The sequence below is a fragment of the Narcine bancroftii genome, chromosome 12 (assembly GCF_036971445.1).
Source record: "Narcine bancroftii isolate sNarBan1 chromosome 12, sNarBan1.hap1, whole genome shotgun sequence".
NCBI classification, from domain to species: Eukaryota; Metazoa; Chordata; class Chondrichthyes; order Torpediniformes; family Narcinidae; genus Narcine; species Narcine bancroftii.
The window spans coordinates 89,988,207-90,132,385 of NC_091480.1; the positions used below are offsets into that span (position 1 = coordinate 89,988,207).

General features: G+C 40.7%; 2 protein-coding genes and 1 non-coding gene across 4 annotated transcripts; 2 read left to right on the top strand and 1 right to left on the bottom strand.

Moving 5' to 3' along the window:
* Nucleotides 1-11,950: 11,950 nt before the first annotated feature.
* On the top strand, nt 11,951-12,052 carry LOC138747812 (U6 spliceosomal RNA). The gene has a single exon (XR_011347673.1). It is a non-coding gene; the product is annotated as a U6 spliceosomal RNA (small nuclear RNA).
* Nucleotides 12,053-17,610: 5,558 nt separating this feature from the next.
* Nucleotides 17,611-74,447, bottom strand: kat7b (K(lysine) acetyltransferase 7b). The gene is made up of 16 exons (XM_069904680.1): nt 74,332-74,447; nt 67,608-67,671; nt 60,195-60,342; nt 56,772-56,948; nt 54,235-54,474; nt 50,633-50,715; nt 49,984-50,073; nt 46,564-46,662; nt 43,501-43,611; nt 42,199-42,390; nt 39,311-39,400; nt 37,499-37,639; nt 32,810-32,903; nt 30,579-30,725; nt 24,603-24,709; nt 17,611-19,233 (listed from the first exon to the last, which is right to left on the bottom strand). The coding sequence occupies exons 2-16, from the start codon at nt 67,629-67,631 to the stop codon at nt 19,132-19,134; spliced, it is 1,845 nt and encodes a 614-aa protein (XP_069760781.1). The 5' UTR covers nt 67,632-67,671; nt 74,332-74,447; the 3' UTR covers nt 17,611-19,131.
* Nucleotides 74,448-81,829: 7,382 nt separating this feature from the next.
* On the top strand, nt 81,830-109,059 carry LOC138746485 (glycoprotein-N-acetylgalactosamine 3-beta-galactosyltransferase 1-like). 2 transcript variants are annotated; one of them, XM_069904683.1, is made up of 5 exons: nt 81,830-82,055; nt 82,146-82,388; nt 92,589-92,783; nt 94,224-94,891; nt 103,674-109,059. In XM_069904683.1, exons 2-5 carry the CDS (start codon nt 82,379-82,381, stop codon nt 103,833-103,835), a joined length of 1,035 nt encoding a protein of 344 aa, XP_069760784.1. In that variant the 5' UTR covers nt 81,830-82,055; nt 82,146-82,378; the 3' UTR covers nt 103,836-109,059. The 2 variants fall into 2 exon arrangements, with proteins under 2 accessions (XP_069760784.1, XP_069760785.1); XM_069904684.1 differs by lacking the exon at nt 82,146-82,388.
* Nucleotides 109,060-144,179: the final 35,120 nt, after the last annotated feature.

Below are 144,179 nucleotides of genomic sequence, written 5' to 3' on the forward strand. Positions count from 1 at the left end.
GGTCTTCTTTGGCTTGGCTTCGCGGACGAAGATTTATGGAGGGGGTAAATGTCCACGTCAGCTGCAGGCTCGTTTGTGGCTGACAAGTCCGATGCGGGACAGGCAGACACGGTTGCAGCGGCTGCAGGGGAAAATTGGTTGGTTGGGGTTGGGTGTTGGGTTTTTCCTCCTTTGTCTTTTGTCAGTGAGGTGGGCTCTGCAGTCTTCTTCAAAGGAGGTTGCTGCCCGCCAAACTGTGAGGCGCCAAGATGCACGGTTTGAGGCGAGATCAGCCCACTGGCGGTGGTCAATGGGGCAGGCACCAAGAGATTTCTTTAGGCAGTCCTTGTACCTCTTCTTTGGTGCACCTCTTACACGATGGCCAGTGGAGAGCTCACCATATAACACGATCTTGGAAAGGCGATGGTCCTCCATTCTAGAGACGTGACCTACCCAGCGCAGTTGGATCTTCAAACAGCGTGGATTCGATGCTGTCGGCCTCTGCCATCTCGAGTACTTCGATGTTGGAGATGAAGTTGCTCCAATGAATGTTGAGGATGGAGCGGAGACAACGCTGGTGGAAGCTTTCTAGGAGCCGTAGGTGATGTCGGTAGAGGACACATGATTTGGAGCCGAACAGGAGTGTAGGTATGACAACGGCTCTGTATATACTTATCTTTGTGAGGTTTTTCAGTTGGTTGTTTTTCCAGACTCTTTTGTGTAGTCTTCCAAAGGCGCTATTTGCCTTGGCGCTAAAGAAGACATTAGGCATGCCTTCATTGATTGGGGCACTGCATAGAAAAGTCACATTGCAGCATTATAAAACTTCAGGTAAGCCATACTTGGAACGTACTTTGCAAATCTGGTCATCCCATTGCAGGAAAGATGTGGAGGCTTTGGAAAGAAAACAGAAGGGATTTACCAGGTTATTGCCTGGATTAGAGGGCATGAGCTAAAAGGAGAGTTTGAACAAACTTGGGTTGTTTTCTCGTGAGTGACGGTGACTAAGGATGTCACCTATGAGAGGATATGATTTAAGGTGAGAGGAGGAAAGTTTAAAGGAGATATGTGTGGTTTTTTTTTACACAGTAGTAGGTATGTGGAACAGGCTGCAGGGTAGTGGAGGAAGCAGATACAATAGCATACAAGAGGCTTCCAAATAAACACACGAATATGTAGGTCATAGAGAGATATGGATCAAGTGAAAGCAACAGAGCTTTAGATTAATTTAAGCACCTTGCTTGGCACCGACCCATTGGCAGGATGACCTGATCCTTCACTGTGCTGCTCTATGGAATATCCTTACTCATGGATTCAGTGAGTGGTGCAAGCATAGAAGTGGATCCTTTGGTCTATTGCCTTTCCAAATCTCTTTGACTTGTAGTGATTAGATCTGACTCCACAATCTTCTCTCACAAGTTCCTGATATCAAACCATAATGTGTCATTTAAAAACTTCCCCCAATAAAATATCTTCTGCTTTCTGCAAATCTATGCCCTCTTGTTTTTGATAACACCAACAGGGGTAAAAGGTTCTGACTATCTCCCCAATCTGTACCTTTTACTTTATATATCTCTATCAGGTCTCTCCTCTGTCCAGGGAAAGTAAACTTTGCCTATCCACTCCTTCCCAACAACTCCCCAATCAAGGCAGCATGTTAATGTATCTCCTTTCTCCTGTTTAAACCATATCCTTCCAGAAATACATGCAATACCCTCTTACAATCTAGCCAGGGTTTTGTAAAGCTGCAACATAATGTCCCATCTTTTCTATTCCCTCCCCATGAAGACAAACCTGCCCGTGTGTATTGTTCACTACCCTGACTACCTGTGTTCCCACTGTCAGGTAACAATAACTTAAACCCCAATGTCTCTCTGCCCATTCTTCAGTGCCCAAATTATGGATTTACTGTGTTTGTCCTTATTTGACTTCCCTAGTGCTTCATCTTGCACCTGTAGGGATGAAATTCTATCTGCCACACCCTGCCCAATGTTTCATTTGATCTATGTCTTGCAACAATGCTGGTACTCACACCACCACCAACTTCAGTCACCTGCAAACTTACTAATTATATCACCTAGAAGAGACCCAGCACCAATCTCCATGGTAATCCAGCACCAATCTCCATGGTAATCCAGCACCAATCTCCATGGTAATCCAGCACCAATCTCCATGGTAATCCAGCACCAATCTCCATGGTAATCCAGCACCAATCTCCATGGTAATCCAGCACCAATCTCCATGGTAATCCAGCACCAATCTCCATGGTAATCCAGCACCAATCTCCATGGTAATCCAGCACCAATCTCCATGGTAATCCAGCACCAATCTCCATGGTAATCCAGCACCAATCTCCATGGTAATCCAGCACCAATCTCCATGGTAATCCAGCACCAATCTCCATGGTAATCCAGCACCAATCTCCATGGTAATCCAGCACCAATCTCCATGGTAATCCAGCACCAATCTCCATGGTAATCCAGCACCAATCTCCATGGTAATCCAGCACCAATCTCCATGGTAATCCAGCACCAATCTCCATGGTAATCCAGCACCAATCTCCATGGTAATCCAGCACCAATCTCCATGGTAATCCAGCACCAATCTCCATGGTAATCCAGCACCAATCTCCATGGTAATCCAGCACCAATCTCCATGGTAATCCAGCACCAATCTCCATGGTAATCCAGCACCAATCTCCATGGTAATCCAGCACCAATCTCCATGGTAATCCAGCACCAATCTCCATGGTAATCCAGCACCAATCTCCATGGTAATCCAGCACCAATCTCCATGGTAATCCAGCACCACACTCTGCCTCCTCGCACCAAATCAATGATCCATCTTACCTTCCATTCCACATGCCTTTATCTTGGGATTTTCTCCAATGATTTTTCTCCTGCTGGCAAAAGGCTCACTGGCTCGCATGTCTTATTTCTGCTGCTCTTCATAAATAAATGAGCAACATTATCTTTCCTCTGGTACCTCACCTGTGACTCAAAAAGATCTTCGTCCAGGTCCCAGCTATCTCCTCAATCTTTGTTTTTCCCCTCTGCAACCTGGGATATGTCTCATGCAACCCTGAGGATTGATCAGTCATTAGGCACTTCATATCAGCTCATCTTTCTTAATACTGACCTGCTTCAGATTATCCCTGTGCATCCCATCCCCTCCCCTCCAAATTCTTTTTTCATGTTCATTTACTTTTGAGAAGCATGAATTTATAACAGATTGTTGACTGGATTAAAATTGAAATTTTTTTAAGCAAACTTTAGCATTTACCAGAATATTCTTTCAAATTATTCTAATTTTCATTAAAATTGACAAAATGAAAATATTATGCTGCGAAATGTGAGGTTTTGAGGTACAGCTATAGATTAGTGACTGGCGTATATATAATACACAACTTTCAGGCAAGTCGAAGCAGATTACTGATATGGCAGAGAAATATCTGATGGAGTTTAATCCAGACAAATGTTGTATTTTGGGAGGTCAAACTCCAGGGGAAAATACCTGATTTTCAACAGCATTGATGTGCACAGAGATCTGGGGTTTCACATCCATCACATCCCTGAAAGTGGTCATGCAGGTGGATCAGATAATAAATAAGGCATTTTGATCTGCGTATCTTCATTGGAAGGGGGGGATTGAGTATAAGATTAAGAAAGTCACATTGCAGCTATACAGGACTCTGGTTTGACTGCATTTGGAGTATTGGGTGCAATTTTAGGAAGAATGTGGGGGCTTTTCAAAATAAATTTGCCAGGATGTTGCCTGGGTGAAAGAATATGAGCTCCAAGGTTGACAGGCTTGGGCTGTTTTCTCTGGTGGGGTGTCCCAATAGAAGTCTGTAAAATTATGAGAATCATAGATAGGGCAGAGGTCAGAATAATTTTCTCATGGTAAAAGTAACAAATACAAGAGGGTGTGCATTTAAAGTGACGGGGAGATCAAAGGAATTGTGCGGAGTGTTTTTTTAATATAGAAAATGGTAGGTGCTTTTAATGCACTACAAACTGCGCTGGGTAGGTCTCGTCTCCAGAATGGAGGACCATCGCCTTCCCAAGATCGTGTTTATATGGCGAGCTCTCCACTGGCCACCGAGACAGAGGTGCACCAAAGAAGAGGTACAAGGACTGCCTAAAGAAAGCTCTTGGTGTCTGCCACATTGACCATCGCCAGTGGGCTGATATCGCCTCAAACCTTGCATCTTGGCGCCTCACAGTTTGGCGAGCAGCAACCTCCTTTGAAGAAGACCACAGAGCCCACCTCACTGTCAAAAGACAAAGGAGAAAAAAACCCAACATCCAACCCCAACCAACCAATTTTCTCTTGCAACCGTGTCTGCCTGTCCCAGATCGGACTTGTCAGCCACAAACGAGCCTGCAGCTGACGTGGACATTACCCCTCCATAAATCTTCGTCCGCGAAGCCAAGCCAAAGAAAGAACAGGTAATGGTAGAAAAGGAGGCAATAGTATTTTAGACAGACATGAATATTCAAGGGATTGAGGGATGTGCATCTTGTGCAAGTAGCAGAGATTTGGCTTCATGTTTGATGCAGAGATCATGGGCTGCAAGGCCTGTTCCTGTACTGTGCAATAGTGTGGGAGGTTGTATCAGTCCCTGTCTTTTGGGTACTTTTAATCGGGTGAACCATAGCTTTCAGAACCTTTTAAAATAGTTTCCTGAGACCTGGACATCACTGCAACACTCATATAGTCTTTCTCTAGTTAGCCCAGAAATGGGAAGATAGATTAGAGTGCACCATACTGATGGGTCTGAGTCACATACAGATCAGGAGGAAGCAGAACCTATTTCCTTCCTTGAAGAACATTATTGAACCAATTAATTTTTTAAGCAAGTCCCGTAGTTTTGTGCTTGGGGTTATTTTTACAATATACTCGTGTAAAAGTTGAGTTTTAAAAAATTTTTTTAAATGTTAAATTTATGGGGTCGACTATTGCACGGATGCTACTGTTGACCACGGTAAGTATCTGCCTCGGCCAAGGCACCATGAGTCCCGATAGCTGGCCAGGATTGTGCGTTAAGTCCATGTTCAAGGTATCGGATGCTTTGATGGTCTGGCTGTCGAGGTAAAGTTCTGATGGGCGGGTGTTTTTGGGCCAAGGCAAGACTCTGTGGTCGAGAACAGCCGGGGCCGAGGTTAGAGACTAAAATATCACATTTCTGGGCCACAAATGGGGGGTTTACGTGAGATGTATGGGAAATACCAGATTATGGGGCCAAAAGGAGGAGGGTCAACCTTTACACAAGTATATACAGTAGTTAATAGGATTTCAATTGCTTGCTTTGTCATGTTTTAAATTTTTTTTCTGTGAATTCATGGTCCAAAACTCTAGAATGATAACTTATCCACAATGCTACTGTACCCTTTAGACTTACCACAAAAGGAGTTTTAACCTTTCATTCTGCAGGGTATCAATTTAAATCTTGTTTCTCAAAGCAAGCAATGCCATCTCCCTACACACCTTTTCTCAGGCATCAGAAAACATTGTGGGTATGGAAATATTCACATACATAACACTTGGACTTCCCTTTCTACTGCTACAAATGATGTTAAATTCCCCTTTCTGTAGTATGCAACTGGAGTCAGATTATCTATTACCTGGAGCAGTCCTGTAATATATATCCAGATTTAATTGCCTTTCTTTTTTAATATTAGTTTCATGAGTATTTATGCTAAAAGGAAAGGGATTTTATTGCATGCAAGCAATCAAAGTATAATTACATTCAGCCAAACCTTTACAGTTCTGAAAGTGAGTAGCTATCAATCTTGCATTGCTAATGCATGATGTACATCAGTGGATTGCTAATTCCTTCACTTTATTCCCCCCAAGGAACTGCATATATTTTCACATTGAAATATTTATTAGCTTTGTTCTTGTGAGCAGTCTTGGTGTAAACAACGAAGCCATTTTCGCTGGAAAAGGACTCCTCTCAGAGTTCAGAGTTTGGAATCCATTTTTGGGCATCAGAACATGCCATTTGAGATTTGCAAAGGTCCAGAAATACCAGTTGGTGGGGAGGTTAAAGATTCCAGCAACAAAAATGCTGCATCCTAGATTTTCTTTGGAAGTAATGTCCCAATAGAACAAGATTGGTGATCGTTGCATTTCATAGGAAGTGAGTGGATCACAAGATCCAGCAAAACTGGTGAGGTATTTGTTTCCAAAACGGGGTGAAGAATTGCTCCTCACCGATTATCAATGAACTGAAGAAGAAACTTGTGACGATTGACTGTTTCTCAAGGTGTACTATGCTAGTTAAAAGGCAACATAACTTTAATTCCCTTTTATGATCATTTTCCCTATGTTTAAATGCAGGACAAAAGGGAGAGATGTTCGTCGGACTTATGGGACGCCGGTCATCGAGTGCTGGTATGTCACACACTCTCTGAACTTGCTGTGCTCCTTCTACCTCCTGTCTCAAGCTGTGGATACAGCAGGCTCTGGTCACTCACACCCAACTTAAATTTATCATCTTCACTCAAGACCAGTTCCTGCAAATATTTAACTTCAAAGGCGGTCCAACAGAACTGTCTGAGCACTTGCATTTACACGAGTTATAACGTTTTTAATGAGAATTTTGGCTTAGTTTTGTGGCCCATTAAAAAGGCAGTACATATGAAAACTGTTTACACTGACTGCCAGAGGCAAATTCATCAAGAAAGATGAATTTGCCACAGGTTAGTTCAGTGGTTTTCAAACTTTCTTTCTAATCACATAACACTTTAAGTAATCCCTCTTTGATTAGTAAGGGACCATTTAAGGCAGTATGTGTGCGGTGGGGGGGGGGGGGGGGAAGAGAAAGGCTGAGAACCACTGCTCTAGACCCAATTATTACTGAAATATTTTGCTTGAGAAAAATTGACATTGGCCCATTTCCTTGGGAGTTAATGAAACCGTACACATAACAAGTCAATTAGGTATGATTAAAACAGTAGTTTTCAATTTTTTTTTCCACTCACATAATCACTGAGCACTTGTGGCATAGGGATTACTTAAGGTGGTAGGTGAGTGGAAAGAAAATTTTGAAAAAAAAACTGGGCTAGTTGGACAGCGTAACCTCTTCAGTATAGTTCCATTACATACATTAACTGACAGCCACTCTCAACAGGGGCCATACACCCCTGCCTGGGAGCCACAGCACATTTGGGGTGGAGGGGGAGGTGGAAAATGGACTGGTAAAATATTTTGTCTTTTACGTAGTTAGTAGGAGAGGAGTTCGGAAGAAACCAACTAAATTTGACTGCTTCACAGGGAAGGAGGCCCATAAACATTGAGCAGAGTCCTAAGGTAGTCATAGTCAGAAAGAGATTGAGAACGGCTGCATTAACATGTCGGGAATAAGCCCATTTCAGACTCCTGCCAATCAATTGTGTTAATTCATTTTGTTATCTTTTGTCTCTTTGAACATGATTGATAACAGTACCATAAACTTGTAGATAGCACCAACTAAAATATTTTTGAATATTTATAAATTTTAAAGCACAATATTAATTAAATTCAAAAAGTATTTCAGAAGGTTATACGTTTTTTTTTTAAAAAAAGAATAAACCTTCTGCCCTCCCTCCCCCAAACCCCCTAAAAAGATATTAAAGAAAAAAAGGCCAAAGAATACGAAGGGAATAAAGCATTTATATCGGTGTAATATTGGAGGTTACCAAGAAGTGAGGTCTTCAGAGGGTTATCAAACGTACAAACCCTCAGTTTGTAAATATGGGTGCCATATGTTCCAAAACAAGTGGTATTTATTTTGTAAATGATGCATAATCTCTAATGGAATACAACTACAAAATTCTGCGAGCCATCTTTCCATACCTAAATCTATATCTGACTTCCCATGATATTGCTATGCAATTCCTATAAACTGAAAAAGGAATTTGTACAAATTCAATTTGATGCGTAGTTAATTTTAATTTAGGTCTGGTGACCTTCTATTACTCTAAGTCTAACATCGGATCTTGGGGGAACTTTACCCCCACAATCCATTCCAAAAAATTACCGACTTCTAACCAAAAAATATCTGACTAAATTGAGACAATCCAAACAACAGTTCTTAGAAGTGATAATGTAGGAGAATGAATAAAGTTCATTATTTTTCAAAAGGGCCTGTTACAGTGGGGTCTGTCAACATTTCAAATGTAAATTTAATTTAGAAAGTCTGCAGACACTGTGGTTGACATAAAATATGATGGAGAAGTCAGGCAATGTACTTTATATAGCAAAGATACATAACCAATGTTTCAGGCTTGAGGCCTTCGTCAAGGTGTGGGGGGAAAAAAAATGTCGGCAGCTGCCTGAAGAAAATGGTGGGGGGGGGGGTGAAGGGAGGGATTCATCGAGAGAAGCGAAGAGAGCAGCAGTCAATGCTCTGCAGATACTTGAGGGGTGGGGGGCTAAACTGGGAGGCCTGGAAATGGAGCCAGAAGCCATGAGGCACAAGATAGTGGTGGAAGCAAGTAGAGAGGAATGTGGGTGCGTACACCCAAACTCTAGCCCACTCCCTGCTCTCCCTCTCTTCCCCATCCATCTGTCTTCTTTCCTCCAGCTCTCCACCTCCTTCCCTCTCCATTTTCAGCCTTCATCCCCATCCCTGTTTGCTGGTGTGCCCTCCCTCCCTTATCCACCTATTACTTCCTGCCTGTGGGTCTGTGCTCCTCCCCATGCACCTCCCTCATCTTGTTCATACCTTGAAGAAGGGCTCAAACCCAAAACTTTGGTTATCTATCCTTGCTATATGAAGGTACCATGCATCGACTTGCTGAGTTTCTCAGCATTGGCTTTTTACTACAGTGTCTGGTGGCCAATATACTGAATCATTTTGCTGTTTTTCAGAGACTCCACCGGAATGGGAAAGATTTCAATACTCTGGAAGAAAACAGAAATAGTCTAGTACAAATCGAAAATCACATGAATGCCCTCAACACCATTCCATGAGGAAGGATATCTTTGGCTAAAAAGCCTGTAGCTCAAAATTTGTGCTTGGGTTCCTCAGAATTTTCCAACCATCAAGGCTGGGGCAAAACCTTCACTTAAAACAAATTTCCTTGCATAATTTGTCAAAGTTGTTAGATATTTTAATCCCTTTATGTGAATCTTTTCAGTTAAGTTCACACGAAAAAGGAATCCAAATTAAATCATGATTATTGTCAGTAACATGTAATCCCTCAGATGATGCACAAGATCTGTGTCCAATAGAAAGGGATGAATCATCTTCATACTTCTGTATCTTCGAAACTTGCATTGAAAAAACATTTAAAGATTTGGAGTTAAAACAGTACAAATTTGTACTATAAATAGTGTTAATTTCATGGTTTTAATTCAGCAAAATGCAAGTTAAGATTTCTTAACATTATGGACTAATTATTACATTCCATTTGTTTAAAACAAAACTTTGACAATATTTACACATTTATGAACAGACAGCTGCAATAAATAAGAATCCTAATGTAGATCAATAAGTGCATGTTGTGTACCTAACAAGAGCTGGACATGACAGGTTTGGCATTCATTCAATTGGATAGTATTAAGGGAAACAATGTACAAAAGGATGCTTTGAGTCAACACCTTTCTGATTTGAGATCTACCAAGACTTTGAATTGTGGGAAGCTATCCATGTCACCAAAAAATTGCTTCTTTTCGGTGTGATTTAACCTGATGATTCATTTTTGCATCTGTTCTATTGGATCAATAAAATGTGCATCTAGTAAAGTGTAAAACAGGTTTATTCTAGTCTTTTTTCCCCCCCTCAAACATACACTTTCAGTGGTATTTATTTTTTGGAAATAGACAACTGAACAGCAGCATGTATGACTGAAAATCTACAGCATTGTTTAGAAGCAAACTTTAACACATTATCCTCTTGAAGATGCAGCTGTGCCAACTCTTCTTGTGAAATATTAGGTGCAGTGACCAAGAAAATTAAAGAAAAACCCTGTAGATTTCAACCACTGTTGAAGATTAAATTTCCTTTAGAATCACTGGGTAAGGAAAGAAGCAGATTGCTCCACACAGTGACCTTGAGTGAGAGTTCATCGACTTGACAGAGTTCAAATAGCCCACTGAGAATTACTGACAAAGCTAACAAATGAATAACTGCCATTGAGCAAGTCTCCGATAGATAATCAATGCTCACAGGCCCAGAAGACAATTACTTCAGTACAGGAAAGGGAAAACCGACAAGAAAAAAATCTTGATGCTGGGTACAGAACAGCCAACAAATTGTTCATATTACCAGCTTCTTATTAAATGGTTTCTTTTAATCTAAGAATTGGAATATATTTTAGAAATTGAATGGTCCATTTTGTTTTGGAGGTTCTTAACTCCCAGGTGTAACTTGCACTCAAGTGGTGTACAATTTACTAAATTTGGCTGGAGAGTCCATTCACAAGTTGGATTGGGAATCTGGGGTGTAGAGCATGCTCACTCCTCCAATCACAGGCATCTATAGCAAAAGTCCATCCATCGAGGGGGAAAAAAATCTACCCAACGTGCAATGTTCCCTCTAATTTTTAGTAGTGTGCGCAAAAATCTTAAATTGTGCATTTTTTGTTTCCCGTGACAAAAGTTTATGAAAATGTAAACTTGAAGTTGCTTCAAGATCATTTGGGACAGCTTAACTCTTATGGCTAACAAAACTGTATTGGCATGTTTTAATATTATACAAGTACGATTAACTACTTGTTTAACCAACTAACTAGTTAACAAACAGTTAGCCAAGAGATTATTTTCAGTTATTATAATTGCTATATGATTTTAGGTAACTGGCCATTCGTGCACATTCATTTCCTTTGGGTGCTGGTTGCGAACTATGTGTACGCATGCTCAGCTTAGAGGGAACAGTGCCTGCATAATTATTTTTTAAAAAACTGCAGGAATAGATGCTAAGCTTCATCGAATGGAAGGCTGACTTGATTTCTAGGCATAATTATTAAATGTATCTGGATATTAATCAATAGCAGATCAATGAGGAAAGCTTAGCCACCTACTTCAGACTTACTGTTGAGCAGTTCTTTAATTGCAGATTCCAATTCAGTATTACATGGTCATGAGTGAGGCTTGACCAAGATGTCCACGAAGCACTTACAGTCAACTAAGGATACAGCTCTTCACTAAAATATTTTTACAAATTGCAAGTAATTAGCAAGTGTCCATTAATAAAAGGATACACCGGAGATTTACAAGGAAGTTGCCTGGTTGAGGGAGCATGCCTTATGAAAGCAGGTCGACTGAACTCAACCATTTCTCCTTGGGCGAGAGGCGATTTGACCAAGGTGTCTTAAGATGATGAGAGGCATTGATCACGTAGATAGAGGCTTTTGCCCAGGGCTGAAATCGTGGCCACAAGAAGACACAGGTTTAAAGTGTTGGGAAGTAGGTTCAGAGGAGATGTAAGGGGTAAGTTGTTTTACGCAGAGGGTGGTGGGTTGCTGGCAACGGTAGTGGAGGCAGATACGTTAAGGTCTTTTAAGAGACTTTTGAATAGGCACATGGAGCTTAGAAAAATAGAGGGTTATGAGAAAGCCTGGTAATTTCTAAGGTAGGGAATGTTCTGTACAACTTCGTGGGCCAAAGGGTCTGTATTGTGCTGTAAGTCTTAAGTTTCTTACTAATTTTAATAGCAAGTTTCCCTAAACTAAAATTAGTATTCAATAGTCAACAGTTGCCACTTCATATACATTTACAACCAAAAATCAATTGCATATTATAATCATTTATTTTATCCAAATTTGCACTCAACCATGTTAGGATAATGGCCATGCCCTTTGCATTACTTGGTGAAACATATTTCTGTGTAAGATAGGTAGCTGCAGAGAAAAATCTAAAGCTGTGGATCTGGAGAGCTACAGTAAATGTTCTAGTTTCAAACGCTGGCCAGAGTCAAGCAAGAACTCAAAATTAGGAAAGGCTAGCTGGTGATAACACTGGACAACATTTTTTTCAAAAGGAGAAAATTGGCAGCACATATTCGAAAATTGGAACGATACAGAGATTAGTATGGCCCCTGTGCAAGGATGACACGCAAATTCGTGAAGCGTTCCATATTTTTTAAACTTCCTATCCATTTTATATTCAGACATCAAGCTGAACACAGATCATTTTAGATTTGCTGTATCACGTAGGAAGTTGGAGAAACATGAAATTAAGTTTTATTGAATTTAGCATGTTCAATCGCCTAATGATGCAGACACACTGTGTTAGTTCAACTGATACAAAAGGCTTTGCCGCTGATTTTCATTTGTACTCAGCATCTAATGCCTCTTGTGTCAGTGTCCAACAATAGTTGGACAGCATTGATAGATTCCAATGGCCCCGATGCCGCTTTTCCAAAATCGCAATGTCCTGGCGAAACCTTTCACCATGTCCGTCCAAATGCAAATGCAGAATATGGATTTTCAATGACACGTTGCTTTTCATGGTTTTGTAGCTTGAAGCAGACTTAAAATAGGACAGGAAATCACAAAAATAGGTTCTATCTGGGGGAAAAAAAGGTACATAAGGAAATTTTTACGGTGATTTTCATGATCAACAGCCCCAAATCCATAAAAAAACACTCAGGAAGCAAAATCCTCTTTCTCTAGTGTTATCTATATACCTCCAGAGGGACCGATGAATGATACTGAAAACAGCAAGTCGAACTTGATTGTGCATGCTTTATATTTTCAGGCAACTTTTGTTAACATGGCTTACTTCTTTTTCAGAAGTAATCACATGTTGTAAATAGAATATTTTTGTTGCATCTTGAATACTGAATGATTCAGTAATTGAACCAGCTTGGTTTTACCTTGAGAAATAATTACATTTCAGAGATTTTGATTTTTTTCTTTTACCCGAGTTCAACTCACTTCACCATTTAGATCTGGGACAAGGACAATTTCACTTCCTCCTTCAATTGTTTTGAATTGCTTATCCGAGCAGAGGCTCATTTTGAAGCAGACTTGTCTGCGCTTGAAAGGTTAGGTCAAAGAAGATCCAAGAAGGAGGAACAGATGGAGAAGGTGGAGTTGAAGACGAGTGACTGCCATTACAATGACAGCATCTGCAAACTTTCCTGTTTAGAGATAGTCCCTTCGCTCCCTTGCTCATCTTTTCCGCAACTTCAAAGTTACGTTTACTCTCTTCTCCAGTTTGGGTCTGCGACTGGAAATATTATCCCTGGGCAGAGATGCAGCCTGACATGCTGAGCATCACCAGTTTTTTCTACTTCCCAACACCCAATCCCAACCCACCAATTTTCCCCTGCAACCGTGTCTGCCTGTCCCGCATCGGACTTGTCAGCCACAAACGAGCGTGCAGCTGACGTGGACTTTTACCCCCTCCATAAATCTTCGTCCGCGAAGCCAAGCCAAAGAAGAATTATAAACATTGCCAAAATAGACATCTTAACTTGTTAGCGGTCTACACATTACAGTTAGTGCCTGCTGCCTGCAATGTTTATTCTTCAGGTTGACTTCCAGGCCAAACATTTTGGCAGTTTCCGCAGAACAGGATGTCATGCGCTGGAGAGCTGGCTCTGAATGGGCAATTAAAGCGGCATCGTCTGCAAAGAGTAGCTTATTAAACACACACAAATGTCATTTTCATTTATAGAGTTGCCAAGTTTCTATCACAATGTACCACCCCCACCACACAAGTCCTCCTATTCCATTACTCAGAAAGCCATAGTTCAACAATTTCATGCATGTTCGTAAAATATAAACAATGACTTTTAACATCTGAAGGAGCCAATATATTTCTGCTTCAATCTACCATTTGTATAGACCAGTGTTTTCAATATTTCTTTTCTTTCCACTCACATACCACCTTAAATAATCCCTTTGCCATAGGTGCTCTGTGATTAGTAAGGGGTGGCTTAAGTTGGTATGCGTGTGGAATGAAAACGTTTGAAACCACTGATTTAATCGTACCTCATTGACTCGTTATGTGCACGGTTTCATAACTCCAAAGGAAATGGGCCATTGACAATTTTTCTCAAGCAAAATATTTCAGTAACAATGGGGTCCAGAGCAGTGGTTCTCAACCTTTTCCCCCCACTCACATACCGCCTTAAGTAATCCCCTACTAATCAGAGCACCTATGGCATAGGGATTACTTAAGGCATATGTGAGTGGAAAGAAAAAGGCTGAAAACCACTGGAAAAGACAAAGGGATGAGGGAAACGATCAATTTGAAAGGGGAGAGATTTCCATCGGTCAACAGGGAATCCATGGATATTTTATCAATTAGGAATTTAAGGAGCTAACTATCAGAAGAATGTATGGAATGAACCAAATGTGTTTTTAGCCTTTATTTCCATATTGTGTATTACACTATTGTTCATCCTTTGGTATTTCTAATGTGAAATTTTGAATTCCTAAACATTTATACAATTCTGCATTAAAGTAAGATGAAACAAAAGTCCCAAATGAAATGGGTAGAAACAAAGTTGACACAAATAGACATTTACTTGAACCTCATGACATATCATTTGAAACAATGTCATTGATGATTGAAACTTGTGCAAGACCGAAAAAAGTTATCCTTAAGTCAATTTCTCCAATCAAGCATGCTGAAAGCCCAATCAAGTGCCATCTTGACCATGTGATCTTTGATCTAAGCGCAGAAATTTGGCTTGCTACTCTCTCCAAACTGCAATAGAAGAGAATGACAACAGCTCAGTTACCTTTAATGCAGCAAAATGCATCTGTGGAAGAGTAACCGTGGCAACACTTGGAGCATTGGAAGAAGTAGGTGCACATATTCACCATTTCAACTTCAGAGGACTATTGAAATTTTCAATTCCATTTTGAACACACCTGGTCTGGCCTCTTATGCGGTTTCTGAACCATGGCAGTAATTGCACATTTTAAGGTCAACTTTGGCCATTTCTGATCAATTGAAAACAAAATTAATTAGCAAAAACCTGGAACAAATGTTATTGCAATTTACAAGCTTTGTTTAGTGAACTACAGAAAGGACAACTTAAGTAATTCAGCATGATTCAATACTTGACATGTTTATTTAATGAATGAGGTTAATCTCCCATCTCATATTCTGCACCTTGATAGATGCAAAACCTTAATTACAAAATTTATGGGCAGACGAGGGTCTTTTGAGGAACCCCCGTACCATAAAATCTCAGATCACCTTTGCTGTTAGAAGTCACAATAATCACAGCTGAGAAAGGCTTTTTTAAAAAAAAACAAATCCATCCTGTCAACTTGCTCTTAAATGGTTTAATTGCCTGCATTTCCACCAAATTTACTTTCACTATCAATTTAATATTTTACATCCATTTACAATCTTGTATATATCTAGAAATCTACTTTTCAGAAAATTATCTAAAACTATTTTAGAATCCCAGTTACCCTCATCCTTCCTAAGAATTCAAAACTCAAAATCTTGGGACCAGCTGTTAATCCTTTGCACTCACACCAGCGATCAAAACTTTATTGAACTAAAAGTGAGAAGCTGGAAGGATACAAAGTCACGGAGAGAAATGAGCAATCCACATTTCAGATTTGGGGTGCTTTAGAAAGACTCCTTAGGATTGTTAGCATTTGATCTTGATTCCTATTCTTGTAACTTTGCTTATAACGTTCAATATTTTAATTTTTAATTGCACTTCTGAATTAGTTAATTAATTTGAAACCTGAGACTCCTGGGTCTTTCAATGCCATCGTCATAATTTTAGCATTACGGAGATGCATGTTACACCTTCATCGGGGAAGGGGCGATGGAAAAGGTTATGGAAGGGGGAATGCATGGGGGGGGGGGGGAAACAGAAGGTGTTGGGCTAATGAGCAGGTTAAGGGGAAGGGAGTGTTGGAAACCAGAGACAGGGCAATAGAGGATTCCTAGAATGAAGATATTGAATGGTTTTTTTTTCCAGCTCATCCTTCAGTTTTCTCTGTCTCATCAAAATAATCTTTAATAATGAAACTAGCTCAGATATGTTAATTGAGTTAAGACCATAAAATTATATAGAACCATTGTTGTTCCTCAAAAGGGGGTTTGTAGGTTAATTGGTACATTGGGAAATATGGGCTCGTGGACTGGTATGGTACTCTAAATTTTAAAAATTAAAAAACCCTAAGCCTACTTTCAGTTTAATTCAATTCTTCGAATAAGCAATTCTTGGTTGATTTATTAATCGTAACCATGGTTTAACCCAATTCAAAATACACAATTTAAAAATCCTACATGCCCAAGTTTGATTAAAAAAAAGCTTTCTGGAATTTTTACGCTTATTGTTGTACTTACTTACTTACTGGTCCAAGCAGAACACGATTTTTCTTCTTCTAATATTAACTGGTGCAAATGGTCAAATTTATAATTGATTTTATATAAGAGACATGCATTGACCAGGTAGGATCATCAACTCTGAATTGTTTCATAGTTTGCTCGCTCTCTGCTGCTCTCCAGCAAGTCCATTTATAATTCTAAGTTACATTTCATTTTCCTTTTTGCAGGAAAACATTCAAACCTTGGAATTTATTATTTTTGAACCTTGCTTGCAAATGAAATAATTTTTAGTAATATCTATTTAATTTTGTAATATTACAATACCAAGACCTTTCTTAAGCCCAGTGGAATTAAAACTTCCATCTTTCAGAGGTTTGTTTTTGTCACCCCTTTGAACACCATTATAATTGTTGGAGCTCTCATCACTTTCTTGTGTTAAAATAATGCACGTTTTATTACTTTCACATTTTGCACCAACAGCAATGCTTCATTTTAGGTTTTTATATGATACATTCACCCTTCTTAACATTTGCATCTTTTTACATGTCAAAATAACCCAATTTTTGTTCTTACAGCTGAAATTGTAAAGGTTATTTTTGTACTTGTTAATTTAATACAGTACTCCGTTTCAACCATGCCAATTCATCCTCTCACTTCGCTGGAAAAAAAAATCACAAATTGCAAATAACTGTCTGATTTCTAACCTAGTATTTATTAGCATTACATTTTTATAAATCTGTTGGGAGACTGATGAAATGTCGAGACTGGACTTCAGATAAATGCAAATACATACAGCCCACTTTTCATCATGCAGAATGATTAAAGTCTCAAGAAAAGTCACCTCTTGTGGAATCATATCCAGCAATTCACATTATCGAAACAAATTATCCTGATCTATAATTACATATTAAATAATCTAACAGTATAACTCCAAAGGCTTTTATGACTACAAAACCCAGTTTTGGGACCTATTTTGAACAATCACTCTGTACTGTAAAGAACAATACATTCACTGAAAGCAAATACCCTCATCTTTGCAGAAAATCATTTAAATAAATTAGCAAGATGCCCTAGTACATAATATTTCTATGCACAGTCCTTTGAGTCATGTTACTCAATTCATTATCGAAAATCAGAAAAATTGTCATGTTGGATTGCCAACTAACTTTTGTCCATTTCCTTCCCCTCCATCGTTTTTTTTTTAATATGTGACTCACAAGCAGTTTTAATTCTTAATATTAGTATATGGAAAGTCATTAATGATTTACCAGATACCAAAGCTGAAATCCAAAACACTTGGCAATCACATATGAACTTTTAATTCTTTGGAATATATAGGTTATTTACATCTAACAAAAAAAAAATCATTAACTGTTGAAAACACACTGTACAACATGCTTTATTTATAAGCAGGTACAGAAGGCATTACATCACATTTGGTACAACAAGTAATGAAGCAATGTTCCTCAACTCTAACTTTGGCACAGCAATGTCAGCTGACTAATTGTGTACCCGGGTTCAATCCTAAAGGGCAAAACAGATACCCTTCTATTCAGACCAAACAAGGCTCCATTTACAAAGACGGCAAGCTTTTGTTTAGTGCTAAATTTAGCTGTCAGTGATATAACTTTAAAAGAGTGTTAAAACACCACGTGACAACTGTGCGTACTACATTACCAAATACAGCTCCATTCAAAAGTTTACATCTTTAAAAGAGTAAAATGGGCCAGTTTTATAGAAATTCTATGAACTTCCACCAGCAAAAACCAGTTTGTCTGTAACAATATTTTTTTCAATATAAAGCTTCACATATATAACATGCATTCCCACATTTGGATTGAGATTTGTTTGTGTACTATTTAAACATGTTAAATTTGCCTATAATATGCATCCCCAGTTGGAGGGAAGGATGGAATGCTTATGTTTTCTACGTCAAGGCGCGAGTACATTTTAAAACACTGCAGAATTTTATTATCTCCATTTTACCTCCCACTGATTATGATAGGAATGACTATTCTAATATTACATGGATTTCCCAAGGGCTTCACAATTTGAATTGTCTATGTATTTTAGGAGATTCAAACACAATTTTCCCTTATTATATTGTGCCTTTTAATATATGGTGGAGCAAGGAAAATTTGAGGTTTGGGAAGTACATTTTCTGTCAAGAAGGTAAGATGCTACCTTGAAACATTAACAGGATTTGACACGTAGCCTCCATGTAAATTTGAATGCCATTTGCAACACACCAGTTGAAGGTGACTGCCGGGCTGAAGTAACTAGCAATAGCTCATCAGTCCGATAAACGGGCTGAACATTGCACTCTACTTCCCTGCTGTTTTCCAACCACCCAGAAAAGGTACCAACTCATGAAATCCAGTTTATTTTAAAGAGCAAATTCAAGCATTGAAAACACAACTTAAGAAGATTCCTACTTAAAATATTTTAAAAATTTGAAGTGGCATATCCAACAAATACTCTTAAAAATCCAAACAGGGACTGCACCCCCCTGATTTATTCATCTTTGACATATAAAAATCTTCTACCCTTCAGGACCAAAGCTGAACATTTCAGAGAAAATTCAAAAAACACAAACTTTTAAATAAACAAAGCATGACAGCTTGTGATTGTTTTGATACATTTCAGATTGTATAAACTATAAATTTCAAGCCCATTTGTCTCTCCTAACAACATGTGTCAAGCTGCTTGGTGGAAATGCTACCACAAACAACAAATGGGATTAAAGCACAATTCTACATTTGCTGGGGTAGTACGCTTAACTATGCCCTTTGCAGGTCAACAATGAATACCATGTAAGGCTATAGATTTGAAATTGGGTCTTCTGCTTTGCATTCACTGGCTGTTAAAAGGAGATGCCTTCACTGAGATAGAAACAATGACCAATCAAGTTCCTTTTGGTGGTGTCCACTTCAAACAGCTGGAGTCTATGGTTTTATTTCCATTTGTTCGCTTTGCTTCTTTGGCCAGCCACTCGTCTATTAGATCCTAAAGTGAAACAGAGAGAGAGGGCAGTTGCGTGAAAGCTGTTGCACCAGTAAAGAGGAATGCTGCATGGCTATCCAGTCATAGCACCCAATTTGCCAAATGGCAATTCAAAAAAAAAATCAATGAATTATTAACCAACCTAAGTTTCTGCATCAAAAATTGAGTTAACTGAAAATAGAAATGTGTGCAAATAAATATGCTAATAAAATCATAAAAATACCGGAGGGACTCAGTAGGTTACGCAGCGTCCATAGGAGTAAAGATACACTACCAATGCTTTAGGTCTGAGCTCTTCTTCAATGTATGAGAAAAAGCAGACATCTGCAGACTTTCATGTTTCCTGCCAAGCCTAGTGCACCCAAATAAACAAAGTGAAAAGGTTTTGCCCTTCGCCAATATGAAAATATATGTCAGGGACCAAGTTCAGATCCAGGGACAGCACAGTTAGTGTAAGGCTATTACAGAGCCAGAAACCCAGGTTCGAACCCGGTGCTGTTTGTACGTTCTTCAATGTATCATGGTTAATGTGGTTTATGGTGTGGAAAAAAAAAAATAAAATAAAAAAAAAAAAAGTTTCTGCAGGGATTTCCTCCGGGTGCTCCAGTTCCCTCTCACACTTAAAACATACCGGGGTTGCAGGTTAATTGAAATACCTGGGTTGCATAGGCTTGTGGGCTGGAAAGGCCTGTTACCGTGCTGTATGTCTTAAAAAAAAATTAAAAATTTGGTGGTACTGGAGAAGAAAAAGCTTGCAGGTTACAGATTTGCCTCACCAAAATTCTAGTCTAGTACTGTGACATAAATACTATTCCTGGTTGCTCATAGATATAGGAATTAAAAATTTTCCTCAAAGAGTTAAAGTTATGATGCAGAAGGAATAACATTACAAGAGACTGATGTCAAAATTGCATCGGGTGCACAAGGACGCTTCACGGAATGAAGTGCCAGGATATCTTTCTGGTGATGTGGAATGACCTAAAAATGTTCATCATAGCGTTTCAGATTCAAGATTTATTGTCAGAGTACGTACACGACGTCACATACAACCCTGAGATTCTTTTTCCTGCGGGCGAGGCAGAATTACCACTTATTGGTCACACAGCTTATACATGTAAACAGATAAAGAATTGTAAACAGATAAGTCTCTGATGAGTTAGTTGTTGAGGAGTCGGATGGTGGAGGGGGAGCAGCTGTTCCTGAATTTGGTGGTGTAAGTCTTGTGGCACCTCGACCTCTTTCCTGATGGCAGCAGCAAGAACAAAAGCGTGTGCAGGGTGGTGTGGATCCTTAAGGATTGCTGCTTTCCCTGTAGATGTTCTCGATGGTAAGGAGGGTTTTGTCTGTGATGTCCTGGGCTGTGTCCACTATTTTTGCAGGGCTTTTCACTCAGTGGGATTGATGTCCCCCATACTAGATTGCGATGCACACTTTCTACCACACATTTGTCGAAATTTGCCAGGGTTTCCGATGTTATACCAAATCTCTGCAAACTCTCTTACTGAAGTTAGAGTGCTGACGTGTTTTCTTCGCGATTACATTAGTTTGTTGGGTCCAGGAAATATCCTGAGGTAGTGACTCCCAAGAACTTAAATTTGCTCTCTCTCTTCACCTCTGATCCTGTGAAGATCACTGGATTGTACACATCTGGTTTTCCCTTTCTGATGCCTTGGTATTGGTGACATTGAGTGCAAGGTTATTGTTGGTGCACTGTTCGGCCAACTTTTCAATCACCCTCCTGTACGCTGACTCACTGCCCCTTTTTATACAGCCCACTATTGTGATATTGTCAGCGAATTTGATAGCGTTGCTGTCGTACCGAGCCACAGAGTCACGTGAAGCAGCCCTGTGTTGTTCTGGTACTTGAGAAGTTCTTACCAATCCTCACTGATTGTGGTCTGTAGGTGAGGAAATCCAGGATCCAATTACATAGTGGGGTGTTGAGTTCCAGGTCATGGAGTTTTGTTTCAAGAAATAAAATATTTGCAAATTACTCAACAATTAGAACACTTTCGTTTTAGATAGCTGTGCTTAAGGGCAGCACGGTTACCAGAGTGGTTAGCGCAATGCTGTTACTTAACTGAAAATTAACTTCACATAGAACGAATTGTGAAATCAACCATTTGCAAAATTGCTTAGCATCACTTTGGAAATGCAATTGGGCATTCACATCATTACAGCATTCCCTGCACAAGAGTCACGATGGAGGGCTGCAGATAAACCTGGATCTCCATCATTGGGAATTTCTCCTTTAATTATATTTTAATACTAAAATGCTGGCTTAGGATAAGGCAATTCCTCCCACATCACCATCTTCATTTATAGCCCTAAACACCCTCATCCTCCACTGTTACTCCATATTAAATGAAACCCAGGCTTGAAGCCATTTCCTCCCCGTCGCCACTACCCCTGATTACAGCAGGCACCCTACTCAGATGCCTCACAGCAATTTTATCTTTATTATTGTTGAGGTTTGTTTTGGGCTGGATTCAGTCACCAGATTCAATGTTGAAATGCCATTTTATAATGTGATCTCTTCAGTCAATGTAATATTGCGAAGCAGTGCTTAAAGTATCATCTTTCCTGCAGTAGCTGATCCCACTTACCAATTCTAAAATATCTCAAAGAAAACACACAACTTGAAGAAATCCAGAGGAGGGGGAGTCACGTGATGGAGTAGTGGCCGTTCAGGAAAACCAGCCCTCTCCAGGAAAATAAGAAAAAAAAGTCAGGAAAAAGCAAAGCATAACAGAAATAAAGTACAAGAAATAGAAGATAAAGATACAGAGAAGAGAAAGAAGATGGCTTCCAAGGAGAAAGTAAGAACTGCTGGAAAAAAAGTAAAAGAGTCGCCGGAGAAGGACTTACCTGCAGGAAGGAATAGGACACTGTGGTGACGAGGAGTGCCCGACACTCGAGGTCAGTATCTGCCCTGCAGAGTCGAGCCCCATCAGCCGGTACACTACAAAAATGGCTCTCGGAGCCCAACAAAAGTGCGCACTGTGTAATCAGAGGAGAAAGAGGGCACTGGCAGGAGGGGCGCTCAGTAGAGGAGCGGGCTGTCACAGACCAAGCAGCTGAGAGACTCCTGACACCAGAGTTCTCATCTGGAGGATAAGGAAGACAGCAGAAGAGGGTGCGATGAAACAGACGTGGAAGACAGACGGAGGAAAATCGACAAGAAGACCAACGTCAAGAAGCACAAGAGTCGAGCAGCCCAAGAGGGGAGGAACAGCAACAAGAGGCCCAGCAAGAAGAGGCCCGACAAAGAGATACAAGCAGCTCATCAGGAAAAACAGAAGATACACAGACAAAGAAGAGAAAAAGAAGACACAAACACAGAAGAAGATGACCATGATCTTCACAGAGAAATAGAAGGTAAAACTGATGAACAAAATATAGATAAAGTCTTGTTTGAAGAACAAATGAGATCACGAAAAGAATGGTTATCAGTAGAGTTTAATGCAATTAAAAGAAAAATGAAAAGAACAGAAGAAAAAAATGCAAAGGTTAGAACTGGTAATGACAGAAATAGGGAAAAGAGTAGAATGTGTGGAAGAGCAGGAAATGGAAGTAAATGGCTTAAGAGAAAAATTGGAAGAAAGTGACAAAAAAAAACTGAAGAGACACAAGAGTTGTTATCTCAGAAAATTGATATGTGAAAATTATAGTAGGTGAAACAACATAAAAATAGTGGGCCTGAAGGAGGGTGAAGAAGGCACAGACATGAAGGAATTTATAAAAGGATGGATCCCGAAGGTCCTGGGAATGACAGAAATGCAGGAAGAAATGGAAATAGAAAGGGCACACAGAACACTAGCTCCCAAATCACAGACACATCAAAAACCAAGATCCATCTTAGTAAAATTTTTGAGATATACGACAAGAGAAAATATACTGGAGCAGGCAAGGAATAAAATTAAAAATAATAAACCATTGGAATACAAGAATCAAAAAATATTTTTTTTACCCAGACACAAGTGTTTTCTGGATAGGGCTGGGTGGAGGGGGAATAACCGTCACTGCAAAATCAGTTGACGCTGCATACAAGATCGCAACCCAAATGAAAAGGGGAGTTGTGGTTGCCCGGCAAGGGGTATGGGGCAACTCGGGGGGGGGGGGGGGGGAAAAAAGAGAGAAACTTTTGGGGTTAAGGTATTAGTGGATGTGGGAACTGCGGGGGTACTTTATGTCTTAAATGTGTTGTCGTATATTAAGTATAATAAGAGAAAACTAAGAGATGAAAAGGGGGAAAAGGGCCATCCCCCTTGAGGCAAAGAAGCGAAAAAGAGAACGTATGCAAGAACATTTTGGGAAGAATTAAATCAGATACTAAATAAAATTACAAACATACCAAAAAAAAAGAGATATTTCTTTTAAGTAACATAAGAAGTAGAGAATTAGGCCTCAAATTGGATAAAGTGCGCAAAAAAAACAAAACAAAAAAAACAAAACATTATGATAACCTTAGCAATCGCAAAAAAATGTAAAATGTCAACTTGGAAAATGGAAGAGAGCATGAGTATACAGCAATGGTACATGGAAATGAATGAATGTATTCCATTGGAAAAAGTAACATATAATTTAAAAAAATTAAGTCACAATGTTTGAATAAATATGGGAACCAAACATGAGAGAGCTTGCCAATGACCTCCATCCCCTAAAATGAGAATGAAAATGATAAGAAGAGTGTGTAATGAATAGATGATGCATTTTTCTTGTTTGTCTTCCTTTGTGTGAAAATATTGTTTTTATTGTATTGTACATGTTGAATATTTATGGGGGGTGGGTAGAGGGGAGGGAGGTAAGGGGGGGGGGGAAGGGGAGAAAAGACCACTGTGTAAATTTAATGAGATAGTTTTGTACATATTTTGGTTGATATGGTTCACAGTGTAAAAAAAAATAATTTAAAAAAAGAAACCCAGGGGAGTTCCTTTGATCCCTAACAAATACCAATCAAAAAATTAAAGTTCAACAGAAACTTTTATCGATTTTCTTTACAGGAAATTGACTACTAAATATGCTTACATATGAAAATTAGTGATTATTCAAGTGTAATCTATTGATTCAGAAGGACTTTAAGACATGTGAAAGGCACAAATACATTCAATCCTTTTCCATGACCACTTCTTTTTAAATAGTAATACAAACTTTTTCATTGGTTTCATCAAATTTCACTCAAGGATCACAAGATGGTGTGCATTACCTCATTATAAATCTGCTAACATGCATATAATAAATGTTCACTAATTTATTTTGTCCCATATCTTTTGCAAAATATTGATAAGTGCCTTATTTCTACTTTGCATTTGATACGAAAAAAATGATATAATCTATGCTATTAATGGAATTTTTTTTTTTTTTTTTTTTACTTGTCGCTTTAAAACCAGATGTTTTCCTTTCCAGTATTTCAGCATTTGCAATGCCTGAAGGGTGCTGACAATGTCCACAGGATTAACGGCAGTTTCTTGACTTATTTCTGAAAAAAAAAGTTTGGTAAATGATCAGGTGGCTACATTGAATAAGAAATGCCTGTGTATTGAGCTTTTCAAATAAAAGAGTATATATTGCACGCAGAGTCAATATAGCTATCTGAAAGAAAATGCTACGTGCATAGTGCCTACCGGGAGCTCTTCCACATGTTTCATTATAATTAAATTAGATGTGGCTTTGACTCAATACTCAAATTGCCACGTTAGTTCAATTTGTATTGGGAATGGATCATGCACATAAGATCGTTTGTTGGATTAAGTCTTCAAACAAAAAAGGTATCAGAGAATTTTTGTTCATTTTGCAGTGGACAAAACTAAATTGATAGTTTGGATTCAGAATTGGCTTGACCGTAGAAAACAGATGGTAGCAGAAGAGGGTGTTAAACTGGCTGGAGGTCCATGACCAGAGGTGTTCATACATATGACTGGGAATTAAATGTAGATGGGAGGGTTAGCAAATTTATAGGTGACACAAAAATTGGTAGAAGCTGCTGACAATGCAAGAGACCAATGAAAGGATACAACAGGTTATAGACCAGTTTGAAATATGGGTTTAAAAAAAAAATGGCAGATGAAGTTTAATCTGAGAAAGTAGAAAGTGTTGCAATTTAGGAGGTCAAAAGTAAAGGGAAAGTGTGCAGTTAATGGCAGGACCCCAAAAAGACTGTTGTCCAGAGGGATCTGTCAATCAATTTGATCATCCTGAGAAGGTGACATTGGGCAGGCTTCCCTTCATTTGACACCGCACCATGGGTGCAGTGGTGGCCACAAGGAAATCATGTGACATCTATTTAAAACTTCGCATGGAATTTTGGTCACTCTACTGCAGGAAAGATGAGGAGGCTTTGGAAGGGTATAGAAGAGATCATTCGTGGTGCTGCCTGGATGAGGGAATGTGAGCTTCAAGGAGAAGTTGGACAAATTGGGTTATTTTCTCTGGAGCAATAGAAGTTGATGGAAGACAATAATATTATGAGAGGCATAAGCAGGGGAGACAACAAAATCTAAAAATGTCAAATATTAGAGGGTTTTCATTTAAGGTGAGAGGAGGAAATTTTAAAGGAGTTATCAGGTGGGACATTTCTCTCTGGAGATTAGGGCAAGAAGGGACCTTGTAGAGCAGTGACTCTCAGCCTTTTTCTTTCCACTTACATACCACTAAGTAATCCCTATGCCATAAGTGCTCTGTGATTAGTAAGAAGATTGCTTAAGATGGTACGTGAGTAGGAGGGGAAGGTTGAGAATCACTGCTCTAGACCAAATAGTTACGGAAACATTTTGCTTGAGAAAAGTTGTCATGGGCCCATTCCTTGGGAGTTATGAAACAGTGCGTGCACTTAATGAGTCAATTAGGTACGATTAAAACAGTCGTTTTCAAACTTTTTCTTTCCACCCGCATACCACCTTAAGCAACCCCTTGCAAATCACAGAGCACTGATGGCATAGGAAATACTTAAAATGGATGTGAGTGGAAAGAAAAAGGTTGAGAATCACTGTTGTGTTGTGTGGAGGTTTATAACATTAATGAGGGACATAGATAAGGTACCAGCATTTAGCACAACGCTGTTACAGCACCAGCGATCGGGACTTGGGTTAAAATCTCACGCTGTCTGTAAGGAGTTTGTAAGTTCTCCAGGAACTCCAGTTTTCTTCCATCCTTCAAAATGTACAGGGGATTGTAGGTCAATTGAGTATTATTGGGAGGCCATGGGCTTGTAAGGAGAAACAGGTCTAAATTTTAAATTTTAAAATTTAAATTGTCATAGTCTTCTCAGAGTAGGAAAGCTATTTTAGGGTATAGATTTACAGTACTAGGGATCTGAGAGATCTTCTTCAAACAGAGTACATAGACAGCCTGGTGTAGAAATGTGTTGAGCAGCAACAATGGGGTGGAGTGGGGATGATAGATAGAGGCAAAATCTGTTAAGATTCTGATAAGATCAGGGCAGCACAGTTAGTGAAAAGCTGTCACAGTAACCAGGGTTTGAATCCAGTACTGTTCTGTAAGGAGTTTGCACATTTTCCCTGTGTCTGCATGGGTTTATCCAGGTGTTCCAATTTTCTCCCACCATTCAAAATGTACTGGGGTTGTAGGTGAATTGGGTGTAATTGGGCAGCATGGGCTTGTGGAAAGTCTAAATGTTTAAAAAAGTGATAATACTGGTAGAATGAAAGATGAGAGGGGAGGTGAAGGACAATGGGACCAGATGGAACCAAGGTGTAGCAGGGAGAAAAGAACAGGAGGGACAGAAGTAGCTTGGAAGAGAGAAGGGGCTCATGACCTGTAATTGGAGCTTATTACCTGAAATCCAGCATATTGTTTTTTGCTCCAGATTTCAGTACCTGCAGTTCTCAAGTGCCAAGGATCATTGGGATAGGGGAAGAACTCAGGAAAATGGGACAAGTTGAGGCAAGACCTGTTCTAGTGCTGTCTCCAGGATATAGGTCAGTATTTTTTTTTTTAAATACACAGAGAGGTAGGTATCTGGAATGTGGTGCCAGGCACAGTGGTGGAAGGCAAATCAATGCAGCATTGAAGAGATGTTTGGATGTAAAATGAATATGCAGGGAATAGTGGATTATGGATCATATGCAAGCTGCAGAGATTAGCTTGACATGGACATTGTAGGCTGAAGGGCCTGATCCTGTGCTGCATTGTTCTATGTTCTATAAAGTTCTTTATGGTGAGACAAAACCAAAATTCTGCATGTTAGAATCTGAAACAAAACAGAAAATACCAGAAATATTCAAATTAAGCAACATTTATGGAGAGAGGGAAATGTTTTCTCCCTTTCATTTGCATTGCATCTTGCTTTGTATTTCCAGTATTTTCTGTTTGAATTCTGTTCACATCTTATTTGAATAATTTGTAATGAATTGTCTACCTTTATCAAATTTGTTAACAAAATAGCTTATTTACATTTTAAGCTATCCATCTCAACAGAAATAATATTTTTCAAGCACACAGATAATTCAATACATCCAGCAATAAATTTGGACCCCAAAGCGAAAACAATTACAGGCAAAAACAAAATTGCTCGAGACCCATCAAATCAGTTTTAACAATGAAAAAGTCTTGAGAAATATTTTGTACTTCAGATTCAGGAATACTGAGCACCAATAACATCCTATGTAAAGGCTTTTTGAAAAATGGCTGCTGTAGTATACCCTCCCATATATCATGCAAATACCTAAATCATGAACTAATAGCTGCAAGGCAAACCAAATGTTCCCAAAGTTGGGAAAGCAAACATCATGATGGTTATTACGAGGGTGATAAGGCTCAATTAGTCCAAGACCCTGATAAATAATGTTCTACAACATCATGATTGCAGAAAACTTGGCTTCAGCCTTCTGATATTTAGCTGCTCCATGAGAATTAATGCTGATTACAAACCTTATAGACAATATTTCATGTTATTTTATAAAATAATTATAATTGTATTGAAATCTGATTTTTAAATAAATTGACATTTTTCAGCCCTTAGCTTCCAAAAACCATTGCTCCAAGAATAGCAAAATACTCAGCAACCAATTATATTTATATAGTAAATTCTGAAGCTGGCATATCCATACATTTCATGTGCACATATTGTTAGAGTGTATTGGCCTATGTGTTGTGTAGTTTTATGTTAAAAAGTGACAGTTTGCCTTGGAGAGCCAAGGTGACGGTGGACTGCTGAGAGAGTGGGAAACGGACTGAGCACGTACAGAAAATGATTTAAAAATTTCTGGACTTGGACGATAAACCACCACTGGGTGGAAGAAGGCCCGGAGCATGAGTCATGGTCTGGAGGACAGTTTAGCATGTTGGGCATTTTAAAAGAGATGAACATTCCGAAGGCAGCCAGAAGGATCCGGATCAAGCCATTTGTTCCTCTCTCTGCAACCAATACAAGACAACTTGGAATTTTGTGCTCTCTCTCTCTCTCAAAGATCTTTTGGGTTCAGTTTACCAAACAAACTGAATTCTGTTTTTTTTAATCTTTTCTTTGGTTGAGATCGAATTTTTATGAGTTTTGTGTCTGTTTTTTTCTGTGGGCTGGTTGGAAATATAACTTAGACTTTGATTACATGTTATATTTAAGCTGGGGAATTTATTAGTTTTATACTGTTATAGAGATTTGCACAGAGGGCATTGTTATAAAAGGGGGGGATTTTGAATTAAAGTTTGAAGGTGAATTCTTTGTTAATAAAGTAATTGTTAATCTTTATGATATGTCTTCTTTGTGGTTGCTGGTTTGATCTTGTAACAATATGCTCCACCCGATTTTTGCCTTTCCTATCTTCCTTCCATTTTAAAGGAGTTTTTTTTTTAATATGTTGAACCTCATTATTTCTTTCTATACCACCTTTCAAATTATAGGCACAGAAGATCTACTTCAGAGAACTTGGCAATGAAATTTTAAGTAAGTTTTAAATATTTTAAGATAGCAACTTTTCAGTTTCCTTGTCCTGTTCTCCATTTAGTAACATATTGAACCTCAAATAATAAAGGAAGAAAACTGGGAACCACACATAGTATCATTTAACCAGAATTGATCTGGTCATAAATTTCTAAGTTTCCCTTGTCGATAAAAATCCAAGTCCGTGACTTAAATCTAATCATCAGTGTAAATCAAGTTAGCCAATTTCAAGGAGGGAATTACAATTACCATATTTGATGGCACATAAGACCCATTTTTATCCCCTAAAAATTGGCTGATAAATATCCCACAGGTCTTGTATGCGAAGTCAAAATTAGCGTGATCCGTACATTGCATATCATGAGCGATACTGCCGTGTATGTGCAGGTGAAATTGATTAGGTTCTTCTAGCAAGCAAAGGCTTGGGTATCTCAGGATGTCAGTCAAAGCAGACAGGTGAGATTCCAGGCACCAATTTCATTCTATTGGATTCCCTTGGACATGTGGCCATGTCTCAGCTTCTCCTGCTGCCCGCACTGGGGGGATGGTGAGCTGTTACATGGAGAACCGGCCTCCTGTTTGCCAGCCGCAGTTTCCCAGCAGGCCTATGTGCGGTAGTAATTGGACACTTAATATTGCCAGGGAGAAACGACAGCCTGACCCACAGCTGGTGGTGTGCATAATGGATAGTGCCATGGTCACACTGCTGCTTCAGAAGATAGTTGAGGAGCTGCAGGTGACCAAAGGAGCAAGGGTGCAGAGGGAGCACAGTTTTTCCTGCTGGGAGAGGCTCCATGTGCACCAGGTCAGCCCTCCAGCTCCGAGGAAATTCATCTAATTCCAGAGCCGCCGCCACCGCTCACTTACCCCAGTGAGAAGGCTGACCATGGTGGCCCCCGCCAGCAGCACAAGAGATGCAGGAGGAACCCAGTTGCAAACACCTGCCGATTTCTGGTGGGGACTGCATGCTGAGGAGAGCCGCACAGCAAAGTGAGTGAGAACTAAATTAAAAACATTCAGCTTACTTGTAAATACACAAAAAAATGCTTAATATTCCCTGCTGATAGTTGGGGGGGAGGGGGGTCCCTTGTATGCCCTTAGGGTCTTATATGTTGTCAAATATGGTATATGCAGTACTGCTGGCCTGGGTTTGAATTTATATGCTGCAGGGAGGGCGAGGGCAGTTGTGACCTCAGATATATGGAAAAAGTATTTGTTATTGAGGCCAAGAACATAAAATTAAGATCACAACACAACTAGAAAATACTCTGCAGGATGCAATATGCATAATAATACATTTTAAAATGTACTGAATAAAATTGATGAATTCTACTAATAATAAACAATCTGGAACAGGAAAATAATGAAATTGCTGCAATGTAAAACAACAAACATAAAATCCTGTTTAAGTGTGACACATCAATTATCTAGGTCCAAATATCATTTTTACCTTTGATTGAAATTTCTTTGCCCTGGAAGTTGTGCAAATAACGTAGTAACACTTCTTTCCAATAGCTGCGGTAGCTTATGAGCCCAAGATCTGACAGAGGACGCTCTGGTGAACCAACTTTTTCTTCTACCTTAGACAACAAATAACCTTTCCCAAGAATGAAAACAAAACATGCATTACGAGAGTAAACCAATTTGGTATATGAAGAACTTTTCAAATTCACATTTAATATAGCACAAATTATTATTTGCTTCTCACATTTACCACATTTAATAAGCCTTAAATAAATAGTACTTGCATTTAAAGCAGTTTTTGTAATGATTTGTAGATGAAAAGTGTCTGTGGAATTTTTGCCAATCCAACAAAGTAAAAAATGACAGCTTTTGTCAAAAGAAACATTAAACAATCTAGATTTGTACCATAGAGTTACTCCTAACAAAAAAATCATCTTTCAAATAAATGAGAGGGCCAAATAGATCAATTCAGAAAAATCAAAAATATTTTTCAAAATATGCAACATGTGGGAAGGGGAATCTGGGCCAGAAAGTATGGCCCTTAATATCTTCTTTCTTTCTTTTCTTTGGCTTGGCTTCGCGGACGAAGATTTATGGAGGGGGTAAAAAGTCCACGTCAGCTGCAGGCTCGTTTGTGGCTGACCAGTCCGATGCGGGACAGGCAGACACGATTGCAGCGGTTGCAAGGGAAAATTGGTTGGTTGGGGTTGGGTGTTGGGTTTTTCCTCCTTTGCCTTTTGTCAGTGAGGTGGGCTCTGCGGTCTTCTTCAAAGGAGGCTGCTGCCCGCCAAACTGTGAGGCGCCAAGATGCACGGTTTGAGGCGTTATCAGCCCACTGGCGGTGGTCAATGTGGCAGGCACCAAGAGATTTCTTTAGGCAGTCCTTGTACCTTTTCTTTGGTGCACCTCTGTCACGGTGGCCAGTGGAGAGCTCGCCATATAATACGATCTTGGGAAGGCGATGGTCCTCCATTCTGGAGACGTGACCCATCCAGCGCAGCTGGATCTTCAGCAGCGTGGACTCGATGCTGTCGACCTCTGCCATCTCGAGTACCTCGACGTTAGGGGTGTGAGCGCTCCAATGGATGTTGAGGATGGAGCGGAGACAACGCTGGTGGAAGCATTCTAGGAGCCGTAGGTGGTGCCGGTAGAGGACCCATGATTCGGAGCCGAACAGGAGTGTGGGTATGACAACGGCTCTGTATACGCTTATCTTTGTGAGGTTTTTCAGTTGGTTGTTTTTCCAGACTCTTTTGTGTAGTCTTCCAAAGGCTACCAAAAGAGTCTGGCCCTTAATATATCTACTAAGCTTTTACTAATCGCTAAGAAAAAGTGCATTTCCCACTTGATTTGGAGTTAATATATTTTCATTGGACACAAGAGCTGAGTCAACAATATTCACTCCTGTGAAACATTTCTAGCCAATTTAAAATGATTCATGAAGCTTCTTATTGTATTCTTGCCCAAGTTTCTGAACTAACAAGTTCATAAATTTTTTTTGGGACATTCCAAAACTAGATAATTTATTTCAATCAACCTTCTTCATTTCAAATAAAGGAGAGCATTACAAATTCTAAAACCAAATTATTTATCCATTATGAAAACACAGATTTAAAAAAAGGGAAAGCTAAATTAAAATATAGCCTTGTGAACAAGACTATAGATAAACCCCAATTTTACAGTTTATTATAGCACAGAGTCATATAATGCAAAGCCAGGAAGTTTTGCCGTATCAGTGGTACAACACAACTATGTTCCAACTACATCCGATCTGTGGAAGTTGTGTTAGGAAACTCAAGTTAGAGGGGACCAACTCTCCAAATAAGATATTCGGAGCTACATCATCCTCAATATTACATTATCCCGAGAACTATAATTGCACAATTTGTGGATTAAACTAGTAGACAGATATAAATAGCTTTTTCATTAACACAAATACTTTCAAACAATGTTAAAGTCATTGAACAACTTTTCTGAAGAAAATACAGCAAGCAATTTGCACAAAGGAAGATCCCACATAATACTCTGGTGCATTGACACGCAAACGGAAAAATTTGTAGAAATAAAGTCTTCACCAATTTATTCTTTTAATAGTGGAAAAAAAACTCTGATTGAGGAGGATATGCTGATCGCTGACAAGACAAATCTACATTTAGATTCAGTGTTGGCATTAAACCAAGCATCAAATAGCTACTATAAAGATATTTCAATACGTACTGAAGTCGATGAGCATTTTCCCAAATCCTTGTCTCATGTACTGTGGCATTGTCAAAATGCAAGACACGTTATAGTTGAGGAATGAGTTCTTCTCCTAATATAAAAACATATACATTAGACACTATTTACTTGTATATCTTGAAAGAATTCCTCTAATTTTAATCTGTTAACAAAAGCATATATAAAAAACTCAAAATTGAGTTATTGAATACTGTATTGAAATTATTTCCTTGGCATTGCATTTATTAATTTTCCTTTTGATGGGCCAATAAAGTGATTAATGCCACTACCTTTTTACACACTCATGGTGTTTCTACTCATCAAGTTCAACACAGGAATTATGGTGGCCCTTACTGCCTGCAGTGCAACAGGAAAAGACCTCTGAAAAACCAATGGTCACATGAATAAAATAAATGGCTGCAACTTACTGGTTAAACAGGATTGAGACTGATTTATGACAGTTAATAAGCTTTCTGAAATGAAAAAAAAACTTACATTGCACCATGCCTTTAAGAAACAAAATTGGTATCACATGAGAGATGGAATAGTTTAAAAATGGAATTTCAGGGAGTTAAACCTAATTATCTGAAGGCAATTCCCGCAATGGAGTTTCGGGAAGGGGGGGGGGGGGGGGACACTTCCTCCAGAAACAAAATTGAAAAACTATATCATTTAAAAAATTTTAAGGCAGAGTTGAGGCAGAAAATACTGATGATATTCAGTCAGTCAGGCAGAATTTATAGAGAGAGGAACAGTTTCAAGTCAATGATCCTTCGCGTGATAACACTTTGGGCAGGGTAAATGCAGGATTGAGGTTTTCCCTGATTAAAAGTCATAGTGTCAAATATTGGTTATAAAAAGCCACTCAGCAGATGATAAAACATTTATTCACCCAGAGCGTAGCAAATATTTGGAATTCACCTAATCAAGATGACAATGTTATACATTCAAGACAAACTGATATCGAGATAGTGATGGGATCAAAGGAGGGAATCCATAATCGATGAAGTAAAGTGAAGCTGATGCAAATAAAAAAAATCAGCTACAATCACATTGTAAGGAAGAACAGCACCAATGGTAGAAGACATGGATGAAGGATGAAAAGAGAAAAATGTAAAGGGACCATTACAGGAAACTTCTTCATGCAGAGAGTAGTGGGAGTATCGGATGAGGTGACAACTGAAATTTGTAAATGTCAGCTCAATTTCGACATTTAAAAACAATTTGGACATTTGCAAGGAGTATGGAGGGATATGGTCGGGGTGAAAGTCAGTGGGACTAGGCAGAAAAATAATGCACACAAACTAGAAGGGCCTGTTGCTATGCTATTGTGTCCTATGGCTGAATAACCTACTCTTACTTAGAACCGTAGAAAATTACAGCACAAAAACGGGCCCTTTAGGCCCTTCTAGTCCCACTGAACTGCACCCAATCCATACCTTTTCCATCTATGTACCTGTCCAATTTCCTCTTAAATGTTAAAATTGAACCTGTATTCAACACCAGCTGGCAGCTCATTCCACACTCTCTCCACTCTCTGTGTGAAGAAGCTCACCATCATGTACTTCGATTTATGAAGGCCAACATACCAAAAGCTCTCTTTACAACCCTGTCTGCCTGTGAGACACTTTCAGGAATTTATGTATCTGTATTCTCAGATCCCTGTTTTACCACACTCCTCAGTGCCCTACCATTTAACATGTATATCCTTTCTTGGTCCGTTCTTCCAAAATGCAACACCTTACACTTGTCTGCATTAAATTCCATCTGCCATTTTACTGGTCATTTTTCCAACGGGTCCAGATCCCTCTGCAAGCTTTGAAAACCTCCTTTGCTGTCCGCAGCCTCCAATCTTAGTGTCAACTGCAAACTTGCTGATCCAATTTACTACATTATCATCCAGGTAATTGATATAGATGACAAACAATGGCCCCAGCACTGATCTCGGAGGCATTCTAGTCACAGGCCTCCAGTCTGAGGAGCAATCATCCACCACTACTCTCTGGCTTCTCCTGTCCAGCCATTGTCGAACCCAGTTCACTACTTCACCGAGGATACCTAGTGTCTGAGCCTTCCTGACTAACCTCACATGTGGGACTGTGTCAAAGACCTTACTAAAGTCCATGTAAACAACATCCACAGCCTTTCCTTCAACAACTTTCCTGTAAACGCCTTGAAAAACTCTATAAGGTTGGTTAAACACAACCTATAATGCACAAAGCCATGTTGAGATTTCAGATTTATTGTCAGAGTACATACATGACATGCAACCCTGAGATTCTTGTTCCTGCAGGCACTGTAGAATGACCACTAACTGGTAGTGCAAAATATAAACTGCACACTATCCCTCATCAGTTTCTGGCTATCCAAATAATTGTATATCCAATCTCTTAAAACACTTTTGAATAATTTACCTACTACTGTCGGCAGGTTCACCGGCCTATAATTTCCAGGGTTACTTTTGGAGCCCTTTTTAAACAATGGAACAATGTAAGCTACCCTCCAATCCTTTGGCACCACCCCATGGTTAAGGACATTTTAAATATTTCTGCTAGAGCCCCTGGAATTTCTACAATAGCTTCCCTCAAGGTCCGAGGGAATATCTTGTCAGGCCCTGGGGATTTATCCACCCTTATTTGCTTTAAGATAGCAAGCATCTCCTCCTCTTTAATCTGTATAGACTTCATGACCTCACTGCTCGTTTTCCTTACATCCCACCACTCTGTGCTCGTTTCCTGACTGAATACTGATGAAAAAAGAAAATGAAGATCTCCTCCAGCTCCATACAAAGCCGACCACTCTGATCAAGGGGACAATTAATGCCTCTTACTATTCTTTTGCTCTTAATATTCCTGTAGAAACAGTTAGGTTTCTACAGGTATATTAAAACCTATGCCTGCTAACCTTAATACTGATAGGAACATACAAACTCTCTACTCTCAAAATTTCAGCTTTGAAGGTCTTCCACTTACCTTGCCCGAAAACAACTTATCCCAATCCATTCTAGATCCTTTCTCATTTCCTCAAAATTGGCCTTTCTCCAATTTAGAATCTTAACCCAAGGCCCAGATCTATCTATCCTTCTCCATAATTAACTCAAAACTAATGGCATTATGTTCACTGGACCCAAAATGCTCCCCAACACATACTTCTGTCACCTGTCTGATCTCATTCCCCAATAGGAGATCCAGTATTGCCCTCTCTCTAGTTGCTAAATCTATATATTGATTTAGAAAACTTTCCTGAACATTTCAATTTCTTATATTCACACTGCATTAGTATGTCTAAGAATGCAAATTCAAATCCCAGTAGAGCCATTAATAAAAATTTGATTTAAAAAAAAAATGCAAAATATTCTCACAAGTAAAAATAACAATCACAAGGCTGTTGGATTGGTCTAAGAACAGAACTGTCTCATTAACCATTCAGGAGAGGAGCCGTCATCCTTATCCAGTCAAGCCAAAACCTGACTTCAGTTTCACAGTGTGGGTGACTTGGAACTGCGCTCAACCATCCCTACAAGGTATCATCCAAGTTACCTCAAAAAGACTGCAGAGATTAGAGAAGGAAGACCAGCAATAATCAGCTCACGGAGCAAGCACTGGGTAATAATACCACCCCTGCCACTTCTTAGAATGAATATTTATATTTGTCAGATCTGTTGACCAATCTTCAAGAATCCAGAAATATTCAAAAATACACATTTGTCTCAATACAGAATTGATGGCTCAACTCTGATAAGTCTTAGGATTTTTTCTATTCCTTACTCCAGAAATTTCAGAGCTGGAATCAATCAATGTTTATATAAGTGATGATGAAGCAAAACCAATTCTCTGGAATCCTTCAGAATACCAAGTCGAAACTGACTTTAAGCATGTAACTAGTAGCATCACAGCCATTACTTCCCCTAATCATGTGAAATGTTTACTTAATTTGATCAAGGCCTCCGAGGTAAGATGCCCTCTGTAGGCATCCTGGTTATGGATCGGAGTTATTGTGAATAAACTGACCAAAAAAAACCCATCGCTGAATGAGCTGAGATAGATTTGTGCTCAATAAACAAATTACAGTTCAACCATGCTGCGAGGGTTTGACAAATGTTTGTATCGCTTATCTTGCAATAAAGAATAAAAATAATCTTCAATTTTGAAGAGCTGGCCAAAAGGCACGAAGCTTGTGGAGTACACTCGATTAACCTACAGCCCCCGTATGTTTTGAAGGGTGAGAGGAAACTGGAAATAAATCACATAGACACGGGAGATCGTATAAACACCTAAAAGACAGTGCCTGATTCAAATCCAGGTTACTGGAACTGTAACAGCAAAGCATTAACCGCTAGCTAACCATGCCGCCCAGTTATGTAGTTATTCAGATTTGAAGGATGATTTGTTGGTTTCAATTTCTTGACACTTATGGGGCAATTGATCCAAAGCCATCATTCTCATGAGACTACAAATGAAATAATGCAAACTAGTTGTGACTATTTAACATTCATGCTGTTTGTTTTACCGCAACTATTTTAATGATTTCGTATATTAAATAACATGTCAATTAAAACATTATTTGATAAGCAAGTTTCCAGCCCATTATTTGACATATTTTATCCACAGCATTTTATTGCTGAAGACTTCAACAATTTCTCACTTACATCGAGAAAATAAAGAGATAAAAACCATAAACATCCTTTACCTTGGAGAAATATCCAACAAGATGACATCCTGTATTATCAGCTTCTGTCATCACATAAAACAAGAAAGGTTCTACATCATAATACAATGTCTTGTGGTCCAAAAATAACTTAGCCAGAAGGCACAAGTTCTGGCAGTAGATCTAGTGCAAATAGAGAGGGGAAGAAAATCATTACAGCAAAATGGATGAAGTCAGCAGGTCAAGCGGCATCAGAGGGAGAAAAAAATGTTAACGTTTCGGGCCAGAATCTGTATCAAGATTTTCATGTGTTCCCAATTATTAAAGCATTCCAATGAAAAGTCAGATAAGAAACAAGTACTTTCTACAGAGACAAGAACAAAAGTTAACTTAGCAGAGGTTATTGGAGAGGAATTAAAAGCAGGATATTTCAATCAAAGGAAATGAAAGCAAGGAGTCCCCTCCCACTATTATCAGAACATTTCAAACTTGGAATCTTTCATACTGAGCAGGAAGTGGAAAGAGGACCATTTTTATCTGATGAACTATGTATTGGATGAAAGGAAAGAGATGTTTAAGAGAAAGATCAAAATACTCCTTTACTAAGAAAATTTGCTCTTTTGTTCATTCCAACACTGTGGAAATGCTGTAGATCTTGAAACCAGACTTTCTCCAAATAATCAAGATCAGGTGATCTCCGTCAACCAACTCACTCGAAAAATAAATTTATGGGCCAAGTGAAAAAAAGCAATTTCCTTTCAGAGCATTTTTGTAAAAGCCAAGGTGATAATTATTTTCTGGGCTGAAAATATAACAAAGGTGCAAAACAAAAAAAAAAATTAAAAGCACTCTATGGAAAAAAACAGAAGACTTTTTTTCCCCCCCATATGAATTAAGTCTGCAGGTTAGGATTTTTGTTCATAATTTTATTCCTAGCATAAAAATGCCGAAAGAAGCTTTGATTTTGCAAAGAGCTTGCTCTTGTTCCATGATCAAATGGAAAGAAGATGTCAAACTGCTATGGAATTCACATCAATTACTTAAATTTAAATTTATACATACAGCACAGTAACAGGCCCCTTCGGCCCATGAGCCCGTGCCACCCAATTACATCCAATTAACTCACAACCCCAGTACGTTTTGAACGGTGGGAGGAAACCAGAGTGCCCAGAAGAAACCCATGTAGACACAGGGAGAATGTACAAACTCCTCATAGAGAGCGCAGGATTTGAATTCTGGTTGCTGGTGACATAGCAGTGTCACCATGCTCTGCAGATGAGCCACATGGAAGATATTGATTTTCTTTCATTGGATGTTGAAACACATGACAATGAGAAAGTGTACAGGTTACAAATTGAAAACCTGATTAGTTAATAACTGAAAGAATGAAGAGGCATTCTTTGCCATGGTTTGATAAAGTGCTACATCAAGGGCTCATCAGCAAGTCTGAAGCCCATGGCACAAAATCAGTAGTCTTAGAATGGATAAGAAATTGGCTTAGAGACAGAAAGTCATTGTGAATAGCTATTCCTTGGATTAAAGATCAATGATGGCACAGCTCTGGGGAAAAAGACTTTTTAACGGATATATATTTTGCACAAGGATTTTGGCATACAGTGTACGATTTCAAAATCTAGTCAGTGCAAAACTTTTATATGCACATCATTGAGATTGTTCCAGGAAATGTACATTAATTTTAACTTAAATGTTGTAAAATAATTCCAATTTGAATGTCACGAGATTAATTCAGATATCTGGCATGAATTTTCCAAGCTTTCACCACATTTAAAAATGGAAATTTCAAAATTAACATAATCATCCACTTGACCATATGCTATTTGAAACAAAATGTACCTTATTTTTCTTTCCATCCACTTCAAATACTGATATATTTCCTTTTCGATAGATTTCATCCCCTGGAGGATGCTTCCATACACATTTTGCCTGGGAGTAAGAGGAAAAAAAAATAGAATCAATATATATTTCTATTTTTCCACAGAGAATTGCATTGATTTTATAATTTAATACCTTTCTAACGGAAAGGCAATGTGAAATTCTATAAATTTAGAGACCAGGACTCAAATTTACTTTCATTTTTGTTAACAGTAAATCAGATGTAACTTGTGTATTTCTAACATGACAAAATGATAGAGGGTTCCTAACTTGCAGCAAGTTAATATACCTCGATTAACTTTTTTCTGACCAACAAAACAGGGCAGCAGTAACTATAGCAGATCCTCAGCTCCCAGCTGCAATCCTGACTTCTGGTGCTGTGTCTGTGTGGAGATTATATGTTTTCTCTGCAAACACAAGGGTCTGTCCAAGTAATTTAATTTCCCTTCATATTCTAAAGGTTGGCAGGTTGGTAGGTAAACTGACCAATGCAAATTTCCCCAAGTGTTGTAAGCATGTCATAGATTTCTTGGAAATATTGGGAGAAGAGGTGACAGGGAATAGGATTACTCTATTAGCTAATGTATTTTTTTCTTTGGCTTGGCTTCGCGGATGAAGATTTATGGAGGGGTAATGTCCACGTCAGCTGCAGGCTCGTTTGTGGCTGACAAGTCCGATGCGGGACAGGCAGACACGGTTGCAGTGGTTACAAGGGAAAATTGGTGGGTTGGGGTTGGGTGTTGGGTTTTTCCTCCTTTGTCTTTTGTCAGTGATGTGGGCTCTGTGGTCTTCTTCCAAGGAGGTTGCTGCCCGCCGAACTGTGAGGCGCCAAGATGCACGGTTTGAGGTGAGATCAGCCCACTGGCAGTGGTCAATGTGGCAGGCACCAAGAGATTTCTTTAGGCAGTCCTTGTACCTCTTCTTTGGAACACCTCTGTCTCGGTGGCCAGTGGAGAGCTCGCCATAGAACACGATCTTGGGAAGGCGATGGTCCTCCATTCTGGAGACGTGACCTACCCAGCGCAGTTGGATCTTCAGCAGCGTGGATTCGATACTGTCGGCCTCTGCCATCTCGAGTACTTCGATGTTGGTGATGAAGTCGCTCCAATGAATGTTGAGGATGGAGCAGAGACAACGCTGGTGGAAGCGTTCTAGGAGCCATAGGTGATGCCGGTAGAGGACCTATGATTCGGAGCCGAACAGGAGTGTGGGTATGACAACGGCTCTGTATACGCTAATCTTTGAGGTTTTTCAGTTGGTTGTTTTTCCAGACTCTTTTGTGTAGTCTTCCAAAGGTGCTATTTGCCTTGGCAAGTCTGTTGTCTATCTCGTTGTCGATCCTTGCATCCGATGAAATGGTGCAGCCGAGATAGGTAAACTAATGTATAGTCAATGGCTAAATAGTCTCCTAGGAGATAGATTGTGGGGGTTTTAAAGTTAGGTCACACACAGATACAAACACTTCAAAACAGATTTCATTTTAAAACTGCAAAAAAGTTGAAGAATGCCTGTAAGGACTTTGCACTCGAATATTGAGTCCAGTACTGAGAGAGAGCGAGCGAGAGTGTGTGCATGTTTGTGAGAGAGAGAGAGAGAGAGAGCGCACGAGAGTGTGTGTGCTTGTGAGAGAGAGCGAGCGAGCGTGTGTGTGTGTGAGAGAGCGAGCGAGTGTGTGTATGTGTGAGAGAGAGTGAGCGAGAGTGTGTGTGTGTGAGAGAGCGAGCGAGAGTGTGTGTGTGTGTGTGAGAGAGAGAGAGAGAAAGAAACAGCAAACTGGTGGAGACAGGTTGGGAATTCTTAATTCAGCCTGTTAAAAGCCCTTGTGGTCCATTCAAGAGGAGATGGCTGGCTGTATAATGTTTCACTTGAAATAAGGGAAACAAAAATGAACTCTGTGGTGACCTGAAGGAAAGAGATTATCATCTGGAGAACCCTGATGGGGCAAGTTTCTTCGGCAAGACACTGAAGTGGCTGATCGGAAGGAATTAGTTTGTGTCCAATGAGCAACAAATCTCTCTCTGAAAATCAACAAGAACCTTCCTGAGCAGCAACCATTTACCTTTCAATCACCAAAATCTCGTGAAGATTTTGTTTGTCCTGTGCTGTCCAAGAAATAATGTTTATATACAAAATAAATCCTACCCACAGTTCAGCTAATTTTTCTATTACATCTATCCTACCCGTATAACTAAGTTTGAAATTACAGTTAAGGAAGATTGAGATGCTTTCTTTTTTTTTTATTTACAAAGCACACTTTTAAAGACCAACTACTTCTGGAGAAAGTGCTCACACATGATGTTACTAATAGTGGGACTATCACATTACATAAATCAGCCATAACTTGTACTGAAACTAAGTTGCACCAAAAAAGCAACGTTTCTGAATACAGGAACACGATCCTTTATCTGGACATCTAAACTCCAGAAAGCTCCAAAATCCGGCAAGTGGGGACTAGCAGTCGAAGGACCGGCAGTCGGGGGAGGCGGCTGAGTGACCGCGGTTGGGGGTGCGGCCGGGCTGCCGCGGGTCCAGTGGTCAGGGGAGACGGCCGGGTGAATGGAAAGGGGTGGGGGTAGATAGGGCAGCACAATGAAATATCCAAAATTCGGAACACACTGTGCCCCAAGGGTTCCGGATAAAGGATCGTGTACCTGTACAAACAAGTTCTTAATTGCTGACACAGTCAGTTTTATTCAGAATGTACTGTGTTTCCATTTACTTTTTATAACTCCAAGCCACCGACATATTCCTTTCAAAGGAAATTACTGTCTAATCATTAATTATATGATGAGTTTTTAAATTAAATCTGAGCCAATTTAACAGTTTACTTTTGCTGCCAAATCTCTTACCATATGCCTTCGAAGGATGGTCTGACTTTTCATGTATTTAAGACAGAATTCACACATGTAAAGCCTCCCTAGACGAGCATACTCTTCAGGGTAAGGAGAATGGTACCAAGTATCAAGTTCATATCGGCCAAACACAATGGTCTTAATCATATTGCTGCCTTCGGTGATTTGCCCCTGTAACCTTAACTTCTCCTGCAGGATAGAGGAACAACTGCTCAAGTACTGTTCAAATAATCAGAGGGACCTTATAACATTGGTTCACAGGAGGAACAAAAATTAATGCCATTTACACTTATATAGCAGCAAACATTAAAATACCACATTTCACCTCCCACATGGATACATTTCAATTTTAGTCTCGTTCTTAGGAATAAGACAACCAAATGCAGACATGCATGGAACAAATAAAATTGTTCAATGCCAAAAACAAAGAAAAATAATGTCCACATTTGCTTTGATTGGTTCATCATTGCTAGACAGACAGTGTCTGTTTCCCAAGCTAAAATCATCTGGAGACTTCCACATTTTTTAATTAGCATTCCTTCATGCACCTTTTTAGATTCTGAGCATGGTTAATTTAAAGCCAACCTATGGGGATTTATGATGGTCAGGAATTGGGCAGAAGCAGCTTAAATTTATTTTACAAAATATGAAGGCAAGAGAAGATTGATAAAGTTGGATACAAATCACACTTCCAAAGGCAAAAGAACACTTGCTTCTGTAATCATGCTCTGAAACTTCCAAGAACTAACTTTTACACGCATCTCTGTGATCTTTCCACATAAGCTATAAATGCTGATTATACAAGGTCCTGGTTCATCAATAGGCATTCATTTTTCAATCAAGAGCACTTCAACAAATGCGTTCAGGGCAATTGCTCAAATTACTTCCTTTCGCAGGTTTGCTTAGAAGTTATTTTGAATAATTTAAACCAACAATTTAAAAAAAAAACACCAAGAGCAAAATAAATCTGAAAGAAAATCTGACAACTGTTTTGCTTTTAATTCTTCACTCGCAGATAACAATAAACAATTTTGTTTTTCTGGAAAAACACGAATTAAAAAAAGACAAGATTGGAGGACTTAAAAAATACAATTGGCTCAAATTGGCTTTGATTTCTTGCATTTAAAAAAATTTAAATATCACAAACAACAAAATTCAAACATTAAAATGATACTGTCTTCCATCACGAAATGTCCCAACACTCAGTTGCACAATACAGAATGTCATTTTTATTTCTGCTGCAGTATTATCTCAGCAGAAAATAGATAAAGTGCCAAATAAACTGAAATCACATCATACCAGATCCTCTGAGGCACGTGCTTGCGCTTTACGGAATAATTCCAAGTCAAAATCAGATGTAAGGTTGTCCAAAAGGGGTTCTCTTGTATTTCCATGCAATTGTCGGTGCTCCTGCAGAATTAAAAAGTCACTATCTTTATATTCTATTTACTGTTAAATGTAAATAAAATAGCTACACGCTGAAATTGGACAATTTTTTAAAGCAAAATAGGAAACCTAATCTAGAAAATATGTTAAAATTAAGGTTATTGTGATCTTCTTCAATGTAGCACAGTTCAGGCCCTCAATGTTGTGCCAACCCTTATATTCTTTCCTAAAAAAGTACTAAACCCTCCCTACCCCATAACCCTCTATTTTTCTTTCATCCATCTGTCTTTCCCCTGTGTTTCAGTCTCCACCACCATCCCCAGCAAGGCATTTCAGGCATCCACAACTCTGTGTAACAAAAACCTACCCCTGATTTCTCCCCTAAACTTCCTTCTCTTCACTTTGTACTCATGTCCTCTGGTGGGTGCTGATCCTGCCCTAGAAACAGGTGCTGGCCGTCCATCCTATCTGTGCCTCTCATAATCTTGTAGACCTCTATCAAGTCTCCTCTCATTCTTCTACATTTCACGGTCCCAGCTCTGCTAACCTTGCCTCATATGACTTGTTTTCCAATCCAGGCAAAGCCTGGTAAATCTCCTCTGCACCTTCTCCATAGCTTCCACATTCTTCCGAGAATGAGGTGAAACAAAACTCTGTGTGGTTTCACCGGAGATTTGTAGAGTTGCAACATGACCTCTCTACTCCCGAATTTAATTCCCCTATTAATGAAGCCCACCATCCTATAGGCCTTCCTAACTATCCTATCAACTTGTGCAGTGACCTTGAGGGATGTATGGATTTGGACACCTAGGTCCCTTTGTTCATCCACACTCTTAAGTAACTGATCATTAACCCTGTACTCAGCCTTCTGGTTTGTCCTTTGAAAATGCATTACCTCACACTTATCCAGATTGAACTCCACCTGCCACTTTTCTGCCCAACTCTGTGACCCGTCTATATCGTAACCCTTGACAACCTTCAGCTCATCCACAACTCCTCCAACCTTTGTGTCATCAGTAACCTTACTGACCCATCCTTCCACCTCTTCATCCAGGTCATTTATAAAAATCATAGATCCTATCCTTAAGAATCCTCTCCCCACTAGTTTGCACACCCCTGGCGTAAGACTCACCGGTCTATAATTCCCAGGACTCTCAAGAAGATCCAACACTTCCACTTCCTTAATCTCCAACATTGTCCAGCACACAGGCCTATTCAATTTTGACCTACCATGACCAAGATCCTTTTCTCTTGTGAATACTGATGCAAAGTATTCATTTAGGACCTCTTCAACCTCCTCTAGCAGCCTCACCTTCATTCTTCACACACGCATAGAACCTCTTGGTGCCACATGCCTCTTCAAGCTCTCCCGTCCTTTCTTAAGCTCCTTCCTGGCTACCATATTCTTCTCAAGAGCCCTTCCTATTTCCTGCTCCCTATATCTAATTAGGCTTCCTTCTTCCTCTTGACAAGATGCCTGACCTGTTCGCTCAGTCTCTGTTTCCTTTTCCTAGTCCTAGTGGAACAAACGCATCTTGAACCCTACACAAGTGGTCCTTAAATTTCCTCCACATTATTTCTGTGCTTTTACCTTTAAACATCTATTTCCAATTTATTCTTGCTCGTCCCTGCCTCATCCCTTCATAATTAACCCTTCCCCAGCTAAGTACTTTCTCATTGTGCTTTTTTTTTAATCCTTTTCCATAGCTATGTTGAAACTAAGGGAGTTACGGTCACTCTAACCAAAATGCTCCCCCACCAAGAGGTCCGCCACCTGACCAGACTCATTCCCCAGAAATTTAATTCTATCATTATTATTTTTGCAGGGAAACATGAAATGTTCGGCACAGATACAAAGAAATATGGAAGTAAACCAGATGGGGTGAATGGCTAAATCCTCAATATACCCGAAAATTAAAACAAAGAATTATGAGCTAAGATCTTTCACACAAATATTGAATAAAAACCACGTAACAATGACATTCTTACCAGATTGAGGTGGATCAACTAGGAGCTCACTACAAATACATTAAGGACTTCATTTCTTTCAAAACTCAACTACGTTCAAACAGAATGCTATCAACACTGAAACAGGAAAACCAAGTCACCCGAGGGCTTTAAAGAGTATGCATCATAACATTGCCACCCAAGTTATGCCTCGACTCTTGCACAAACGCTCCCCTCCACAAAGCAGCAAGAGCAATATTGATAATATCTTCAGACAATGCATAGAAATGTAAGGAAATCTGATTCCAATTATTCCCTCATCAAAACGTTCTATATTTGGAAATTGATGGGTGCTTTTTTTTCCCCCCCCTTGGATCTCAAGGATGAAACAAAATGTTTCCAAAAGTAAAAATGTCAGGTAACAGCTATTTCCAACAAAGGAAAGCCATCCACTCTACCTCAATTTGACTTTAAATATCATTACAAATGTCGAGTCACTCTGTGATTGTCACGATGTGCTCTGTGGATACTAGGAGATTACTTAAGGTGAGTGGGAAAAGTAAAAGGTTCAGAACCACTGTCTTAATTGAAAGAACACAGCGCAAGATATTAAGAAAAACATTGAAAACTGGAAGCAGAAATATTATTGTAGCTTATTTAATTCAATTGCACAGTCCCGTCATCTCCATGACTTTTGACGTCATTTGCACGTATTCAGTGACCTGATCTCTAAACCCTCTAAAGATATTTGTCCTCACCTCAAACCTAAATCATTTGCCATGTAGAAAATTATTCTAGGCACCTCAACCTAGGGCAGTGGCTCTCAACCTTTTTTTATTTCCACTCACATACCATCTTAAATAATCTTTTACCAATCACAGTTCACCTATAGGATTGGGCGCCAAAGGTGCTTTGCAGTTAGTAAGGGATTACTTCACGTGATATGTAGGTGGAAAGAAAAAGGTTGAGAACCACTGGCCTAGGGAAACATCCTCCTCACATCCAGTGCAATAAACTCAATATTCTTACCATATATTTTTCTTTTTGCTCTTTGGTCAATCCTGAATTCCGTTTTTTCCGAAGTTCTGCCACCTTCTCCTTGTATCGCAATTGCTTTTCTGTCGGAGCCTGTCGATCAGAGGAAGAATAATATTTAGACGACCAAAATTTACTTAATTTTTTTTTAAAAATCCATCACCGACGAGGCTTGATGCAACAAAATAAGTGAAATCCAACTTCTAGAAGATTATATGTATAAGTGGATATATAATCAATGTAGCCAAAGCAATTGAATAACAAACCATATGATTTAAATAAGAATTATTAAGTCAGGTCAAGTTTATTGTCATCTGATTGCACAAATAAAATGCAACAAAACAGCGTTCTCTGGTCCATGGTGCAAAAACAGAGACATACAACCAGACACAACACGCATACAGACAAACAATATATATATATGCATGTCAACTATTTCATCAATACAAATAAAGAAATAAATATTCTTTCATGAACATGATGATCTCAGATGAGCACTTCCTTTGGTCAATCAGAATTCTCACTGCCTGTGGAAGAAGGTGTTTCTCAACCTGGTGGTGCTGGCTCTGATCCTCCTGTATCTCTTCCCTAATAGGAAAAGCTGAAAGATGCTGTGTGCAGGGTGGAAGGGGTCCTCAATGATTTTGCGCACCCTCTTCAGACAATGATCCTGGTAGATCATATCGATGGGGAGGAGGGAAACTCCAGTGATCCACACTGCCACTCTTATGGTCCTGTGGATTGACCTCAGATTCATTTCTCTGCATCAATCTTTCTACCCTGTGATGCAGCCGGCCAGGATGCTCTCGATAGAGCTCCTGGAGAAGGTTGACATAATGGTGGCTGGTAGCCTTGCCTGCTTCACTCTTCTCAGGAAGTGGAGTCACCTTTGCACCTTCCTGATTAGTGAGGAGATGGTCACTAGTTAAGTTAAATGATAACAATTTATTTTAGCTGCATTCAAGCTAGACTGTATTGAAAATTGAATCCTGGAAAATGACGAGTGACATACAATGAAAACAAAACACCAACTCAAATCAAAATTTCCTTGATCTTTTATCAAATAATGAAATTTTACATCCATCGAAGATGGCACTGAGAAGAAACCATGACACCTTGGCTTACAAAAGTGCAATAACTCCTCAGTTTGCCAAAGAAATGTCAGCATGTACCATAATTACGTAATCAACCTTCCGAAATAAAGGTTGAATCCATAATAGCAATGAAATCAAAGATATTATCTTTAATCACCAAGAGAACAAATCAAAACAACTATTCTCAAAATCCAATTTTTACATTTTGGCCAAAGTCTGAGCAATTATTTAAGATTTGGTGGGAAAGTCACACGCAAGTGGGACGTTGTTACAAAACTGAGACACGTGGAAATTTTTTTCTCTCAGAGGGTAGTGAATGACTGGAATTCGCTACCCCAGAGTGTGCTAGAGTTATCATTAGGTATATTTAAAATGTACAATAGGTAAATATCTGAAGGGTATAGGGAATGTGGCAGAGTAGAGGAGTTGAGACCAATATAGACCAGGCATGATCATAATGAATGTTGAAGCATGCTTCGGTATCCTGGTCTCTTACTGCTCTCATTGCGAGTTCTAATTTACTACTGCTCACTCCACTGGCAGGTATTCAGAATTACTGTAAATAACATAAAATTACTCTGACAATCAAATAAATATTTTTTTTCCAGGGCCAAAGTGTAATTTTTAACCCAGTTTGAAAGCCAATCTCTCTTACCTTGGTTTACCATACATAGTCAATTTAAATGTTCCTGCTGTGATTCTTTCTATCTTCAATTTGCTACTTCTAATCAAGAAAGCAACTAAGCTCTTTCCACTTTCCTTTAGATTCAAAATATCTGTCATATTTATATAGAGTTTACTTCCAACAAATTTGTTCCTCCTTCCCCCAAGTTTTATTTTCCCTCCTGGATATTCACTTCAACCATCTTTAATTTTTGACTCACTTCCAAATGCAGTAAAATCCCCATTATCCGGAATTCAATTACTGTATATTTCAGCGTATAAGTTTTCAGCCTAATTTCAAGGCTTTTATGGTATATCTGATGTATGTCAACCCGCATTTTTCGGGACGATGGATCTCCCAGAAACATCCCAAAAATTTTTTAAAACACCCCAATCGCAAGTAAAAAAGCTGTAAATTAATTAAGTTTTAAGAAAAACCTTGGCCTACCAGACAGTGATGGCCCACGGAGTTGAAGTAGCGACATCGTGCTCCAGGCGGCAGCAGAAACCTCAGCCTACCAAGCAGCAGCGGCGTCAGCCCACGGAGCTGGAGTGCCGACATTGTGCTCCTGACGGGAGCAGGAACCCCAGCCTACCAGGCAGGAGAGGTGACGGCGACCTCAGGGTCCCAGGTAGGATCGGGGAGAGGCGGCGCTGGCAGCGGGGAGGTGCTTCCAGCATCGACTTATACACTGAATAGACATCAATCTGTTTTTTTTCGCCCCGGTGAATTCAGGACTCAAAAGTATATCTGCTGTATAAGTCAACCCACCCCCCCCCCCCCCCACTTTTGAGAATTTTAAAAGCTTTCACTACTCGACTTGTACACCGAAATATACAGTAATTGGGAACAACAACCAGCAAGAATAAATAAATAGATCGAATTAATAAGACTAGGGAAGTGGGGAAGTGCTGAGACTTCCATGGACACACACAGCTTTACATTTTTGTTAGTATTAATTATATTCGTAAGTCTTTATTTGCAAACTTAGGGGAGGGGTTAATTATATGACAGCAGCATGTTTAGGGTAGTGGCTAACACAACAGTGTTATAGCACCAGTGACTGGGAATCAAATTAAAATTTTGCAATTTAAGGGAATTATTTGATTAAATTGAACTTTACATAATTAAAGACTATAGTAATGACCTCCCTCACCCCCCCCCCTCAATTACTCTGCATTTTGCACTATATATTTTTGTCTTTTAAACAGTGTATTCTTAATGTAGGTGTATTAGTTATGCATTGGAAGAGCAAATCTCAAACAAAAAAATTTGCATTTCTGACAGATACTGGGATTTTATGTACTTCCTTTCCTTCTCACTCCACTCTTTCATCCACCTGGAGATATATGGAGGAATGAAAAACTAAGGCCAGGGTTTTTTTATTTGTTTGAGGATATTAGAGAACAAGTAGGTTTTTAGGTAATCCTACAATTTTAGTCATGGATAACGTACATTTTCTTCCTGATTACAGATATCTAGTTTGGTATCTGAATTAATATTCTCTGGATTATTATTCCAAGATTCCAAATTTTCATTTGTAAACATTTGAGTCATTTATCTCAACCAATTTGTGGTATCATATAATACAAATTTGTTGCTGTATTTATCTGCATAAAAATAATTTGCCTGACTGCAATGATCATGGAAACTCGCCTGATGTCTGGTTGCATGTCTGTTATTTTCATCTTGTCTTTGTGATAATGCTCTGTCGTCAATTTGTCTTTCACGTTGCTGAGCTCTAACCTACAAAGGACAATAAAAGACAAAACATAAACAATTCGATCAACACTGAATTAACTGGGTCGGCAGAAATTTAGTTAACCAGCTTCTAAGTGCCAAATAGCCAAATTTGAACTTAACATGCACATTTTTAAGTAAGATTTTGATTTTATTCTACCATTCACTGAAGATCAACAAAATCTTTATTAGATCTAAACACAATCAATAAAGTAGGGCTATATAGGCACCTTCTCTATAATTGCAAGGCCAAAATGTTGAACTGTACCATACCTCACAAGCTTATCAAAACGCTATTCCTAATTTCCAGTCAACTTTCCTCAATCATGTTTAATTTTTCAACCTGTAACTAGTGACTTTGTGCAAACACCCACTCCCTTTCTCCTTTCACACTTCTCGTTTTCTGAAGGGATGACCAATGAAGAACAAAACAGATTAAATGTAATCAGTCTTCAACGTTCTGGCAATGAATTCTCTCATCTCTCCATCCTCTTTCATAAATGTAATTATTTTCTTTCAGCAAAATTATTATTTGGATATTTTCAGAATGGAATGCAGTCCTTACCTTACATTCATCTGCAGATAGATTATGGTACAATGGACAGCCAGATATGGAGAAATGCCTTTCATGTTTTCCAGTTAAATGGCCTATGATTAATAAGAAAAATAATGACCAAAAACAAGAATTTATGATACAATTCTGATTATCTGAAATCGGATTCTCCAAAATCCTCATTTATTCGTTTAAATTTTTTTTGGATAAATGAGGATATCCAAATCAAATAAGAAAACCTCATTTATCCGAAATTTTTCGAAGCTGAACTGACCTCACAGGTTGGAAAAAAATTCACTCGACATGAAATTAGACTGACAGTTGTCCTCGGTTCAGTTAACTCCCTCCCTCTCTCTCTTTCCATTTCTTCTTTACCTTCTATTGACTTTTCTCTCCAACTCTCCCTCTCAAATTGTGCGCCACCGTCTCCCAGCTGCAAGTAGTTGGAAGAATCCCTTGCCCCGGCGTCATCAAGGGGATCAGCTTCCCAGGCAAGAGTGGACCCTTGGGCTCAGTGGCATTCCCACCCCTTCCTTTCCCTCCCTTCCTCCTCAGCACACCGGAGCTCTTGACGCCAACTCCAAACCCTCCCCTCAGCCTACGACTGCACACCAGACTCCCTAGTGTGTATGCGCAGTAGGCCTAGTGGAGGATTCGGACTCAGGTGTTGGGAGCTTTGGTGACCAAGGAGACAGGAGCCTGTCGATTCGCCAGTGGCATTGTGGCCAGCAGTTTTTTTGCTGAGAGTTAAACATTATTTTAATGCTTTAAAAGACTTCCTTTGTTGTTGCTTAAACATTGATACAAGTGATTTGATGCTGTTACGGAGCTGTTTTTAGAAAATGACCAGTTCTCCAAAAAAAAAACCATTTATCTGACATAGGCCCAGTCCTGACCATTTTGGATAATCGGAGTTGTACTGTACTTCTAAATTTTAGCAATCTTAAATTCACCTAATGAAAAAGTGTTGAAGTCTTCTTATTTCAAATTAAAATGAGCATTGCATTGTTAAGTACTCAAAATGTTAGTTTTAAAATCACACCAGTGCAAAATAGAGAAAATTTATTTTTTCCCCTTTTATTTGTTTTCTAACTTTCAGCTGGTTTCAGAATTATACTCCCATCCAAGACAAAAGATTAATTATAGACAAACCTGACTCCATGACCTTGACTAATATTTTCTGATACAATCTTTTGGGAACAATATCCACCCAAGTTTCACCTCTTTCTTGAAATAGTTGTAAAAAGTACTATTGTTATTTTTTTTAAATGTCAAGGCGTTCTTATTGTGCCATTTCTCAAATATCAAAACATGTTACGTCATCACATATTAATTTGCCATTGATGAGACACAGTCAAATTACTTGTGACATTTGCCTAAACAGTAACTTTACAGCAAAAGTAAAGATTTGGCACAGAATAAGTTAGGTACCTCAAGAATTTGAAAATGTGTTATCAATATTCATAAACAGAAGATTTTTTTTCCTATCATACAGAATATAATTCTAAGGAAAAGGAAAAGTCAAACCACCATATTCAGTTCTCCCCAACAGAATGTCCATTGGGCAACTTTGGCTAGTTCCAAGTTACTTTGCAAATGCAAATAGTTCTCTCGGAACTGTATCTAAAAGATGCAAACAAGAACTGGGAATTTAGCAGATTTTCCACTAGGTGTCAGCATAGACGTTAGCACAGATTCTTTGCTGTAGAACCCAAGTAAAAGGGAAAAGAATTTTTTTTAATTGAGTACTTGTGCCATTTCAAGTAGATCATCCACTGGCATGTCACACTAACTGCTTCACCAATTTAACTGCAGGCTGAGTACACTTTTTAAAACAAAAGATTTAAAGGCCACATTATTTTTATTCCAGAAAAATATTTGTAATTACCATAGGCTAATTATGTGGAAAGATCTTCATTAGAGAACATTGAATTAAAAAAACGCTAAAAACAAATTAACCAGAATATGTTCGATTGCTGCCACAATTATACTTTTAGATATCCCAGAGTAATTCTTTAATGTGCCATATTTAGATAAAGAATTCATACAGGGTTGCAAATACAGAAGGCAGAATAAAAGAAATAAACAATCCTTTAAATTGAACAAAGTTCAAGGAACCCTTGGGCGAGAGTGTGTTCCGGATTTCGGAAAGCCAGACTTAAGCTCACCTGAATTGTGCTGGGGTATCCACCCCCACCCCCTTCCAGTCATGCAAACGCCCCCCCCCAGCCCACCCGGATCACACTGCCGGTCCTCGCCCTCCCCCGACTCACGCTGCCGTTGCCTCCCCACCCCTGCCCGCCTGAGTCGCACTGTCGGTCTCTCAACCGCCCGAGTCGCACTGCTGTCTCTCCCCCTCACCCCCCTCCTGCTTCGCGCTGCCGTCTCTCTCCCCACTTGCCAGATTTTGGAGCTTTCTGGATTTTAGATGTCCGGATAAAGGATAGTGTACCTGTACCCTGCATTAACAGTGGAACCCTTAACAACTCAACAAGTGCACAAACTTAAATTAATTGGATAAAATTTCCTTGTTGAATATTCCAGCAGCGATCTTACATTGGGAATTGAATGAGGTTAAGAATCTATGCGACGAGTCTCTGCAATCGGAATAATACTGCAAGATGGAATTAAAACAAATGCCCATAGACAGGGAAATAAAGGAGAAATACTGGGCAAGACTCCGCCTATCATTTTGAATTCCACATTGGAAATATTCAATTTGTGGTAGAATTTAAAAAAAAACACAGTACATGATCAAGAAAACAAAAAGGAACGTTCCTTGAAGTATCAGTGGATCCATAACAACCAACAGATATCAAGTACAGGATAAGGAGTAGGAAAGTACAATTGCAAACCAAAGTTATACAGCATGGAAACACCATTTGGTCCATCAAGTACCCACTTACACAAATCCCATTTGTTTTCTTTTGACAAAATCTTCCCGGAATTTATATTTTGCCCATAATTGATATGAGGCATTCAGTACTAGGTCCCATGAAGAATACATCCTCCCTCTTGTAATTCAACATCCTTTATTAGAACTAACTATTAAACAGATGAGACATTAGATGGCAGATATTCAGCTATCAGTCTCTCATAGAAAGATTATTTAAAATATAGTTTATTTAAAATTATACTCCACCAATGTTCATTATCCTGAGCTGCCCTTGATAATTGTAGTAGCTGTTGTTGCATCAAGCTGGGATACGTTTTATTAACTTGGCATAGCAAACAGATACTTTACAAATATCACGTGAGAGAGTCGAGGTAGAAAGAGAAGCCAAAATCTCCGTTTGCATGATTCTATGGGTGGGGTAAGAAACAGCATCCAATGTCTGAGTTAAGATTTCACAATTATCTTTCCAAAGTGAAGGATAAGTCCATTTGAACTTGTAATTCATCCGATCAAAAGTATGTGAGAAGCTGCAGGCCTGCAGCCTTAATTGAAATTGTTAATAAGCTTAAATGAAAAAAATAAATATTTCACAGTAACATAATGGAAGACCTTGTCTACTTTCAAAACATCTGTGAAACAGTTGTTACTTTTATCGCATTTTAAGTCTTATGAATTGGGAATAATCTTTAATTGCACAGCACTGATTGAAAGATCTTACCTAGAGAATTACAGCCTGGAGTAGGACACTTCATATTGAAATTATAACTCTCGTGGAAACGTCGGCGCTTTGGCCTGTGTGAGAGGTCACTTCCAGAGTCTTTCATAGATGCATCCTTTGCTATACTTTCATCATGCGATACATTTGGACTAGAGATATCAATATCAGACTCAGATGATGGAGCATTTCCTGTAGGAGTACGTGGAGGAGATTCATCGTGGTCGACTGCAATTTTGGGATCTGAAAACAGGCCATATTCAAAGCACACATTAACAATGTCTTCAACATTTTAGATATCCCATTTAAAAAAAAAATGAAAAAAAAATGCATGGTTTCGGATTTTTTTTTTGTACACAAACACAACCAAGATGCACAAAGATTTAAAAAGTATAAAGAGCAGACAGCAACATAATATTCAGCTTGGCATTTAAAAACTTGAAATAAAGATACTGAGAGAGGCAAGTAGTTTCACAATGTGATTTCTTTTGAAAAAGCGAGAACAGGAGATTGAGGTTGATTTCGAGACAAGTGAAATGGTACTTAGCACTTTAGCAACATTTTCTGCTTGAAGCTATGTAGGTTTATGAAAATTTCCGAAACACATTTCTAGTTCAGGGAAGACCTCTGTGCAATAAAACCAAGAACAGAGAAGTGTATGAAATAACTATGAATATTTTGAGATGTGCTGGCTATATTTGAGACACAATGTCCTGAAATGGTAACACGATTTTAAAATATTCTACTCATGGCTTCCTTTAAGCAGAATTATGTCACGCACAAGACCTAAAGCACCAAGCAAAATGGAACATGCTGAAAGGAAAACAACATTTTCACAAGGGCATTTTGTTTTGCCAATCCAAATGGTGATCATATATAATATGAATGTGTGACCAAATTGGTTTTGCAGTGAAAGGAGATTTTGGCATGGGGACGATATTGGAAATCCAACAATAAAGACCTTAGTGGCTTTAGCAAGATCAGGCAGTCAGGCCCTCTTTAAATAACACCAAAACAAGTCTCAATCCTCCTGACTCAAACAATAACACCACCACCATTCAAAAATCTTGACTGCAGTTATTTTGTGCAGGCAACATCAATTCAAGCAGTTCACTGTTTGAAGTTATTTCCTAATGTCCCACAGCCTCTCTCCATCTGCACACAAAAGCCCTTAGGTGAGTATATATATATTATATATGTATATCTATAGATCTATATAGAGATCTATATATCTATCTATATCTATAGATCTAGACATATAAAATCAAACTTACCCCATACAAATCCATTGTGCAATGAAACACAATCTCTACTGCCTGGCACACAAAAAAAATACTGCAATAGCCCTTAGCCTTTGAAGTGAAATGAGTAAGAATTCTCTTGTCCCATGAAAGAAAATGACTAATCATTGATAAATTAGAATAATAATGGCATATAATTTGAAAAAAAAATTGATCAATTTCAAATCAAATTGTTGTCATGTGGTTGATGGAGCTGAAAGGTACATAGTAGCAGAGCAATGAAGAAGTCATTAATGCATACTGGAGCTGGAAGGCTTGTTTCTTTTCTGGTCAGTGTGAGCTAATTTTCCAATGGAGATTAAACATGTTCCACAAGACAGAAATAGATTTGAACAATACCATTAAAAGTCACTAGTTGAGAAATGTGAGAGTTCAGTGAATAAAAATGCAATATTCTCACAGATGAAATGACATTTGTCATAAGATTCATAATATTTCTGGATGAAACAGTCCAAAGAGCAAAATCAGAAAACAATCTCCCCTGGCATTTAAGTGGCAATTATATTTTAATGGTGAGTATCAATTTACTGCAAAACCTTGAAGAGCTGTTCAGTAGGTTCAAATTCAAATTCTGTCCTTGAAAAGTGTGAAGATTACTTCCTTCCCTTTGTTTTTGAGTTTTAAATCCCATAATTATTTATTCAATCTTCTGTCTTCAGCATTATCAGTATATTTATGTTTTGATGATCAGAAAAACTGGTGACCAGGCTTACTAAATGGTTTTATACAGCATTAGAATAGATTGCTTTCCAGACATGCTTCAAGCAGGTAGTTTAGATACTTTACTGATGAACTCTGAAAGAAATGTGTAAACAAATGTGTAGTCAAATCTCAAAAATCTTTTGCATTGTTGGCTTAGCTAATGCAAACCAATCACAGAAATAACAACATGAGAGTACAATTTTCAAATAAACATAACATGGAGTGAATAGTTGAAGGGTATGGATGAGGTAAATAATCATAGTTATTTTTTGACCGGGGGAATCTACAACTAGAGGGTATTGATTTAATGTGAAAAGATTTAGAAGGATCATGAGAGGTGCTTCCCCACCCCACAGAGGGTGCTAGGGATGTGGAGCTGTCAAGAGGATTTAGTGGGGGGGGTACAACTGCGATATTTAAAAGACTCTGATACATGGACATGAAAAGATTTAGAAGGATATGGGCCAAATGCAGGCAAATCTATCACTCGTGAATATTGAGCATAAATCATTAGGTTGTGGCATGACCCATTTTTACCTTTGTCTGAAAACTCAACTTGGTGTTCTGTTTCTGATCCAGAGGAACGAGTTTGTCGCAGAGGATATTTCTTCGGTGTCACTGGGGTTGTCTGTTGTTGGCTGCGAGTTACCCTTCTTGTGGCATAAGCAGGTTCATCCGAGGCAAACGATGGTACCTGACGTACTGGACTGGAATCTATCAAATGTTTGAGGCAAAATTATATCTACATTTTAGACTCAGACCAAACCTTATAAATGTAATTAATAATGGAGTCATTTAATTTCATGCTTACTTTGCATCACAAAGTTTATGAAAAACAATCTGTGAAATTTTAACCAATTATAACTAGTAAGCAATTTTAAAACTTGAACAGGACACAGGCATGACATTGACAGTGCGACATGAAATTAAAATTGGACCCACCAATTTGAAAGTAGGTTCAAATGGCATTTGATAATTAAACTCATTGAAGAAAATGCATAGCTTTCTCTCATTCAACTGAGCAGACTATTGCCATCGAATGCACCACTTTAAAATCGAGGCTATCAACACAGGACCTGGCAGATATTCTGAAGACTGTACAAACAATACGTTGAGAGCTCATTTGTATATAGGAGTGTTCATAGATTGGGGATTTGCAACTCAAAGCATTTATTTTTACACGTGACCATTTCTCCAATTAATGGATCAATTTGTATCGATCTACTCCTAATAATTCAATTTTGAAAATCTGCCACTTTTCATTTTCTTTGATGATGTTAATGTCCACAAATGTTTTTTTTTGACTATTCGAGAATTTCTATCCTCAAGAGCATTTGAACAAAAATCTTCATAATATACTTAAACTTTCAGTGAAGTTTCAGAGAGCCAGTTACGGAAATAGATTTCTCTCCATGGAAAAGTCGCACATATCAATCTCATCGCTTGATACTTGTTAACAATTCCAATGTGTTATAATGAACCTAATAAAGAATTATTTTCTTCCTCCTTATTTCTCTCCCAAGAGTTTTGTTTCAAAGCACTTATTATGAATTATACTGAAATTCTTTAGTTTCTTTTAGCAAACGAAGAAAGTCTAATTTCAATGAGACAAGAGCAGATCAATAAGGATTAGCTAAATCAAAACCTATAGGCAAAGCTCAACAGTGGGAATGGATGTTACAGCTACAGTCTAGTTACTTATCAATGACAGAGGAGTGGTGTGAAATTAAAGCCACATCCCCATTGAAACGGATAATATTTGAAGTGAACGTAGAATTATACATCTTAGGTTATGTAGTGGGCTTGGTTAGAGGGGTATACACACCATAGTACATTTGACAAACACTAAGACACTAAGAAAGAACAAGAGTAAATTTGATGGGACTTCGGTTCCTTTATCTTACCTTGTGAAGATGTTAGTTTGGAATCGTGGAGTACAGCAGACAAGCCAATAATGGAATTAAAATGGATCGCAATGGATGTCAGGACAATGTGTGCTTTAAGGAAATAGTATTGAATGCATTCAGCCTTGTTCTGGCAGTACTGCAAACCCCAGATCCATTTGCATGAGAGGTGCTGGTCTTTGCAAAACAGACTGGAGCTGTGTGATGTCAGGTCACATGGGAAGAGAGACGGGATAAAGAAGGTTGGAAGACATTGTTTTTGAGGAAGAGCACACGGAGCTGAATAAAACCGGTCCTTTTATAAGGCAGGGTGAAGAAAATCTGTCCCGTGTAAAAAGGCAGGGTAAAAAGGAGTGATATTTGAATCGACCTGAATAAAACCTGACCTTTGTGAATGGCAAGGTGAAAGCAGCAATCTCTGAGAAGGTAGGACTGCTGTTCTAACATCAAGAAAATCACTTGTATAACCCTAAAAAGCTTGGGGAAAATGTGTGAATACACCAGCGAGAGGAATTCTCTCTATAAGCTGACTCATCAAATGATGCGCGAGTTTGTAAGAAAGCTGATGCCTTATACTTGCTCTATAAAAACTTCTGGAACATAATTTAAAGAAAAGATCCTGGCATTTGACATGAGATTTGAAATGGGACTTTAAAATTGATGTTTCCAGAAACAAGACCTTGTAATGGCTGGGCTTTGAAACCACTCACACACATTTAACACTTGCGCATAGTAGGGGTTAATTTAGCATTATGTTTAGAGTTATTGAGAGATGTTTATGTGAGGAATTGTTTAATTAAAAGACTATCTTTGTTTAATTTACCACCTGAAGAAAATTGGTAAAGAAAACAAGAGCAGAAAAAAGTGCACGTGGCCTCTAGTGTCGTTGGTTGTTGGCACAAGTGAGATGATGAGAGCTTCTTCGCAGGAGAGCATGTGGCCAGGGTGGGATGAATCTTTAAATATGTTGGCTGCTTTTCCAAAACAACAAAAACTTGGATGGAAGTAAAACATAAAAGACTCCAGACTTTGGTTGAAGTAAAAACACAATGTTGGAGAAACTCGGCAGGTCAGTGCGCCTTCATGAAAGGCTCAAGCCCAAAATGTTGGTTATGTATTTTTACCTTTGCTATATAAAGTACACTGTTTTACCTGCTGATCTTCTCCAGGACTATTTTTACAAAAACTTGAATGGTGTTGATGGAGGGAAGGTGGGGGGGGTTTGTGTGATGGTCCAAGCTGCATTCACAACTCCGTGGTTTCACGTGGTCCTAGGAAATACTCACGTGATGTATTAGGACAGAATAATTTGATTGCTGAATCCCTTATATTTAAAATGTAAGGATAAGCACTTCTAAAAATCTCCCAAAATCCACAAGACCATGAAATAAGAACGAAAAATTGATTAATCCAAACACCTCATCTTTAGCCTGTATGAAAATAGTATTGTCTGACCTCATCCTCTGCAGTGAATAAGACACTGGTGAGATCTCACTGAGTATGGTGAGCAGTTTTTGGTTCCTCACTTAAGAAAGGATGTGCTGATGTTGAAGATGGTTCAAAGGAGGTTCAATGGAATGATTCCAGGAATAAATGGGGTATCATGAGGAATGTTCGGCAGCCCTTGACCTGTGTTCATTGGAATTTAGGAAAATCTCACTGAAACATTTTGAATGTTGAAAGGCATGGTCACTATAGATGTAGATAGGTTGTTTCGCATGGTGGAAGAGTCTAGAAGAGCACACATCAGGATTAAAGGGCGTCTGCTTGAAAAAGTGCAAGGAATTTCTTCAGCCTGCGGGTGGTAAATCTTTGGAATTTATTGCCAAGGGTGGCTGTCAAGGCCAGGTTATTGGGTATATTTAAGGCAGAGATGGATAGGTTCTTATTTAGCGGTTATGGGGAGAAGGTCGGGCAGTGGGGGACTATGTGAGAAAATGGATCAGCGCATGATTGAATAAACAAGGCAGACTCGATGGGCTAAACAGCCTATCTCTACTCCTCTATCTGAACTAATAATCACACAGGGTTTGCGTCGTCTATCTAGTGGCAATACCTTGAGAACTCTGGCTATTCCGTAACGAAGATCTGGTTAGTCTGGTCGATCTGCGTGGCTGCCCATCACTCTCAGAGCTATCGGTGTGATCCAGATCAGCAGAAAAGTCTGAATCTTCGGTGCCCTCAGAGCTGCTGCCTGCCTGGCGCTGAAACAGGATACACAGCTGATCAACGCCCCATGATATATACTCCGTTCTCAAGAGTGACACAGTTCAATCCTGTAAAGGATCAATTAATGTTCTTCCCAAATGAACATTTGATGCAATTAAGAGAGCATACAAATCTTTCAGCTTGTTGGCCCAAATACAAAATATTTAGATAAAATGTTCGCCTTTTGTTCTTTTTTTTTAATAAAAAGGTATTAACTCATTACCTTAAATCATTCTCCCGTAATAACTGCAACGCAGTACAAAACTGCCCATAATTTGATGCGCATTGACAAATCTGATCAAAAGGCCCAAGCAATGAAAAATATTTTAGGTTAGTGCTGCAAAGCAGAGACTGTCCTGTTGATAATTCAAAAGCAATCGAATATAAAGTCTCCTTGTAGGCAGATGATCTCTGGCTTTTTATTTCCAATCCTGAGATTTCTTTACCAATTATATTGACTTGGCTTGCTCAACTTAGTCAGTTTTCAGGGTATAAAATAAATTTTCATGAGTGAATATTACCAATAAAAGGGCCTTCTGCAATCTATGCTAATTTCCCTTTAAAAATAGTTAAAGACCAATTCAAATATTTAGGATTCACAATTACAAGAAGTTGTAAAAGCTTATTGAAAGAATTCTTTTTCAGCATTAATTAACCAGTGTAAAGAGTTGTTATTGGATGTTAGACCAATGATTGGATGCATTTAATGCCATTAGAATTAACATTTTACTAAATTTTTGGATATGTTTCAATCTTTACTAATTTTCATTCCTAAAACTTATTTTAATTCACTGGATTTGATTATTTCCACATATATAAGGCAAGGTAAACAGACCTGTATAAATAAGACCTATCTTAAAAGAACCAAAAGGAATGGGGGGGGATTATCACTTCCAAATTATAGACATTACCATTGGGCAATCAATATATGAAATGTATTATTGCCATTACATTTTGATACCTCAGACGAGGATCCTTCTTGGGTAGAAATGGAATCAAATTTTTCTAAAAAAGTAGCTATGTTGGCAGCTTTAGGTTCTTCTTTACAAAACTGAGATAACCCAATAACGAGACCCAGGCTGGGAATTTGGGCACAGTTTAGGAAATGCTTTGGCTGTCTCAATATTTCTCTTCTTCGCCTCATCTTTGTCTTTTTCAACTATCTACCTGCTGTTCAGGGTTCAAGGAGTAGGTTAGATTGGGTAGAAAAAGTTTTAGGGATCTGTACATTCAAGGTAATTTTGCTCCATTTAAATTCAACCTTCCTCACAGGAATTTTTTTTAAGATATCTACAAATTAGGCACTTTGCTCAGTCTAAACTTTCTAATTTTTCCTCAGATTCCCACAACCAATATCCTTGAGTTGCTTTTTGATTTAAAGTTTTCTCATGGTAGATTGATAGCAACTATTTAAGATAATTTGTTGGATCGAAGAATATATTCATGGAGGGGAATTAAGAATGAATGGGAATGAGATTTGAATACATCAATTCCAAATGATGCTTGATCTGATTATTAATACTTAATTCTAAACACGGCATTGTTTGATACAATTTAAAGTGGAGCATAGAAGACATATGTCTAATGTTAAATGATCTCGTTTTTATTCTGATGTCGATCCACAATGTGATAAATGTAAAATCTTTGAGGCCCGATTCAAATGTTTTGGGAATGTCCAAAACTAAAAGAATTGGGGAACGATTCTTCCAAACTTTATCAGAGATTGTTATGATTAGCCTGGAATCGCGCCTTTTTATTGCTTTGTTTGGCTATTCATAAGAGGAAAATATTTCCTTGAAGTTAATTCAAAAAATAGTAGCTTTTACTTCACTGATGGCCAGATGAGCAATTTTGATGAAATGGAAAGATAGCTTTATCACCAACATGTATGCAGTGGATAGAAGACATTATGTCTTGCTTGAGTTTGGAGAAAATTAGATACAACATTAAAGAGATCAAGACTGAATTTGACAAGACCTGGGGCCCATTCATGGACTATTATCACAATTTGAATACATAGGCGGGGATGCACTGGGGGGGGTTTCCTGTCCGATGTCGATTCTTTACATATTATTTGATGGCGACCGTGTTTAGTGGGAGGGGTAGGATTAGAATGTTTTATCTTTCTCTTTTTTAAAAATATTTCATTATAATCCAATTAAATTAGCCAACAATGAATATGTCATAATATTAGAATATGAGGTGAAGTTTTTATAAGGGAATTTCTACTTTGTTTGAGCATTGTATACAAGACAATGTATAAATCATTTATGATTCATATTCTGTATTGCATTATGTTGTTATGTAACTAATATGTAGACAATATATAGCATGCAATATTTCTCTCTAGCAAATCAATTGAAATATTTTAAAAAGGAAAGACAATTCAAAATTGTACATTTAACCAATGTTCTACCTGACCCTGGAAATCTTGGATGTTTACGCTGGAAACATAAATACTGGTAATCTTCCATTCATTCATACTGACATCCTGCATTGGTCAAAGGCACACACCACCATTAGTAATTTCACTTTCTCATCTCCCTGATCTCTCCATGGTTTTGAAACAGTTGACCATGTCTGTTTCCACCCCACACATTTCTTCCCAATCTTGCTAAGTGTAAGTAAACTCATTCAATTTTACCTTCATCTATTCAACTGTCAAACATTCCTGGACCACTAACTGAAGCAGCCATGAGATCTTTCCATCATGGTCTGCACTGTTGACCTGCAGCTGAAACTATTATTGACTTTTCATAGTCAATTGGTCATTATTAATTATAATCGCAAAATGCATTTATATCAACTCCATCAAATGTTATAACTGACCAATTATCTGACATTTACTCTTGAAATAGTCTCAATTTCCTTCAGTTAAACCACAGCCTTTGTTTCACACCACCAATTCCATCCCAACTCCAAACTCTGACAGATTTGCAAATAAAAACATTTCAGAATGCTTTCCATCTCAGTCACTGAATTGATGACATTGTTCTCTGTGTACAACTACTTCTTACAGTGTGCAGGCAAATTAAGCCACTGCCCTGTGAGTAACCATTACTTGTTATTTCCTACACAACCTCTTATGGACTGTTGTCCATGTCCAGCAAATCCCATGTATACCTTTGAAATGATGAACAGCCCTTTGCTCTTCAACATATCTTCCAAATCTCGTCCTGAACCCCAAGTCCACAGCGGAAGCCCCAGTCTCCATAAACAACCTCAGAACCCATTTGCCCTGATCTTGCCTGCAAGTACTCCTGATTTTGCCCAACTTGGGACACATCCTGGCCACATACCTGTTTGCTATAGTGCACTGTGGCAAAGCAGGAAATGCCCTATTCACAATGCAAAGACAAGCCATTGCAACTCAACCCTTACAAAGTCAGTTTGTTTGACTACCTGTCCCAGACCTTAATCCTCTGCCTTCGGCCTTCATCCCTACCCTCCTAGGTTCATTTCTTCATGACACATTTTTACAATAAACAATAAACAGTGTGGAAAAACAAACGAGCATTTAGTCAAAAATAATTATGACATATTCATTGTTGGTTAATTTAATTTTACACATTTATATCTCCATAAAACTCCCAAAAATATAAAGCTAAATCTGCACAAAGGAATGCTTGCCATTATTTACCATCTGCCAAAATATAACCAATTTTTACAATCATTTTGACATAATTAAAAAAAAAATGACTGAATAAGAAATCCATTTTCTTGAATTCTCATATACTGTAAAACCCCTGGTATCCAGCACCTTTGGAGACTGGTAGATGCTGGATAAGTGAATTTTGTGGTTGCTTGAGGTTGTGTGATGAGCAAACTGACCACTAGGGATCGTCAATTTTAAACTTCCGTATTTTAACCTCCTAGTATTTATTTTCCATGAGTTTTTTTTTTTAAACCAGTTGCTTGAATTCCAGATAAAAGGGATTTTACTGAAATTTGAAGTTATAAAGGATTACCTATACTTAGCACCAGGGCATAATAGCCAAGGTTTTCAGATCATGATGTTCATTTTGATTAGCAACATGGGTTGTTATATGTAGAACAACTTTAATGATATCATGAGTGATAAATGGGAAACTACTTTATCAAGAACATTTACTGTAAATATTTGTGTCTAATGTGACACCCCCCCGCCATTTTTGAGGGGAAAAAGGGAGAAAAATTTTACCCCTGTGCATAATACTAACCCCTCCCCTCGCCCGCTCGATTCACGCTATCATCTCTCTACCCCCCCCTCGTCCACCCGAGTCGCACTGGCGTCTCTTTCCCCCCCCCCCCCGCCCGCCCAATTCGCACTGCTGTCGTTAAACCTGCCAGAAAAAATTGTAAACATAATAACCTTGTGTATAATGCGACCCCCCCTACTTTGAGCTCGAATTTTGGTACAAACTTTTTCGCATTATACAAGAATATTTACGGCACTCCCTGGATACTTCAAAGCAATTTGAGGAATGAGAGCCAACAAATATGAAGATAGCTCTCTTAATTGTCCAATGGCTGAACCACATGCACTCAGTGTACTAAGCTACTAGGAATTATCAATCAGCTATTATATTTAAGCTCAAAGGGGTAGACTGTTGGTGAGGTGGTTTGAGCAATGCCTTTACATCACCAATGATTTGGACCTGGGCTTGAATCTCACGCCGTCTGTAAGGAGTTTGTACGTTCTCCCCTGGTCTGCGTGGGTTTTCCCTGGGGACTCCAGTTCCCTCCCACCATTCAAAACATACTGGGAGTGGAGGTTAAATGGGTGTAAATTGGGCGGTACAGACTTGTGGGCCGAAATGGCTTGTTACCGTGCTGTGTGTCTAAATTTTTTAAAAAATTAAAGGGGCACTAGGTTTGGGAGAAAAATATATGGCCAAAATTCCTACTCTGCATTCCTTTTTTAAAAAAACTGCGAAATCCATCTACAGTTAAAATATCTAGTTTGAACAATGAGCCACACAAGCGAATAATGACAAATTTCAGTAGTATCAAGAGGCAATCAAGCAGCATCATATCAACAGGCCATCAAAGAGGAGAGTTCAACAAATAAAGCAGGGAAGAAAATTGGCACACTCAGTTTGTAAAGTTCCCAATTTAAAAAAAATATTCTTAAGGTGTGCCAGGAATCTTGATAAATTAGCAACTTAATCCATTGGAGAGCACAAATCAATAAAGCCAAAAATAAAATGTTGAAATACTGGTAGGAACCAAAGACTATCATGAAGTGACGATGGAAATTTAAAATGGATCGATTAGGGAAAAAAAGAGCTTAGTGACAGATCAGAAAAAAGGCACAAAGTCAAGGAGATGACTGTGGATTTCAGGAAGATGTCAGGAGAAAACGAACCAGTCCTTATTGAGGGCTCAGTAGTGGAGAGGGTCAAGAAACTCAAATTCCTGAGTGTCAACATCTCCAATGATCTGTCCGGAGCTTCCATTTCAATGCAATCACAAAGAAGGCTCACCAGCGGCTATACTTTGTGAGGAGTTGAAGGAGGTTCAGTATGACACCAAAGACTCTTGAAACCTTCTACAGGTGGACCATGGAGAGCATTCTAGCTGGTTGTATCACTGTCTGGTACAGAGGTACTAATGCTCAGGACAAGAAAAAACTCCAGAGGGTTGTTAACTAGGCCTGAAACATCATGGGCACCAGACGAGGACATCTACAAGAGGGAGTATCTTAAGAGAGTGGCTTCTACCCTCAAGGACTACCACCACCCAGGCCATGCCCTCTTCACTCTGCTATCATCGGGGAAAAGGTGCAGGAGCCTGAAGACGAGCACAAGGACAGCTTCTTTCCCACTGCCATCAGATTCCAAAATGATCAATGAATCAAAGACGCTGCTTTACTTTGACTTTATGTGCATTATTTTTTTTTAATATAAGCTGGTTTGCAGTGTGATGCTGCCACAAAATGACAAATTTCATGACTTGTTCATGACAATAAATTCTGATTCTATTGGTTGTAGGGATAAAACTAACAAAGAAGCAGCTTGATATTATACTAATTTGGCAAATGAAACCAAGAGATTCTTTCACACTTATCAACTTCTGAACAGGCTTCCAAGGAAAACACAGGATGATGGAAATCTAACCCTCTACTTGAAAGGAAAGGGACATGAAAATAACAAATCTAACAAGTTTAACAGGAAATTAACAATCATGTATTCTTTACAAAATACTCATAAAAGCCATCATCTCTTTTCCCCTCTTCATTGGGTATAAAAGTTTGTGTTTATGAACAATACAATATTTTTGGTGTGCAACCGTAAACCTTAACTATAAGTTTTTCAATGTTGATGGTAACATCCTGTTTAACAAATTAAAACTGGTTCAAAATAAAAAAAACAAAAACAGAACTTTAGATATTTTTGTGCAGAAAGTAGCTGATAAAGTTTAAATGAAGATAGACAAAAAAAAAGATGATGGCCAAGAATTTACAATCTGACAATGTTTAAAACAAAGGGTCAAACAAATAATGCTACATACGTAGAATTTCAAAAGATTTTTGATAAAATGTGGATAATGCATTTAGTAGCAATATTGGAGCTTCCAGGTTTAAAGTGGTTGTGGGCTTACAGTTGGCTAAACATGGGAAACACCAAAAGACTGTTTATCAGACATGAGGGAAGTGGTATCCCTCACAGTCTGAACTTGGTCCTTTTTATGTATATTAGTGACAGAAGCATGGGTACAAAAATAAATAAAAAATGTTAAAAGTTTGCTTAATGAAGGAGGGAGCAAGACTTCACGTATGTGAGTTAGTGAAGTGGGCATATAAAATAATGCCAATCTTTGGAAAGTACATACAGCTGAAAAAAAAATGCAGAACAATGGGAAAGTGAACTAAGTGAATGGCTCTTTCAAAGAAATGAAAGAGGCTCCGATGAGCTTATGGGCCTCTGTGCTCTTGCTGCAAGATTCCACAATTAAGTGGAATAAATTCAGTTCTCGCAAAGCTCAAATATTATACCAGGAATGGCTTACATGATTTAAAATGGGGCACAGATTTATGTCGTTAATTTTCAATCCAAATACATTTAGTCGGATATTTAAACCAATTGGCACAATCCTAGACAAAAGTAGACGGTGTGCAATTTTGTTGATGTTTATTTTACTTTGACAATTTAAGAGTAAACATTATTAAAAGCAATTTTAATAACACATGAAATCTCATTCCCTTACTAGTGATTTGTTAATTAATTAATCACCCTGCTAACCCCTTACCCAAACACATAGATAGGCACAACGTTCATACCTGCCTCCTTCGATCACTTTCCATTTACTCACTAGGCTTCCACTTCACCTTGTTAGGATGCTTCCTGAGGGAACATAATCGGCATGGTATGACTGCATCAGTGAAAACGTGCCCTATTCATTCTTTGGTCTCTGACTTTGCTCAAACATATACATTAGAGGACTCGACATAGGATGATTGGATTGCAATGAGAACAGTATGTTCAAATAGGCTATTGAATAGATAAGGGAAACAAATGGTCATATTTATTTCATGATCTGGTTAGATATCAGGACACAATTTCTTTCTGAGGTTTTATAAAGTGGACAACAATTTATCAAATTCCTTCAAACAAGCACTGGACAAACTTGCTAGGACAGGAATCACATCATACAAAAGAATGATATACCAATTAATTATTCAGGGCCAGAGTAACTGTCAAAAGACAATTTTGTTTTCATGAATCACTATTTTTAAATCTATCCAATTATTTTTTGCTGGTTTTCTTTTCCTGTTATTTTCAGGATATTGAAATCTTGTATCATTTATTTCGTATTCCTAACAATAGATTTTAACTTGCATTCCGGTCGGCATGGTTAGTGTCGCGGTCAGCCCAACACTATTACAGCACCAGACGGGCCTGTTACCATCCGGTATGTCTAAATTTAAGTTATTACTTCTATCTAGATACAAAGCCACCTGCTAAATCTAAATGTGTTGTCAATTAAATTAAGGTTTTCAATCAGAAACACATATGCAAGAAATGGTACAGCATGAATCACACAAAATATATATTCCATAATTCAATTAATTTTAGTGCTTTGGTGTATTAATAAAGTAAAGGTTCCATTATTGTCATGTAATACTATATTTAGAATCTAAGTTTCATGAAAATCAAAAAGGATGGGCCAGGTTAAAAAATTGGTTCAACCCCTAAAATCATGAAATTTTCGCCATCTATTCCATGTATTTACCATATGGACAGAGAATTAATAAAATCATGAAATTAGAATATATGCTTTCTGTTAAATGAACCGAGATGAACTTTCGCATTTTTTAATTTCTATTTTCCGTAGTCTGATAAAATTGTGGGCAGAAAACTCTGGGATGAGCTATCAGACTGCACAGAGAGAATGAAAAATTAATGGTGAATTGTGGCTTCAAATGTCAGATAATTTTGTCAAGTGTGTGTTTTAGAGCCAGATTTTAGGGATGGTAATTGGTTACCTACTCTTTCTCTCAGAGAACTGGCAATAATAAATGTAATTTGCAACACAAGTTACACAGTTTCAGAGTTTTCAAAGACAAAGAAAGAAAAAAAAATTGTTTCAATCTTTAATAGCATCATCTTATTACTCAGGATTGGAATGTTGCTCCAGAGCTGTCAAAGTCTCTTTCAACAAAACATCCTCTGACCTTCAAGGATTTTGTAAACTTCATAGCTGTTTCATTCAATAAGATCTTTGTTCTTCTCTTCAAGACAATCTAATTATAGTCTGATACATTGTGAACTTCAACGTTGTTTGCAGTTTAAAAATCATTGCATTTACACAGCAGAAGCTTCTCAATTATAACCACACTCTTTTCCCATACACCCATTTTGGAGTGCAATCCAACCATGTGTGCAACCTTTCTACAGACCAAACCAGCTATTAATATACAGGCTCTAAGGGCTTGGATATATCAGCTATCCTGAAACTAACTGTACAAAGAAATCTTTGATTTGCTGTATTACCCTCAACGTAAATTCTTATGACAATTACGATCCATCTCCCAGTGATGTAATCCAGGGTAACATTCCAAACTCAAGTTCCTCCAATCCAGAACCAAAGTCATAATACACAAACTTTGCATGTACACAGAAAACTGAATTCCAAAGTGATGCCAATGGCAGTGACGCCAAAGAAGAATAGTAGGGGTCTACACATCCCTGCCTCAGACGGGTAATTGCTGAAGGGCTCCAACCAGCAGGTCAATGAACCTAATGCTGGAAAGTGAGATTAAGGTGATGCATTTCTTTTTTTAAAATTTATTCTATGAAACCATTGTTGATTCTTTCAACAAAGTTTACTAAATATTAGGAAAACCAACATCCTTCACTATCACAGCTGACTGACACAGGTAGCGTGGCTCATTTCTCATAATCCAGCATCCATCTGCAAGTGAGCCAACACACTGATGAAAGAATCCATCAATGCCTTTACCTGCGTGGAGAAGAGTGTTCAAGATCAAGGCCTCAAACACAGCCCCAATCCAAAGAGGTGATTCCTATCCTAAATTACACTTCAGAGGCGCAAACAACTTATAATAAGTTTCGTCAATAATTCCTTTGCAAAATCCTTCAACACAAATAGCAAGATCGGCAAAGCAATGTCTGTCTTCTCCATCTGTGGGATCAAGATTCTAATCAAACATCAACTCCAATGGTGATTTAACTTTTATCAGATAGGATAAATACAAATAAAAATATCAGCTTGCCAAAACTAGATCTCTTTGGTGAACTCCAATAGGAGAAGTTATTCCCATAAGCGTAGAAAAAATTGTATGTCAATGACATCCTCAAGACTCCTTAAAAAACTGATTGATTAAGGGAATCCTTGGCCCCAGACTACTTAAATTAGCAAAAAACAACATCCAGAAAGGCATGAAGCATCTCAAGACTCTGACAAGAGTGCACAGAGGCCAAACACTAACAGATGAAGGAGTATACAATTCAAAACCACAACAGATACCAAATACCCATGAGTAACCACTCAAGTACACAAGGCCACCAAGCAGCTAGTGAAAAGAGCAGAAGTACTCCCCAAGCATGAAATAATGTCCTTCAGACTACTGATTCTGCCAGAAGCCTGCTAGGATCTGATCTCATAGCTCAGCAATATTAACCACGGAGAAGACGATTTTCAGTACTCATTTGTCAAAGAGAAGATCTCTCTTTATGAAAATAATTTACAGCATCTTTCTTTGGCTTGGCTTCGCGGACGAAGATTTATGGAGGGGGTAAAAAGTCCACGTCAGCTGCAGGCTCGTTTGTGGCTGACAAGTCCGATGCGGGACAGGCAGACACGGTTGCAGCGGTTGCAGGGGAAAATTGGTTGGTTGGGGTTGGGTGTTGGGTTTTTCCTCCTTTGCCTTTTGTCAGTGAGGTAGGCTCTGCGGTCTTCTTCAAAGGAGGTTGCTGCCCGCCAAACTGTGAGGCGCCAAGATGCACGGTTTGAGGCGATATCAGCCCACTGGCGGTGGTCAATGTGGCAGGCACCAAGAGATTTCTTTAGGCAGTCCTTGTACCTTTTCTTTGGTGCACCTCTGTCACGGTGGCCAGTGGAGAGCTCACCATATAACACGATCTTGGGAAGGCGATGGTCCTCCATTCTGGAGACGTGACCCATCCAGCGCAGCTGGATCTTCAGCAGCGTGGACTCGATGCTGTCGACCTCTGCCATCTCGAGTACTTCGACGTTAGGGATGTAAGCGCTCCAATGGATGTTGAGGATGGATTTACAGCATAAATCAACGCAAAAGGTATAAACAAAATGCTACAAATTCAGCTCAGTACCAAGAAAGTGTTGCATTATCAGAGGTGCATTCTTTCTTGTGATTTCCCATGCTCTTTCACTTCGATGTAAAAGTTTGTGTGCTTCATGGAGTGCCACACCAAGTACATGTTAAACAAATGCACGCACAGGTGTCTTCGCTCTGTGGGTCAACGGAACAAAGGGCATCATCCTCAACTACGAGGGATAGTCACGAAAAGTTCATGACATTTATGTATTGTTTGCCTGTATGTGCGTTATGTCTGGTAGTATGTCCACATGTTTTGCACCGAGGACTGGAATATTATTTTGTCAGGTTGTACTTGGACAATCAGCTAGTAATAAACTTGATATTTTTTCTGAACAATTAACTCTGACATTCTAACCAATATTTATTTCTCAATCAGTTTAACAATCCAAAACTTATTTAATCATTCCAACGATTGCTATTTATGAATTTGCTGAGCCTAAACCAGCTATACTCTTCCTTTGAATGCAAATTAGGATTGTTCTTTATAAATGCTTACTTAACTGGGTGCAAAACACTTTTGTACACCATAAAGCTGTGAAATTACAATGTAAGTGCAAGTTATTTTTTATATCTGGCTGACAATAGCTAAATACCATATCTTTGGCACTACCATATGGCAAGTTAGAAATACAACTTGCATGACAAATATGGACCTGAAAAAAAAAAATCACAAACCATAAATAGGAACATTAATGGGAAGAATTAAAAAAAACAAAATAGTTGAGAAGCAAGTGTTTGCAAAAGAGATCAGTAGCGATAATGGCGAGAACTCATCTAGCTTCATGTTGTAAGAGTTTAATACTCTTTTAATGGAAGCGTGTATAAGAAGAATGGAGAAATTTAGTACACCATTTATACAAATATGCAAAATATCATCGGAAAGGTTTTAATCTTACTGCCAATATATGTTAAAAAAAAAAGCAACTGCAAAGAAATGGAAATTAATGTAAACTAAGAGGAGACATAACTTGTCTAGAACATGGGGTAACATTGATAATATAAGTAAACCAAAAATTCATGGTCACAAAAAGCAGTAACAACTTGAGATTCAATAACATTAAAACGTTTAGTGTGTCATATATTAAAATCCCTGACTTTGGATCCTCCTTTAAAATTTGATAGGATAATAAAGACCATTGGGATGCTGGGCTTCATTAATCGGGGAATTGAGTTCAAGAATCGAGAGGTCGTATTGGTGAGACCACACTGAACTATGTTCAATTCTGGTCCCCTCATTATAGGAGGATGTAGAAGCTCTGGAGAGGGTGCAGAGGAGATTTACCAGGATGTTGCTTGGATTGGAAAATATGTCTGATGAGGCAAGGTTATCAGAGCTGGGACTTTACTCTCCAGAGCGAAGAAGGATGAGAGGTGACTTAATAGAGGTCTACAAGATTACAAGAGGTAAAGATAAGGTAGACAGCCAGCACTTTTTTTCCCAGGGTGGGAGTATCAATCAGGCAGTGAGGAAGGCGAATGGCATGTCGGCATTCATAGCAAGAGGATTTGAGCATAGGAGTACAGAGATCCTGCTGCAGCTGTTCAGGACCCTTGGTGAGACTATACCTGGAGTACTGTGTGCAGTTTTAGTCTCCTTATCTGAGGAAAGACATCCTCACCATAGAGGGGGGTTCACTGGACTCATACAAGGGATGGAAGGACTTGCATATGAAGAAAGGTTGGATTGAAAAGCTTTGTATTCTCTGGAATTTAGAAGATTGAGAGGGGATCGTATAGAAACATAAAATTCTTAAGGGTTTAGACAGACGAGATGTAGGACGGTTGTTTCCAATGCTGGGGAAAAACTAGAACCGGGGTCACAGTTTAAGGATAAGGGGGAAGTTTTTTTTAAGGACTGAGATGAGGAAATATTTCTTCTCTCAGAGAGTGGTGGATCTGTGGAATTCTTTGCCACAGGAAGTTCCTTGTCAATATTTAATAGTAGGTTAGATTTGCCCCTGGTGGTTAAGGGGATCGGGGGTATGGGGAGAGGGCTGGAACCGGGTAATGATCCACCATGATCATATTGAATGGCGGTGTAGGCTTGCTCGTGCACCTATTTTTCTACGTGGACAAGGTGAAGGGAGCAATGTTGAGGGGAGGCATCAGAGGTTAAGATTCCACCTCCCCACCCATCCCCAGCATTGGAAACAACCGTCCTGCATCTCGTCTGTCTAAACCCTTAAGAATTTTATATGTTTCTATAAGATCCCCTCTCAATCTTCTAAATTCCAGAGAATACAAAGCTTTTCGATCCAACCTTTCTTCATATGCAAGTCCTTCCATCCCTTCCACCCATCCACCCCCCCCACCCATCCACCCCCCCTCCCCCATCCACCCCCCCTCCCCCATCCACCCCCCCTCCCCCATCCACCCCCCCTCCCCCATCCACCCCCCCTCCCCCATCCACCCCCCCTCCCCCATCCACCCCCCCCCTCCCCCATCCACCCCCCCCCCCACACACAGAGTTGTGGGTGCCTGGAATGCTTTGCCAGGGGCGGCTAACGCATTACGTGCATTTAAGAGACTCTTAAAAAAGAGAGGGTGATGAGGAGGGAGGAGTTTAGTATTTTTTTGGTAGGAATATATAGGTCGGCACAACATGGAGGGCCTGTACTGTGATGCTCTAATTGCAGAACAGTGGCCCCGGAACAGATGGCTCCAAGGATATACGAGCTTGTGTCCACTAAGTGCCACATGCTGCAATGTCCTTGGTTCTGCGTGGCCGAGGCTTGGGGGAGCTGCTCATCCCCCGCCCCAGGACTCGGCCGCCGCCGAACCCGCTCCCATTCTCCATTGAAGCCAGAGGGCGGGACGAATCCCTCCCCCACCCCACCCACCAATCAGGCGGCGGGCTCCGCGCTGAGTGACAGCGGACCGTCCAATCGGAGGAGCGCAACCGAGGGGGCAGCGGCAACATTCGCGGGCCCAGAGCGGACGGGGGCTGCCGGCGCGTTCCGCGGACCCGGGGGTCGCGGGCTGGGGGAAGGGAAGGGGATCCCGGCCGCCGCTACCCAGGCGCCGGGGATCCTACCGGGCGCGACGCCGGAGGGAGGGGAGGGGAGTGACCCCGCTGGTGGTTGGAGGTGGTGGGGGGGGGGGGGAAGTCCTGCGATCGAGGTGGGGGGGGGGGGAAAGAGCCCACCGCCTCCGGCCGGGGGACGAGGGGCGCGGCGCCCACCTTCCTGCGCGGCATTCTCCTCCTGGCGCTCCCGGCTGCAGCCCTCGCACGATCGGCAGCCACTCGCGCCGTTGACCGTTGTTGTGTTCCGCCACTTCCGGCGCACGACCGGAAACCAGCCTCCCTGCTGCTCCGGGCGGCAAAGATTCCGCCTGAGCCGCGAGCCTTTGGTTCCGGCCTCCCCAGCGGACACCAGCAACACAGTGCTGGGATCACCCTGGCACCGCCAGGGCACGAGGTTCGGATCCTGGCCTTTTTCAGCCATCCAAATCCAAATGCCAACCTCGTAATTAGAGGATTTCCTAGAAAAACAGGTGCAGGAGGAGGCCATTTGGCCCTTCAAATCTGATCGTGGCGGATCAGTAGCCGGTTCCCGCCTTCTCCCCCATACCCTTATCCACCACGGCCAAATCTAACCCACTCTTACATAATGACAAGGAACCGGCCTCAACTACTTGCTGCGGCAAAGAATTCCACACATTTACCACTCTCTGAGAGAAGAATTTTTTCCCCCTTATCCTTAAACTGTGACCCCCACCCCGGTTCTGGTTTCTCCCAGCATTGGAAACAACCGCCCTGCGTCCAGTCTGTCTAAACCCTTAAGAATTTTATGTTTCTATAAGATCCCCCCTCAATCTTCTAAATTCCAGAGAATACAAACCTAGTCTATCCAATCTTTCTTCATATGCAAGTCCTTCCATCCCTGGTATCATTCTGGTGAACTTTTTCTGCACCCCCTCCATGGCAAGGATGTCATTCCTTGGATCAGGAGACCAAAACTGCGCACAGTCCTCCAGATGTGGTCTCACCAAGGCCCTGTACAGCTGTAGAAGGATCTCCGTACTCCTCAAATCCTCTCGCTATGAACGGCAACATGCCATTCGCCCTCTTCATCGCCTGCTGCACCTGTGTAGAGCTCGTCAAAAGAACCAAAGACTTGTTGATGCAAACCAAAGCTTTTATTAGCAAAAGACAGGAGCTCTTCACAGGTGGCCGACCAGTCCGGAATGATCCGACCTGGCTAGGGACACAACCCTTTAAGGCCCAGACAGTAGGCGTGGCTAAGCTCTCAGCCAATCGCTGTAAGCACAGTCTAGATACTGTAACTATATACACTATATACATTGGTGATAGATCTGTACTATCACAACCTGCACATCCATTTTCAACGATTGATGCACAGCAACACCCAAGTCTCTCTGCATCTCCCCTTTTCCTAAACAGATACCATTTCGATAATTTTGTCATACATGACATCACATGCAACCCTGAGATTCCTTTTTCCTTCAGGCAAGGTAGAATTACCACTAATTGGTAGTGCAAAAAAATAAACTGCACTCAATGTGAATATGTAAAAAAATTGTAAACAAGTTGAATGCAGACAGATTAAAAGATATCAATAAAGTGCACAGGTAAGATTTCAGATTTATTGTTGGAGTACATATATTACATCACATCCAACCCTGAGATTTCCTTTTCCTGCAAGCATGGTAGAATTGCCACTAATGGGTAGTGCAAAAAATAAACTGTACACAGCGTGAACATGTAAACAAACTGTGCAATACAGAAGGAACAAATAAAGGGCACAGATTCCTTAAATGAGACTCTAATTGAGTTTGTCGTTGAGGAGTCTGATGGTGGAGGGGTAGCAGCTGTTCCTGGTCATGTGAGCCTTGTGGCACCCATGGCAGCAGTGAGAACAGAGCATCTGCTGGGTGTTGAGGGCCTCTGACGGCAGCATTCCCTGTAAATGTTCTCAATTGAGGGGAGGGTTTTGCCTGTGTCCACTACCTTTTGGAGGGATTTATGCTTAGGGGTATTGGTGTCCCTATACTCAGACTATGATGCAGCTAGACAGTACACTTTCCACCACACTTCTGTAGAAATTTTGCAGGGTTTCTGGTGTCATATCAAACCTCTGCAAACTCCTGAGGAAGGAGAGGCACTGACGTGCTTTCTTCATGATGCTGTTGGTGTGTTGGGTCCAGGAAAGATCCTCCAAGATGGTGACTCCCAAGAATTTAAATTTGCTCACTCTCTCCACCTCTGATCCATTGAGGAACAATCTTGAGTCCTGCAGGCCAGAATGCGGTTCATCTATGAATGGTGATATGCCATTGGTTTTGTCTGTGATCATGAAATTCCATTTCATACATTATTATAATTTCGTATTTAACTGTGAGACCTGATTAAACATATTCCATTTAAATTACAGCTTCAATATAAGCCATATGAGATCAAAGGTGCAGGGAACAAGTATCAACTATGTTGGTTTGAATGAGGTTGCAAGACATTTCTAGACACAATTTAATTGACAATTTCATTTAATTTATAACTGAACCTCAAATTATAGAAACCTTGCATTTTTTTTCATAGCAAAAATTTGCCCTCAGATGACTCCAAAAAGAGTAATATATGCCCTTGAGAAGGCTGTCCATATAACTCGATTCTATCCCTTTGTTCTTCTGGTTAATGGTTTAAATTTATCCTCTGCAATGATTAATTCTGTGAATGTCCAATAACAGAATCAACTACAATAACAGAATATGAATTTCAAACTATAATTTGTCCAGTTTATAGTTAATGAACGTCAAGTAATTGTGTTGTGGTTAAATAATTATTCCAGTTCTCTGAATTTTGTATTCTGTTTTTATTCAGTTCCTATGAAAATAACACGAGGTATCCATGTTATCGTTCTTTGCCTTGGCTTTGCGGGCGAAGATTTATGGAGCGGTAATGTCCACGTCAGCTGCAGGCTTGTTTGTGGCTGACAAGTCACAGACTGACAGAGGCCTAGCCTTGATGCAAAATAAACCATTGTTTTCAAAGTGATAAGCTGAAAATTATGTTATTCGATAGAAGCCTAGCATGCTAGCTTGCTCGCTTATCTTTCTTGCTGTGCTGGGAATAGGTGCTTGGGTAAGCAGTTTTTGGGTAATATAAGCCATGGTCCTGCTGCTGAAGTTTGAGACTCTCCGAGAGGAGGCAACATCTCTCAGCAAGAAGAAGAACTTCTAGAGTCCAGCCAACGTCCCAGTCGGGGGAGGTGGAGAAGCTGCTACCGGCGCCCTGACAACCTACTGCAAGTGTGCAGTCGTTGCCTCGCTTCGGCAGTTGGGACCAGTCCAAGCGTTGATAAGTATAGTTGGGAAGGGCTTGCATATTGTAGTTTGAAATCAGCTTTTGAATTTGTAATAAACATTTATATAAACTGAACTGCTCTCGGTGTGTGTGTGTCTCTTTTCTTTCGGTAGCTCAAACACTGTGACCAATCTAAAACGAACAAAGTGAGAGGTACAAGTTTACCCAAGACAGATGTCATCATACAACAAATCTCTCTCTGAAAACTGACAAGAACCTTCCTGAGCGGTAACCATTTACCTTTCAGGCATCAAAACCTGGTGAACTTTAAAAATGTCACGGTTTTGCTTGTTTCCGATGGTCCTGAATAAAATCTTCTCCAAGTGCCATGCAATTCTGTATGAAAGACAAGAATGCATGATTCAGAAATGAGGACCCAATTCACCACAGTATAAGAATTGCCTACAACCAGTGAACTTGGAGGAATGAGAAATGAGATTGGACTGTGAACCAAAGAACATTTCTGAACTTACACACACATTACATATATGTGCACTTAAAATTAGAAGTTAGGTTAAGTAAGTAAATAGAGATAAGTTAAAGTTTGATTCTATTTTCATGTTTAAAGATAATTAAAAGCAACTTTTGTTTAAGTAACCATTTGTCTTGGTGAATATCTATTGCTGCTGGGTTTTGGGGTCCTCTGGGCTCGCAAGACCCCAAATAATATTATAGCTGTGTTGGGGAAACTGTACCTGTTGTGTGCAGATATGGTTAAGAAGGAGAGCCAGGACTGGAAGGTTTGTATTGTAAGGAGAGACATCATAGGCTCGGTCTGTTTTCTCTGAAGCAGAGAACATTGAGGAGTGATCTTATAGAGGTTTATAAAATCATTAGGAGCAGAGAGAAAGTGGAAGGCCGCAGCATTTTGACCAGAGTACGGGAGTTCATAACATAGGTTGATGTTTGGTGAGGGGGGGGTGTGGGGGGGGGAAGGTGAGGTTTAAACGGCACCTGGAGGATTTTCTTTCCATGCAGAGGGTGGTGGGTATATAGATGGAGCTGCCAGATGGAGTAGTAGAAGCAGGTACAATTAAAATGTTTAAAAGGCATTTGGATAGGTACATGGATGGGAAAGGTTTAGTGGATATGGGTTAACTGAAGGCAAATGGAACTAGTTCAGGAACGCACCTTGGCAGTTGAAGATAAGTTGGGTCAAAGGCTCAGTTTCGATGGATTACAAATTCTTGTAATATTCCAGAATCTGATTTAAAATTGGTGGAACAAATTGGTGTTTAGATGCCCTCTGCTGGTTAATTTAGATTTATGCAAACTACCAGTATTTTGAACACACACATAGACGCGATTTACAACATCCCGACTTGCGATATTACAAAGATATGAGAGTCCAAATCAGATAATTTTCATTTAAAGTTACAAGATTTCCCCACATTTGCGATACACGACACATATAACCATATAACCGTTTACAGCACGGAAACAGGCCATGTCGGCCCTTCAAGTCCGTACAGCTTTGTAATTTTTAAAAATCATTTTAATTTGCGTTATAAGAAGGGGTTTCAGCATTTAAGTAAAATGTAAATGAAAAAAAAACAGTTGTGGACATTGCAGTAATGTTCTTTATCAGTTTAAATTGTGTTGTATAAAACATTTTCAGCATTTAAATTTTTTTTAAATGGTAGAGGGCGCTATTGGCATTATTGTTTCAGCTTACGATCGTTTCAACTTACGATGCGAGTCCTGGAACGAAACCCTATCGTAAGAAGGAGTCGACCTGTATAACTAAAAAGAAACAGACTCATTTGACATAAAGTGTAATCCAAAATCCAAACCAACCAGTGTCTCACAAAGGGGCAGCATCGATTAATATAGTGGTTATCGCAACGCTATTACAGCGCCAGCGACCTGGGTTTGAATCCCACGCTGCCTGTGAGGAGTTCGTAAGTTCTCCTGTGCGTGGGTTTCCTCTGGGTGCTCCAGTTTCCTCTCACCCTTCAAAATGTACCAGGGGTTGTAGGTTAATTGGTTGTACTTGGGCAGCACGGGCTAGTGGGCCAGAGGGCCTGTTACCATGTCTAAATTTAAATTTAAATGGCTTTTAATTGGAATTTAGGATTGCAATTGCACACTTTGGTGGTATTAAGCTATTATCACCACAGCAAAGAACTTAAGAAAATTATAGTGTACTGGAATAAAACCTCCAAGAGCTGAGTTTTATTTGAACCAGCGCCAAACCTTGCTTTCACGTAGATGTAGTGTAGTTCTGTAAATCTACACATCAGCACAACAGAGACCTTCAAACTACGTCACATCCCCCTCAAAACCCAACTCACATCACTCTGGGCAAACATAAAATCTGCTAATGCTGGAATCTTGAGCAGACAACAAATTGCTGGAGGAACTCAGCAGGTCGGACACCATCCGTCGGTAGAAATGGCCAGTCAAAGTTTCAGCGTGAAAATGCCAAGCTCTCTGTTTGTGGATCTAAACTTGGGCTTCCTGTAGCCAACTACTTTAACTTCCTGAACCATTCCTGTCTGTCCTCGGTCTCATCCATTATCAGGGTGAGGCTAAATACTTGAGGAGCAACACATCATATGCCCCCTGGACAGTCTTAAAGCTGACATCATCAAGATTGAGTTTTCTACTTTTAAGTAACCCCAGTCTCATCTCATTCCCCTGTCTTCATCTCTTTATTGACGTACTCTTTAAAAAAAAACAAGTTTTTTTTTTCCTCTTTTTCTATGTCTAACCTTTCTTCCTCAAGCTTTGTTCCTCTACCTCTTGGCTCCTCCCCCGGTTTCTTCCCATATATGATTTCACCTTTTTATCTTGGTCTTCGTAAAGGGTCCCATCCTGAAATGTTGACTGGCCAATTGATACCCATTGATGCTCTTTGACCTGCTGAGTTTCTCCCATAACTCTTGGTATGCCCACGTCAGTCAGGCTTCATGTTTGTGCCTGCATTCTATATGCACCTACTGGTTTGACAGCACATGGTTTTGTCTGTGCAGGTTTGAAAGTGACAAGCACATCAAAGTTACTTCTATACACAAAGCTTAGGTGAGCACTTGTAACATGAGCTCCTGATATGTGCCTCACACCAAAGCAAATACGCTGGACTTTTAATTCATGTTTGGATTGTGATGCCATTATAAACTTGAGAATTGATTTTGTTCTTGCTTTTAAAGAGCTAGTGTAGAACTAAGATGGAATATCTTCTTTTCCCACTCGTACCAGTAAAATCCTTTTACTTTAAACAAGGCCAAATATAACATCACCCTGGATTTTTCAGTTCTCAATGTGTACGGTATACATATACAATTTAATCCCGTACGCAGCCCTTGGATTGGTTAAATCTTCAGGCTGATTTGGATTTGATAAACAATCAAATTTGAACAACTAATTTAAAAAAAAAATATATATCAGCTATAATCCTGTATTTAAAAATAATCATTAATGGAAGGCCATAAACTTTGAGCAGAGTTCTGGGTGAAGTGAGGTGGGGTGGTGGAGGACCAAAACAAAAAGTTGAGAACGGCTGCTCAAGTTCTATCTCTTGTTCTCTTGATACCCTTAATGTGCACCTCTGTGGGCTGCTAGCTTTATTCCAATTACCAACAACCTTACACTCAACTTTAGCAAAACCGAGGAGATGATAGTGAACTTCAGGAGGAAGTCAGGGGAACACGGTCCAGTCCTTATCGAGGACTCAACAGGAGAGAGGGTCAAGAACTTCCAATTTCTGGGTACCAACATTTCTGAGGATCTGTCCTGAAGCCTTCATGTCAATGAAATCATGAAGAAGGCTCGCCAGTGGCTATACTTTGTGAGGAGTTTGAGGAGATTGCGTATGTCATTGAAAATTCTCGAAAAATTCTACTGGTGTACCATGGTACACTGGTGTACCAACCAGCCTTCTGGCTGGTTGCATCAGTGCGTGGTTTGGAGGTGCCAATGCTCAGGACAAGAAAAATCTCCAGAGGGTTGTTAACACTGCCTGTGACATCAGGAGCACCAGTCTTCACTCCATCGAGGACATCTACAAGAGGCGGTGTTTTAAGAAAACAGCCTCCATCCTACAACCCAAGCCACACCCTCTTCACTCTGCTACCATCAGGAAAAAGGTTCAGGAGCCTGAAGACAAGCACCCAGTGGCACAAAGACAGCTTCTTCCCCTCTGCCATCAGATTTCCAAATGAACAATGAACCACAGACGCTGCCTTATTTGACTTTTTCTAGCACCATTTTGATTTAATTTTGTAAGCTGGTTTATATAAATGTATGTACTGTGACGCTGCCACAAAATAACACATTTTGTGACATGTTCACAGCAATAAATTCTGATTATGACTCTGTGGGGAGCTGGCTTTATCCCACTTGCTTCCCCCCTAACTTTTCCTATCAGAGCTATTTTACCTGTTGCCAATGCTATAACCACTGCTTCTCACAGTGAAGCTTTTGTCACGGTTTTGCTTGTTTCCGATGGTCCTGAATAAAATCTTCTCCAAGTGCCATGCAATTCTGTATGAAAGACAAGAATGCATGATTCAGAAATGAGGACCCAATTCACCAGCCGTGACCCTGCGGGTCCACTAATACTGCTTGACTTTGACGTCTAAGTAAGTGCACCTTAGCAAGAATCGCCCCTCCTCTAGAAGACAAGATAAGAACTTGTGTGACTCAGGTGCTATTTATATATTTCCCAACAGCTGTGTGGATATGATTAAAAATGAGACAACCCCATCATGGGCAGTTACTCAGTTCTCCGGGTGCTGCAAGTACTGGAAGAACATCAACAAGTACGGAGAGACGAATGAAGGCAACAGAGAGTGATCAAGAGGATAATATTCAGTGATTAACACATGATATTAATCGGAGATTTTACTGGGGAGCATGTTCATTTCTGTCTGGAGGTTGTGAATAAAACTCTGGAAATAGAACAATGAAGCTGTGTAAGTAACCATGGCAAAGGGGAGGGGGTGGTGGTTGACTCAGTGAAGACTGGTCCATGCTCTGCACCGGTCATGTTAATTTAGCAGACATGCTTTCTGCTAAAGACATTGTAATTCCGTTTCCACTAAAAGGAGGAAAATAATGGCACGGTTAGCGTAGCGGTCAGTGCAACGCTATTACAGCGCCTGCGACCCAGGTTCAAATCTGGTGCTGTCTGTAAGGAGTTTGTACACTCTCCCCGTGTCTGCGTGGTGCTCTGGTGTCCTCCTACCCTTTGTATGGGGTTTGTAGGTGATTTGGCGTATTTGGGTGACACGTGATCATCGGCTGGAAGGGCCTGTAGCCCTGCTGTATCTCTCCAAATTAAAAAAAAATTTACAATGGTAATTTCTCAAAGGAGATAGGAAATATATTTTGTGGTGAAGGAATTGGCGATGATTTATTGCTTCTGGGCAAGTTAAAATTAGTTTTTTCACTTTTGAGACATGTAAAGTTGAAATGGAAATTCCCAAGTCAACATCCTTTTGCAAGCAACAATGAACTTCCTATTATATTTCATATTTTCCAACAACATAGCAGAAAGCTATTTGGCCCATTGAGTCTTTGGCAGCCCTCAGAGAACTTCCACCAATCACATCCACCCACTTATTTCCTTCATCTCTGCCATATGCCCATCAGCTCCCGATGCTCCTACCTCCCAACTACATTAGAGGTCATTGACAGAACCCTTTTCACCTCCCGACCTGCACTTCCTTGGGATATTGGAGGAAAGTCTCCCCTTACAGGAAAAACCTGCAAACTCCACCCAGAAGCACAAAGGTGAGGTCTGAGGGCAGCCGCACGATCTGCTCTCTCTCGATTCGACCTGTAAAGTAGCTGCAGTCGTTAGGGACGTGAGCACGGGACTCCTCATATTTTCGTTAAATGCAACAACTTGAACCAAAAATATCTACCCTGAAACCAAGGAGCCTATTTCAGCATTATCAAGCCAACTGGCAAAAAATTTGGGTGTTTTAGGAATTAGCCTTGCAGTAAAATGCCCTGAAAAATGTATCCTTGGATACATGTCATAAAATTCTCCAGCCCCAAACTCTATATTAATTTCCTTACATATATGATTTTATTTTCTATGAAATCTTATAGTTAATACTTTATTCATATATGTACATTACAATCTTTGTTTAGCTCCCTGCTCATTAAAGCATTGTTTGCTCTCTGAAAAATTCCACAGCGTGTTTGGCTGCTCAGGTGTTTTGATGTTGTCGTAGCTGCAGGGCACAAAGGATTCATCTCTTTCCTGACTGCGACAAATGTATGCTCACGTGACAGAGTTTGTTAGATCCTGGTAATGAATCATAATCATGGTCGGTGGAAGCAAGGTCACTTTGCAGCTTATAATAAATTCTGCGACTAGTTTACCAAATCTGGTCTGTTGCAATACTGCTGTTTTTTCAAGATTTATGATATTTAACCTACAATTCACCCTTAATGTTACCGGCTTTGGTCTTTTCCAGTTATTATTTATTATCATCCATTTCTCCCTCTTCATCTCATAACAAATAATACTACTAACTGTTCATTCCACACAGCCACCTATGGAAAAATGTTCCATTCAATGGACAGGTGGGGATTCAGTCTATATCCTACTTATAGACTGAATCCCTACTTGTCCATTGAATGAAAGCACACCCCAAGGATGTGTGTTTAGCCCCCTGCTCTACTCATTATACACCCATGACAGGGTGGACAGGTACAATTCCAATGCTATCTACACATTTGCCAACAACACCACAGTTGTCGGCAGAATCACAAACGGCAATGAGGAAGCGTACAGGAGGGAGATAGATCAGCTCATTGAACGGTGTAATGGCAACAACCTTGTGCTCAATGTCAGCAAAACCAAGGAGATGATTGTGGACTTCAGGAGGAAGTCGGGGGAACACGAACCAGTCCTCATCAAGGGCTCAGTACTGGGGAAAGTCAAATTCCTGAGTGTCAACATCTCCAAGGATCTGTTCTGGAGCCTCCATGTTGATGCAATCACAAAGAAGGCTCACTAGCGGTTATACTTTATGTGGCGTCTGAGGAGTCACCAAAGACTCTCATAAACTTCTACAGGTACAGGAGAGAATTCTGGCAGGTTGGAGGCGCCAACTCTCAGGAAAAGAATAAACTCCGGAGGGTTGTTAACTTGGCCTGTCTTATCACAGGCACCAGGCTTAACTCCATTGAGGAAATCTACATGAGGAGGTGTCTTAAAAGAAGCAGCCTCTATCCTCAAAGACCCTCACCACCCAGGCCATGCCCTCTTCACTCTGCTACCATCAGGAAAAAGATACAGGAGCCTAAAGATGAGCACTCAGTGGGCCAAGGACAGCTTCTTCCCTGCTGCCATCAGATTCCTGAATAATCAATCAACCAAAGACACTGCCTTACTTTTTGTGCTCTATTTTTTTTATATAGTAATATTGTAAGATTGTTATAATATGAATGTTTGCACTAAGACGCTACCACAAACCACTGATTTTCATGACTTGTTCATTACAATAAATTCTGATTCTGATATTTAACTATTGAGGCATATTTTCATCGTCAATAGATTTTTCGTTGGCCAAGTCTGTCAAACGGAAAATGACCAGCAAGCTATTGAACAGCTGAAAATACACAGCTGAACAGCTGAAAAAATTTGTGGAAAGTATCGCAGCAGATGAGTGTGTAGGAAAGGGCTCATGACTGAGCGCTCAAATTACCATAATTACTTTAATCCGGATAAATGTATCCAAATTGATTTACAAAGAAGGAATTCACCATCCTCGGTCAGCTTGCTTTATATGTTATTGCTTTGCATGTCATTGTATACATTGAAAAAGCTTTTCACAAAGAATAGAGACTGAATGTTGGAAAGCTGAACATTCCCAGCAGGGTAGTAGAGGTTGAAACTGACATGGGTCACTAGCTCAGGTGGACAACATGGTTAGTATGAATGAGATGGGTCAAAAGGCCTGTTTCCGTGCTGTCGGGTGGCACATTCGTGTAGCAGTTAGTGCAATGCCAGCGATCGGGACTGGGGTTGGAATCCGGCACTGTCTGCAAGGAGTTTGTACATTCTCCCTGTGTCTGCATGGTGCCCCAGTATCCTCCCACCATTCAAAAAAAAAGGATACCGGGGGTTGTTGGTCAATTGGTGGCATGGGCTCATGGGCCAAAATGGCCTGTAACTGTGCTGTATGTCTGAAAATTTAAAGTTTATATTTCTAAAGTTCTATGTACAACGTGTATGTGGGACACATGTGCCCTGCCACTCGAGAAATTAGATGCCCTTGTTCTCCCAACAGTCAATGTGTCTCCACGGGGATTCATTTTCCCTGCACTACCCACAGCTAGGCTCAACAAATTCCTGCTTCTTCTGCATAACCAAAGGATCTTCTGTTCCTTCATTCTGGTTGCCTTCCTTGTAGTATGACTGCGTGTGGAAACCCCAGCCACAGCCTCTCCAGCAGTGACTGGAGGATGCTGGCCGGGGTTTTCCCCAGTCCATAATGTATTAAAGTTCTCCCAGTACATCAAGTTGTATAGGTTCTTCTATCTCAAGAGGTGCAGTTTGCAGCGCCATCTCTACAGTTGACAAATGCCTTTGAGTAACTCTTTGTTCTAAAGGCTATTTGGCACCCTCTTTAGGAGGCTCTACCGATGTAACATAGAGCTCTACATCCGAACACTGTACCTCTCTCCTGGGATCCATTTCACGCTGAGTCCCGGTGTCTTTCCTGTAGGTAGGCTCCAAAACTTGAACTTTTGGAAAATGTAGTTTTTTGATGATCTGTTGCCATTTTTTCTTTGCTCTTTTTCACCAATTGTACCATCATAAGTTAAATTAACAGCACTGAGATTATCTAAACTTTTAAAGAATTTTAACGGGCATTTCTAGACAAAACAATAAGATAGAGTCAGGAGAGGACTGGAAGGCACGTCTGATCCTCACGCCATCTTGCCACGCCCCCCACTACCCACAGCTAGAAGAATAACACGTGTTATACGTTGGAGATGAGGATGTACAGAATGAATCATGTGTGAAATTAGGAAACAAAAATCAGACTTAACGTCAAGTAAGAAGGTTTACCTGTGAAGTGACAACATTGCGGCCCAATTTAAGACAGCAAGAGCATTAGTGATTATCTAAGTGAGTCCCAGCAGGTGTTGTCATGGGTGAGAATACCAGCCAAACGTAGAAATGGAAATGCTTTCAGGCACGGGGAGTCACTCTAGAAAAGACAGTGAAGTTCATTTCATTAGTTGGAGCTTGTGGCCATTGAAATAAATATGTTTGAGAATGTCATTTCTGGTGTGACATCAATCATTTTGGCAGGAATTAGCTCAGAAAAGGTAGAAAATGGAGAGGACAAAATGGTTAGTCAGGTACAAGCCGTTTATATTAGGTGAACATGATCAGGTCCATGAATTATCTAGCACTTACATGAAATTCTTGGGAATTTTATTCTTAAAGATGCTGCCGAGATTGTGCGTCAATAAACACTGATAATGCAGAAATGCAAAGAAGCAGACCTAATTTAAACAAGTTCTGTTACCAAATGACAGAAAGCAAAATAGTGCGAAAGTACAGAATTATATAAATCCTAAACTGTCAGAAATTGTGTCCAACACCCCACTGTGTAATTGGATCCTTGATTTCCTCACCTACGGACCACAATAAGTGAAGCTTGGTAAGAACATTTCCTCCACAATCTCCATCAGAACTGGAGCATCACAGGGCCGCATTCTTAGCCCCCGTTCTACTTGCTATACACCCATAACTGTGTGGTTCAGTACCACAACTCCATCTATAAATTCACTGATCATACCGTAGTAGTGCATTGTATAAATAGGGGCATTGAGTCAGCATATAGGAGAGAGATTGAAAACTTGGCCAAATGGCGCGCCAACAGCAACCTTGCACTCAATGTCACCAAAACAAAGGAGCTGATTGTTGACTTCAGGAAGGGTATATTAGATGTGTACAATCCAGTGATCATTGGGGGATCAGAGGTGGAAAGGGTGAGCAAATTTAAGTTCTTGGGAGTTACTATTTCAGAGGGTCTTTCCTGGACCCAACACAATAATGCCACCGTGAAAAAAAAGCATGTCAACGCCTCTCTTCTTTAGGAGTTTGTAGAGTTTGTACAGAATATGACACCAGAAATCCTGGAAAATGTATACAGATATATGGTGGAAAGTTTGCTGTCCAGCTGAATCATGTAGATAGGAACACCAATACTCCTGAGCAGAAAGTCCTGCAAAGGTTAATGGACACAAGAAAGTTTGCTGTCCAGCTGAATCATGTAGATAGGAACACCAATACTCCTGAGCAGAAAGTCCTGCAAAGGTTAATGGACACAAGAAAGTTTGCTGTCCAGCTGAATCATGTAGATAGGAACACCAATACTCCTGAGCAGAAAGTCCTGCAAAGGTTAATGGACACAAGAAAGTTTGCTGTCCAGCTGAATCATGTAGATAGGAACACCAATACTCCTGAGCAGAAAGTCCTGCAAAGGTTAATGGACACTGTCTAGGTCATCACAGGAAAACCCCTTCCCACCATTGAGAATGTCTACAGGGAACGTTGCTGTCAGAGAGCAGCAACGATCATCAAGGATCCACATCACCCAGAACACGCTCTGCTCTCGCTGCTGCCCTCAGGAAAGAGGTATCGGTGCCACAAGACTCACACCACCAGGTTCAGGAAGAGCTGCTCCCCCTCCACCATCAGACTCCTCAATGACAAACTCAATCAGGGAATCATTTAAGGACTCTTACTTTTGCACTTTATTGGTTTTTTTTTTCTCTCTCCATATTGTTTACATTTGTTTATTTGTTTGCATGTGTACAGTTTCTTTTTGGACTACCAATCAGAGGTAATTTTGCCTGGGCCACAGAAAGAAGGGTTGTATGTGATGTTTTGTATGTACTCTGGCAGTAAATCTGAAATCTAATTTAATCTAAATCTAATTAGCTACTGGAATCTGGAAGTCAGGTGAGACTCTTAGTGAGTACATGATCCCATCGAACTTCACTACTACACCTTTGTTTCCTTCACATCGCATGCTATGTGACAAGTCTTCCGACTGGGCACCCTCCAACTCGATGGCATTAACATCGACTTCTCCAGTTTCCATTAAACATCCCCCCCTTCTTCCCCCATCGCCTTTTCCCCAGCGCACACTCTCGCTCTCTCTCTTCCTTTTTCTCTCTCTCTCCTTACACAAAGCCAAAATCAATTCTCCTCTTAATCATAACCAATTAATACCTTTTGGCTCTTGGTTTGGAGTCCTCCTCCTGACATTATTCTGTCCTTATTCAGATGGCTTTCTGTTTTTTGCTTACACCTTGAAGAAGGGCTCAAGCCCGAAACGTTGATAATATATATTTACCTGCTATGGACGCTGTGAGACCGGCTGAGTTCCTCCACAATTTCCGTGTGATTTTAGGTTTTATTGATGAGAAAATTCCATCACACAAAATCTCACATCTGATGTTGCATGCAAAATTTGCAAGGTTCACAGAGAAAGCCTAAAAGAATGTCAGGCCATGCAAGGTAAGAAATATGATTGCATCATAGGCCAGTAGCAGTTCTGTTCTGTGTCAGAATGTGATGTATGTGGGTAGGATTGGCACGAGTTGACAGATCTAGCTGAAGTCATTCGTCACATGCATATCAATTAAACATGTAGAAGCTATCAGAAAAAAAGAGAACAATTTTTTTTACTCCCTTGAAAACCAAAGATGATTAAGGTAAAATAAGAAAGTCTGCAGATATAAAGGGTCCCCACGGTGCTTGAAAATTTGCATTCAAATCAGAAATTGAGCATCTAGGTTCTGTATCTTTATCTTTGCTCGATAAAGTCCACTGTTTGACCTTCTGAGTTTCTCCAGCATCATGTTTTACCAAGATGATTAAAGCTGTGCAATTCTTCACTGAGGCGAATGTTGTTCTTGGTAGAATATTCTGAAGCTAGGTGAACGGTCAAATAGTGTCATTGAGAAGAATGCAGAATTGATCATTTCCAAGGAAAAATAGTACTAATTCTTTCACATGCCCGAATAGAATATGATGTAGATACTTTGTCAAAATCACCGTATTAGAATTCAGATGCTGTATGGTGTCTGAGAGTGTAATCTTGACATTGAAAATGATGGAAGATAATTTTTTGATTCCAATATCAAAGATAACTTGTACAGAATACTGGGAAGTCAGTTAAAAGATGATTGTTCTCAAACAAACTTGTACAATATTTTCATTCAAAACATACCTTTCATGTCCTCAGGCATCTGATATTGACTGTTCTCCCTTCTCAAGTATCATTCTAAATTTGCACAAAAGCTAGAATTAAACTTCAGTGCAGATCTGAGAAATTGCTGCTCTGTCAGTTACTGGAGATAAGGTACAAGATAAGATCCTTAGTTCAACGATCTCAAAGAAGAACTGGGAGATGTCAAATGTGATTCAGTGTTCTTGTCTCACCATTAATGATTATATTAGCCCATCCTCAACCTTGAACACAGGTCCCACCACCAGTTGCACTCTTGCTACAGTTTGTAACCTTATAAAATGCACAAGAGGGCATAGATTTAAGATGGGAGGACTGAGGAAGTGGTTACAAATGGAGCATTTAAAAGATCTGTAGGTTGATATACGTCTTGTAAGGGTTTAGGGAGATATGGGCAGAACACAGTCAAATAGAACAAACTAGGTTAGACAACCTGGTCGGTGTGGATGTTGGACTGGAAGGCTCGTTTCTGTGCTGTAAAACTCTGTGGCTTCATGACTCTTCAGAGTTACTGCTCAGGTAATGAAGATGCAATGGTATAATTCACTGAGGTAAAGAGTTTCCTAGGTGCAAGTACTTTAATTTCTTTGAATACCAGTTGGTTCATTAGTGGTGCCCAAAAGCAAACCTAAACCATAACAAGACTGCAAGATCACCAAAGCTATGTCTGCCCTACTGGCTCAACTTGTTTTTCCAGTACCAGCCAACTATGAATATTTATTATTTTTTAAAATTTTCTCTTCCTTTTATATATATATTTTTTTTTTTCCTTTGTGGCATATTGTCTGTTAATTAGACTTAATTTGTTGTCAGTGTATTTTACAAAGCTCCAGCAAGTAAGAATTTCATTGCATCTGAACATTGTACTTCTGTATGGGAGAGTAAACTCTCGTTCACAAATGTCTCTGAGAAACTTAAACTGATACTTGCAGTGCATAACATCTAAACAGAACAGAATTCAAGTAACCGGAATTTGGAGGTGTAAGTGGAGAGTTAATATCAGAAGGAGGCAGTGATGTAATGCTTATCAACGAACTTAAAACAGAAAGAACAAGAGATGGAAAGAAGGATGAGCTTTGCTGTTATTTCTGATTGACAAGAACAATTCTCATGATCACATTCACTTTCTCACACAAAAGCAAATGCCGATTAGAAACACCAGTGAAGCATAAGAAAAGCTTGCCATAGACAAAAGAAACAACAAGCTGTTCAAAGACCATGAAAATGGGCAGGGACGAGATTTACCTGAAGAATGACAGAAAGGAGAGGAAGTCAAAAGGAGTAGAAAGAGCAAGACATTGAAATGATTAAAGCCTGAGATAAATGGAACGACAACAATAAAGTCTGGATTTACTGAGGATTGAATGGCACAGATGGAATCATAGAGTTATACAGTGTGTAAACAGGCCTTTTGGCCCAACTTGTTCATGCTGACCAAACTAGTTCCATTTTCCTGTATTTGGTCCACATCTCTCTAGATCAGCCAAATACAAATTTACACATTCATTACGGTGTTAACGGAAACGTGATCTGACTTAAAATGGCGGGTGACGTTCTTCTTCCTCGAGCCGACAGCACATTTAGATAAAAAAGCCTTGTCTTCTTTTGACTTTATGTCATCTAAATATTTCTATGTTGATGGTAGGAGAGGCATATGGAAGAAACCAAAACTTGACTGCTTCACAGGGAAGGAGGCCCATACATTTTGAGCAGAGTTCTTGGGGGGGCCACAGCCAAAAACAGGTTGAGACCTTTCCTATTAATTTGCCTTTCTAAATGTCTTTTAAATGTTACAGTTGTCCTTGCTTCTTCTGGCAGCTCATTCAATATGTCCTCCACACACCATGTGTGAAGAAAGAGCCCCATCAAGTCCTTCCTAAATCTTTCCCCTCCCACTTTAAATCTATGCCCTTTAATTTTAGATTCCCCTACCCTGGGAAAATGATGAGAACAACTTAGATTATCTATGCCTATCATAATTTTATAAACATCTATAATGTCTCCCGCCCCCCGATCCCCTGCACTGCAGCGGGGAAAAGTCCCAGCCAATCCAACCTCACTTTAAAATTCAAGGCCGCCAGTCATGGTAACATTCTTGCAAATTTTTTCTGTTCCCTTTCCAACTTACCTGAAGCTAGATGATCAAAACTGTGTACAATTTTCCAAGTGTGAGCTCACCAATGTCTTGTACAGTTATAACATGACATCCTTGCTCCTGTGCTCATTGACTTGACTATTGAAGGCAAGCAATGTGTCTCTCTGTTTTGAACTTAGAATAAAAAGAAACTTAATTCAAACACGTTTTAAATTACAGGAAGCTCCCGGGTTAAGAACGTTCGACTTACGGACAACTTGTACTTACAAATGCACTACGTGCGGCTTCAGTGGTTCGTTGGCTCAAGGAAGAACACATCCGCCATTTTAACTCGGATCACGTTGCCGTTAACACTGTGATGAATGTGTAACTTTGTATTTGGTTTAAAATTTTCTTTTATTTACCCTTGTAACCATGCCTCTAAAGTGTAAATCCACTGAATAAGAACCGGATATACTTGTTCTGACTTACCTACAAATTTGACTTAAAAGCAGACTTAGAAACGGATCTCATTTGTACCCCAGGGACTGCCTGTACATTATTTTTACATTTTTGCTTCCAACCCCAAATTTTCAAATAGTAAAACATTGTCCTTTGAGATTTAAGTTGAATTACAGCTGTTAAAAAGTGAACAGTTAATTCTAAAATGCTGTCCTTGAACAAGTCGTGTTGAAATCTTTTTTGCATGTGAGTAGATGAAGTATGTATCCTGGCAAGATTAAATGTAACTTTATTCATGGTCTTTTTCATATTAAGAAGTGATTTGTTTTTGTCATTCTCAGACCCAATGGCAGTTCCAAGATCCATGAGCTCCTTCATCAAATATATCACTGGAATTGTGATCGGAATTTTCATCTGCACTTACTTCATTAACATGGCCAAATTACACATTCAAGGCAACTCACTAAGTAATCACACTCATTACAGCTTCCATTATTACAGGCTCCATGGAAAAGGAATGATGAATTATAATTCACGTAAGTAATTGATCAGTAACGTTTCAACACATCATTTTACCAAAGATCCAGCAATTCAAATTTTATTTAATCTCTTTATACCTTGGGCATTTATTTTCTATTCTTCTGTAGCAGGCATTTATCTTCTGAAAATTTAAAAGTCCTCCTTGAATTAGTGAATCATAGATTGCTTTTATTGAAAAGGGGGCATTTGGGCCAGCAAGTCTATGAAAGATGGGGTGACTGTGGTACTGTGGGAACTACTGATGCCTTTGCTGGTGGATCTAGTCACCTTCCTTCCTGTCTAGCAACCCTTGCAGGAATTGACATGCTAACGTAAAAAGGATTGTCTCTCAGTAAGGAATATTCTCTCCATATTTCCAAAGTTCCAGTTTGGAAATCACATGGCACGGCACATTATTAAGTATTTTGCATTTGGATATCTCAAAGTCACTGTTGATCCCCCAGGTGGTTTTATTCATGTCAGTTGGAATAGGTGAATAAAACTGCTCAATAATGAGATGTGTGTGCGGAGAATTGGCAGATGGAGTTTATCCCTGACAAATGTGAGCTGTTTGACTTTGTGAAGTTAAATGTAAGGGGAAAAGTAGACATTTAGAGGCAGGACTCTTAATAGCTTTGACCTACAGAGGAATTTGGGGGTCCAGTTCCAGAGCTCCCTGGCTTTGCAGGTAGGAATTTGGGGGTCCAGTTCCAGAGCTCCCTGGCCATGCAGGTAGGAATTTGGGGGTCTAGTTCCAGAGCTCCCTGGCCATGCAGGTAGGAATTTGGGGGTCCAGGTAGGAAGGGGATTGAAAATTGGAGTAAGGACGCTTCCTTGAATATGAGAAGGATCACGTTAAGATTCCCAAGGCAAAATTTCTCATACCAGAGGACATGTTTAAAGTGATGTGGGTGGAGGAGTTTAAAGGGCAAGCATATTTTACGCAGAGATTGGCAGGTGACTGGAATGGTGGAAGGAAAGGAAGAGTGAGAGTGTGTACGCGTGTGACCCTGGGTGAAAGAAGGGGAGGGGAGGGGGGGAAGAGAGAGAGAGAGAGAGAGAGAGAGAGAGAGAAAGAGAGAGAGAGAGAGAGAGAGAGGAAACAGGTTGAGGCAATGAAAGACAAATGGTAACAAAGATGGACAGGGATGAGCAAATGAGAGATACTCAAGTAGGGTAAATGAGAGATAGACAGAAGAGGCACAGGTGAAAGAGGTAAGTGAGGTGGGGAAGAGTAACCCAGAGTGGAAAATTAGGAGAGAGAAAGAAACAGCATATTTTGATTTGACTGCTATTAATGCAAGCTCTAGAACCCCCCCCCCTCCACTGTCCTATACAGGTCCTGCCCACATAATAGCAGTTGGTTATCACTGAATTTCGAGCATTATCAGTATTTTGCTGGTCAAATGCAGCAGGTTTTGTCGGTTCAAATCTTATGACGTTTTTATTGTTGGCAGAAAGAGATCAGTCGGTGGCGGATGATTTGTACAAGAGGGTACGCATCCTTTGTTGGGTGATGACAACACCCGCCAACCTGGAAACAAGAGCTAAACAGATCAAAGTCACCTGGGGCCACCGTTGTAACACCTTGTTGTTCATGAGCTCGGAAAGTAACACTGACTTCCCTGCAATCGGACTGGAAACCAAAGAGGGCAGGAATCAGCTCTACTGGAAGACGATTAGAGCCTTCCATTACGTGCACCAACACCACATCGATGAGGCCGAATGGTTTCTGAAGGCTGACGATGACACCTACATTATCATTGAAAATCTCAGATTCCTTCTTTCAAAGTACAACCCTGATATGCCTGTGTACATGGGCAGGCATTTTAAGATGTTTAGCAAACAGGGCTACATGAGTGGAGGATCTGGTTATGTTTTGAGCAAGGAAGCTTTGAGAAGGTATGTGGCAGCCTTCAGAAATGAGACCTGTCGTCATACTTCTCCCGTCGAGGATTTGGCACTGGGAAAGTGCATGGAAATACTTGGAATAGCACCTGGGGATTCCAGAGACAACCACCTCAGAGAGACGTTTTTTCCCATTTCACTGCAGAGTAATTTGGTAAAAGGTCATTATGGCAAAGACTTCTGGTTCTGGAAGTTCACCAATTACACAGCCAAAGATGTAAGTCCATTACTTACTTTGCGCGCACACACACACACACACACACACACACACACACACACACACACACACACACACACACACACACACACACACACACACACACACACACACACACACACACACACACACACAGCTCAAATCTTGTGAGCTCCCCCCACTGTACTCAACAAGGAATGCAAATTAAAGCAAAATGTGCTGGAATACTTGGCAGGTCAGGCCAGAGCGAGTTAACATTTCAGATTGAGAAATCAGACCGGATTCTATTTATTGTCAGATAATAAAACAGAAATGTACTATTTTCTCGAAATTGCCTTTAGACTGCCATGACACAGACAAAGATTCACCATTAGTGTTGCCCAGTGCCCCTTATAATCAGAAAAAGAGAAGCAAAATAGAGACACCCCATCGCTCCTGCAGGTGCACAAGACTCCAGTTCAGTTCAGTCCATCAGCAACCCTGTCTCAGATCCAAACCACCAACATGATGAGGAAGCCCTTTGGAACCCTCCTTGCCTTCAGCATCCTATCAAATCCAGTTTTGATACCTTGTTCTCTTGAGCCAATCTCCAGCAGCCCACAGACTGGTGTGAGTCTTTTGACCTCAAGTCACCAGTGTTACTTGCCCGCAAGCCATACAGCCGCAAAGCCCCTCACCAACCACTGTGGTCATTTCCTCTGCTTCTCTTTCTCTACAGGGAGGTGTTCACCCTATTACTGTTGCCCTGAACCAGTCCACTCCTTCCCTGGACTCTGCAACCTGTCGAGGCCACGACCAAGCTTAGGTGCCGCCATCTTGGCCCAGACCGTGAGTCCACAGGATTTAAAATGAAACACCATCGCCTCACTTAACAGTCCCCATTGGCAGTAGGACCCCACTGGGGAAGCGCTGTGTCTCTGCTCCCTGCTTTTCCCTCGTCCGCCCCTGAGGCAACGATACTGTTACAGGTGCCTCACCATCATTGTCATTTTAACTGAGGAAGGGAGAAATCAAGTTTATTTGAAATTGGGGATGTAGTTGGAGAGGAATGGGGCAAAGGGAATATCTCTGATGGGTTGCAAAGCAATGAAGCTATTTGATTGATAGATTAATAAATGCAATTGGAGAGAGAGAGAGAGAGAGAGAGAGAGAGAAAGGGAACAAGTCGAACTACAAAATGCAGGTCAGAGCTATCGAAAGAGTTCAGAAGATCAGACAGAAAAATTCAGAGAAAAAAATGGTCAAATTTACAGGTGGATGACCAGTATCATCACTAGGGTTGGTGTCACCCAGTGTGGTAACTCATGGTGTCACCACTCCCCTCCACCCGCCCCATGGACTGAGTGTAAAAGAAATATTTGTGTGTTCCTTGTACGTCCTGGATGGCGGCAGTGGTGCTGAGCAGAGTGGAGGGGGCTCTGACCAAGTGCATTAGAAGGTTCAATAAAGTAAGCATAGGGTTTTAGCCTTGAAGGTATAATGATGCATGTAAGCTGGGCTTACAAAAAATGTTTTGCTGTTATAACTAATTACAGGGATATTTTTTATAAGAAATAATACATTTCTGCTGAAGCACAGCAGAAAATTTTTATAGACAGTCATTTTGGTGTTATTGTCAGTGTTGGTGGTGCGGTGCACGCCCCCCCTAGTGATGCCAGTGTGGATGACCAACAGCGGAAGTGGCCAGTTTTGACGTGAGCAGAGAGAGAGAGCAAGAGGCTGGAAATTGGAGTCCTGAAAGTTGGGGGATGCCCAGAAGAAAGGTGAGATGTTGTTCCTCAATGGAACCACAGAAAGATAGGCCCATGCGGGGGTGAGAGGCAGCTTTTAAATGGCTTTGATGCTCAGGTTCTTTACCTCTTTACTGAAAAGAGGAGCTCCATAAAACAATGGCCTAATTTGCATTTGACTGACTGCTTTTCAATTATTTCAGATTAATTGCATTAGCAGTTTTAATAACTTTTAACCACGTTTGTGGCCCTGATGTAATTTTTGCTTCCTGACCCAGAGACTGCACCATTTATTATGCCTATGATGTTTTGTGAGCGAGATCAAAAGCAGAATATAAATCCAAGCTCGAATATGGACTCCCAGTGTCCTCTGTAAATGTCTTAAATTGAAAATTCTCATGGAGAAGGAAAACATGTGAGTAGCACAAAGGAACTATTCAGATAGAATAGGATGTCTCTAAAGTGGTCGATATCAACCCCTGGGGGTCGATAATGACTGGGATGGGGTGGGGGGGGGGGGAGGAGGGGGGGTTGATTCAGCTTTTGCAGTGGAAAGCAGGGGTGGATCAACAGAAAATAACACCTAAGGCAGTGGTGGCCGCTATGATTGATTTAGTTTTGGCCTTTGATGAAGTTGAGAGCGAATGGGAGGACAGACTGAACATAGAAGGAAAATGTATGTGTTCTTTGTACCTTTGGTGGAAGCTCCCCCCTCCCCCACCCAGCCTGCCACCACTCACCTCCCCACCCCCCTCCTGCGTGAGGATTCAATGCCTGGGTGTTGATGAGGAATCAAGTATTCCATGAATCGATGGCTTAAAAAGTTTCGGGACCCCTGAATCCAGTTCTCCGAGAGACACAAAAGATGGGAGATAGTGGAATATAAAGCAAACAAAACACACTGCTGAACGAACCCTTGATGTAGCCTTTCTTTCCCCCCACAAATGCTGCCAGACCTGCTGAGTTCCTCCAGCAACTGGTTATTTTCCCCTCTGCCCCATGACTTTTATTTGACCTTCAAAGTTCTGCTGGAAGTGTGCTCTGTGTGAGAGGGATGCGTCCTGAAATGAGATGATGGGGAACCATGGAACTGGCTGGCCTATCCACATCCTGGCCGAAACAGATTGTGGATACATCTTAAATATTAGTTACCTCATGGCAATTATGGATTGTGGGCTTTGAAGTCCTCCTTTTCACTTTCTTGAATTGGTTTGGCAAGGTGCTAAAGGGACATTCTTCCCCAACCTATCTCACTGGTTCCACTCGCACACGATGAGTGCCCACCCAAAATATTTGAGTTGGCCTGAGCCCCAGCATTTTGAACTGGCTTGGGGATAGGGGGAGGCAGGAAAACCACTCTCTTCCTGATTCATAACCACTCACCAGGAATTTCTGGCAGCCTACCCTCTGAACCAACAAAGCAACTGGCTTGACTTTGTTTATGGAAATTGCTTTGCCCTCTGCGGAAAGGAGGCGGCTCCCTGATTGGTTTGGCATCGGAGTCCAACCTTGGTTTGCTGCAGAGTGCAGAATGCAGGAAGAGAGAAACACAAGTAAAGGAAAGTGGCTGTTAACCTTTTCAATTATGATAATCAACTTAAACGCCAGAACCAGACTGATACCAGAAGTGTAAAATCCAATTTACAGTCTCCCTCTGCCACAGACGATAATTCTAAGCAGCATTTTCTGGATATACCAGCCACACTATGTGAGATACAGAAATCATTTTTAACATAAGAAATTGAAGCAGGAGTAGGTCATCTGGTCCATCAAGCCTGCTCTAATATGATAGGCCGTGAAGTCAGCTCCACTGATCCGCTTTCCCTCCAGAACCCTCAATTCTTCTACTATGCAAAAATCTATCAAACTGTATCATAAATATATTTAATGAGGTAGTCTTTACTGTTTCCTTGGGCAGAGAATTCCATAGCTTCATGCTCTGGGAAAAGCATTACTTTCTCATCTCAATTCTAACCCCTTAATATTGAGGTTATCTGTGTCCACCATTTCTTTCAGAACCAGGGGACTCATCCAACTTTAGGCCCATCACCTCTTTAGTGATATTGATGGCATAAAGATCCTACCCCCCTCCCCCACCATCACATCCATGACATTAGTCTTTGGCATCCTAGAAGTGTTAAGACCAACACAAAGTAGGCATTCCAGACCTCGATCATTACCCAATATTTATTTCTCCTTCATACCTTCCTAGACACCTACATTCACTTTAGCCCAGAACAAGTCTAATCAGTTGGGTGGGGGGGGGGTAATTGAGGGTAACTGCAAATCTGATGTTCGAAAACTTGCTCAGCGGGAGGATGGGGGTTGGTGATGGTGTCTACCATGAACCACCACCGCCGTCGTCACACTTACCCCTCCCTCCAATGTAACAGACAAGCGCTGCTTATATCACGCAGAGGCTAGTGACCGCTGGTGCTGTGGGTGGGTAGGGGTCTTCTAGGGGAGTGGAATACCTGCAAATGCTCTCCCTTGGCACTGGCCCTGTTTTGGCCACCTTTTTCTCTTTGGTATAATTATAAAAGCTTTCACTATCACAGATTTACTTTCATAACCTATGCTTTTTTAGTCGGCCTTTGTTCCTTTTTAAAGTTTTCCCTATCTTCGAGTTTCCCCCTTCTCTTGACCACCTTAAATCCACGACCTTTTAATTTGATGCCTCCTTTCTTTCCTTAGTTGTCCAAGGTTGGTTCTCCCAATCCTTACAGTCCTTGCTATTTACTGGAACACTGTGAAAAAACGTTGAAAGTCTTCCTCAACTGTTCCATCCTATGCCCTGTGTACCCAGTCTTTGCTAGCTAAATCATCCCTCATCCCTTGTTTAGGCCTGATTCCCAATGGTTTTAGGTGATACGATCCCACACCTTTTCAATTTTACTTAAATTGAAAAATAAACTTACTAGCACTTTTTTATTAGCATCCAGTGGGGCTTTACATTTGGCCTGGTCTCTATATGACAAGCAGGGACAGTTTATCACTCTGGGAGTTTCAGTTTTGGTTTAAGTCACCAGGTGTTTCTTGTTTGCTTTTTAATCTCATGGGTTTATATCCTTTGAACTAATTTGGTGGCAGATGGCAGGCAAGGAGTTGTCATCAGACCAAACGATGGGCATTAGAGGATGAGTTTCTGAGTAATGATTTGGGCTAGTTATAACGTTGTGACCCTGGATTGAGAATGGACACAAAGCAGATGTAACGAGAGGCATTTGTTTCCTGGAAATTGTGTTCCTGCGCATATAAAACTGGTTAAGTAAGCCACAGACAAGAAAAATCTCCTGAGGTTTGTTAACTCAGCCTGCGACATAACGGGCACCAGTCTTCACTCCATCGAGGACATCTACAAGAGATGGTGTATTTAAGAAAGTAGTTTCTATCCACAAGGACCCCCACCCCAGGCCATGCCCTCTTCACTCTGCTACCATTGGGATACCATTGGCCTGAAGACAAGCACCCAGCAGCACAAGGCCAGCTTCTTCCCCTCTGCCATTGGAATCCTGAATGAACAATGAACCACAGACACTACCTGACTTTGAGTTTTTCTTGCATTATTTTAAAATTTATTTTGTAAGGTGGTTGGCTGCTGTAAAACAATAAATTTCGTGACATGTCCCTGACAATAAATTCTGATTGCGATGCTCATCAGTAATCAAACACAACAGCACAAGTGGCAGCTGTTGTACTTTATAACTGGTCTATCCTGCTCAAAAGATCCAAAGTTTAATCACTGGGGTGTGCCTAAAAGTTGAATGTGGCGTCAAATGAATAAAGAACAAATTTCTGTTGATTATTAGTCCATGAGATTTAGGGACGGCAGAAATTGGCCCTTCAGTCCATTGAGTCTGCCCCACCATTTTATCATGAGCTGATCCATTTTCCCACTCAGTCCCACTGCCTGGCCTTCTCCCCATAACTTTTGATGCCCTGGCAAATCAATCTGAGTTAAATACACCCAATTCCACAACTGCCTGTGGCAACGAATTCCACAGATTTAGCACCCTCTGGCTGAAGAAATTCCTACGCATTTCTGTTCTAAACGGACGCCCTTCATTACTGAAGTTGTGCCTTCTTTGGCCTAAGGAGACTCTCCCACCATGGGAAGCAACCTTTTTACATCTATTCCTTTTAACATTCAAAATGTTTCAGTAAAATCCCCGTCATTCTCCTAATTTCCAACAAATACAGGCCATGAGTTGTCAAACGCTCATCATATGATAACCCTTTTATTCCTGGAATCATGTTGTGGAGGATGTACCATTCCTGTTTAGACTGAAACAGTATTGGCTACCACATTACTGCAGGAGACATTCTGACATCAGTTTGAACTCTGGCTTCCGCAGAACTATCAGATTCCAGACTGATGACCAATGGTGTTTGGACCGAATGAAGATAAATTTTCAACTTCTTGTTCAATCACTGCAAGCTATCTGCCCGCAAACGACTTGTCAGTTGAAAGAGCATGGAGTTCCTTGATAACCTGACCAACACTTTTCCCTCATGACGGAAATAAAATTGTGATGGATGGATTTGGTTCCATTTGGAAATCAAAACAAAGCCAGCTCTTCAGTGCTTGACGTCCTGCTTTGCGGAAACTGCCAAAATCTTTGGCCTGGAAGTCAGCCTGAAGAAAACTGAGGTCCTCCATCAGCCAGCTCCCCACCATGACTACCAGCCCCCCCACATCTCCATCGGGCACACAAAACTCAAAACGGTCAACCAGTTTACCTATCTCGGCTGCACCATTTCATCAGATGCAAGGATCGACAATGAGATAGACAACAGACTCGCCAAGGCAAATAGTGCCTTTGGAAGACTACACAAAAGAGTCTGGAAAAACAACCAACTGAAAAACCTCACAAAGATAAGCGTATACAGAGCCGTTGTCATACCCACACTCCTGTTCGGCTCCGAATCATGGGTCCTCTACCGGCATCACCTACGGCTCCTAGAACGCTTCCACCAGCGTTGTCTCCGCTCCATCCTCAACATCCATTGGAGCGCTTTCATCCCTAATGTCGAAGTACTCGAGATGGCAGAGGTCGACAGCATCGAGTCCACGCTGCTGAAGATCCAGCTGCGCTGGATGGGTCACGTCTCCAGAATGGAGGACCATCGCCTTCCCAAGATCGTGTTATATGGCGAGCTCTCCACTGGCCACCGTGACAGAGGTGCACCAAAGAAAAGGTACAAGGACTGCCTAAAGAAATCTCTTGATGCCTGCCACATTGACCACCGCCAGTGGGCTGATATCGCCTCAAACCGTGCATCTTGGCGCCTCACAGTTTGGCGGGCAGCAACCTCCTTTGAAGAAGACCGCAGAGCCCACCTCACTGACAAAAGGCAAAGGAGGAAAAACCCAACACCCAACCCCAACCAACCAATTTTCCCCTGCAGCCGCTGCAACCGTGTCTGCCTGTCCCGCATCGGACTTGTCAGCCACAAACGAGCCTGCAGCTGACGTGGACTTTTACCCCCTCCATAAATCTTCGTCCGCGAAGCCAAGCCAAAGATGAGGAGGACCATCATTCAATTGTAGATGGAGAAATGCAAATCTTTTTACTCATATCCAGATAAATGAATGAAGGTCATGTAGACAATGGATTAGAGTGGGAGGAATGGATTGGAACCAGGAAGATGAGCAGGAACTGCTTCTCCCAGAGAGCAGTGAATCTAAGGAAGCAGTAGAGGCTGCCTCACTAATTGTAGGTGAGTTAAGCGTTATAAGGAAGTGGAACGGATAACTTGAGTGGAGTTCATAGCCAGGTCAGGTGTGATCTTATTAATCGTGGAAAAGTCTCAACAGGCCAGATGGCCAATTCATGCTCTTTTTTCTTATGTCCTTTTGAAGACGGTAAGATAAATAATAATTTATTTGAGTAAATGTCCAATCGGAGGTGACATTGGGGTATATAGAGACTGGGAATGAATGGTTGTATCAAGTATAGGTGATCTACTTCCATTTGATTTTTTCCAATGCATCCTAAAATTAAATTTTAAGTAGAAAGTATGGTGCTCCAAGACAATAGTGCAATATACGAACATTATGTAGAATGAAGGACAAGGGTTGACCAACATTTTCTTCATTTGTACTCAGGGGACTTGCTTTTGATATGCATTGACTTACTTTCATGGGAAAAGTTGGGCTCAGAATTTAATAAAACCTGAAATATTACCTGAATAGTTAAAAAACTAAACGTGAGTGGCATGGATAGCACAACGCCTTTACAGCGGCAGCAATCAGGACCAGGGTTCAAATTCCACGCGATCTGTAAGGAGTTTTTACGCTCTCCCCATGTCTGCGTGGGTTTTCCCAGGGACTCCAGTTTCCTCCCACTGTTTGAACCATATCGGGGACATAAGTTATTGGGTGTAAATCAGGCGGCACAGACTCGTGGGCCAAAATAGCCTGTTCCCGTGCGGCAAGTCTAAATTTTAAAAAATTAAAAATTACTATGGATTAATTCATATTAATATAAAAGTGCTACTCTCATTTCCTCCTTCACCTTCCTTCAAGAAGGTGGTTAGAATTCAGAACAATATTAAATAACTCAAAATATCTTAACTTCTGTTATGGGAAAGAAAATGTCTATATCTGTGTAAATAAGATGTAGTAAAAGTTCTAAAATCTGAACTGTTCGGAGATTGGGTCGGTTTGGATTTTTGGATTTTCTGGGTTCTTGGGCAGTACTTTTAAAATTCATATTTAAGGAGAATAAACAGGTGAATTTTAATAGCTTATGAACGAAACATAATTTCATATTAAAATACACACTACAAAAAAAATTTCTTGCACTTCTACGACTTCCGCAAGGTCTTCTGTGGCCGCTGTGCATCTGTGGTGCTTCCGCAAGCACGCACACACAAGCCGAGAGTTTTCGAGAAGTCTGGATTCCCAGGTGGTCCGGATTTCAACCAAGAGTTTTCAAGGATTCTTGAGTGATCTGGATTCTTGGGTGATCCTGATTTCTGGACTTTTACTGTCGAAGTGATATGCATTGTTTAGAAGTTGTGTAAAGGGTGCTTCTTGACGTGACTAACAGGCTTCCTTTATTCCCCAGGGGCCTGAGTGCTGCTCGGACTTGGCAATATCCTTTCACTACGTGAACCCCAAGTTCATGCACATTTTGGAGTTTTATATTTACCATCTACGTGCTGTGGGTTACAGATACAGAAAAGTTACTGATTTCCCACAACCAGGCCAAGAGACTGGAACTGGCTGAGGCAGGGAAGAGCAAGTGGAGACAATAAGATGAAGACAATCTACAATAGGAGCATGTTTCAAAGTTATTTTCATCTTCTCTGAAATAAGTACACAGTTGAAGGAATTGTGACAGCAATGGCTTGCATTTACCGAATGTCTTCATATTGTCATCCATTCCAAGGTGCCTCTTGCAACATTTCTGCTTGACATCAAATCTTATGAGATATTAAGAGAGGTGACCAAATGCTTAGGTAAAGAGTTAGGTCATGAAGATAATCTTGAAGAAAAGGATGAGAAGGGCAAGTTTCGGGAGGACATTTCAGAGTTTGAGGCATTTGCAATTGAATTCAGATTCACAACAGTAGTGTTGTACAAACCAGATGAATTCAATTTTGAATCAACTCAAATCATTCAGATGGTTTAATTTTAATTGGGACAAGAACCAAATGGCTTCCCTCAGACAGCAGTGCTATCGACAAATATCAAATAACCACTGCTATTCGGGAAGTGTTTCGTTTGGCAAAGGTTCAAAGCCCATAACTACAACTTTGCTGGTGCTACCGTTCTCGTGACTTCTGAAAATCGCGTGGCTCTCTCTTTGAAGGGCGTCAGGCAAATCCAGGGACAGTTCACCTCGCTCTGTCCACTGTAATCGTGGGGCCCTCCCACCCAAAGGCCACCCAATTCAATTCCCCACCCCATTCCCTTGCTGACATGTCCATCCATGGCCAGGCTGAGACCACCTGTAAATTGGAGAAACAACACCTAATCTTCCATCTGGGCACCCTCCAACCGGATGGCATTAACATTAAATTTTCCTATTTCCATTAGAAATGCACCCCCATCTCCTTTCTTTGCGCTCTCTCTCCCCCCACCCCTTCCATTTTCATTCTGTCTCCTATCACAAAGCCAAAATCAATTCTCTCCTTTCCTCATCATATCTTTTGTCTGTTGGCCTGGACTCCTCCCACTCCCATTCATTTCACCCCCCCTCCCATCTTTAATTCAGACACGACCTTTACTCATACCTTGAGAAGAGCTCAGATTCTAAACGTCAGTAATATATCTTTTCCTCCTATGGTCATTGCGAGTCCGGCTGGGTTCCTCCAGCATCTCTGTGTTTTCATTACAATCAGAGCATCTGCAAATTTTCATGTTTCACGAGATTCAATATTTGCACAGATTCACTCAGAAAGAGCTCATCTTTGTGATGGGTTAGCTTTGTCAGGGATCTTATTCAGTGAGGCATTATATTTGCTTCATTGAAAATAAATTATTGAATTTTACATCCTTATTCACCCATTTTCTTATATCAGGGGACATTGTTTGACCCATAAAGTCCACAACAACTCTGAGAACAATATCTCAAGTTCCATTTCCCCCATATGACCCTGTCATTACTCTTCTGGGTCTGGACTGAGGTAAACTGAAAGAACGAGCAACAGAAAGCAGTTAGGTAAGAAAGCCTGCAGATGCTGGGGTCGTGCCCTGCTGAGTTTCTCCAGAAGTTTTGTTCATTGCCCTCCGAATCACATTTTCACTTTTCCGAAAAAAAGATTATATGTTATTCTGAACAATTTGTATCTTGGAATTCTCTACCTGTCCCTGAACCAACAGATCCTTCTCATTTGTCCCATTTATTTTGATACTTCCAGGTGTTCAAGCTGTAAGAATCAGCTATTCAACCAACGGCCAATATCCTTCAGATTCCTTGTCAGAGTACATGCGTGACATCACAAACAACCCTGAGATGATACTTCCTGTGGGCCACGTAGAATTACCACTGATTGATAATGCAAATAAAAACTGTACACACCGTACCCATGCAAACAAATAAAGAAATGTAAGCAGATAAAGAAATATGAACCAACTGACAGTTCAGTACAGAGAAAATTTTTAAAATGAATCCTTCATTTGATCATTGAGGAATCCACATCTCAGTTTCAAATTTAATTTTTAAAAATTTAGACATGTAGCATGGTAACCGGCCATTTCGGCCCACAAGTCCATGGTGCTGTAAAGGTGTGCTAACTGCTACACCAACCATGCCACCTCCATGCTAACCATGCTGCCCAAACAGTTGAGCCCATCTGCATAGTCCTAGAGACACACTCACAAAGGCACCCACCTCACGCATGGTCACACTTGGACCAACACATCCACTCGTACTGTCAATCTGACATAAATTCATACTCATACTGCCACGCTCTCACATTCATCCACCAATAAACACACAGAATGTACACGCAGTCTCTCATTCATTTGCAGGCATGTACACATTCTGTCCAACTCAGATACATATATAGTAAAAGTCCTAAAATCCAGACTGCTTGAGGATTGGAACAGGCTGGATTTTTAGATTTTCCCAATTCTCAGGCAGAACTTCCAAAATTCAAATTTAAGGGGATTAAATGGGTACATTTTGATAGTTTATTAAAGAAACATATTTTTAAAACAAATCATTTAAAAAAATTTTCACGACTTCCGCGTGGCTTCTCGTTGCCATTGAGTATCTGTGGCGCGAAAGTCAAGAGTTTTCAAGAAATCCAGATTTCTGGCTTCTGGACTTTTACAGTGTCTCCACCCAGACACATGTTACTGACAGCAAAAAACACCAGTAATTCTGGCTGCTATTTATGCCCTTCCACAGGATGGGCAGGCCCCACATTTAAAACTAAACTACTCCCACATTTCATTATCCTTTGCTCCAAATTCTCCAGCAGTGATGTCTCACAACTGGTATTTGGCAAAAAGCGATGGGAAAGAAAACATTACTCCTTCAATTATGTTTATTCTGGAGGTGCAATTGCCAGCATTTTTAATTTAATTCACATGCGCTCAGCTCCTGATACACAGCAATGCGTGATCTGTCCCCGAGGTCTCTGCCCTCTGACAGAAACTCTTTCATGATTTCAACTCCACCAATCTGTCAAAAATGAGTAAAAGTTGCTGGCTTGTTTATTTGTGGTAGGAACATGGCTTCCTGCAGACTGTAAACAAACACCGAGACACAATTCTGCCACTTGTTCTAAAATGGGGCCGTTTTGGAAATAATCAAGCAAGGGTCCTGCAGATGAGAGCAAACATCTGGAGAAAATTGGCTGGGGGCTTGAAAGGATTAGCAGGGCTGACTACACAAATATGAAATGAAACTTGAAGAAGGGCTCAGGCCTGAAACTTCAATTATTTATCTATGTCTGGACATCGCAAGACTGGCTGAGTTCCTCCAGCATTTGTATGCGCTTTTATTTTTTACAGAAATAGGAAGATTATCCAATTGGATATGAAGGATTCCATTAAAAAAATTAACATGGCATGTCATCTTTAGAAGCGAGTTTCAATTGTGAAAGATAAATTGCCCCTTCAAGCCCTACCTTCTGAATGGTGAGTGTTGCCGAAGAGTAAAATCAACAGGCTGGTGTCTACTAGAATGCTCAAAAGTACTACTGAAACTCATTCTCCATCATTTTTGAGTACTAGTTTTGGGGCACAAGCCCCAATATGTGTCCGTATTACAGACGCCACACTGTAGGTAATACAGTAAAACCCCTGGTATCCAGCACCTCTGGGGATTGATAGGTGCCGGATAAGTGCTTGAGATTGTACAGTTTTCTTTTAGCACTTCTAATAAGTGGTAATTCTGTCTCGCCCACAGGAAAGTAGAATCTCAGGGTTGTTTGTGATGTTATGTTCGTACTCTGACAATAAATCTGAAATCTGACTTACTCTTACAATGCCCAATACACCCACATTAACAATAAACTTAAAAAAAAAACTACACTGTACTTACCCTTAAACTTCTCTTTCACAAACATATAAACCTTAAAGCATTTTACTTTATTTTCAGTCACATTCATCCGAAACATTTAACCGTTGCTGTATCTGTGGGTTCCTCCCCCTCCACGGACCTGCCTGAAAGACAGAAATAATAGCATGATAGATAATTAACCTCCCCCCCCCCCACCCTTCCCCAAGTTTATAGATAAAGCCTCCGGGACCAGGGCGACTTACTAAGCAGGGATGAGACACTTTAACAGAGTCACCCCAATGGTGAGCGGCATCAACCAGCTCTTCATCCTGGGCGACGCCATCGCTGCTTCACACAACTTTATTCAAACAGCTGCTTTGAGCAAAGCCTGACCAAGGCCCTCCGCTGGCTGAATATTCACTCCCACCTTCACCAAAGGTTTATGGGTTACTTAAGAGAACATTTACAATTTTAAACTTGCATATTTTTTACCTGTTATTTTATTCTTATATATTTTAATTGATTTTATTATCAAGGTTTTTTTCCCGGTAGCTTGAATTCCTGATGCTAAGGGTTTTACTGTACCATGCTCCCAGCTGCTTAAAACCAGGAAGAAGTGATCCCTTGTAAGTGAAAGGAGGGCCTAATGTCTATGTTAGCTCATTATCTTAAAACTGGTCAACAATATGTGTGCTAACCTTGAGCAAAGGAGGAGTTGCTGGAGGAAGTCAGTGGGTCATACCGCATCCAATGGTCAGTCAGCGTTGTGAGCCCTGACTCTACTACATCCATATTCTTTACCCATCTGAATAAATTCTGCCGGTAGAGGGAACAAAATGCAATTTAAATAAAAGCACAAGTGGCACCAGAAGAAATCTGCCCATTTTAGCGGCATTCCTCAAAGGGGAATCATTCCACCTCTCTGGAAAAGGAAATGTATTCCTACAGAATTCCTGCATGCTAATACTTGCAAACTAGCCTTCCCTATCTGTGCTCCTGATGGGGGAATCAAACCAAAGCAATATTCAGGAAAAAAAAGAAGTAAGGTTGTTTGCCTTTGAGGGGACTGATGCACTGGAGCAATGAATCAGAAGGTCAGTGTTAAGGCATAAATAACGGCAGATCTCGAAGGGTGAGGAGAATTTATCCCCCAAAATCAACCTGTTTCAGCAAAGATAGATGACCCCATATTGCTCCCACTATAATATAAAGCAGGCATGATACTGTTAATCTGAGTGTCAATTATTTCCCAATAATTGTACAGCTGTGACCATTATGGGGAGATGTTGGAAGACTGATGATGTTACTGGACCAGTAATCTGAGAATACGGTTCTGGAGATTCAGATTCAGGCCTCTCCTCAACAGATAGGAATCCGTATTTGTAATGTCTGGAATTGAAAATAAATTAATACTGAAACTGCCATTTGTTGTTAAAAAAAAACTGGGTTATGTAAGGAAATCTGCTATCTTTACTCAGTCCAGTGTCCAAATCCACAATATAGTTGAGCCTTAATGCCATCTCAAACCACTGATCTAGACAGGGGGCACTTTGGGGGCACATTGTAAATTCTGGCTGTGCTAGCGACGTCCACGTTCCGTGTACAAAATTCAGTGCTCACAGATGGAGGTCTGGGGGTGACGAAGTAAGGCCCAAATATCTGGTGGGATTTCCATTTTCTTCATCAATCCTTCCTGTTTTTGGATCATTTGGTCGACTGGAGAAACGAGAAAGCTTCTTATTTCTGCAGCCCAGTTTGTTGCATTCGTCCTGAATATTCCTCAGGATACCACAGAGAATGGTGTAAATATTCACGCAACATTAAAAAAAAATCCCTTGCCCCCTTGTGGTTTAGTTTGTGATCATCAAGGCTGTGGCAATTTTTTTCCATTGTCCTCATTGACTTGTTAGATTAATGGGATTGAAAATATTATTTTAACATTTTTCTGAAATTCCTATGTTAGATAAATCTCCACCATGATTGTGAATCTTGGCTACTTCAGCCTTTCTATCACAATGTCAAGGGAGAAAATAGTCACATCAAGAATCAAGAAGCAAAACAATGGAAAATGCTCGAACGCTGGAAAAAAAAACCCAGAAAGGAAACATCCAAAATGTCAGACAGTGTCTGTGGAGAGACTAAGAGTTAACACTTCAGATTATTGGCATTTGACCAGAACGGGTTCCAACAGTTTCCAGAACAATTTATAACAATTTTATAGCAACAGTACCTAACTAACAAACACCAAGATCTGAAGGTATCTCGAACCACACACAGTCCTTACTTATAAATATATGAAAATATGTAGCTGTTCCTTCAACATCACTGGGTTGCAACTCTGGAACCCATACCACGCCCATCCGTGACAGTGTTTTGGGAATACCTACACACCAAGAACTACGTCAGGTCAAGAAGGGAGCTCACCACTACCTCCTCAAGGGAAATTAGGGTGGACATTTAAATGCAGGCTCAAGGTTCAACCTTGAAGGAATAAAAACAATGATACAATAGTTGGTTCAATACATGAGAGTGCTGGAGAAACTTGGCAGGTCATATTCCTTATGTAGCAAAGATATAGACATACATAGATACAGCAAGGTAACAGGCCATTTCAGCCCATGAGTCTGTGCCGCCCAATTTACCCCAAATTAACCTACAGTGCAGATACATTTTGAATGGTGGGAGAAAATCGGAGACCCCAGGGAAAACCCATGCAGACAAAGAGAGAATGTACAAACTCCTGACAGACAGCACGGGATTCGAACCCCATCCTGATCACTGGCTCCGCCAACCATCCCGCCCATGTTTCGGGCCTGAGCCCTTTGTCAAGGTGTGAGCAAAAACAGACAGGTGCCAGAATAAAATGTCAGGGTTTAGGGGCGGGGGGGGGAGGTGGGGGGTAGGAGAACAGATCTATGGGCAAGAGGTGGATATGGGTGGGAGGGAGCATTCGGCTCTGAACAGGCCATTGAGGGAGACAAAGCGGGTCTTTATTTGCACCTATTAATCAGTAGCAGCCACAAGGGGCTGGAGACTCTGGGTAAATGGAGGACTGGGGCAGGGCACCAGAGGACGGGAAGATCACTCCCCATCTGAGAGGGAGAAGCGGAGGAGATGAACTGCGGGGACGGTGACAGACCAGTGAGGGGGCTCCACAGCAGAGGGACCAGAGCATGCGGGGGGGGGGGGGTGGGGGGCAGGGGCTGCTGGAGACTCAAGGCAAGGAACCCGTAGAAGCTGTGGGCTGCTGGAGACCGCTGTCGGGAGTCTTGGGCCGGGCTGCGGACTGCTGGAGACTGCCTCAACCTGGTTGGAGGGGTACCAGGTATCAGAACCAGGATGCGAGAAGGTGCCAAGGGCGCTGACCGTGTTGGAGGTTCAGATTTGGAATTCGGGTCGCTGATGGTTTGGATTGGACCCTACAAGGGCTGTGGTGACTGTGGGTGAATCTACGGACGCTTGTTGACTCTGGAAGGACTCTCTCTCTCTCTCTGACCGTAAGAAGTGTTTAGGCAATTCCTGCCAGTGGTGAATCTGTCTGCCTTGCAGCCGGCAAAAAGAAATTTCATGTAATATGACACTGTTTTATTGCTGCGACAATAAATCGAATCTTGAATCCAGCTGAGAGGTGATGGGAGGAGAGGGAAAGGGGTGGGTAGCAAGATAAAGGGAGGCAGGGGAGGGGCCTAGCAGAAACTGGAGAAACCAACGTCAATGCCGTCTGGTTGGAGAGTGCCCAGATGGAATATTAGGTGCTGTTCTTTCATGGTTTGGCAGTGCACGAGGCCATGGACAGACACATCAGCATGGAAGTGCAGTGCAAAACTAAAATTTTTAGCATTGTTCAAGGATGTATGAGCTCCTTTTGACAATTGACACAGAAAAATTCTTGTTCATTCCTTGCTTTGCTGCTTCCCATCAGTTGGAGATGGGTTGAATGCATTGTAGTTCCCATTGCCGTCTCTTGATGGAGCATGATACCAGAGAGTGGATTGGACAACCTCATACATCTGCCTCCTTCTGGTTGAATGTGGAACAGCAGGTTTTCCTCTCTGCCCCCATCCCAAAAGAAATCCTGGAGGAACTCCGATGGTCTCGCAGCATTGCAAAGGAGGTTAAAGATGTATAATCATCGTTTTGGGCCTGGGCCCTTCTTCAAGGTATAAGCAAAGAACAGGAAGGCAACTGAATAAATGGAAGGGAGAGGAGTCCAGACTAACAAAAGGTGTAAATTGGATAAGATGAGAGGTGAAAATTGATTTTGGCTCTGTGAAAGGAGCCAGAGGGAAAAGGTGCGGGGGGGGGGGGTGGTGGTGGTTGGGTGGGGGGGTGGAAGAGAGAGGGAGAGATGGGGGGAATGACTGGCCGAATTTCTCCAGCAGTTCTGTATGTTTTTACTACAATCACAGCATCTGCAGACTGTGCTGCACTCCAAAAGGGGGGAAAAAAAGCAGAGGAACATATTGATTAAAAAGAGAGAAAATCTTTTACTCCTTTGCATGCCAACTTTCATTTCTGATCCTCCTTTTAAGTGAGTTTAGTTTTCAAAAGATCGACCTCCAATTACCATTGATGCCTCCATACTTGTCCTTATAGATTTCCCTCACGTGGCCCACTCTTTGAGACCACTTTTTAAAGTAAACAAGAAAATCTGCCGACGCTGTGGTCTGGTGCAATACACAAAAGTGGAGGAGAAACGCAACAGGTCACACATCATCCAGAGGAGGCAAACGGCCGTTGATGTTTTGGGCCGGATCCCATTTAAATTTAGACTTACAGCACAGAAATAGGCCATTTCGGCCCATGAATCTGTGCCACCCACTTTATATCCAATTAATCTACAACCCCCCCCCCCCATACATTTTGAACGGTGGGAGGAAACTCACGCAGACATGGGGAGAATGTACAGACAGTGCAGGATTTGAACCCCGATCCCGATTGCTAACCGCTGCGCCAACTGTGCTGCCCCTCTTCAGAGGGCCGGAAATCAGGCAGACGTCTGAATAAAAAAGGTGAGGGGTGGGGGGTAGAGAAGAAGGGGGAGCAACAAAGGCTAACCGGGATGAAGTAATAGGTGGGTACAGGTGGGTGGGTTGGAGAAAGAAGGTGACGGGCCTGAGGGGCTAAGAAAGATGGTCTCTGATAGGAGAAGGCAGGGAAGGGGGTAGGAAGCAGGAGCAAGGGAGATAGGGGGATGTGTTCTGGAGATCTTTGGCTGAGTTGTTATGATCTGGTGGATCAATATTCTGGCTTGAATCCTTCCTGATGGCAGCTCTTGGTCTGAAATACAGACCCATCCTTCCCCTTTTCCAATAACACCCCCAGATGTGAATTTTCCCCAGACTCTCCCACTTTCAAAGTGCATGCTGTCCTGCATGTTACAGTGGGCAAAGGAAATTGCTCTTCAAATGGAAAATATGTCGATACAGATGTCTACTTAGGTGACTCAAGGATTTATGGAAGTGAAAACTAAAATGACTACTATATGTGAAGAAATTACTTGTATGAAGCAAGATATTAATGTAGTTAAAAGTGATGTTAGTAGATGTATAAAATCAGTGGACACTACAAGATAACTTTAAAAAAATTGAAGAAGCTTTTTTTGAATGCAAGAACCAAGTGGAGCGTAATAGAGAAAAAATGGAAAAAGTGGAGGATTCATTCATGGATTGGGGGATTCAGAAGAAGGAATTACTGAAGAAGATTGATTCATTAGAAAATCAGGGTTGAAGAAATAACATAAAGATAATAGGTCTTCCAGAAGATATAGAAGATTATGATCTGGTAAAGTTTTTTAAGAAATGGATTCCTGAGGTGTTGGGCAAGGAATCTTTTTCCAGATGGTCTGGAGTTAGATCGAGCACATAGAGCAACTAAGGAAGGAACCATTTCCAGGCCAACCACCATGAGTAGTTTTGATTCGTAGTTTGAAATACTAGGACAAAGAAATTATATTACGAATAGCGGTGCAGAAAGCACGATAGAATCAGGCTCCAATGATGGTCCAGAATAACAGGGTGTTTTTTTTAATGCGGATTTGAGTCAAGAAACTATTAGAAGGCGCCAAGAATGTAATTCAACTAAAGAAGTATTGTGGCGAAAGCTATATAAATTTGCCTTTTGTTATCCGGCCGTGTTGAATTTTAAAAAAAATGGGAACTCTCAATTCTTTGAAAATGATCATGATGCGTTAATTTTTGCTAATTCATTCCCAGATTTACGAGGAAATGGATGATCATCATCACTGTCACCTAAGAGGAGGGTAAATGGCAATGGAAATGGGAAGGATGGAAAATATGGAAAGAATGGGAAGCAAGTTGAATTGACACAAAGTCTTCTTGATATTGAAGATCCAGAACAATTATTGGGCACTGGAAACCAGGAAGTATCTGGAGATGAGAGAAGTGCAAAAAGCTTCACACTTCAAACCTTTTACCTTCAGTAGGAAGAATTATTCATAAGAGCTGCTCTTCACTTGGCACCTAGAGGAACATACTTTCACCCCTTTGGGCTTTTGGTTGACAATGAACCTGCAGCTGCTTTATTCATAGATATAGCAGAGTTCCTCCAGACATAGAACAATTATTAGCCAGCAAGGTCATAACTATCCCCTTTTCTTTGAAATTGTGCCAAACTTTCTCAGGAGACATCATGTGTCAGCCTATCTGTTAGCCATTGATGTGTCAAGGCTGATTGCTCAAAGAAGCAATGTCACTTCCTTCCTGGTGACCAAGAGACATCTGCAAGGGAGGCTGTGGTGACAGGATGCCTCGAGCGGCTGGGAGTTGTAGATTGTAGCAGGCGATTCTGCACACTGCCTTGCACAATGTCACCATCCACATGAATGAGAAATATTTCAACTTTCTCAAATGGCCCAGGTGCCATTCCCTTTCACCCGCCCCCCCCCCCCCAATGCTTTTTTCATGATTCCACGGAGCTCAATGGTGACATACAAACTGAAAACATGGCCGCTGTGTCCAACCACTACGTCGTAGATGTCTGTTGGTGCCATTGCCTCAGCTGACGTCGCCGGTCGGTCGGTCTCTGCAAATCCATGATAGCCAACTCCCTGCAGACAAAGGCCTTTGACCTCTTTTTAAGTATCTCCAATATTCATAGATGTTTACACAGTGCCCTCCATCATGTTTAGGACTTTTTTCTTTCATTTGCCCCAGTGTTCCAGTCTTAAATATGTCATCAAACCATTCACATGATTAAAGTACACATTCCAGCTTTTATTCAAGGTTATTTGTATACATTTTGACCTTCTCAAATGGCCCAGATCCCATTCCCCCCAACCCCCAAAACCAAAATGTATAGAAATAGCCTTGAATAAAAGCTGGAATATGCACTTTAATCACGTATGAATGGTTTGATGAAAAATTTAAAACTGTGGAGTGCAGGAGCAAATAAAGAAAAATAAGTGTATTTGTCCTAAACATTATGGAGGGCACGTTAAGTATTTCAAATGGTTGCTAAATGGTTGCCAAAGGAGATGACTTTGGACTTCAGGAGGAAGTCAGGGAAAAACAACCCAGTCCTCATCGAGGGCTCAGTAGTGGAGAGGGTCAAGAACATCAAATTCCTAAGTGTCAACATCTCCGAGGATCTGTACTGGAGCTTCCATGTAGATGCAACCAGCGGCTACAATTTGTAAGGTGTCTTGGGTGGTTCAGTATGTCACCAAAGACTCTCAAACTTCTACAGGTGTACCGTGGAGAGGATTATGCCTGGTATGGAGGCACCAATGCTCAGGACAAGAATAAACTCCATAGGGTTGTTAACTCAGCCTGCAGCATCACAGGCACATTAGATGATGTCTTAAAAATCCTCATATCCTCAAAGACCCCCACCACCCAGGCCACACCATGTTCACTCTGCTACCATAGGTAAAAAGATATAGGAGCCTAAAGATGGGCACTCAATGGCACAAGGCCAGCTTCTTCCCCGCTGCCATCAGATTCCTGAATAATCAATGAACCAAAGACACTGCCTTACTTTTCATGCAGTATTATTTTTATTACTCAGACTCGCCAAGGCAAATAGCGCCTTTGGAAGACTACACAAAAGAGTCTGGAAAAACAACCAACTGAAAAACCTCACAAAGATAAGCGTATACAGAGCCGTTGTCATACCCACACTCCTGTTCGGCTCCGAATCATGGGTCCTCTACCGGCATCACCTACGGCTCCTAGAACGCTTCCACCAGCGTTGTCTCCGCTCCATCCTCAACATCCATTGGAGCGCTTTCATCCCTAACGTCGAAGTACTCGAGATGGCAGAGGTCGACAGCATCGAGTCCACGCTGCTGAAGATCCAGCTGCGCTGGATGGGTCACGTCTCCAGAATGGAGGACCATCGCCTTCCCAAGATCGTGTTATATGGCGAGCTCTCCACTGGCCACCGTGACAGAGGTGCACCAAAGAAAAGGTACAAGGACTGCCTAAAGAAATCTCTTGGTGCCTGCCACATTGACCACCGCCAGTGGGCTGATATCGCCTCAAACCGTGCATCTTGGCGCCTCACAGTTTGGCGGGCAGCAACCTCCTTTGAAGAAGACCGCAGAGCCTACCTCACTGACAAAAGGCAAAGGAGGAAAAACCCAACACCCATCCCCAACCAACCAATTTTCCCCTGCAACCGCTGCAATCGTGTCTGCCTGTCCCGCATCGGTCTTGTCAGCCACAAACGAGTCTGCAGCTGACGTGGACTTTTTACCCCCTCCATAAATCTTCGTCCGCGAAGCCAAGCCAAAGAAGATTTTTATTTGTAATAGTATGGTTATAATGTGAACATCTGCGCTGTGACGCTGCACAAAACACTGAATTTCATGACTTCTTCATGACAATAAATTCTGAATCCGAACTTACCCTTCATGTCATTGAATGGATATCAATAACATTGAAAAAGTGCAGGAGATATATACAAGGATGCTGCCAGAAGTTGCAGAGCTGAGTCACAGGGAAAGGTTAAACAGGGAGTGGAGAGCTGGGGAAAGAATACAAGGGGATGGGGAAGAGAAGGAGAAGAGGAAGTAGGTTAGCAGAAGCAGTAGAAGTCAATGTTAATGCCATCCAGTTGGAGAGCGCCCAGACTGAGTATTAAGTATTGCTCCTCCAATTTACAGGTGGCCTTGGTTTGATTTGACAGTGCGCGAAACCATGGACAGACTACTTGTTTGTGCATGAGATTTCCTGGTCAAGCAGGTGCCAATCACTTTCCTTCTTTACTGGTCGTCTTGCAATGGACATCAATGATCTCGGTCAGGCTGCAAGTACTGCTAGGCCTGCTGCATCCTTTGTCTGCTGGTACCCTGAGGTGTGACACACGTCAAACCACATCTGGCACTGCCGTGGTTTCCAATGGATCAAAGGCCTGTGTCTGGGAAGGAACAATGGACTTTCTGCAGTGCGTCAGCGGTCTCACTCCCTGGTTTCTGTGCACATGTTGAGCGTGTTCTAGCAGTAACAATGTAATCCTCCTGAGAGCCTGTAGCATTTTCTCCGTGATTAAACACAGATTTCAGGTTTGTTGACAGAGTACAGAGTATATGCATCCATGATGGATGATTGCCCACAACGAATAGCAAGGCATCTGAACATACAATACATGACATTTCATACATCCCTGAGATTGTTTTCCTACAGGTGAGGTAGATGTTTGATATATTACTCTCTGTGCATTGATTTCAGATTTATTGTCAGAGTTCCTACATGACATCACATACAATCCTGAGGTTCTTTTTCCTGTGGGTGCGGCAGAATTACCACTTATCGGTAGTGCAAACAAAAAATGAATTCAACGTACACACGTAAAAAAAATAAGGAAATGTAAACAGACTGACTGTGCAATGCAGAGAAAATTTTTTAAGTGCACGAGGAAGAGTCTTTAAGCAAGGCCCTGATTGAGTTTGTTGTGGAGGAGTCTGATGGTGGAGGGGGAGCAGCTATTCCTGAACCTGGTGATGCAATTTTTTGTGGCATTCCTGATGGTGGCAGCGAGAAGCCGTCTCCCAGGTGAAGTGGAGATTCCAGATGAAAATGGAAACAACAAGGGACACCCAACTTCTGGGGCAGGGCCGAAATGCCAAACCAAATCCAGTGCAGTAGTAGATGGCAAAGCTTCACTCCCAGAGGAACTCAGTGCTTTCTAGGCCCGATTTGACCACAGTAACAGCAAAAAACTACCCAGCCAAACCTTCAGGTCTCCTGATGTTCTCACCCAGTCCACATCTGAGGAAAGTACCCAGTCCAGATGGAGTACCTGGGTGAGTATTAAAATACTGACCAACTTAGAAATGTATTCACACACATCTGGAGCATCTCACTCCAGCAGGGCATGGTACCCACCTGTTTCAAATAGGTGTCAATCATTCCGGTGCTCAAGTAGTAACCTGCCTTAATGACTGTCAACCAGTAGCACTTGCATCAACAGTGATGAAGTGTTTTGAAGGGCTGGTGATGAAGCAGATCCGCTCCTGTCTGAGCAGAGACAAAGGATACATTCCAGTTCGCCCATCACAGTAACAGCTCACTGGTTCAACACAAACTCTGGGAACACCAGGACACTAAAAGTGCATTCATCAGGATGCCCTTTATCGACTACAGTTTAGCCCCTCAGCTCTGATCAGCAAACTCTACGACGTGGGACTCAACATCCCACTGTGTAATTGGATCCTTGATTTTCTCACCTCCAGACCGCAATCAGTGAAAATTAGTAAGAACATCTCCACAATCTCCATCAGTACCAGAGCACCACAGGGTTCTTAGCCCCTGCTCTACTCAATTTACACTTCTAACTGTGTGGCTCGGTACACCTCTTCAAATTTACTGATAATATCAAGCTAGTGAGTTGTATTAAGAAAGGTAACGAGTCAGCAGACAGGATGGAGATTGAAAACTGGGTGAATGGTGCACCAACAACAACCTTGTACTCAATGTCACCAAAACCAAGAAGTTGATTGTTGACTTCCGGAAGGAAAAACCAGAAGTATAAAATCCAGTGGTTATTGGGGGATCAGAGGTGGAGAGGGTGAGCAAATTTAGGTTCTTGGGAGTCACTATCTCAGAGGATCTTTTCTGGACCTAACACACTAATGTTACAAGATCCAACCAGCAACCACAAAGGCAGCAGATCACACAGGGGTAAAGATGAACAATTACTTTATTAACAAAAAATTCACCTTCAAACTTTAATTCAAAATCCCCCCTTTTATAATAACGTCCACTGGTTACTATGCAAATTTCTAAAAAAAGTGTAAAACTAATAAATTCCCTAGCCTAAATACAACATATGTAATTAAAGTCTAAGCTACATTTCCAACCAGCCCACAGAAAAACTTAGACACAAAACAAACACAAAACAGACAAAACCTCGATCTCAACTGAAGCAAAGATCAAACAAAATTCAGTTGGTTTGGTAAACTGAAGGCAAAAAATCTGAGAGAGAGAGAGAGAGAGAGAGAGAGAGAGAGAGAGAGGGAGAGGGAGAGAGAGAGATAGCACAAAATTCAAAGTTGTCTGTGTTGCTTGCAGAGAGAGGAACAAATGGCTTGGTCCGGATCCTTCTGGCTGCGGAATGCTCATCCCTTTTTGAAATGCCCAACATTCTAAACTGTCCTCCACACCATGACTCATGCTCTGGGCCACCTTCCACTCCACAGCATCATCAGGTGGTGGTTTATCGTCCAAGTCCAGAAATTTTTAGATCATTTTCTGCACATGCTCAGTCTGTCTCCCACTCTCTCAGCAGCCCACCTTCACCTTGGCTCTTGAAGGCAAACTGTCACTTTTTAACATAAAACTACACAACACATAGGCCAATACACAACACAGAACTCTGTAACACTAATGACATAGTGAAGAAGCATGTGAGCACCTTTACTTCCTCAGGAGTTTTCAGAGGTTTGGTATGACGCAAAAAACCCTGGCAAATTTCCACAGATGTGAGCTGGAAAGTGTACTGATTGGCTGCATCATGGTCTGGTATGGGGTTACCAATACCCTGGAGTGTAAAGCCCTCTGAAAGGTAGTTGACACTGCCCAGGATATCACAAGCAAAACCCTCCCCACTATTGAGTACATCTGCAGGGAAAACTGCTGTTGGAGAGCAGCTGCAATCATCAAGGAACCATATCACAGAGCAAATGTTCTGTTTGCTGGTCTAGGTGCCACAAGATTCACACCACCAGGTTTAGGAACAGCTGCTACCCCTCCACCAAACTCCTCAGCAATAAACTCAAACAGGGACTTATTTAAGGACTCTTACTTGCTGCTGTTCTCCGACAGCAGGGTTCCCTGTAGATGTTCTCAATAGTGGAGGGTTATGCGCGTGAGGTCCTGGCTGTGTCCACTATCCTATGCCAGACATACCGAATCTCCTCAAACTCCTCACAAAGTATAGCCACTAATGAGCCTCCTTCATGATTGGAGGCCCCGGGTCAGATTCTCAGAATCCAATCAAGTTGAGTTCGTTCTTCCATTCATGGGGCCACATTCTTCATCATTTGGCTGGGCAGTTGAAGAGTTGTACAGTAATCCCAACACATCCCAGACTCAATTGTCATTCCACTGCCACTAAAATTGGAAGTACCTAACCCCATATTCACCAGATCTGTGACCTGCAGTTAGGCCCACGTACTGCAGTCCCAAGAAAATGAGATTCAGTGGCCTCATTCTGGAGAGTGAAAACTTCACAAGTGACACAGATTTATGTATCTACTCATCCTTTTTGGAGGAAGGGTAGAAATTATGCTCAACTGACATTTTTCACATCCTCATAGGTTCCAGAGTTAACTAAGGATTTTGCAGGGTCATCGCCATTGATTTAATGGCGACCAATTTGTACACAGGAATATGCAGGCATCGAGGAATGAGCAGGTGCAAGAAAGCCACAATAATGCACCAATCTGGCTTACTCACGAGTGTGGAACGTGAACAGAGTGTGTGTAGGCTTTGTTATCGGGACCAGCATTGGAGTTGAGAACAGTTATTGGTTTTGCAACCATGGCAGTTCCAGAGCACTTTTAGGTCTAAAATATGCCAGGGAAGACTCACCAGGGCTCGTTTCCCACGCTTCCTTCAAATTGACGGGGACCAGTTTCTTGTTCCCTTTCAGCTCATTAGTTACAATGAAATATTTCAGATACTATTTCACAACATGAAGGAAAAAAAAAGTGAAGTAAATGCATGTTAACATAAAAATAGGAACAACATTCAATCATCCAGAAAATTTGCTAGATGAGCACCAGCAAACTCCAGAAGATGTTGGATTATTGGAGATTTTGCCTGTTTAAGTGACGGAGATTATCCTCAGTCTTCTTCAAAAGGTACCAAGGGAGACGATCTTCTGAGAAACAAAACAAGCCTAAACCCACTGAAGCTTGGAGGAATCAGGGTAATTTCATTACAACACAAGCTTCTGAGGAGTTTTCAGATGCTAGAAGTATAGGGCAAGAGAATATATTCACGGAATAAAGGGTCAGCCAAATAACACTGAGATGAAGAGGAATTTCTTCACTTATTCTATTAAGATTTTTCTCAAACTCTAACCGAATGCAGAAACATTGAGCGTATTTAAGTCCTCTGCATTCCAAATCACACCTCATGGGATTTTTGCCCTTATATCCCTCTGCCCTTCCACTTTCCTTTTCTCTGTCTTGGGCTTGCACAAATTCTATTCATCGATCCAACTATTGACCGTGCATCAATATAATTTTGGTATGGAACCCAGCTTAGTTCTTGTATCTCCATGGTGAACCTTCAGAGTACCTTCAGAGCATGTTTTCTGTACTCCTTGTATCTCTAAGAGGTGAGCATCAAAGATGAGTCAATGGAAGAAAAAAAAACAATCTTTTCATATTTTAACAGTTGATTAAAGGGATCAATTATGCATTGATCACCAGAAGGATATTTTATACTTACTCACTCAATACACCAAAAGAAATTTGGCCTTTATTATCACCTTCAACGAAAGATACATTCATATATGTTTTGAATCTTTTATGGTTTTCATCTAAGTAAGGGCAGTATAATTTGCTTTTTCTGGTTGCTTTTGGTTTTAATGCCATAATCATCTTCTTGCCCACAAAGGAAGAAAGGCTGATGGGATAAAATGATGATCTTATCGATGCTCTCAGTTGTTTTATGTAGCTTGCATATTCAAGAAGTGTATACAAACTATATGAATCTTTTGACTAAAGAAATCCACATGACCTGCTCTGTGATTTAGGAACTCAGATCTCTCAACACCTGGAAACTCTTGAGTCTTGTTGAATAGCAAATGTTTCTGTATAATTATATTACAAGCATTTTGATGCCATATTTATTTTACTGAATCACTATGTTGTAATATTACAATTCTAAGCCATAAATTTCTCGAACAGCTAACAGAAATCAGTGGTCTGTTCTGCCAGTTAGCAACTGAATTTTTGTGGGTTGAAGGGAATGTGCCGAATTTGGCCACAGAGCAGCTGATGTTAAAGCTGTTGAGCAAAATCAAGGTGTGACATCCAGGAAGTGAACTTGATCTCCAGCTCTGCCACTGAGAAACAGAAAAGTGCTCAGATCCAAAGATTCTGTCATTTCAAGCTAAACAGGAATTTTGCCATGAATTAGTGCAGTCGCTGGTTTGCTTTTTAAAATCAGATTCAAAATTCAATATTCGTTTATTGCCATGTAAATAAACAGATGTTATATTTTACATCTAAATGCAAAATTGCATTTAGCCTGCCGAAAGACAAAGAGTCGCCATCAGCAGATGGCACGGCACCGTTAGTATAGCAGGCAGCGCAAAGATGTTACAGCGCCAGCCACTGGGGTTTGAATTTGGCACTGTCTGTAAGTGTATGTGTGGGTTTCCTCTGGGTGCTCCAGTTTCCTCCCACCATTCAAAATGTACTGGGGTTGTAGGCTAAATCAGTATCACCAACTCGTGGGCCAGAAGGGCCTGTTACTGTGCTGCATGTCTAAATTTAAAAAAAATTCCCAGAGTCCCTTACAGTCAGAGAGAGAAGAAAAAGGGAGTCCCTTCAGAGTCACCGGGTCTCTGCGGATTCAACTCCAGTACTCCCACAGTCTCCACAGCCACACAGACTTCAGTCCAAACCTTCAGCAACTCAAGCTCCAGATTCAAACCTCCAACACAATCAGGAAGCCTCCAGCACCCAAGGCCCCTCGGGAACCCCTCTATATCAGTTTTGAGCCGCTGATTAGTCTGTTGGACCCAGAAAGTCAGATGATCAGTATAGATCAGTCTAATGCAGCAAGGACGATTCTCCCAGATTGGTTCCATGCCTAATTTATTTGTGAACATCTGTGTAAAAACAAGATGTGAGAGAAAATCAGCCAGTCAAACGGTATACTTTATATAGCAAAGATAAGGATGAATAGTCAATGTTTTGGGCTTGAGCCCTTCATCAAAGTATGAGCAAAATGTAGGCAGGTACCTGAATTTTTTCTTCAATCAAAGCATTTGCAAGTTTTCATGTTTTACTCTGTGTTTGTTTCATATTCTTTTTGTACATGTTGATGACCTTTGGCCTACTTATCCTATATCGGCTCTCATCACCTCGCTTAACTCCCCAGATCATGCTTTCTCCCCTCTCATTCTCTGACCACACAACTATGCTTGCGCTAAGATTAAAGAAGCCATTGACAAGATGCCACCAATGTGGCTTGGGAATGTTGGAGGAAACTGGAAAATGCAGGGATACAGGCAGAAGGTGCACACAGCTGGCACCTGAGGAAAGGATTGAGTACTACCTCCTGCAACACGAGGCCACATCTTCTCCTGTGTAGTCACTTTCTGCCCATTCTCCACTGCTTCATTTCCTCATACTTCCCTTAATTCAAATCCCTACCTAATACCTTATTACCTGTACTGCCCGGCTCATGCCTTCATCCAGTGTTCATCCCTCAGCAAAGAGCAAATTAAAAACATGAAAGGATGGTTTTTTTTTAAATGTGTTTTTGGCAACTCTGAATCTTTTTTTTCACCTGCTGGGTCTTCAATATTTTTGGCAAGCTGCAAGGATACAAGCAGTAAAACTGATGATCCTCCCAGCAATTGCTCAGAAATCCCAATGGTTCAGCACTTCCAATTCCCTCTGCTCCCTTTGAACACAGAGATCTGTTTTCATTCTCCCTTTGAACACAGAGATCTGTTTCCACGCTCCCTTTGAACACGCAGAGATCGGTTTCCACGCTCCTTTTGAACACGCCGAGATACGTTTCCACGCTCCTTTTGAACACGCCGAGATACGTTTCCACGCTCCTTTTGAACACGCAGAGATCAGTTTCCACGCTCCTTTTGAACACGCAGATCTATTTGGGTGCTCTCTTTCAGCACATCTCGGACTCTTCACAGCCCACCCGCGCCACCCCCCACCCCCCCGCCAAACCTCTCCCTCAAATTCATCTGGTTCTGTTTCCCCACATTCTCTTGAAACTTTCCTGGGCCCATTTCCCACCTTCCCTTTTACACATCCATTTTAAACTCACTTCACCAGTTTCCCATCCTCCTTATAAACTTAACAGATTCACAGAAAAAAATTATGATACCATTTATTTATTGAATTTGGAATATGCTACCGAGAAGGTGAATCTGGAATGTCTGTTTGAGACAGTGGGGGAAGCAATAACTCTTGCAACATTAAAAAGCATTTGAATTGCCAAAACATAGAACTGCTGGAGGAGCTCAGCCGGTCTCACAGTGTCCATAGGAGGTAAAGATATTTTACCAATGTCTGGGGCCTGAACCCTTCCTCAAGGTATGATCACCTTAAGGAAGGGCTCAGGCCTGAATTGTCAGTAATGTATCTTTACCTCCTATGGATGCTGCGAGACCGGCTGAGTTCCTCCAGCAGTTCTATGTTTTGACTGCAGTCACAATGTCTGCAGACATTTGTGATTCACTCGAATTGCCAAAGCAGGAGAGGCTATGGACATGATGAGGGTGAATGGTGGGTGATGGGTCCTTTTCTCTGCTCTACAACTCAATGACTCCACCGTGTAACACATGAATAAATCCTAATTAAAAGTACATTGAGGTATAATGTTACGAATAGCATCCAATAATTTGTAAAAACTGTTAGTCCAGTACTACCAGAGTCTCAAGTGCACCCATACTGTACAATAGAACACTAGTATTTCTAAAATATTAGTAAGTGATAAAATATCGAATTACCAGTAATTATACCATGTATGACTGGTAAATGGCTGTGGAGTTAATGCTGTTTACACCCTAACCCAAAAGAGCTTCTTCTGAACTGAAGTTATTGTTTAAGTGGTGAGTGACAGAATGGATCCATTATTCAAACTTTTGGAGTTGTAACTTCTGCAAAAGAAAAAAAAAGGACAGAACCCCATTTCAAAGCATGGGATGGGGAGGATGGGGGGGGGGGGGTGGAAATGGCCAGAAGGAAATAGAAATTGGCTTTAGGAACAGTAGAAATGACACAGTTATCACACACAGGATCACTGAGAAAAAGATAATGTCTGAAATAGGAAATTCTTCTTCAAAAGAACCAATAAATAGTTATACAGATTATTAGAATAAACACAGATGTAGATGGAAAGGAATGCAACTGAGGTTATTTACCTGCAAGTGGAAAGAAATGAAGAACTACATAGTTTCTTTGGGGGGGGGTTTAATTTCCTGCAGTAGGGATTCACATTGCCAACAACTGCTTCTCCACAAACTATAATGGGTTCTTGGATATATTATTTTGGAATGGTCAGCCGTTCGGAACTAGTTACTTCAGATGTTGAAAGGAACTGAACAAACCTCTGGTGTCAAAGGAAGATGTATCTGGATCACCATCAAATAAAAAAAGAAAAGGAAGTGGCCCGTTTTTGGAATGGACTTCAGAAGAAGGTTTTTTTTTAAACAGTGCTCAACAAAAAATTTTTTTCTCTTTTTTTGTGGCTGGAAGCAGCACAAGCAAAAGCTCGTTAGATTTATTTATCCTTCCTGGCGGTGTAACATTCAGCCCACCACTTCAAGCCTTTATTTACAGACTTCATGAGTCTCTTCTTGGGTCCTATAAGGTCCTGGGAGGATGGGGACCTCCCAGTGGCCAACCATTTTAATTCCACATGCTTTTCCCACACTGACAATGGCAATCAACTTCCTCATGCATTGCCAAACTGAGGCCACTTGTAAATTGGAGGAACAACATGTAATATTCTATTTGAGCTCTCTCCAACCGGATGGCATTAACATGCCCAGTTTCTGTTAGGTCTCTCCCCTATCTCTCTTTCATTGTCCCTCTGCCTGCTTTCCTCTAGCACCTCACCCCTTTCCTCCTCCCCTCAGAGCTACACCCTCCCCCATTCGGCTTTTTTGTCTTCTCCCCTCCCACCCAATGTGGTGATACACCACTAGCCTACTACAGGGGACGACCTGTGTACCTGCAGGAAGATCACCGGACAGACCACACCTGGCCGGCTGTCAATCAGCCAACCTGAATGAATCAAAGCCCCACCCGGTCGGCTGCCAATCATCCGCTGGGATATAAGCCACATCCGGTCTCTCGAGGTCAGTCACACGGAGTTGCAGCTAACTACAGCAGAAGACTTTAAGAAGAATAAAGCCTGTTGTTCAGTCTTTTGAATCTTGTGTCTGCTTACGGTCACCACAGTGCATCACACCCATATCGATCTATGACCACTTGCCCATTGATTTTTGCTTCACCCCTGATTCCTTCTTTCCTCCTCTTCTCCACCCCTCCCTCACCTTTTTAATTCAGATGCCTGCCTGCCCTTTCCTCATGACAAAGGGCTCAGGGCCAAAACATTGGTCATATCCCATTGTTTCCTTTAGATGCGGCGTGATCTGCTGAGTTCCTCTAGCACTTTTGTGCATTGCTCTACAACCACAGCATCTACAGACTTCCCTGTTTATTCTTAGGTTAACAGCATCCAATCCCATCTTTTCCATCTATTTCTGCCTCCCACAGTTACTTCCTCTTTCATGCCTCAGTATTTGGCACCTCAGTCCTTTCTTGTACGTTTCATAATCTAACCATTCACTTGGTAAAGGCATTACTCCTGAATTCTTTGTTGAATAATCAGCGCACTTTTCATTTGGATCCCAATGTTTTAGAGGTGAATGGCCTCGCTTTTCATTAGACCAGTGTTTCTCAACCAGGGTTCCCCGGAACAAGAGGTCGCTAGGGGTTCCGCGAGAATCAGTGATAAATAGGCTAATGCATTCTTGAGTAATTTTTGTTTAATTTTATATTCTTAATTTTACTATACACGGACGGCATATTGTTGGAAAATCTTTGGTTATTATAATTAAGGCTTTGACCTCATATTATTTAAAATGAAACCTCGGTGTGAGGTTTCATAAACGAGCAGTATGATTTTTTTTTGCATTGCCAATAAATCTGTCAAAAGGGGGTCATTTTTTCCTTAAACAAGTTATCCGAAAAAATATATAATGTTTACCACGTGAACTATGATAAAAATATAAAAGAGATAGATATTAATAATGGTATATAATAATTTTTATGCAAGGGTTCCTTGAGACATGAAACTATTTCAAGGGTTCCACAAGGTTAAAAAAGGTTGAGAAATGCTGCTTTAGACAGAATGAAAAAAAATAATAAATGTTCAGTCTTTTGTTCTAATTTATAATGTGAAGCCAACAATTTGCCTCTGTCATCTCAAAGCTAACGTCTCTTGATTTCCAGTGATATTAAAATGGGATTGTAACTCTTGGATAGTTTATCAATTATCTATCCTTCCTTAAGATGGAAACATCCTCTCAAAGATATTTCAGGTCAATCGTCACATTTTCTACTGAAAAAAAAAATGCCAGATTGAGTCATCCCTTTCCCAGACCCTACCCTTTTTATAATGCAGAATCCTTTGCTTCAGTTTTTTTTCTTTGTATTTTTAAATTGTATATTTAATTATAACCACGTCTAGTTTATGTATGCCAGGACCACTCCCTCGATCTCAAACACGTTTAAACACTCTCCAATAAGTATAAGCCCTCCTTGTTTTTCTTTCTCTTCTTTTTAAAATATTTTTAAAGTTTAACCTATAAACTTATACAGTTTTAAAAATGAAAGCACATAACAAATCATTTATATACATGTAGGCACACTAAAAATTAGATTAAATAAGTCGAGAATTCCTTAATAAACACAAACTAGAATTTAATTGATCTATTAAAACCAGGTTTGCTGAGTTAAACCAAATAAAAAAGTGAAAAACCTACATCCAATCTACCCCCTCCCTCTAACCAAGGTTACCTTATATTCTTCTCTATGGATTGTCACCTTATCGTGGTAGAGAAGCTTTATATGGTCTTGTGATCCAGAGAGTGATGCCATCTGGAGCTACGCTCCTGGTAGGGTCACCTGTGGCATTAAGGTTGAGGGTGAGGTCCCTGACAAAGAAGGATCCGACCAAGACTTCAACGGTGGAACAGGCAGACGAAGTTACTCTGAACTCAGTGGCTGTGAAGGTGGACGAAGCCGATCCATCAGTTCCAATCGTGGTTTCTATTGCCATTGGAATTAGTTGGCTGATTTGCGAAGTATCGTGTACTTCTTGGAGAGCAAGTGCATGTTAAACAAATACACGCACAGTCATCTTCGCTCTGTGGAAAACAGAATAAAGTCCACCATCCTTGACTTCAAACACAATGATGTAATAAATTAAAACAAAAATGTGGATCCATCGGTGACCCCCAGACATTGGACAGTGAATCTCTGGAGAACACGATAATTCTTAATTCTTCCAATTATCATAAAATTCAAAGAATGGGTCCAACAACTTTATAAATTGAAACTTTCTATCTTTAATATTATATCTCATTTTCTCCAAACTTAAATAGAATATTACATTATATATCAATTGTGTATAATAGTTTTTCTAATCTATATTTGACTACATTTCCATTCTAAATTTATTGAATACTTCAGCAAATAACTGTGTATTCATAATTGAGTGATTTTTTTTGCACATGTTTAGAATTCTAAATTCTAATGCTACCCCTGTGTTAGTTTACACGTCTTTGCTTGGCTCAGCAGAATTACTGGTACCACTTGCAAAACCAATCAAATGTCAATTTATATTGTTTTATGAATGACCATTTGAGGAAGGTTAAATGAACCTCCAACTAAATTAATCTCCTCGGTAGTAAAAACACAAAAATTCTGGAGGAACTTGGCAACTGCAGACTTTAGTGTTTCACTAATTTAGTGGACACAATCTATGACATCATGGGCAAACCCCTCCCCACCATCGAGAACATCTATAGGGAACGCTGCTATCAGGGAACAGCAGACAATCATCAAGGATCCAGGCACACCATCTAGCACGCACTCCGTTCTCGCTGCTACCATCAGAAAAAAGGTATAGGTGCCAGAAGACTCGCCCCACTAGGACCAAGAACAGCTGCTACCCCTCCACCATCAGACTCCTCAAAGGCAAACTCAATCGGGGGCTTATTTAAGGACTCTTACTTTTGCACTTTATTGATTTTTTTCTCTCTGTGGATTGCATAGTTTGTTTACAATTCTTTATTTGTTTATATGTGTACATTCTGCACTTATTTTGCACTACCAATAAGTACAGTTTTGTTTTGTACTGCCAATAAGTGGTAATTCTGCCACGCCCGCAGAGAAAAAAAAGAACCTCAGGGTTGTACGTGATGTCGTGCATGTTCTCTGACAATAAATCTGAAATCTAAAATCAGAAATTCTGAAATCCAGCTGGTCTTTAGTTCTACATTAAGAATTATGCTATATATTATCTTCAGATTATTGTATTCAGCAGTTATTAACATCAGCAGGAACTCAGTAGGCTGAGATTCACTTTTTCTGGGTACTTGATCAATGTTTTAAATGTTTCCCATTCCATTCTCAACATCTGAAAATCAACTCTTTTCTAATGTATTACATTTTTAGGTCAAGAATGTTTTAGTTCTAACATTCCCAATCTTTATCTTTGAAACCTATTGAGCGAGAACTTGTTATTCATATGAATCTCACTGATAACTATGGACTTATTTTCTTTGATTTAATGTCATCCTGGTGCTAGAAACCAGTCCAATCCAAATCAGAAAAGCCCAATGCAGTGTAATTAGGAGGAGGGCCAAGTTCTGGCCCCACCCTGAAGGTATCTGCCCAAGACATGCCTCCAAGCCAGCTGACAAAGATTTTGAATGCTTGGCATTCAAAATTATTTAGAAACATTTAAAATTAATTTAACAATTAATTCTTCTTTAACAGCCGACATAATTAGTGCAGCGTGGCTAGCGCAACCCTGTTAACAGTGCCAATGGCTGGAAATCAAATCCAGCACTGTCTGTAATTAGTTTGTACATTCTTCCCACATCTGCGTAGGTTTCCTCTGGGTGCTCAGATTTCCTCCCACCCTTCCAACTCCATCCATTAAAATTAAAATAAAGATTTACCTCATATGAACTCTTCCGCAGCCATTCCCTTCCATTCCATTGAGTGGGCTCACTCCTCCTGAAGCAGATCCAAACTGGGACAGGCCCACCAGGGTTTATCCTCAGTGGAACTGGAGACATTCAGCAGGTTTCTGCTCTGCACCAGGCTCCACATGGATGTCAGAGTCCAACTGCTTTAAATTGGGCGGCAAGGATGGGATGTCCACAATCTCGCCAGAATGCAGAATTGCTTGCTGTCATCTCTGTAGAAGAACCCCAGATTTTCTCAACCCCTGTTCAGAAATCAATATAAAATGGCTCATGGACCTCGGAATCCAAATCCTCAAATTAAAAAGCAGTCTTTTTGACATAATGATCTTTACTGACAAATTAACATAGACTTTGTGTTCTGCTGTTAGCATTGAATGACACTTACCAGTATAATTCTTGTAGTTAATTGATTATTGTGCAACAGAGGAGAGTTGTTTGAACACATCTTATAGAGAGAAAATGAACAATGAAAGCATGCAATAATTACAAATCCTGCAGCTGTGCAGTTGTTAAGCCTCCAAATCGAGGTTGCCTGGAATTATTACTGTGAGCCAGTAGTCAAGATGCAATTCACTTCTGAAGGTTGAGCAAGGCCATCTAAATATTTTAATATACGGTTGGTACCTGCAGGCCAGACCCAGGTTTCAACCTTGGACTGTATCCAGTAATGTCGTCGAACAGGACAACTGACTGCAGCGTCCTCTAGCTGGGAGAGGGAGGTCAGCTTATCTCCCATGTCTGAAGAGGGAAGCACAGAAGATTCGATGATTGAAGTCGCCAATCAAAATCCGAACAAAAGACACCCAAAGCCATCTCCACAGACATCAAGTGGTTTCTGTAATCTAAGTTCGATGGTTAGATTTGGGTCTGGATATGCCATCTGGGATTTCATGACATACGACCGTCTGAATAAATGAAAAGGCACTCAGTTATGTTTCTGAAATGAGAGGTGATGAAGAGAGCCTGCTGTGATCCCAAGAGTGCATCTTACTGCCACATTATCTTCAGCAGAATGTCAATGAATTCTTATGCCAGCAAACCAGCATTATTTGGTTTGTGAAAAGCTTAATTTTAAATGTGCAAACTGTGCCTACTACAATCCCTGAAAAGGCTGAGGACCCTGTGATATCTGTCTCTGAGGGTGACGTCAGAATATCATTCATGAGGGTGAACCATTGCAAGGCGTCAGGCCCTGATGGCGTACCTGGCAAGGACCTGAAAATCTGCACCAACCAATGAGCCTGAGTGTTCGCAGACATTTTCGACCTTTCATTGCTGCAGTCGTAGGTTCCCAACTGCTTCAAAAGGGCATCAATCATCCCGGTACCCAAGAAGAGTAGTATGAGCTGCCTCAACAACTACTGGCCAGCAGTAACTTCTACTGTGATGAAATTGTTTAAGAGGCTGGTCATGGCCAGAATTAACATGTATCTAAACAAAGATCTGGACCCACTGCAATTCATCTGTCATCAGAATCACTCCACAGCAGATGCAATATCACTGGCTCTCCACTCACCTCTGGATCACCTCAAACAGAAATTCATACATACGGCTGCTCTTCATAGGCTACAGCTCGGCCTTCAATTCCATTATTCCCTCAGTGCTGGTCTAGAAGCTACAAGCAAAGTGTACCCCACTTTGCAACTGGATCCTTGACTTTCTCATTGGAAGACACAGTCAGTACGAATCAGAAGCACCATCTCCTTCTCACTGATCATCAACAAAGGCCCATCCCAAGGATCCGTTCTTAGCCCTCTGCTTTACTCATTATACCCCCATGATTGTATGGCCAGGCACAATTCCAATGTCATCTACAAGTTTGTCAATGACACCACAGACAATTGAGGAATGCAGAGCAACAAAGGGATTTAGGAGTTATGGTAAATAGTACCCTCAAGGCTGATACTCAGGTAGATGGTGTGGTGAAGAAGGCATTTGGAATGTTGGCCTTCATAAATCGGAGTATTGAATTCAAGAGTTGGGATGTTATGATGAAATTGTACAAGGCATTGGTGAGGCCAAATTTGGAATACTGTGTACAGTTTTGGTCACCAAATTATAGGAAAGATATAAACAAAATAGAGAGAGTGCAGAGAAGGTTCACGAGAATGTTGACAGGATTTCAGGGTCTGAGTTACAGGGAAAGGTTGTGCAGACTGGGGCTTTTTTCTCTGGAGCGTAGAAGATTGAGAGGGGACTTGATAGAGGTGTTTAAGATTTTAAAAGGGACAGACAGAGTAAATGTGGATAGGCTTTTTCAATTAAGAAAGGGGGAGATTCAAACTAGAGGACATGGTTTAAGATTGAAGGGGGAAAATTATAAGGGGAACATGAGCGGAAATTTCTTTACGCAGAGGGTGGTGGGGATGTGGAATGAGCTTCCGGCAGACGTGGTCGAGGCGGGATCATTGGTTACATTTAAGGAAAGACTGGATCGTTACATGGATGGAGAGGACTAGAGGGGTATGGACCGGGTGCTGGTCAGTGGGACTAGGAGGGTGGGGATTTGCTACGGCATGGACTAGTAGGGCCGAACTGGCCTGTTCTGTGCTGTAAGTGGTTATATGGTTATATGGTTATATGTCGGCAGAATCACAAATAGTAACAAAAAAGTGTACAGGAGGGGGACAGATCAGCACATTGAATGGTGTGATGACACCAAACTTGTGTTCAATGACAGCAAAACCAAGGGGGTGACTGTGGACTTCAGGACGAAGTCAGGGAAACACAACCCAATCCTCATCGAGGGCTCAGTTGAGGAGAGGGTCAAGAACTTCCAATTCCTTGGTGTCAACATCTCAGAGGATCTGTCCTGGAGCCTCCACGTTGACTCAATCACAATGAAGGCTCACCAGTGACTATACTTGGCGGGGTGTCTGAGAAAATTCTGTATGTCACCAAAGACTCTCAAACTCCTACAGCTGTACCGTGGAGAGCATTCTGGCTGGTTTCATCACTGACTGGCATGGAGGTGCCAAGTCTCAGGACAAGAATAAACTCCAGAGGGTTGTTAACTCAGCCTGCAACATCATAGGCACCAGACTTCGCTCCATCAAGGATATCTACAAGAGGTGGTGTATTTAAAAAAAAAGCATCCTCTATCCTCAACGAACCCCACCACCCAGGCCACACCCTCTTCACTCTGCTACCATCGGGAAAAAGGTACAGGAGCCTAAAGACGAGCGCTCAATAGCCCAAAGACAGCTTCTTCCCCGCTGCCATCAGATTCATGAATAATCAATGAACCAAAGACACTGCCTTATTTTTCATCCACTATTATTTTTATTTGCTGTAGTAATGCTGGAAGATGAATGCTTGCACTATAATATAGCCAAAAAACATGACAGTAAATTCTGATTCTGAAATGGTGAGAAAATGTTGCCCATCTTAGATGCACCTTCTTGAGATCCTTTCCCACCATGGATGTGTGCAGGAAGTCATTCTTAGAGAAAAGAAATTCTTCATAAAAATCAGACAAAATAAAAACAAAACCTGGGGCATAGATCTCTGGGAATAAAAGGTCTCTGGGTGTTAACTCTCATTTCAGACCCATATTTTCTCTCGGAAAGAATCAGAAATAAAATCAGTCTTCAAGTCTTCAGTTTGTTTTTGAGCACGTTACTGTTTGATAAACTTCCCTCTTTCAGGAATCGATGAAAGAGTAGTGCCGTTTGCACCCTAAAGTAGAACTGAAGCGAAAATAAAGCCGATTTAAGTCCTCCTTTCATGATTCGTGGCTCTCAAAGATTTAAGAAATTAAATTTGAAGTTATTCACAAAATGGATACAGATGAGGAGCATTGTTTAATCTAACTCAGAATGACAATTAACTCATCATAATAGTGATGCCTTATGTGACATCGCACTTCCTGATAATGCCTGACTTTTATCTGCTTGGATTATGTGATCTAAGGACCTGGATGTCCACTTAACAGGATGACCATTGTAAACAAGATCACTCAGCTTCCCAAGAGGTGACCCTTGAATCCTCAAACTCTTAAAACATGCACATTTGGACTCTGAACCAATTGTTTATTTCTATCAGGATTGTGATACATCTACCAGTGATTGGATTTAATTCTGCTTCATTTCATCTCTATTTTGCAGGGGATTCTTTTTTCCTGCGGGCCAGACAGAATTACCAATTACTGTTTCATTTTATGGTTTGAAGAAATGAAAGTTAACAGAATGCCTTACATCTTTTTTTCAACCAAGATGCCTGAAAAAGCCCTTCAGCGCCAACGGGTAGCTTTTCAGAGTGTTTTGCTGTTGTAACACAGAGGTGGAAAGACATGCTTAGAAATTCATCATTTTCATGGCCAGTATAAACATTACTTTAAAGTTGCAATAAGCAAAATTATCAGTAGCTCAGATTTACCGGTTGGCTGAATTTTTAACCACATCCACTCTGTAGCATTCCAATAATGGCACAGTACTTAATTATAGGCAGTTAGAAGAAACGTTCTTGTCAACACCGCACATACTTTCATACCTCCACTTGTAAATATTGCCTGTATTTCCCCCAGCTTCGTACCTGCACTCCATCTTTAAGTCAAAAGCAAAACTGACAGCAGGAAGTGAATAAATAAATTTTGGATAATACTCCATTGTTGAACCGATCATTGCATGGTCAGAGTAACTGTACCTCAGAAAAGGGAGACAGATGTAAACGATTCCAAAGCTCCATTTAAAGAAATAGGAGGGGTTCACTCTGATCATTAGGCTAAAATGTACCCTCATACCAAAAAGGGGAGCAGGTACCTCTCCTGCTGTCCTCCCCCATCACCTCAGCTTTTTCTCTTCCATACTCCCACCCATGTCCACCTAGTACCTCTTACCTGTTGGCATGTGCTTCTCCCCTCTTCAACTTTTATTCAGGCATCTGCCTGCTTTTTGGTCATGCCTTGACAAAGGTCCGAAATGTTGGTTACCCTTTACTTCCTATAGACGCTGCATGACCTGTTGAGTTTCTCCACCACTTTCGTGTGTTGCACTGTATTCACAGCGTCCGTAGACTTCCCTGTTTAACAATAATAATGTGAATGTGTGGACCTCAATGCATCAAATCTGAACATTCTGATGAGTGACATTTCTCATACACATTTTTTTTAAAGTTTTTTTTTATGACGTTTTATGATAATCTATCTTAACTGTATCTGACGAGGGTCATGAACACTTAAACGAAGAGATCCCAACGTGCATCTCTCACAAGAACTCCAACAATAAATTATTTCCTTAACACTAATGGCATCAGCCATATTCCTGTTGGTGGCAGGTCAGTAGCCAGTTGTTATGTCAATCAATTTGAATATCAAGCAGAATGGTTGATGTTTTAATACTTTAAAGGTGGTCTCCTTGACCAAAAATACATTTCGATTGAAAAACCTGACTCTTAAACATTTGAAGAGCAAGAGATACAGATTCAATGTTATCTTTCTTGTTTATACACATTTGAAATTCAATTCTATACTGTTGAAATCAGATTATTATGCTGCATTGCATTCTCTGGTACATTAGTAGATCTAGAGTGCCAAAGTAAGTAACTGTTAAGATCCCTTTCAAATGGATTGGAAAGATGTCAAATTCAATGAAGGATAATGTCTAAACCAATGGTTCTCAACCTTTCTCTTTCCAGTCACATACCACTTTAAGTATTCCCTATGCCATCAGGGCTCTGAGATTAGTAAGTTGGTATCACAAACATCGAAGTACTCGAGCCGGCAGAGTCCGCAAGCATCGAATCCATGCTGCTGAAGACCCAACTGCGCTGGGTGGGTCACGTCTCCAGAATGGAGGACCATCGCCTTCCCAAGATCATGTTATATGGCGAGCTCTCCACTGGCCACCGAGACAGAGGTGCACCAAAGAAGAGGTACAAGGACTGCTTAAAGAAATCTCTTGGTGCCTGCCACATTGACCACCGCCAGTGGGCTGATATATCGCCTCCAACCGTGCATCTTGGCGCCTCACAGTTCGGCGGGCAGCAACCTACTTTGAAGAAGACCGCAGAGCCCACCTCACTGACAAAAGACAAAGGAGGAAAAACCCAACACCCAACCCCAACCCACCAATTTTCCCTTGCAACCGTTGCAACCGTGCCTGCCTGTCCCGCATCGGACTTGTCAGTCACCAACGAGCCTGCAGCAGACGTGGACATACCCCTCCATAAATCTTCGTCCGCGAAGCCAAGCCGAAGAAAGAAAAGAAATATGGGTGGAAAGAAAAAAGTTTGTAAACCACCATTTTAATTGTACCCAATTGACTCGCTATGTACATGGCTTGATAACTCCAAAGGAAATGGGCCAATGACAATTTTTCTCAAGCAAAATATTTTAGTAACAACTGGGTCTCGAGCAGTGGTTCTCAACCTTCCCTTCCCACTCACATAGCACCTTAAGCAATCCCTCACAGAGCACCAATGGCATAGGGATTACCTAAAGTAGGATGCAAGTGGAAAGAAAAAGGTTGAATACCATTGGTCTAAACCATTGAACCATATTTGCTAAAATTATTCTAATTCTTGGGTTAGCTGATTGTTTTGTCACTTTATGCACATTTTGCCCCAACTGATCAAGAGGAGAATAAGGACCATCGAGTATTCTTGATGATTCCCTTGTGAATGAGCCTTATAAAATTGGCAGAGTCTGTCAGTCATACAACTGACCACTCACACACAACCCGACACATAAATGACATGGATCCACTCATCACCAATGCTGAATGACCAGTAAAACCCAGAACCAATGTGGAAACAGGTGGATTTCACTTGAGAAGCTGAAGCTCCAGCTTCGATTGATCTTCCTAATTTTAGACTTCTGCTGCTCAATTTGGCTCAAGGGAGGCCATCCAAACATTGCATTTATCTATATCTGAGAAACCACTAAGATCATCTCTGGGTCACTGAGATGAACACATCAGGAGAGGGCTCTTGTAATAGCCCACATTGAACTTCCTGATGCCTTCAGGGAAATCACCCTCCTTAAAGTCTGTGGTGCGCTGTTAGCCAGAATTAGACACACACAAGGTTAAAAACTGTACAACAAGCTTTAATCCACAAAGACCTCCACAGAGCCAGACTGGCTGTAGCTGCAGTAACTCTGAGTGAGCTTCGGGAGGCCGGCACAGGCTTATATCCCGGAGGGTGATTGACACCCGACCCAGTGGGGCTTGATCCCTTCAGGCCGACTGATTGACAGCCGGTCAGGTGCTGTCCTGTCCCCTTACACTCCTGCAGGTGCAGAGGTTGCCCCCTGCAGTAGGCTGGTGGTACACTCCTGCAGGTACGGGTGTTGCCCCCTGCAGTAGGCTGGTGGTGTACCACCACAAAGACCATCAGTACTGGCTGAAGTATTCCTACTGGTAAAGGACCTTGTAGGAAAAAAACTTATTAGTTGTAAATTTCCTACTCACGGCTGCATGTATTGTGTAGAACTCCAGATAATAGTACCAACTCCCTAGACTACCGAGTTGAAGAGAATTAATACCACCCTGTGTCACCTTGATCACATGATCTTTATTACCCAATCAGCTTCCTGCTGATCTGAACTTTTGAAATCCAACTGCCATGTGCCCCCTTCAGATAAAATCCCTGTTGACGTCTGCTACAACCTTAAAATCTCAGCAGGCCTCTGAATTCCTGCAACCTTCTCTGTAAAATACTCCAAACCTCAGAAACCTAGGACGACATGATGACACATCTCCTGGCTGATGGCAAACATTACCAACCCCAGGCTGGCTACCAACATACGTGATGGGCAAGGAACACAAGGACATTCAACTTGAAGACAGGCCAACTGAACCCCAAGTCATCTTCTTGTTCCTGGTCTGAGGATGACATTACCTCTCCTACTCTGTTGACAACCTTATAGGCTGATGATGTGCTGACAATCAATAAGTTTCAAAGGAGGTTCACCAGGATCCTTCCGGGAATGAAAGAGTTATCACATGAGGAGCATTTGACAGCTCTGGGCTGTATTCATTGGAATCTAGGAGAATGAGGGGGGGGTTCACATTGAAACACTTTGAATGTTGAAAGGCGTCGACAGAGTAGATGTAGAAAGGTTGTGTGAGAGTCTCGGACCTGAGGGCACATCTTCAGGATTGATGGGCATCCACTTAGAACAGAGATGTGGAAGAATTTCTTTAGCCAGAGTTTGGTGAATCTGTGGAATTTGTTACCACAGGCATTTGTGGAGGCCAGGACATTGGGTGTATTTAAGGCAGACATTGACAGATTCTTTACTACCTGGGGTATCAAAGGCTATGGGGAGGAGGTGGCCAGGCAGTGGAGCAATGGACCTGCTCATGATTAAATGGCGGGGCCATTTACATTGAGCTTCTGGGTGCTCCTTACAGCAGGCAGAAGGCAATTTTATGTAATATTACATGTTCTGTATGATAAATGAATCTTGAATTCTGGCTTGTTATCCCAAACACTCCTTCTCAGCTCTGAACAGCCACACACCCAAGGTTTCCCAGGAGTCAGTGGGAACATGGTTTCCCCACCGGGAATTTGAAGGACAGCTCAAACTGACCAAACAAGCCAAATCATTGCCCGGATCACCTTCCTGATCTGAAAGATCTATTTCTGGTTTCACAACCATTCACTTGGCGTGTCTTGAAACCAATGAATGCATCGTTAACATTGATATTCTTCCTCAGCCAAATACAAGTTACCCTGGCTTGAAAAGTGCAGAACAAACTCAGCACCAATTAATCAAACTTGAAAAAGTGATGATCTCCTGATGAACGTTAAACTTTAACTCCTTCACAGACGCAGCCCGAACTGCTGAGCATTTGCAGCGTTTCCGGTTTTGATTTAGCAAGCTTGAGTAAATTAGTGAGGGACCTTTCCTGAATGGAACTGTAGTTGCACATAATGTGAATCCAAGCGTCAGGGTTAGGGGTTTGAGAGGAGGTGAACTGTTCGAATGCTGTGAACACATCTCGGCTCAAGAGTTAACAGGAAGCACCAAGTGTTCCCCTCACTCTAAGTATCAATTGACATTGAGCAATACTGACATTTAAAAAAAACAGAATAAATGAGTACTCCAGCTGTCTTGTTTCGATCCCACTACGCCGCCTTGGAACCAGGAGCATCCACAGCTGTTGTGGAAGGAATAACTGTTCACTTCCTGAACAATCAGCAGGCAGATCACATTCCAGTGACAGGGCCATATCACTGTATAGTTAGAATCCGGAGACACACAGGTCGCATATTTCTGCGTGTGTGGGTTCATGCCAGATTTCTGCATTTTACCAACCTTGCTCATTACTGCTGGAGTACTACCATGCTCCCACCTCCTTTGATCAGCCGACTTCTCAACAATTCAGATTTCAGGTTTATTACATAGCATCACATACAACCCTGAGATTCTTTTTCCTGTGGGCCAGGCAGAATTATCACCTATTGGTAGGGGAAAAAAAACTGTACTCAATGTACACATGTAAACAATGAAATGCAACAAACTGTGCAATGCAGAGAGGGGGAAAAAATTAGTGTAAGGGCCCCCTGAGTGATTTTATTGTTGAGGAGACTGATGGTGGAGGGGTAGCAGATGTTCCTGGACCTGATGGTAAGAGTCTTGTGGCACCTACACCTCTTTCCTGATGGTAGCAACAACAGCACAGCATGTGCTGGATGTTGTGGATCCTTGACAATGGCTGCTGCTCTCCAACAGTAGTGTTCTCCATAGATGTTCGTGATGGTAGGGAAGGTTTTGCCTGTGATTTCCCGAGCTGTGTCCCCCTACCTTTTGTAGAGTTTTACACTCATGGGTATTGGTGTCCCAATACCATCCTCAATTGTTCCCTTCCTTCTCAACTGCCTCCTCTCAGCTGGCTTTTCTGCCATCTTCTCCTATCCTCTATCACCTTCTTGAGTTCTCCTTTTAGAAAAAATTCCCAGTGTCATTGGTAATATTCCCTTACTCTAACCATCAGATGAATAATTACATTCCAAACTCAATTTCAAATTCACGTGTTCATTCACACACTCACAATATGTGAATGAACCATACCACAACACAACCTCAAGACCTTCAAAGACATATCTAAATGCCTGACTCCACACATATTTTGCACTATGACCAAGTGAATATTTAATGGTTTTCTTCTGCTGTTTTTATATCTGTTTTATAAACCTGGGTAGATCTGTATGCAAGATTTTCATTGCAACTCTACTTTGAACTCATTATGGGACAATAAACTTTATACATTTGTTAACCTTACCAGAGGACTAGATAGTTGAAGGTTTCACATTTTGGGTGTACTTCAGAAAAGGATCAATTATGATTGGAGATACAAGTGACTGCAGATACTGGAAACTGGAGCAAAAACATCAAATTGCTAGAGGAACTGAGTTGGGTCAGACACCAGTGGGAGGGAAGGAACTGTGAACATTTCTGGGCTTGACCCAATATTTTGACAGTTCCATTCCCCAACAGATGTTGCTCGATCCATTGAGTTTCTCCAGCAACTTGCTTTATTGCAGCCATTTGCGACAAACCATATTAAGTTGGACAGGCAAAACTCAGTATGAGGTTAAATCGGTGGTTCACTTTCTTTCCACTCATATCCCACTTTAAGTATTCCCTGTGCCATAGGTGCTCTGTGATTAGTAAGGGATTGCTTAAGGTGATATGTGGGTGGAAAGAAAAAGTTTGAAAACCACTGTTTTAATCGTACCCAATTATGTGCACGGTTTCATAACTCCAAAGGAAATGGGCCAAAGACAATTTTTCTCAAACAAAATATTTTTGTAACAATTGGGTCTAGTGATTCTCAACCTTCCCTTCTCACCTACATACCACCTTAAGTAATCCCTTACTAATCACAGAGCAGCGATGGCATAGGGATTACTTAAAGTGGAAAGAAAAATGTTGAGAACCACTGAGTTAAATAATAAAAATGAATTTAATTTTTTTTCTTCCAATAGTACCAGGTGCTTCCGGCCCATGAGACTGTGCTGCTCAATACCCCAATTAACCTACAATGACTTGAAAGGAGGGAGGAAACAGGAACACCTGGAAGAAACCCATGCAGGTCATGGGGTGAACGGACAAACTCTTTACAGACAGTGCCGGATTTGAACTCTGGATGCTGGCGCTGTGATAGTGTGGTGCCAAACACTTTGCTAACTGTGCCGTCCAGATCTAGTTCTGAGGTTTTGTGTTCTTTGGATGTCCCAAATAAATTCAAAAGTAATGAGCTACATTTGGGATTCAACCTGATAATCAGATCCCATCAAACTGCTTATTTCAACAGCAAGTATTAAGAATGAACTTTGGATGGAGCAAAATTTTGAAAGATGACTTGCAGGTAATTTTGGAAACTGGAAATCTGAACAGAGTTCACTTGGGATTGAGTCACAGGTATTATTCCCTCCAGAATATCAAATGATCTGCTGGAGGGAATAAATGGTTCCATTGGTGTCAGTGGGAGAAAAGAAATGGTCAATGTCCTGGTGAAGGATTCAGGCCCAAAATGTTGACCATTCTCTTTCTTCCACAGGTACTGCTCAACCTACTGAGTTGCTCCAGCAGATTGATTTTTGCTCCAGGTTGCAGTATCTACAGTCTCCTATGTGTCCACACATCAAATGATATTACTCCCCAGGTAACACATTTTTGGGGCATTTTGGAAGCAGTCATTGATTACTCCAAAGAGAGCTAAGTTTCTATTACAACAGACCCAACCAAGTTAGGTTCCAGGCATCCAACCCCCATCCTTGACCCAGCTATATTAATGACCTACCAATCTCTATCCCATCCCCTGACCTTCCAGTTCTCTGAGACTTCCTACCTTCCAATTGAGTAATGCCCCAAATGAAGCCCCTAAACAAGACCCCAGCCCCTTGCTCTCTGCTCTTCATATTATTCTATTTTCTGGCCTGTGCCTTAACCATAGAACATTGCAACACAGAAAGAGGCCCTTTGGCCCTTCTAGTCTGTGCTGAACTTTTTTTGCTTAGTCCCACTAACTTTCATCCTGTCCATTGCCCTCCATAACCTCCATCCCCCCACATTCCTCACCTGTCCAAATTCTTCTTAAATTTTAAAATTGAGTCCACATTCACCACTTCAGCTGGCAGTTTGTTTCACACTCCCACCACTCTCTGTCTGAGGAAGTTTCTCATTTCACTCTTAACCCATGTCCTCTAGTTTGTATCTTACCTACCCTCGGTGGGGAAAAAATCCTACCTACATTTTACTCTGTGTATACCCCTCATAATTTTAAATACCTCTATCAAATCTTCCCTCATTCTTCTACACTCCAGGGAATAAAGTGATAACCTGTAGAACCTTTGCCTATAGCTCATTTCCTGAAGTCCAGGCTACATTCTAGTAAATCTTCCCTGCACTCTTTCTATCTTATTGCTATCTTTCCTGTAGTTTGGTGACCAAAACTGCACACAATACTCCAAATTTGGCCTCACCAATGCCTTATACCATCTTGTCTCCTATACTCAATATTTTGATTTATGAAGGCCAATATGCCTCCAATTCTCCCACTCCAGTCTAGATTAGACTGTGGACAGACACCCATTCCTCCTTCAAACTCTGTTTTCATCCCAGATGACATTTTTATTTGAAAGAAATAACAGGTCTGTTTGTAACAACAAATTTCATGACGATACATTCTGATTCTAACCATGCAATATTCAAAACAAATATTGCTGCCAAATTGTCTACAGCTCAGTCCTATTAAGAACATTAACTAGTTCTTAAGTTTCTTAAGGTTGGTTAAATAAATGTTGGCTTACAGACAAGCTAAACTCAGCTAATTCACTTTGAATAATACCATAGATGTTTAACTTGTTTCTCAGAGGGCAGATGAGACCTTGGTTTAAAATAGCATTGGGCAATTGTACCTCCAATAATGTAGTAATCTTAAGCAATGTATTGCAGTGTCAGCCCCGATTACGTGCTCCAGCCCACAAAAAGGAAGTTTGAACACACAATTTTGAAAGCCAGTCCTTTGCATAATCCACAATTTCATAATTTCCTCTCAGTATTTATTTAAAAGGAAATTCGAAGGTGATTAGGAAGACGATCACATACAGGGAAAGCAATTAAATGCTGGAAATAGGAAAGATCAGCAAGAAAAATGATTACCACAAAATTAAGAACTAATCACATTTCAATTGTTAGTGGTTATAAATTGCAGTGAAGACAAATTGGGGATCAATAGATAAACTTTTTTTTTTGGGAGATTTTTCCCCCTCCTCCCAGTTCAGGACTTCCTTCCAACTGGTTGTCACGATCAAACTATAGAGGCCTGCTGCTGCTCCCACCAGAAAGCCTTCAATTTCCCATGGAGAGGAATACTCCCACACTTCAGCGCACAATCCCAGGAATTCAAGTGCACATTGCCAGATTCAAGTGAAAATAAACTCGAATTTCCCACAGAAACAGTAAGAGTCTGTTCGGTTTTTCCAGGTATTCGTATCAAAAAATACCCAAATGAATGTTTCAGAAGGGAAACTATAGAAGAACTGTAGAAGGAAGAGGGGGTAACAAAAAGAAAAAGTGCAAACAGTTTAGTTAATGACATCAAACTTTCAGGAACAGCAAGATTATTTTACTATCATTACGTGTAACTCTGAACTTCGAGTTGATCATTTTCATATACTTTTCAACATCTTCACTTTTTAAAAAAAAACACCCCTTGCAATGGACTGGCTACTTATCAATTTTAGTTATGTTCTCGTCCCTGCCACATTGGGGTGATCCCACTCTTAGTCATAGAGTTCTCCAAAATGGATACAGGATGTATCCACACCAACCAAACGTCCTATTTGCCTGAATTCAAACTAACTTCCCTCTAAATCAGTGGTTCTCATCCTTTTTATTTTCACTCACCTACCACCTTAAATAATCCTTTGCTAACCACAGGGCCCTTATGACATGGGTGCTCTGTGGTGAGTAAAGGATTATTTAAATTAGTATGTGAGAGGTTAAAAAAAAAGGTCGAGAACCACCGCACTAAATCTTTCCTATCCATGTTCTGGTCTAAATATTTTTTAAACATTACAATTATCCCCTCTTCTATCTCTTCCTTGCATTGCTTACTTTATATACCTACCACCCTCTATGTGAAGGTCTCCCTCAGATCCTATTTAATCTTTCCCCTCTAGTTTTAGATTCACTTT

Bases quoted from the DNA above. Each gene is read 5' to 3' on its own strand.
- kat7b (XM_069904680.1), bottom strand. From the start codon at position 67,631: ATGGAAAGTGATCGAAGGAGGCAG. The intron at 54,475-56,771 runs GTAAAAATGGGT...GCCTGTTTTCAG, and splicing joins AGTTGAGTTTTCAGACAAAG to ATCCCAAAATTGCAGTCGAC. The intron at 19,234-24,602 runs GTAAAAAAAAAA...GTTTCACTTTAG, and splicing joins ATCTGGTTTTAAAGCGACAA to GATCTAATAGACGAGTGGCT.
- LOC138746485 (XM_069904683.1), top strand. The intron at 92,784-94,223 runs GTAAGTAATTGA...TATTGTTGGCAG, and splicing joins AATGATGAATTATAATTCAC to AAAGAGATCAGTCGGTGGCG. The intron at 94,892-103,673 runs GTAAGTCCATTA...TTTATTCCCCAG, and splicing joins CCAATTACACAGCCAAAGAT to GGGCCTGAGTGCTGCTCGGA.